The sequence below is a fragment of the Spermophilus citellus genome (assembly GCF_964194105.1).
Source record: "Spermophilus citellus genome assembly, chromosome: 19".
Classification (NCBI taxonomy): Eukaryota; Metazoa; Chordata; class Mammalia; order Rodentia; family Sciuridae; genus Spermophilus; species Spermophilus citellus.
The window spans coordinates 18,311,279-18,451,259 of NC_138201.1; the positions used below are offsets into that span (position 1 = coordinate 18,311,279).

The window sequence follows — 139,981 nt, forward strand, 5'->3', positions numbered from 1 at the left end:
ACAGGGACTCAGTCGCTCTTCTCCCTGCCCCTTCAGCCTCTGCCCTCCTCATGTCCACAGGCGCTTCCTCATCTTGCCTCCTCTACTGAGTATGTCCAGATGGCGGGGTCACTACTGAGCATGCCCAGATGCCAGGGTCACTGTATGACCTCCAGGGTTCCTCCCGGGATGGGATGCCCGCAGCCTCCTCAGGGTCAGGCAGCTCATTTCCTTGGGGTGAAGCTGGCATCGGGACAAAACCCTGCAGGGCCCGGGTGGGCACGGGGCTGCCTAGACCGGGTCCCGTGGGGCACCTCCCAGGGGGCACCGGCTCTGCATTTTCCTGGGTGCAGCCATTTACAGAGCTCTTGAACACACGCACGCGTCCGTGAGATCCCCACGGTCTGCCAGGTGGGCACTGCTGTCCCCATTTGCAGAGAGACTGAGGATGGAGAGGCAGACTCATGGGCCCAGGCCCCAGCCAGGCCCTGATGGGCACGTTTCCCACCGCGTGGCGCTTCCTGATCAATCTCCCCCTGCTGTGGCCAGGTCCTAAAACCCAGGCTCCTTCCTGGACAAGGCTCTGTGCTCCGTGAGCCAAGAAATGACCAGGGGTCACCTCACCAGATCCAGGCCCGGGAGGTGCTCCATCAGGTGGCATCACCTGATTGCAAGTCTGAGCTCAGGAGCCTGGGGCCACTCTTGAGCCAGGCTTCCCTCTGCCAGGACCTGAGCCTGCTCCCTGCATGACCCATGTCCTCTCGGCAAACCAAGCAGCAGCAGGGCTGCAGGTGCCAGATGGAGGCTGAGGCAGGAGGATCGTGTGCTCAAGGCCAGCCTCAGCAACTTAGCGAGGCCCTAAGCAACTCAGCAAGACCCTTGAGACTCAGGTCTCAAGACGGACCTGTCTGGAGGTTCCTGGGGGATCAGCTGCGGCTCCCAGGCCTGGTTGGAATGGGGTCTCTGCTCTATGGCAGAAGTCACCACCGACAACTAAACGCTTGGTACATGCTGTTCCAGTCTCTGAGAATGCTGTTCCCCGTGGCACATAAGGTGCCTTGGGGTGAGTCCAAATGGGGTAAGGCAGGTGGGACAGGAGGCGGGGCTGCAGCTGGGGGTCCTGCCTGATGAGCCCCATCCTCAGGATCTCCCCAACAGACACGGGGACTATGCATCTGGCCCAAGTCCCTCATCACCAAGACAACCCTCTTGCCAACCTGCATCTCAAAGAAACTGACCACGTGCCCTGGCTCACCTGGCCGCCTGCTCGTTCCTCTCCTGTCCCCTGCCAAGCCTCTGATGGCGGGTTCTGCCAGGTGGACCCCAAGCGCAGGCCACACTCCCCCTCTCTGCCCTCCCCACTGCACCCCCTCCCCCCGCCCTGTGTCCCCTGTACCTGAACTTGTAGTTGTCGGGCAGGAAGTAGCCCATCTTGCAGTCCTGCCGGGCCCGGAAGATCTGTTTGAGCAGGTTCTGCTTGCTGAAGCCGTAGCCGTTCAAGACGCGGCCCCCGAAGAGGAGCTTCCCCCCAGCAAACATCTGTGGGCAGTAGAGGACGTGGCCTGAGCCACCTGCCTGGGGAGGTGGCCTGAGCCTGGCCTCGGCCCCCCTTGCTTGGCCTTTAGCCTCTGCTGGGCCAGGCTGCTGGACCCTCCCAGGTCCCTGGGGCCAGGACAGGGTCTTCTGATCCGAGGTCCACTCGCCTGCCCAGGGCCATTTGTCCCCTCTGCTGCTCACCCACTTACTGGGATGTGGCTTATCGCTCATCCCAGGGAATGGGGTCCCTTTGGCGGTTAACCAGGAAGGCAGGACCCCGAAGTCAAGAGACCGCGAGACCGGGACCCCTGGGGGAGGTGGCACAGGACCCATCGGGTGGCTGGACATGCAGACGAGCCAGTCAGGGTGACACGGGGGAGTCTCTCAGGGGCGTTTTCTGAGTCGGCCATGACACACTGTTTGTAGCATCAAGTGACGTGGGAACAGAGGAAGGGACGTGGACTCCCTGGTGAAGGGCCACCCGTCCTTTGGTGTCTTGGGATGGGGGACACGGGGGATCAGCCTAGGGCCTCGCCTGGCTCTGTGCACCTGGTGACACAGGTCAGTCCTGCTCTCTGATCCCCAGGGGCCCGGGCTGGGGGACCCAGAGTGGAGGGCAGGGAGCTGGCCGTCCGTCCCCAGGCCCCGCTCACCAGGATCATGCCCTGGACCACAGCAAACCTCTTCACCAGCAGGGCCGGGCTCTTCTGCAGGGGACCGTGCAGGTCATAACGCAGCAGGCGGTACGGGTCGTGGCGACACTGCACAGAGACAGGCTTCACAGTCACCCCATGCCAACGGGACACACCAGGGTCACCCCTTCTGCCCCCCAGGAGGGTCCTGGATCTGCGTGGCGCCCTCTACAGGTCAGCAGTAGGCCAGCTGCCCACTGGCCTGGCCCTCCGGAGTGGCCCTGCAGAGCCCTGAGAGGGGCACTGTGCCCCTGGTGGACCTGCATCCAGGCTGATGAGTCCACATCCCATGGCACCAAGGATGTCCCCAACTGTCTGCCAGGGCTGTCCCTCCCCTGCTCCTTCCAGCGGGTCCAGTCCCGTGCCAGGACCTGAACTGAACCCAGAGCTCTAGGTAGGGCCAGATCCCAGGACGGGCACAGAGCAGGGTCTCAATGAATAGTTCCCTGAGCCAGGGCCGTAGCACAGGCCTGTCATCCCAGCAGTTTGGGAGGCTGAGGCAGGAGGATCAAAAGTTGGAGGCCAGCCTTGCAACGTAGCAAAGCCTGAGACAACTTGGTAAGATGGTATCTCTAAAGAAAACGTAAAAGGCCACGTTTCATTAGCTGAAGTCAGAGGTCAATGGCACTGCATGCCAGGGACGGGGTGGACACCATGGGGTCCTCGTATCTATTGGCCATGGCTGTCCACAATACCTCTTTTTAAAAAGTCTTCGTCAACACTCCTAAAGCCCAAGGAGTAAAATCAAGAATCAATAAATGGGATTTCATCACACTAAAAAGCTTCTTCACAGCAAAGCAGGCCATCAAGAAGGTGAAGAGAGAACCAACCCACAGAGTGGGAGGTGACCTTGGCCATCTGCACCTCAGGTAGAGCATCAGTCCCCAGGACACACAAAGAACTCAAAAAACACCAAAAAAAAAAACCCAAAAAAACAAAAAACAAAAACAAATAACCCAAGCAATAAATGAGCAAAGACACTGAACAGACACTTCACAGAATAAGAACTCTGAGCAGGGGCTGGGGTGGTGGCTCGGTGGTAGAGCGCTTGCCTAGCAGGTGTGAGGCGCTGGGTTCAATCCTCAGCACCATGTTAAAAAAATAAATCAGATGAAGGTATCATGTCCATCTACAACTAGAAAAAGATTTAAAAAAAGAAATATGAGTGGTCAACAAATATATGAGAAAATGTTCAACATCACTAGCAATTAGAGAAACGCAAATTAAAACGACAGTGAGATTCCATCTCACTCCAGTCAGAATGGCATCTACCAAGAATACAGACAGCAGTGAGTGTTGGCGAGGATGTGGGGGAAAGGCACACTCATACACGGCTGGTGGCACTGCAAATTGGTGCAGCCAATATGGACAGCAGGATGGCGATTCCTCAGAAACCTTAGGATGGAACCACGATTTGACCCAGTTCTCCCTCTCCTTGGTCGATACCCAAAGGACTTAAAAGCAGCACACTACAGGGACGCAGCCACATCAATGTTTATAGCAGCTCAACTCACAGTAGCCAAGTTATGGAACCAACTTAGACGCACTTCAACAGATGAAGGGGTAAAGAAAATGTGGTACATATCCATGATGGAATATTACGCAGCCATAAAGAAGAATGAAATTATGACATTTGCTAGTGAATGGATGGAACTGGAGACTACCATGCTAAGTGAAATTAACCAATTCCCCCAAACCAAAGACTGAATATTCTCTCTAAAATGCAGATGCTGACTCATAATACGTTGTGATGGGGAGGGTGTTGCATCCCATTTGGAGAATACAAGGAACCAAACAGACACTTCCCAGGAGGAGGAGAAGGAATTAAAGGAATTTAATTCATGGCCTGACACATGGCTTCCTTTCGAGAAAGTCCCATATGTTCTCAAGAAGAACTGTGTTCTCCACGTGTCGGGGGCGCTCACATTCACCCCACGGCCGTCCTGAGTGCATTATCCCAGTCTTTGGTCTCTCTCTGTACATTTTTTTTCCTGCTTTTTAACGTCTGGGATGGGCATGTGCAAGGATTCACAGTTGGCTCTGAATTTTCAATGGGGGGGGTCCATGAATTTTTGCTTGAGGCCTTTGGAGAGTGCGTATGTAGGGGTATTCTCAGTTATTTATCTCCATGACCAAGAGGCCTGACAGGAACAGTGAGAGGAGGAACACTCACGGACAGGTCTTTGTGTGTGAGAGTCCCTAATGTTTTGGTTGGAGAGTTTAACACATTCACGTTTATTATTCTGCTTCTCACTTTGGGACTTATTTTCGTCACTTACTTTTACTGTTTTCTCCCCTCTCTACTTTCTTTCCTTTGGATTGACAGAGATGCATCGGTGGCCAAAAGGTTCTATATTCTATTTTTTGTCTTTACGATGGTCATCATTTAAGATCATCTGGTTTGGGCTGGGGATGTGGCTCAAGCGGTAGCGCGCTCGCCTGGCATGCGTGTGGCCCGGGTTCGATCCTCAGCACCACATACCAACAAAGATGTTGTGTCCACCGAGAACTGAAAAATAAATATTTTTAAAAATTTTCTCTCTCTCTCTCTTTAAAAATAAAAAAAAAAAAGAGAGATCAGCTTGTTTTGCCTATGTGTCCCTACCGACTCTTACACGCATCGGTATCCGCACTTCTTCCTCACAAGCTAAACACCTGACTTTCTCTATTCCTATCCTTCAGTTCTTTAAAATCACTCCTCTATTCTCCTGGCACCCAGCGTTGCTATCAGTCTTGTCCTCACTTTGTGGCTTCTTTTCTCTGGCATTTTCTAGAATGTTCTCACATTGTACAGAAGGGGAGCTGCAGCCTGCATCTCAACCTGTGACTTTCCAAAGTCCTCTTACCCTGTTTTACACACCCACCAACAGTGGAGGAGAGCTCCAGTAGCTTGGCGGATCGTATTTGGCCTTTTCAGTTCACGTTTTAGAGTCATTCTAACAGGTGTCTAGTGCGACCTCATTTGTGGCTTCAGTCTGCATTTCCCCCAAGACTGATCATATCGGGCATGTCATCCCGTGCTTCTTTTTGACATCTCTACAGCATCTTTTGCAAAATGTGCAGATATTTAGTCCATTTTTTTTTAAAACTGAGTTGTCTTTTTGCATGGTAAGCATTCTCAACTTGCTTTGGAAATTCATTTTTCTCCCAATTTGTGATGCGCTTCTGTGATTTTCTTAAAGGTGTTTTAGATTTTTTTTTCCTATCTTCCAGTTTTTCAATTTTTTTTTTTACTTGTTGATGGAACTTTTATTTATTTCTATGTGGTGCTGAGGATCGAACCCAGGGCCTCGCACATGCTAAGCAAATGCTCTACCACGGAGCCCCAACCCCAGCCCTCTTCATGACAGGACAGGGTTTCGGGCCCTGGGGCCTGCAGTATGGCCCTGTGGCCCCAGCTCCACCTCTGCACGGAAGGATGGAGTTGGGAGACTGGATGTGGCATCAGGGACCCCCTGATACTGCTGTGTGCCATCTGGTCGCCCTTTCTTGGGGTTTTAGTCTCCTTTTTTATAAAGTGAGGAGTCAGTTACCTAGATCCCTGGGATTTCCTTCCTGTTTAAAATTTTCTCTGATGCAGAGTTGATTGTGGGCAGCCTCCCCCTCTCCTGGTCATTCCCCAGAGGCCATTTTGTGCACCCCCCAACGCAGGCTGACCATGGGGACCATGAGTCTTCGGATGCCCCTTCCTTCCCTGCTGGCACAGAGAATGCCCCGCCAGGCTTCCTCATAAATCCCACCCTTCATTCCTCCCAGGAGTCTTCCTGAAAACAGAGTCACACAGACAAATGGGCTGCTCGTGGGAGGCAGAGATGGGTGGTTAACTGGTAGTGGCTTCCTGGGTCTCCTCACTGGGGTGAGTCCACTCGACTCCATGGTGCTGTGATCGATTGGCGATGTCTGCAAGGGCTGTGGGAGAGGTGGCCCGGCCTGAGAGCCGTGCACTTCCACTCTCTAGAGATTCCTTTGAATCAGGCCATCTTGGGGAGGCCAGGAGGGGTCTTGAAGGGGGACAAAACCAGTTCTTTTTGTTGACAAGACTTTATCACTCTGGTCATTGGCATCGTGCCTGGTTTGTGGGGGATGCTGTTGAGGGGTGAGGTCTCCTGTCTCTCCATCCATAGAGAAGAGGGACTCCAATCTGATCATGTATCTCTGGACATTTACTGGGTCCCTTTGGCTGGTGGGAGGCGTCCCTGCTCACAGGTGGCTCTTTTGCTCCTTTTCATGTGGCAAGAGCCCTGGGGAGGGACAGGCCCTGACCACATGGGCCCAGACAGCTGCAGATGTGCACAGAGAGATGGCCTGGGGCACCCAGGTGGGCACCGTGGCTCTGGGGACATCCAGGGAAGCAGGTGAGCAGCTTCACTCCAGGTTCTGGCTGTGCCAGGTTCCATCCCCCCTGAACCCAGGGTCCTGGCCCAAGGGACAAAGGACACTTTGGGAACTTTCTTCCCCTGGCCTTTGTCAGCGGTCTTGCTCTCGGAATGGGAGGAGGAGAACGTGGCTCGGCCCCCACGAGCCCTAACGAACGTCAAGTCCCTAAGACACCAGGGTGTGCAAGCTGGACAAGACAGTGGCCACCTCTCGTCCATCTCTGGGGGGACAAATGTCTGACTCAGGTAAAAACCAAGCCTCAGAAAGTTCAGGTTGAAAAAAGCATCTATTGCAGAGGACGCCCTAGAAAGTTCGCCCCCGGGGGGTCAGGGCCTGAGGCTCTGGGCTCAGAGGACCCTCGGGCGTCCTGGTTCCTGGGAAAGAGCTCAGGGGAGCCCAGCCCGGCCCAGAGCTGCCCACCTGGGGCTGCAGATGGCCAGCCCTCTCGGGGACATGGGACAAGGCAGCTCTGCAGGGGGAGCCCAGGTCTGGGGGCCCCTTGGTGCTTCTGAGGGTGCCCCAGCCTCCAGCGGAGGCTTGGGTGGCCAGTCTGCAGAGGCCAGGTGAATGACGTCGGCCTGCCCAGGGGCCACCAGCTCTGCTCTATGCAGACACCAGGACTTCCCGGGGCACCTGTCACCCTTCTTCCTCTGGCTCCTCAGTCCCTGCTCTCGGCCCCCCTCTCCTCTCGTCCCCTCCTCTCCTGGTCCCTCCTCCCTTCTCTTGTCCCCTCCTCTTTCCACCTGGGCCAGGACCTGCACCCTTTCCCACCCACAGAAGGGTCCGAGGACACAGGTGGGTCCTGTCGGAGGCTCCAGGGGTGACCCTATGGTCCAGCAGGTGGCCCTCTTGTCTCCAGGGGATGGGACCCTCCAAACTCTTCAGAGGCCACAGAGGAAGCGTGGGCTGGGGACAGCGGGGGGGGGGGTGACCCAGGCTTGGCCTGGCCAGGGCTGGGGGCCCCTCTGTGCCAGGCTGCCCCGTCCCCGGGCGTCACCCACAGGCTGAAGCACGTTTCTTTATTAAAGGGGGCGTGGCGGGGCGAGGTGTGGGCAGGGGCCACCCCGGCCACCGGGGCTGGTGTCACTTCTTGCTGGCCTGTTTCTTCCGGCTGCCCCTTCTGGGTCTGGGGGGAGGAGGTGGCTCCACTTCAGGATCTTTGGGCCTAAATATCAAAACACAAAGGCACAGTGGGCCCGGGGGCTGCGGCCGAGCCCAGGACCTGGGTGGGCCTGGGCTGGGGGGCTGCGGCCATAGGATGTCGCTCCCTGGGGAAGGGGACGGTGACGCCTGTGGCCTTCCCACCTGCTCCTGCTCCTCCTTCCCTCCTTCCTGAGACGCGGTCCTGCAGGACCCACCGTCTCCCTTTCCCTGCCTCTGCCTCTGGATTCCCAAACTTTCTGTAGGGTCCAGCAGGTGCCGGGCAGGGACCCAGGGGACAGTCTCCTCCTTTCTGAGACCAAAGGGGTCATGCTGCAAAGTCTACCCCCAGATCAATGCTGGCAGCTTCAGGGAGCCTCTGGCTGCCCGGCTGGACACAGCGGGCCAGGGTCAGGGATAGACCCGTCAAGGCCAAAGTCCTGTGGTGGCCGCACGGCCGGTGGCAGAGCCAGGGACCCCTGCTGCGAGCTGTGCCTATTTGCTGGCCCCAAGCCACAATGGTCACCTACTTCACGTCAACCGGGGAAGCGATCTCCTGGTCCACCCTGTCTCCCAGGGCCAGCGAGGAGACGCTTCCTTCGAGATCCCCTGAGGCGGCCTTCTTAGCTGGCTCAGAATCTTCCAGGCTTGGGATAATGGCTGAAACGCTGCCGGGCAGGGGACACGGCGGGACAGAGCTGGGCGGGGCAGAGGGAGAGACAAGTCAGGCTTGGGTCCAGGGGACCACCCTGGGGACCCGCAGCCAGCTCAGGGCCGGGCCCCCAGGCTTCTGTTAGAGGCCACACGGGCTCTGGCTCACGTGCTGGCCACACCTGGACACCCCATAGTGACCACAGGAAACAGGGCCACCAGGCCGAGGGGACTAACCTCGAAATGCCCGGTGGTGGGGCTCCAAGTGCCCACCACCCCATAATGTGCTCAAGTCTGCACCTTCTAGAATTTTTGTGACGTTCTTTGAAAACAGAATCACTGCAGAGATTCGTCAGTGGAGATGAGGTCCCCACACCTGGCGTCAGGTGGTTGTGTAGTGCCGAGGGAAGGGTGGCATCATGCCACCCCAAGCCAAGGAACTACCAACACATTTCTGTTGCCGAGGCCACTCGGTGTGGAGACCTGGTGTCAGACTGTCTGGGGCTACTGTAACAAAACGCCACAGACCGGGTCTTGTTATAAAGCACAGAGGGGTATCTTGAGGTGTGTTTCTCACAGTCTGGGAAGTCCCAGATCAAGGCTCTGGGAGGCTCAGTGTCTCCTGATGGCAGCTTCTCGCCGTGCCCTCATACCGTGGAAGGGGCAGTCGCGTCCCCTGGGGTCTCTGACACAAGGGCACTAATACCCTCATGACTGAATCACCTCCCGATGGCTCCACTTCCCAACATCACTCCGTGGGAGGTGAGAATGTCAACGTGGGAACTTGGGAAGAGGGTGGAGACAGACACACTCAGACCTCAGCACCTTGTTACAGTCACTGGAGAAAACTCACGGGTGTGGGTGCCCCTCGCCTTTACACCCCACCCCATGGCTTTGCAGCAGGTGCTGCCTGTGTTTCTGACCACAGGAGGTTTCTGAGCATCACAGGAGCCACCAGCAGCAGGCTGCTCAGGGGTGTTGGTCCCTGTCTGACTGACCAGGGCACTGAAGTCCAGAGAGGGGAGTGGGCTTGTTCAGGGCTGCATAGTATATCACTGGCCCAGACAGCACTGGTCATTTGCTTAGTGACTTGTCATGTGGTCATGATTATTGATCTGGAAGGAGCCTGTCATCTGGTGGGTGATGACGCAGGGTGAGACCCGGGGGGCTCTGGGGGCAGGTGGCACCTATGCCTAAGACTCAGTGAGGCGACACAGTCATCCCCGCTGAGGCTGGGCTGGGGACGCAGGAGGACCAGGGCCGGGCCATCCCACAAAAGCTCAGAGCCAGAGACAGTGGGGTGGGGACTGCTTAAATCTCTCTCTTTTGTCTTAAAAAGGAGATGAAGGAAAAAAAATGTGACTTGCTCAAGTGGGGACCTCTAACACGACTTCAAGGGCCCCGAAAAAGGTTAAAGGGAGGAACCTGAAAAACAATGTCACAGGCGGGCGCGGCGGCACCCTCCTGCCACCCTAGCAACTCGGGAGGCCCAGGCAGGAGGATCACGAGTTCAAAGTCAGCCTCAGTAATGGTGAGGCCCTGACTCTACATAGTAAAGTAGGAAATGGGGCTGGGGACTGGGTCAGTGGCCGAGTGCCCCTGAGTTCAATCCCTGGTGGGAAAAACAGCATCCCCAAACAAAAACAAGGTCACAGAATCTGGGCACATTGTCACCATCTGCACTGAGCAGACTAGTGCGCCCCTTCCCACCCCCCTCCCTCCCCATACAAAGCCAGTGACTCCTGTAGACCCTCCAAGGTCACCTGTAGCCCTGACAGAAGAGAAAGGCGTTTGTGCCCGTGGCTGGGCCCGGGGTGCCCACATCCAGCCCCTGCTATCCTGAGAGGGAAGGATGCGGGCACAGGAGCAGGGTGAGGCTGGGGGGTCCTCCAGGGCCCCTGTCCCACAGAGCTCCAGCCTCGGGGGGTGGGGAGGAGGTCCCTGGGGTCTGTGGTTGGTGTCAGATCCTTACGGGGTGCAGAGAAGAGACACGGAGGGAAGCCCTGACCACCCACCTGGGCATGTCACTCATTTACCCCTCCATCCGTCTGTCCATCCATCCATCCCCATATTCACACTCAAGGAAGAAATACACGCACCAGGCCCTGAGCCTACAGTCCTGCCAAGGCCTGAAGTAGCCCCTCCTGGGCACTGGCCTCCTCTCTGGCCTCCCTGCCTCCAGCCTCACCCCCGGCTGTCCGAGACGGCATCTTTCTTAAGCTGGTCTTGTTTCCCTCCCTTGGAACCAGTCTAAGGTCCCCTGACACCCATGGATCGAGGCCCTGACTGACCAGCATGGTCACCAGCTGCTCGTGGCAGCTCTTGCTAACTCCACGGCTCCCTGTGGCAATGTCATACGCCTCGGTGACAAGGAGGGTGTGAGACGGGTCCTGAGCCTGTGTGGCGCCCTCTCTCCATGGCATGAGGCCAGCCCTCCGGTCCTGGGTCCCTAGGGACTGTGTCCAGGGGCTCTCACCCTCAGAGAAAGGGTCTTGCTAAGTGGCCCAGGCTGGCCTCCAACATGCGATCCTCCTGCCTCAGCCTCCTGGGTCACTGGGATGACAGGTGTGCACCACCAGGCCCAGATTAAGGGACACCCCTGCCCTGATGTGCGTGTCACCCGGGGTGGGGGCTCCTGGCTCAGAGCCGGGTCAGCTCCCCCCTGGACTCTCACGACGCCTCGTCACAGGGCCTGGCTCCCGACACCCCTCACCTCTCCCTGCTGGCCCAGCCCAGGACCCTCAGCACCACAAGGGGATGTCACAGGTCACTCTGCCGGTCCTCGTGGGGCCACCAGGCCCAGGCCCAGCCCAGCCAGGGCCAAGACCACAAAAGAAGGGTATCCCTACTCTGGGGTCTGACTGTCCAGCAGGGGAGACAGACGGACGGCCATGACACTCAGCTCCCAGGCCCAGGGAGACCAGCCTTTCAGAGGGGCCAGCGGAGGGCGAGGTGACAGGGACAGAGCCAAGGCTCCCAGGTCCCCAGCGCGGATCCCCCCATGGCATCTGTCACGGCCCAGACACACTCAGGCAGGGGACGGCCCCCGGCTGGGCTCAGGCCACCTGCACCTGTGTCGAGAGTCCCCCCCTGGGTGGCTGCTCTCTGTCTGTCCCTGCTGGTGTGCGTCCCCTGCACCTCATCCTCACCAGGGCGGGGTGGGGCAGGGAGGGGACAGGCACGGATCACAGGGACACCCTGCATGTGGCCGGGCCTCCCCACAGAGGGGGGCAGGGGAAGGGCTGCCACTGTGCACGCGGTGGACACGGCCCAGGCTCTGTGCTCGGCCCTGGGCACCCCCAAGTGTCCAAGCTCCCTGGGTCCCCGTCCCTGCATGCTGGTGCTTCAGGGCCCAGGCAGAGGCGTGGACCCGGCATGGCCTATCCCCGAGGGTCTCCCTGCCCGCTTGGTAAGGACAGGGTGAGGGTCCCGGCCAGGCAGGGGACAGGCCTCCGGGCCTCCCAGCGCTCTGGTCTCCAGCCCCTCTCAGCCCGGGGCCGGGGTCCTCCACCTACCCCCTCTCAGCCTGGGCGGCTGCGCTGCGGGCTCAGAGGGGTGCCCGGGTGGAGGCGGCGGCCGCGGTGCCAACACCCCAGGAAGCCTTCTGGGAGGAGGGGGGCTTTCGGGCTGGGGCTCCAGGCTGTAGGGGGGACAGAGACAAAGACGGCACAGGTTGGTGGGGAGGCAGGTGATGCAGGGGCGGCCCGGGCGACCCGGGGGCGCTTCACCACCGAGCCACACCCCCAGCCCTTCATATTTTTTTAATTTTGAGACAGGGCCTCGCTAAGTTGCGGAGGCTGGCCTCCAACTTGAGATCCTCCTGCCTCAGCCTCCCGAGCTGCGGGGATGGCAGGTGTGCACCACCGCGCCCGGCACTCTGTGTGATTTGAAGTCTATGGAGGGAGCTGTGCTCAGGGCTCTAGAACATTTTCTTCCTGCAAAACAGAAACTCTGTCCCTTTAAGCTCATTCTCTTCCCCCTGGGCCCTTGACCTTGGCCATTCCACTTTGTCTCTATGGACTGGTGACTCCAGGAGCCTCAGACAAGGTACAATGACACTGTGTCCGTCTTTCTGTGGCTGCTGGCTCTTCTCTTTGGGTCTTTGGCTCAGCCAAGGTGAAGAAGGTCAAGGTCAAGGTCAAGGTCAAGAATCCTGGGGGGGCACCAGTTGCTCAGAAACTGAAGGAATGATGTGGCTCTGAAGCTGGGAGATGGGGTGGACGCCCAGGAGGAAGAAGCCACCTGTCACTGGAGCTGTTGAGGGGCAGGTGACCACGGCACCTGGGCGTCAGTGGACACTCTGACTGCCCCTTGCCCCCTGGGATAAATATCGGTCCCCTGTCACCGGTCAGTAAACGATTCTCCATAAAACACTTCTCCAGGGTCCCCAGGTGCCCCCCAGAGGACGAGCAGGGCACAAGGGAGGGAGATGGGGATCCTGTCCACGGAGGTCACCGGCACAGGGAGGCCAGTCTGCTGGCTCGCACAGCTACCATGTGTGGAGACCGCCGCCCGCTCTGCAGGAAGGGGTGTCCCAGCGCTCTGGCCTGCAGGGGTCTGGGGACTCCTGGTGGCCTACAGGGCACCCCCAGACGCCCCGCAGCCCCTGGCCCACCCACTCCTCTCCGTCTCGGTCTCCGCTGGGGCCGCAGGGCCTCACAGGAAGGACCACACCAGACCCCTGGCTTCTGTCAGGTCCTCGCGGACCCTGCCCGTAGTGTCCCCATGGCCGGGTCCTCCAAGGAGAGAGAAGCTGCCCAGCCCAGCGGCCACCCAGCCTCTCCTGACCCCTCTGCTCACCTCTCTACGTCGACCCTCCTGACCTGTCCCCAGGGATAAGGTTTCAAGCTCCTGTGCAAAGCCAGACGGAACAAGGGCACCCTCTGGGACACCGTGACACTCTTGCCCCTTCCTGCTGTCACCAAAAACAGGGACAAGGAAAAAAAGCCTACGCCGCTTCCAAACAGATCCAGTTCTCTTCCTTGGATACTGTCACCGACGATCGGCTCAGTCTACAAAAGTGGACCCTGCGGATGGGCAGGGCTGACTTATCTAGGAGACACGGTGCCCACCAAGGGACAGCAAGGGCCTCCCAGAGCCTCAAGTACGAAGCCGTCAGCCTGTGTCCCTCTGGAGTCAGGGGACCTCAAAGGCCCAGCAGGCCCTGACTGCCAAGGCCACAGCCCGTCAACCTCCCGAGGCTGAAGGTGGACGTTTGCTCTTCCTCTCCGCCCACACTTAGCAGCTGAGCTAAGATTCAGCCGGGCCTCCCCCAGAGGCCGCCACCCATCAGTGAGGGTCACCAAGCCCTGCGCACAGGCTGCCTGTTCAGAGGGGCGCAGCCCACCCTGCCCACGGCCACCAAGCACCTCGCTGGACATGGCCGTCTAGGTTTCTGCCTGACCCACAGTGTCCCATCCTGTTCGTCGGGACACTGTGCGGTTTCACCCAGTGTCTCCAGAACCCAGACAACTCAGGCACGTCAGGCAGTACCAACCTCGTCACCCAGCTGGAGGGGACCAGCAGAAGGTGGGACGCTTTGAAAACCTGTCTGAATCTTTGACATGGTTTCCCCCATCGATAGGTAGGTTCTAGTTGCCCTGCTTCGACTGTGGGCTGCCCCAGGGACTCCAATGTGGTGGGACGTGTGAGGCCATAAGTCATCAAAGGGGAGACGGCGTCCCTCCTGCTGGTAACCCAGCCGCCATGTTGTGAGGAAGCCCAAGCTGCCTGGGGAGGCCACGCAAAGGCAGCAGCCCAAAGGGAACCTCAGGACGAAACTGCACAGCAGACCCCCTGCCTAGCCCAGCCCCGTCAGCTCCAGGACTGTGAGAGATGGATACAGAGAGAGGCCACAGGACCCGCTGTGACAGGGCAACATTTCCTTATAAAGACGTCCTTCTCTGTTTCTCTGCGCACCTCAGAGGCCGTTCTAGAATCAGGCGACTCCTCCTGTGCACACTCGCGAGACTCTGCCTCTTTCCTCTCTTAAGAACCTTGACCATCTCTGGGCCTGTGTGTTTGGTTTGTCTAGTTTTCTGATTCTTTGCCCAGAATTCCTCGAAAAAGTTATCGAAAACTGTCATAAGCTCACCGGCCAGTCCTGTCGGAACCCCTGGACCCCCACAGCTCAGGAGCCCATGACTACTTAACCGTGGCCTCATCCCTGACAGGGACAGCTCTCAGGAAATGCTGACTGGGCCATGCCCACAACCCGACATGTGATAACGCCACACAGCTCTGTCCCACTGCCCCCGGCCCGCTTGAGACACCCGCGGCCCTTTCCGAGTAACAGCGGAAGCTGGATCGAGCCATCTCTTGGTAAGTATTTCCTGGCACGTCCCTGCTGCAGTCTGGTATCTGTGTCCCCGTCCCCAAGTTCACGTGTTGAAATTCTCACAGCCAAGGTGATGGCACTAGGAGGCGGGGCCTGTGATACCTGTGCAGGTCAGGAGGGTGGAGCCTCATGAATGGGAGTGGTACCCTTGAAAGAGGTCCATGGGGTGAAGGTACGGTGTGGCTTTGATCTTTCTACCATGTAAGGACACAGGAGGAGAGGGCCACCTGTGAGGAGCAGGCCCCCATGAGACACCAAATCAGCAGGCGCCTTGTTCTTAGACTTGGCCTTTAAACCTGAGAGACCTTTGTTGTTTATAAGCCTCCCGCTGTACGGGAATTTTGTTATAGTATCCACACAGACTAAGTTGCCCCTCCTTGTGGCCATGTGGCCTTCTTCTGAGCGTCTCTGAACATGGCTTTGCCCATGGTTGGCATCTGCCAGGAGCCCCGGCTTGTCTTGGGCCTGGGCCTCCCCTGCCTCGCTCTCCCCCTCCCCTCTCCGCCTCGGGAACATTCTAGAACACCCTGAGCCGCGTCTTCCCTTCTCCCTGTGACTCCCCACAACTGGTCTCCAAGGACCTCTGAGTCCTCTCCCTCCTCGTCTTGGGTGACAGGGACTCAGTCGCTCTTCTCCCTGCCCCTTCAGCCTCTGCCCTCCTCATGTCCACAGGCGCTTCCTCATCTTGCCTCCTCTACTGAGTATGCCCAGATGGCGGGGTCACTACTGAGCATGCCCAGATGCCAGGGTCACTGTATGACCTCCAGGGTTCCTCCCGGGATGGGATGCCCGCAGCCTCCTCAGGGTCAGGCAGCTCATTTCCTTGGGGTGAAGCTGGCATCGGGACAAAACCCTGCAGGGCCCGGGTGGGCACGGGGCTGCCTAGACCGGGTCCCGTGGGGCACCTCCCAGGGGGCACCGGCTCTGCATTTTCCTGGGTGCAGCCATTTACAGAGCTCTTGAACACACGCACGCGTCCGTGAGATCCCCACGGTCTGCCAGGTGGGCACTGCTGTCCCCATTTGCAGAGAGACTGAGGATGGAGAGGCAGACTCATGGGCCCAGGCCCCAGCCAGGCCCTGATGGGCACGTTTCCCACCGCGTGGCGCTTCCTGATCAATCTCCCTCTGCTGTGGCCAGGTCCTAAAACCCAGGCTCCTTCCTGGACAAGGCTCTGTGCTCCGTGAGCCAAGAAATGACCAGGGGTCACCTCACCAGATCCAGGCCCGGGAGGTGCTCCATCAGGTGGCATCACCTGATTGCAAGTCTGAGCTCAGGAGCCTGGGGCCACTCTTGAGCCAGGCTTCCCTCTGCCAGGACCTGAGCCTGCTCCCTGCATGACCCATGTCCTCTCGGCAAACCAAGCAGCAGCAGGGCTGCAGGTGCCAGATGGAGGCTGAGGCAGGAGGATCGTGTGCTCAAGGCCAGCCTCAGCAACTTAGCGAGGCCCTAAGCAACTCAGCAAGACCCTTGAGACTCAGGTCTCAAGACGGACCTGTCTGGAGGTTCCTGGGGGATCAGCTGCGGCTCCCAGGCCTGGTTGGAATGGGGTCTCTGCTCTATGGCAGAAGTCACCACCGACAACTAAACGCTTGGTACATGCTGTTCCAGTCTCTGAGAATGCTGTTCCCCGTGGCACATAAGGTGCCTTGGGGTGAGTCCAAATGGGGTAAGGCAGGTGGGACAGGAGGCGGGGCTGCAGCTGGGGGTCCTGCCTGATGAGCCCCATCCTCAGGATCTCCCCAACAGACACGAGGACTATGCATCTGGCCCAAGTCCCTCATCACCAAGACAACCCTCTTGCCAACCTGCATCTCAAAGAAACTGACCACGTGCCCTGGCTCACCTGGCCGCCTGCTCGTTCCTCTCCTGTCCCCTGCCAAGCCTCTGATGGCGGGTTCTGCCAGGTGGACCCCAAGCGCAGGCCACACTCCCCCTCTCTGCCTTCCCCACGGCACCCCCTCCCCCCGCCCTGTGTCCCCTGTACCTGAACTTGTAGTTGTCCGGCAGGAAGTAGCCCATCTTGCAGTCCTGCCGGGCCCGGAAGATCTGTTTGAGCAGGTTCTGCTTGCTGAAGCCGTAGCCGTTCAAGACGCGGCCCCCGAAGAGGAGCTTCCCCCCAGCAAACATCTGTGGGCAGTAGAGGACGTGGCCTGAGCCACCTGCCTGGGGAGGTGGCCTGAGCCTGGCCTCGGCCCCCCTTGCTTGGCCTTTAGCCTCTGCTGGGCCAGGCTGCTGGACCCTCCCAGGTCCCTGGGGCCAGGACAGGGTCTTCTGATCCGAGGTCCACTCGCCTGCCCAGGGCCATTTGTCCCCTCTGCTGCTCACCCACTTACTGGGATGTGGCTTATCGCTCATCCCAGGGAATGGGGTCCCTTTGGCGGTTAACCAGGAAGGCAGGACCCCGAAGTCAAGAGACCGCGAGACCGGGACCCCTGGGGGAGGTGGCACAGGACCCATCGGGTGGCTGGACATGCAGACGAGCCAGTCAGGGTGACACGGGGGAGTCTCTCAGGGGCGTTTTCTGAGTCGGCCATGACACACTGTTTGTAGCATCAAGTGACGTGGGAACAGAGGAAGGGACGTGGACTCCCTGGTGAAGGGCCACCCGTCCTTTGGTCTCTTGGGATGGGGGACACGGGGGATCAGCCTAGGGCCCCGCCTGGCTCTGTGCACCTGGTGACACAGGTCAGTCCTGCTCTCTGATCCCCAGGGGCCCGGGCTGGGGGACCCAGAGTGGAGGGCAGGGAGCTGGCCGTCCGTCCCCAGGCCCCGCTCACCAGGATCATGCCCTGGACCACAGCAAACCTCTTCACCAGCAGGGCCGGGCTCTTCTGCAGGGGACCGTGCAGGTCATAACGCAGCAGGCGGTACGGGTCGTGGCGACACTGCACAGAGACAGGCTTCACAGTCACCCCATGCCAACGGGACACACCAGGGTCACCCCTTCTGCCCCCCAGGAGGGTCCTGGATCTGCGTGGCGCCCTCTACAGGTCAGCAGTAGGCCAGCTGCCCACTGGCCTGGCCCTCCGGAGTGGCCCTGCAGAGCCCTGAGAGGGGCACTGTGCCCCTGGTGGACCTGCATCCAGGCTGATGAGTCCACATCCCATGGCACCAAGGATGTCCCCAACTGTCCGCCAGGGCTGTCCCTCCCCTGCTCCTTCCAGCGGGTCCAGTCCCGTGCCAGGACCTGAACTGAACCCAGAGCTCTAGGTAGGGCCAGATCCCAGGACGGGCACAGAGCAGGGTCTCAATGAATAGTTCCCTGAGCCAGGGCCGTAGCACAGGCCTGTCATCCCAGCAGTTTGGGAGGCTGAGGCAGGAGGATCAAAAGTTGGAGGCCAGCCTTGCAACGTAGCAAAGCCTGAGACAACTTGGTAAGATGGTATCTCTAAAGAAAACGTAAAAAAGGGGCTGGGGGGCTGGGGATGCGGTTCAAGCGGTAGCGTGCTCACCTATCACATGCGAGGTGCTGGGCTGGATCCTCAGCACCACATAAAAATGAAAAATAAATAAAGATATTGTGTCCAACTACAACTAAAAAATAAATATTAAAAAAAATTTCTGGGGAAGAGGATACTCGGGATTGAACCCAGGGACTCTCTACCATGGAGCCACACCCCAGGTCCTTCCATTTTTATTTCGAGACAGGGCTTTGCTAAATTGCTGAGGCTGGCCTCCAACTGTGATCCTCCTGCCTCGGCCTCCTGAGCCACTGCTGGGATGACAGGAGTGAGACCCTCTATATGGCTCCTTAAGGTCCCCTTTAGGCTTCATCGTCAATGAATTCAGACTGTGCAGATGACACCTGTGCGGAAACCCAGCCCACCTGCCCAAACCCCACACATCCTGGGAGGCACTTGCTGGAATCCAGGAGGTGACTGGTACAGGGTCCTGGGCACTGATAAGCTCTCCTGTCATGGCCCTCACTGGGGCCTTCTGGGGCTGCCAGAAGCTTCTGCAGGGCCTGGCTTGTGTCTGAGTGCACAGCAGGTACCTCGGCCTGGCAGAGTCCTAGCGCACAGTGGAACAGAGGGCAGAGGGAGGGACGTGCAAAGGCCCTGAGGAAGAGAAGGGGTGTGGCCTCTGTGCCAGATGTTCAGCAGGTCCTAGCACTGCAGGGGCTTCCTCTGGCCTTTGGGGTCTCCTCGCTGGGCCCAAACCAACCTGGATGCAGGGCGAGGCGCGGCCCTGCTGCTTGTGGTTGTACAGGGTGTCCAGCACCCACTGCAGCTGCGCTGTGCTGCCCAGGCTCTGGCTCGAGACGATCCCGAACACCAGCACTTGGCTGGGGTCGCGGGGTGCGGACAGGAAGCGCTCCAGCTCCACGTCGGACACCAGGGGGGCCTTCACCATGCACCTGCAGCCAGCCCGGATGTCCTCCCTGCGCAGCAGCTTCCGGAGCACCAGGGGACAATCAGAGGGCGAGGCCGCCCACCTTGTGGGGCTGTGCACCTCTTTGGCCATCTTCCCCCTGCGGCAGGAGCATCCAGAGGGATCCTCAGGGGGCCACTCACAGGCCCCTGCCCCAGCTGGGCTGCCCATGAACAAGGACCCGCTGTGGGGGGCGGGGAGGCTGTGGGCGGAGTCCATTCTGGCCTCACCAGCCAGGTGTGCTCGGCCTCACAGGCCCCTGGTGTCCCTGCGCCTCTGTTTCCTGGGGGCCAACGAGGTGGGTGACTCTCTCCCACACCCCTCGGCCTGCTGCGTGCTCTGCAGGCCTGTCCCCTTGACAGTCAAGACAGACCCTGAGCTGGCCTCTTTCCCTGACCTCCACCAACGTCAACTGTCTAAGCCTCCTTTTTTTTTGGTTTAGGGTACTGGGGGTGGAACCCAGGACCGAGCCATGCTAGGCAAGGGCCCTGTCACTGAGCCACGTCCCCAGGCCTTGGAATTTTACTTTGAGACAGGGCCTCACTAAGTTGCCCAGCCTGGCCTCCAAACTTTCCATCCTCCTGCCTCAGCCTCCAGAGTCACTGGATGACAGTGTGCGCCACTGCGCCTGATTAAGCTTCCTTGTTGCTGAAGTGCCTCTTAAAGGGGCCTGTGCTTTCCTCCTGGCCTCTCTGTACTCCATCCTTTGCTCGGTGTGCCCAGGGATCCTGTTAAACCCCAAGTCGCACCGTGCCTCTACTCTCTGAAACCCTACAGGGGGCTTTCCTTCTTTTTACAGAATAAAAGCCAAAGTTCCCACAATGCCTGGGTGGTCGCGAGGTGGCTGCTGAGCATGGGGGAGGCCCCGGGTTCCATCCCAGCACCCAATCATTCAAGAAATCCAAAAATAGATAAAAATGTAAAAGCCTGTCTCATGTTAGGGACCTTCCCGTCTTGCACCAGGATGAGCCCCAAAGGATCCAGGCTTTAAACCCAGGAGAGTTCAGCTATGAGGGGACCCAGGGAGAGGTAGAGAGGTAGGAGAACTGGCCTCTGATTCCGCAGCGGGGACACCTTTGATAAGTGGGACGCCAAAATCCAGGCATCCGCATAGGGAAGGCTGGTCAATCCAACTCCCCGATAGAGAAATGGGAAAAAAACCCCCAAAATCCTGAGGAGCAAGTAAAAGACACTCTAAGCAAAAGACGAATAGGACATGGGGGGCATCCGGAAGTCCTCCCACACGTGGTGGCTCATGGCTCTGCTTTGTGAAGGCCGCTACATGGACAAGAGCCACTTGACGTCCAGCCAGATGTGGACGGGGGCAGCTGACACCCCAGCACATCAGCCAAGGGGTGCAGAAGACCGAAATTAATTCAGCAAAAAAAAGCCCTGTCAACCCCCGTTTATCAGAGCTCTGGAGTGGAATTAAAACAAAAATCCTAACAACCATCAGGGAAGTAAACTGCTAAATATTGGAAAGAGGACACTGTGACATTTTGACTTCCTCCTCTGCCACCCACAGCCCCCAGGTTGGGGGATCCGTGGGAAGGACAGTCCACGTTCCTGGCCCAGCCTGCGGGTCCCATCGGGCTGGGGTGGTGGCTCAGTGGTAGAGCACTTGCCTGGCAGGTGAGAGGCCCTGGGTTCCATCCTCAGCACCACAGAAAAATCAATCAAATAAAGGTCCATTGACAACTAAAAAAACTATTTAAAAAAATCTGGTTTCTGCCTGGAGGGTGCAGGGGCACAGGCTTGTCATCCAACGGCTCAGGAGGCTGAGGCAGGAGGATCGGGAGCTCAAGGCCAGCCTCCGCCACTTAGCGAGACCCTAAGCAGCTCAGCGAGACCCTGTCTCTGAATTAAAAAACAACAAGGGCCGGAGACGGGGCCCCGGGGTTGAGTGTCCCTGGGTTAAATCTCAAGCTGCCCACTCCCCTAACAAAAGAAAAACCACAAACATGGTCCCACACCTGGCCCCTAGACCCTTCCATGTACGAGAGCTTCGAGGCCTTGGTCCACTCTACGCCTCTTCCCTGGCCTCCCTATTCCTAGAACTTTTGGTGTGTCCTTTGCTCCTTCTGCTTCTCTTCCACCAAGAGGCTGAGTCTCAGGTCTTGGTCTTTAGACGTTCCCCATGAGCACTTCCCAGGGCCCTTTTCTGCCCCAAGAGTCTCAGTGAACCAGCCAAAAAGCAGATGAGGGCCCTGAGCTGATCCCCCAGGGACCCCCAGACAGGCCCATTTTGAGACCTCGGTCTCAAGGGTCTCGCTGAGCTGCTTAGGGCCTCGCTGAGTTGCGGAGGCTGGCCTTGAGCTCACGATCCTCCTGCCTCAGCCTCCTGAGCCGTTGGGATGACAGGCCTCCAGCACTTTCTAGATCTCCCTTCTCCTAGCTGCTCTCCCTGGGCTCTGGCCCGGGCAGGAGAACTGTGCGCAGCACCCAGGTCAGCTCCTGCCCTCTCCCAGCCTGGGGTTTAGCTCCAGGACGGAGGGACGCAGCACTTGGCTCCCATCAGGTTCTCCCTGCCCATCCCAGACGCCTCAGGGGAAGGGGTCAGCCCACCTGAACGTGATGGAGGCCCTGGTGTGGACTCTGGTGCCCTTCTTCCGGGAGGGGCTCATGGAAATAGACTCTGCATCCTCTTTTATAGACTCTTCGACAAGGGAATCTGGCCGGGCCGACTGGGAGCGGGAGAGGATGTCGGCCATGTGGGAACTGGATCTGAAGACCTTTTCCAGATGAGAGCCGGACTTCAGCCTCACCCGGCCGATGTCGGGGTCCTCCCTCTTGGCGGGGTACTCGATGGTGAACAGACCTGGTAATAAGAGATACTGCTGTCCCGTTTCATCACAGATGGGCCACCTTTGTCCCTGCTCCTGGGCTCCACCCAGTGGAACGCCCTTTTGCTCACCTCGTCCCTGCTTGTCCATGTCTAGAGATTCTCGGGCCCCAACCATAGCCCAGCCAGCGATCAGCCTAAGAATGGCTGCCTCTCCCTCCTTCCCCCCACTTTCCCCCAGGGGCCTGGCTTGGCCCCAGCAGCCAACACAGAGCTTGGGTCCACAGTCAGTTCCTGGCTCATGCTGTTCCAGGCTCTGAGATTGCTGTTCCCTGTGCCTCAAGATAAGAAGTCCATCTGGTTTTTTTTGTTTTTTTTTTTGGTATAGGGGATGGAACTCAGGGGCAGTTAAACTCTGAGCCCCCGTCCCCAGCCCTGTTTTTGGCATTTTATTTAGAGACAGGGTCTCGCTGAGTTGCTCAGGGCCTCCATGAGTTGCTAAGGCTGGCTTTGAACTTGCGAGCCTCCTGCTTCGGCCTCCTGAGTCACGGGGATGACAGGTGTGGGCCACGGCTCGTTCTTTTACACTGTACTTGGTACATGACAGTTGTACCTCATGGTGACATTCGTTGTGACCTGTGTGTCCAGGCACACAACAGGACGGTATGATTCATATCCTCGTCTTGCTTTCCCTACTAGACGGGAAAATTTGGAGGCCAAGGGCCTCTCTTTCTCCATTCCCTTACCCAAGCATTGACTGAATGAGTCGACTCGGAATAGACAGATGACCCGGGACAGGGCTCCCTCCTTCTGAGGACCCCTGGGGTGACCGGAAGGGGACTAGAGCAGGTGTGAAGAGCCCCGGAGCCCCGAGGAGGGTGGGCCACATTCTGCTGGGTTGGGGGGCAAGGCAGACTGCCCCTCAGGACAAACGGCCTAAGTCTCTGGAGGCAAAGACAAAGTCCCTAGAGAGGCCCCTCCATGCCTGGTCAGGGGTGCCGTGGAGCAGAGCTCAGTGTCCCCAATTTCCAGGTCCCCCAGCAGGAGGGGACAGCTGAGGTTGGGAAGGGCCTGGGGGTGCCCTTGGGCCTAACAGGGACAACTGGGGAGGGGACAGCTTTTGACCTTCCCACAAGGAGAGAGGAACAGGAGCTGCAGATAGGTGACAGGTGAGATGGGTCACCAAGCTGAAGAGGTGACACAGTGTGTACGTGGGGACCCAGAGGGACACAGGATGATGACGAGGGGCCTGGGAATAAGACACTGACGTGGAGCGGAGCCTGACCACTGCTGCCCGGGTCCCCACGTGGGACGGCAGTGAGGAGCTCAGTGCCCGCCTGGTGGCCGCCCGCTGCCCTCACCTGCAGCCAGCAGGATGGAGTTCAGGAACTGAGTCACCGTCTTCTGGAACCTCCTCTTGATCTCCGCCAGGGCTCGGGTCAGCTTTGACACCTTGTCGTCCGAGCCCCCGACCCTGCGGGACGGCTGAGGGAGGAAAGGGCAGGGGTTGTGGCCACCTGTCCCCCTCCGCCTGCAGCACCCCTCTCCCTCTCCCTCCCGTGACTTCCTGCGCCTCGGCCCAGACCTGACCAGACCTCCCCACCCTGAAGGGCTTCCCGTGGGCCTCGCTGTCCTTGGCCTGGACGCCCGACACGCTCTCCGTGTCCGCGCTTTGTGAAGACACGAGGGGTGTTGCAGCCTGTCTCCCCCAAACCCTGCGAGCTTCTAACTGCTAAGTAGTTGAGGCTGACCGTCCCCCAAAGGCCCGTGTGATCAAAGTGTGGCTCTTAGGGTGGAGTGGAGCCTTTAAGAGGTGGGGCTTAGCGGGAGGACTTTAGGTCATTGGGGGCGGGCCCTTGTTGAGGTGGTCTGACGGACTCCAGCCCTTTCCCTCTTTCTCTTTTTCTTCCTGGCCATGAGTTCAGTGGTTCTGTCCCACCACACGCCCCCTGCCATGGCACACTGCCTTGCCACAGGCCCCAAACCACAGAGCATCATGAACTGGAACTTCCAACACTGTGAGCAAACAAATAACCTTTCTTCTTTATAAGCTGATTATCTCAGGCGGTTTGTTACAGTGATGGTCTCTGGGTCTCAGTGCCTATCACACAGAAGGAGCTCAATAGATGCTGTCCGTGAAGTGTGGCACTTTTGCTGCCTGTTGTCCTGTGTGGTGGGAGAATACTGGCTGCCACCAGCTCCCAAATGAAAACTTGTCATTGACCAAGGTTACAGAAACTGACTGGTCACTGGGGGGCACAAAGGCCGAGGACTTTCGCCTCGATTCTGCAGGGTCACTGCGGCCTCCTCCCAGGAGTCCCAGGTGAACTCCTGCACACCTATCTCCATTCCAGGGGCTGTTTCCCAGGGAAGCCAACCGCAGACTTGCTCTGGACATCAGGGGCAGCTCTAAGCAGCTAGAGCTTCCAGACTGAGCCCGGCTGGGCCTGATGTCTTCTCCCAGAACCTTTCTGATTTCCTCAGCCAACGGCAACTGCTCTCGGCTGAACCTCCACATCCATCCACTCCTGTCTGCCTGGGGTCTTGTTCGTATTTTGCTTCCTTTGTCCCTATCCTTGGCTGGCTCCTGGTGGGCAGGTCCAACGCTTTCTATGTTCCTCACTTAACACAGCGTGGGAGTGGGAGGCTGAGGCAGGAGGATCGAGAGTTGGAGGCCAGCCTCAGCAACTCAGTGAGGCCCTGAGCAACTCAGGGAGACCCTGTCTCTAAATAAAAAAATAAAAAGGGCTGGGGACAGGGCTCAGGGATTAAGAGCCCCTGGGAACCCCAGGCAATCCCCAGTTTGGTGGAGGTGACAATGAAGGAGTGCCATGTTGGAGCTGTCACTGCCGGGGGGAGGGGCTGCTGAGCAGGAGACACAGACTGGACCTGGAGGGGCCGGGGGGCGGAGGGCCTTCAACATGTCCTCGAATTTTGTCCAGCGTCCTTCTCCTCCTCCTGGTCAAAGCACCCTGATTTGCCTTTAGGACAATACTCTGCCTCGTCCCTTGCCCCTCTGGTTCATGTGAAGCTAATGTCACACCCTGACCCTAAGGATGGTGTGACACTCAAGTGTGGCCCACTGGGGCAGCGCAGGGGGACACTTTAGTCATGGGCAGCCATCGGAGCCCCTGAGAAGTGATGCTGTTGCTTTCTCTCCTCCTCCTCGCTCTCTGTGGTCCTGGGACTAAACCAGGGCCTCACGCCTGCTGGGCGTCACGTTGGCACTTCCGCTGGAGCACTTGGGACGTCACCGTGGGCAGGATAAGAGCTCAAGAGACGCTTGTGGCCATTAGGAGAGAAACTCTAGGAGACTAAATCTGACCCAGACGAAAGCAGGACCAAGGGAGGGGAACGTCCGGTGGAATCTCGGGAGGGCCTGGATCCAGCCATGCCTGAAGCCGCCCATCAGCAGACTTCTCAAGTTCATTGAGCCGACACGTCCTTCTGTCATGGTTAAGCCCATCCACGTTGGATTCTGCCACTGACAAGTGACAGACTCCTGACTGATACAAAAAGTTCACTAAGGACAAGAAGGTGGTTCTCAGGTTAAGTGGTGGGTGACAGTAGAGTGACACGGGGCTTTGCCTGGGAGAGTGGTGGGCAGTGGGAGCAGAGACCCTGGGACAGGAAGTGGCAGGTCCCGGGGTCGGGGCTCCACGCGTGGCTCTGCCTTACCCGTTTCTCTGTCATGGTCCCGTGGGGACAGGTTCTGGCCGACACGGTGAGCGTCACCGTCTCGTTCAGGGAGGTGAAGGTGACCACGATGGAGTCCTGCCCCAGCATCGTCAGCTTAATCTGCTCGTTCACCTGCAGACGAGGAAGGTGGCCCTTAGAGGTCCCGGCCTGCGCTGTCCCTCGCACCCTGTCCTGAGGCACAGGGTCCTCTGGGCTCAGCTGAAGGCCCTGAGACCTTCCTGGAGCTTGGGGGGGTCCGGCAGGAGGGGACAAGCCCAGCAGCTGAGGCCCCAGCCCCAGGGTGACCAGCTGGAGTCCAGCCAGGTTGGCCTGGGACAGCTGGGATCAGAAGGTCACCCTCTGTCCCTGGACGGGCAGCTGGGCTACTCAGTACCCAGACACCAGGTCGGACTGTGAGTCTTGTCCTGTAGCAAACAGGAGGTGACACGGCGGGTAGAGCCAGAAAGCCGCCCCCCGCAGGTGGGTGGGCAGATGGCAGGAACCAGGGGGGCTGAGCCATGGCCGCTCCCCCATCCCCCTAGAGTCACTAAATGCCATTCTTTACCCCAAGAGGGAGCCCAAGATGGTGGGAAGGGACAGGAGCTCTTTTTCACCACTTCCAAAGACAGGGGCTTGCTTCTGGCCAGCCCCAGAGACGGGCTCAGAGAGGGCGAGCTACCCCCCTAACGACACACAGCTGACCGGGATTCCCAGCTGCCTGCGGTCAGCAAGCCCCACGGCCTCGCTGAATCGCAAACCCTTCAACACGAAGCAGTTGAGAGGCTACTGTCAGGTTCAAAGGAGATGCTTCAAAATTGTACCAGTGGCCTCGTGAGCCACACAGGTCCCCTGTCCGCATCCCAGCGGCCCACAGCCCACTGCTGGCCGCACCCCTCATGTCTCACCCATCACCCCCCATTTCTCACCCGAGGCCACGATTGGGAGGCAAACGGACCCATCTAAAGCCATCTGGGTTCCCTGATTCTCTGGGAAGCTTCTCGGTCCCCACTCACCCCCCCATCATGAAATCATCTGTAACTCTGTCCCCCGCTCCCTGTCCCCACAGCCCGGGCCTGGAGACCATTAAGTCCTTTGAATGAAAGGGCCTCTTATAAAGAGAAAGAAAAGTGCCACCTACACTTGGAATCATGTCAGGTCGACCTAGGAAGCCCCCTCCCTCGGCTCTCCCCTGGTCCACGCGTGGCCTGGCCCTGTCCTGCCAGGTCCCCATGCAAAAGCTGGCCTGAGACTCCTGTCCTTTCCAAGCCAACAGCTGGCTGAGTGCAGTGGGGCACGCCTCTCATCCCAGCGAACTGGAGGCTGAGGCAGGAGGACTGCGAGTTTGAGGCCAGCCTAGGCATTGAGGGAGGGCGTAAAGCGCAGCAAGACCCCAGATCTAAGGGAAAAAATGGAATAAGGAGGCGCTGGGGCTGAGGCCCCGAGTGGAGCACCCCGGCTTCAGTGCCCCGAGCAAAACACTAAGACCAACCACGGGTTCCACTTCCAGCGGAGCTGAGCCAGGATCTCAAAGGCTGACCCTCCCATGGGCGGCCATGAACTTGAAGGAGAAGAGCCCCAAAGCTCTAAGAGTGACCATGAGGCAGGGGATTTGGCGGACGAGGGCGGGAGAGTCTGTGTCCCCCAGTCCTGGCCCTGAAGGCGGGTCACGGCCACGGCCAAACGCTACCATGTCTCCTGGCACAAGAACCCAGAAGACAGAACCTGGGGCCACCACAGTCAAGTGCAGGGGACTGCAGAAGGGACGGGGCCAAGCAAGAAGGAGGGCCCAGAATCTGGGTGCAAACTGGCCACCCGAGAGCGGCCAACCCAGGCCGGGTGGCAGCATGGGGACAGGGACCTGAGGGCTGAGCCGCTGCCTGCCGAGCTGAGAGGAGCCGAGGCTGGCGGAGTGAGTGCCACCCAAGTCACCGCCAGTTACCGCGACCACAGCAGCAGGCTCAGGAGAGACCATGGGAACCCAGAGATTTCACATGTGACATCTGCCATGTCACCTGAACTCCCGAATGACTCCAGGGGTAACTTGATACTGGACTCAATCCCAGAGCCCCCAAAAGGAGGATCAGGAGGAGGAAGAGGAAGAAAAGGAGGAGGAGGAGGAGGGGAGAGGAGGAGGGAGAGGAGGAGGAGGAGGAAGAGGAAGAAAAGGAGGAGGAGGAGGAAGGGGAGGAGGAGGAAGCAGAGGAGGAGGAGGTGGAGGAAGAGGAAGAAAATGAGGAGGAGGAGGAAGGGGAGGAGGAGGAAGCAGAGGAGGAGGAGGAGGAGGTGGAGGAAGAGGAAGAAAAGGAGGAGGAGGAGGGGAGGGGAGGAGGGAGAGGAGGAGGAGGAGGAGGAGGAAGAGGAAGAAAAGGAGGAAGAGGAGGAAGGGGAGGAGGAGGAGGAGGAGGAGGAGGTGGAGGAAGCAGAGGAGGAGGAGGAGGAGGAGGAAGAGGAAGAAAAGGAGGAGGAGGAGGAGGAGGGGAGGGGAGGAGGGAGAGGAGGAGGAGGAGGAGGAGGGGAGGGGAGGAGGGAGAGGAGGAGGAGGAGGAAGAGGAAGAAAAGGAGGAGGAGGAGGAAGGGGAGGAGGAGGAAGCAGAGGAGGAGGAGGAGGAGGAGGTGGAGGAAGAGGAAGAAAAGGAGGAGGAGGAGGAAGGGGAGGAGGAGGAAGAGGAGGGGGAGGGGAGGGGAGGAGGGGGAGGGAAAAGGGGAGGGGGAGGGGGAGAGGAGGGGGAGGGGAGGAAGACTTAGATGATTCCCCCAGAGAGGTCTTGGGGGTTTTCAGGGAGGAACCAGGGACACCAGAAATGGTCAATATTTGGGTAAAAACAAAGGGTCCGAGACAGCGTGCAACGTCCCCAGCCTGACACCCAATACCTCCTCCTCTCTCCACCTACCGCATCCTACGCACCTGGGTCCCACCTCTCATTCACAAAAAGCTTGGGAACTCTTTTTTTTGTAGTATTCAGGGTTGAAGCCAGGGGGCGCTCTATCACTGGGCTGCACCCAGAGCCTTTGTACTTTATCCTGATTGGGTCTTGCTAAACTGCGGAGGCTGGCCTTAAATTGGAGATCCTCCTGCCTCAGCCTCTCAAGCTGCTGGGATCAGAGGCCTGTGCCACCGTGCCTGGCAAAGCCACTGGGAGCTCTTGAAGACTTAGGGCTTAGGCTGCCTGCCCTCAAGCCATCTGCCGTCTTCGTGGAGACGAGGTTTTCACGCGGCTCTGGAGACGTAAACGCGATGACCACATGACAGTCCACCCTAGACTGAGTAGGAGGAACCCAGCTGGGCACTGGCCACACTCTGGAGAAGGCGACCGAAGGACCCACCTCACGACAGACCTGCGGAGTCAGAGCCTCCTGGAGGCCGGGCCTCGGATCTGCATTTCAGTTAAAGCCCAAAGGTGACTGTGCAATGCAGAGCCGAGGACCCTGTCACCACACAACTAACTGCAGAGGGCCTTGTCCCTGCCAGGCACTGCGAGGAGACACACGGGCGTGGGCTGGGGTGCCCGACCCCTGATTGGTGACCCCTAACTAGGGGGATTTTGTCCCTGGAGGCAAATTTGGCAATGTCTGGAGATGGCTTTGATTGTCCCCACTGGGAGAGGCTCTCCTCCTGGTACCCAGTGGGATTCTGCTAAACATCCCGTGAGACAGGGACAATGAAATAGTACCTGTCCCCAAGTGTCACTAGCACCAGGGATGAGAAACTGCCCTTGGTAAAGCCCTGAGCACATATGACCATTTAATATCACAAATTCAGTATCACTTGCTATGTACCAACTCTCTGAGGAACGACTAGACAGATGATCCAATGAGTGAGAAAAGGGTTCATGATCATCAGCCATCTGTCTCGACTCCTGGTTTGTTTGTTTTTTTTAATAATAAAGTTATAAATATAACAAAGACCTGGGGAGACCAGCACAGAATGGCTGACTTCCTCTACTGTCACGAAATAGGCATTCAAAAGAAAGCCACCAACTACTGTAATTGTCAACTTCAGAAAGTAAAGGAGCTGGGCCTGGCTCAGGAGGCTGAGGCAGGAGGCTCGCAAGTTGGAGGCCAGCCTCGGCCACTTAGCAAGGCGATGAGCAACTCAGTGAGACCTTGACTCTCAACAAAATGCGAAACAGGGCTGAGGATGGGGCTCAGTGGTGGAGTGCCCCTGAGTTCAATCCCCGCCCCAAAAAGTAAAGGATATTTTTACAATAAAATGTAATAATATTCATAGTAAAATTTCAGTAGGAACAATAGTGCCAGTTAGAGGATGGTGCATTGGAGGCCAGCCTCAACAAAAGCTGCCGCCCACCCCCACTGCCCAGCCCTACCTTGTACTCCAGGGAGAGCAGACTTTCCGTCTTGGAGGTCCAGCTCCACTTGTGGACGGTGTAGCCCTTGTGGTCATTGGTCGTCCCGCCTTCATCATCGAAGACCAAGACGTACGGGGAGCTGGGAGAGACGCTGGAGTGAGAAGCCACTGCCAGGCCCTGGAGGGACACCCTCATCCCCACGGGCAGGTCCCCTGTCTAGGATGTTCTGAGGTCCCCTGGCACCTGTTGAGGCTCTGGGGGGGTCTGTAGGAAGCGCCATTCTGAGGAGGATCGACAGCATCAGGCCAAACCCCAAGGAGGGAGGAAATGAAATTTGTGCTCTGAACATATGACTTAGCAGGCATCAAAATGGGAACTGGCACACTTAAAATATGAGAATAACTCCTTCCTTTTAAGAAGTGTTCCTTGCCAGACACCGTGGTGCACTCCTGTAATGACAGCAGCTTGGGAGGCTGAGGCAAGAGGCTCGCAAGTTGGAGGCCAGCCTCAGTAAAAGCAAGGCACTCATCAACCTAGTGAGACTCTTTTCTCTCAAGAAAATACAAAATAGGGCTGGGGATGGGGCTCAGTGGTCGAGTGCCCCCGAGTTCACTCCCTAGTACCCTCCTTCAAGCAAAAAAAGAACAGTTCCTATGGAAAGTCACATAAAAATCAGCCTCTGGCTGGGGGAAAAAATATGTGCTTCTCTTAAGAGACACACAGAAGTGCTATGCGTGCCTCTCCTTCACCCGTTCCTGAGACAAGATGCTTTTCACCACTAAAGAATTCTTCTGGAAGCCAGGCATGGTGGTGCACGCCTGTGATCCCAGCAACTTGGGAGGCTGAGGCAGGGGGGATTGTAAGTTCAAGGCCAGCCTCCGCAACTCGGTGAAACCCTTCTCAAAATAACAAGGCCTGGTGGTAGAAGGCCCCTGGGTTCAATCCCCAGCATGCAGGAAAAGGAAGAAGGAAGGAAGGAAGGAAGGAAGAATTCTAGAACTGTCACCAACAATCAAGATCTCCGGGGGCCTGGTGGAGGAGGACTTAGGGAGTAGCCCTTCTCATTGGCTGTACCCAGGGCTGTGTTCCTGCAGACATTGCCAGGCCCCGGCCTCGCTGCCTCCTTGGACCTCTGAACACCACCTTGTCCTCCCTTAAGAGGGACTCTCGGTCACCATTCAGTGCCCCCACCACCTGAAGGGGCTGGGACCCCCCACTGCCCACTTACTGGGACTTTGCGTTATAGTGGACATAGCCGTGGCCTTCGGCGCTGAACAGGGCCAGAAAGGTGAAGTTAGGTGTGTCACTAAAAAGACAGGTGATGGCTCTGGCCCGGCAGCAGGTCGGGATCTGACACATGGCGACGTTTCCAGAAGGATAGCTGGCGGGAAGAGTCAAGGACAACTAGAGCCGACGCTTCCCTTCTCTGCTCCAGGGCCCCAGGCTGGCAAATCTACACGTCACCTACCTGGTGCCGCCTTCTCTGGCTTGGAGAGCTCGCCCGCACTTTGCATAGGGCACGACCAAAGGATTCCGGAGACCACCCAGGGCCCCGGGGGTTTCCCTGAATCTTCTTGCCGCCCACCTTGTGGAGGATGGTCTTGTCATCATCTCACACAGAAGAGTTTCCTGGGCTTCACGGGTTTGGGGGACATGGAACTTTCAGTGCTAACATCAGTCAAGTCCTGGGAAACCAAGGACCAAGGTCATTCTCCTGATGGGGAGTCCAAGCTGTAGAAAGTGTTCCATGTCACACCCCAAGGAAATCGGTGGCAGAGCCAGGATCTGATCTCTGGAGACATTTAGTTCTGCCAGGCTGCCTCCAATCTAGGAGAAAGAGTGATTTTCCCTGTCGATTTCCCGCCAAAGAGGCTACCAGAAGCATTAATCCTGACTGGGGAGGACACAGTGTTGGTGGCTACTGTCTGGCGTGCTGGGGTTTCAGAAGTGGTACCCTGGACACTTCAGTGATTGGCACTGGGATCTACTCTCCTAAATAATTATGGTCAGCTGAAAAGCGAAGAAATTAACAGATAGAAATAATAACAATAATAATAATAATAATAATAATAATAATAATAATAATAATAATAATAAAAATAACCTAAAAGAAATCCTGGAGCTGAATGTACTGAAATAAAAAATTCACTAAACAAATTCAACAGCAGATTAGAAGTACTAGAAGAAAAAAAAATCATTGTATTCAAAGATAAGTCCGTTAAAATTATCCAGAAGAATTGGTTGCAGAAAGAAAAGAGAATAAAGAAAAGTAATGAATTCAGAGTGGCCTCTGGGAGGCCGTCCAACGTACCAACACATGCATCATGGTCCCCTGACAAAGCTAGAGAGAGAAGAAAGAAAGAGTATTCGAAGAAATAATGGCTGACACTCCTCTAATTTGATGAAAGGCATGAATCTGCATATTCCAACTTCAAGTAGGATTGATTCAACGATCTTTCACACTGAAACACAGTTCAATTAAACCATCCAAAGAAAAAAGCAGAGAATCTTGAAAACAGCAAGAAACTCACGTAAGAGGGACCTTCAAGAAGATCAATAGCTGGTTTCCCAACAAAAATCTAAAATTGAGTATTCCTGTATTTTCTGTTGGAATTTTTCCTTTTGAAATATGGTTTGAATGATAAATAATAAAGCAACAATTACCCATCTGTTAACGGGCAGAGAGTGCACCTACGAAGGTGTAGTTTCTGATAACAATAATTTAAAAGGGAGGGGTGGAGCTATTTAGGAACCAGAGTTTTATATACTATTGAGGGTTTTTGTTAATTCAAATGATTTTATCAGTTGTCGTAACCGTTTCCTAGGGTTATTATACCAAAGTGCACAAAGTTCCAGATAGACATGAATTTTGGGGATACACTATAAATCCACTATCAAGGTAATCACTAAGAAAATAAGTATATGAGGAAAAGGAAATTGGAAGTGAATCAAAATGGCATGCTACAAAAAAAAAAATCAAATACAACAGAGCCAATAATGGAGGGAAAAAAAGACGTCAGATATGTAGAAAACCAGTAGTAGATTTAAGTGCTTCCGAATTGGAAATTACTTTAAATGTAAGTGGACTAAACTCTCCAACCAAAGGGCAGTGACTGGCAGAATGTGTGTTTTTAAAAAAGAAAAAAAAATGTCGCAGCTCTATGAGGTTGACTCCATTTAGATCCAAAGACACAACTTGGGTGAACGTGAAATGATGGACAAAGGTATTCTATGCAAATTGGGACCAAGAGAGAATACGATATACTGATAGTACACAAAACAGACTTCTGGTCCAACATTTTTACAAGTGACAAAAAAAGAACACTACAGATTCAGAAAAGGGTGAATATCTCAAGAATGTATAAGATCATAGATAAATACGCAACTTTTTTGTTTTTGAGCTATATGAAGCAAATTAACAGAATTAAAGGAAGAAGCAGCTTTGTCATAAGAGTTGGAGACATCGCTGTCTCACCTTCCGTAATGGGTAGACAGAACATTGATCAGGTATTAGAGGACCTGAACACAGTGTCAAATAACAGACCTAACAGGCAACGTACAGGACGCTGTAGCAGAACCCACATTCTCAACTTGCCCAGAGTCATTCTCTGGTGTGGGCAACACATGAGCCACAAAATAAGTCTCAATAAATTTAAAAAAAAATTTTTTTTTGGTTGTTGATAGACTTTATTTATTTATATGTGGTGCTGAGAATCGAACTCAGTGCCTCACACAGGCCAGGCAAGTGAGCTACCACTGAGCCCCAGCCCCCCCAATAAATTTTTAAAAGATTGAAACCAGAGACAGTATCTCCCTGGATCACAATTGGGTGAAACTGGAAATCACCTGTAACCTGTGCAAGGCTAGCACTTTACCAAGTGAGCTCCATCCCCAGTCCTAGAAGCAACTGGATTCTAACAAGAGGGGCGAGGCCATTTGCTGGGGACAAACGTTGTTGGGACAACTGGCTATCCAGAGGCACGAGAAGGAAATTGGATGTGAGCTCACGCCACTTGCAAAAAATCAACTTGAAATACAGCGAAGACCAAAGTGGAAGAACTGTGACTCTCAAACTCTTGGGAGAGACTGTAGGGGTGAATCTCGATGGTTTGGGGTTTGGCGATGGTTTCTAAAATGTTAATCCAATGACATAAGCAACCACAGCAGCAAAAAAAACGTGACTTCATCAGAATGAAAACTTGGGGGGGCTGAGGCTCGCTTGATATCCTGGGGACCCAGAATAGGGTTCATGAGGGCCCCAATTTCGGCCCCCAGCACCGCCCCCCAATAAAACTATTATCCACCAAAGGGTGACATCAAGAGAATGGAGAGGCACTTCAAAGTCTCAGGGAAATGTTTTCAGGTCGTAGATCTGATAAGAAGGTAGATGTACAGTATTGTCACTTTTGCTGAGAAGAAGCTTTTGGGTTGATTCCATCCCATTGACTGATTCCTGGTTTTAATTCTTGCTCTCTAGGGTCTTATTAAGGAAGTCGGGGCCTAGTCCCACGTGATGGCGATTGGGACCCACTTTTTCTTCTGCTAGGTGTAGGGTCTCTGTGCTAATCCGAGGTCCCTGATCCACTTTGAGTTGGGATCTGTGCATGGTGACAGACAGGGGCTCAATTCCATTTTGCTGCATGTGGATTCCCAGTTTTTCCCAGCGCCATTTGTTGAAGACGCCTCTTTGCTCCAGTAGGTTCGGGGTCCTGTGCACCCTGGCCATGGATGAGCTCCTCATCTTTGATACGCATCATTGCCAGGATGGGGGTCCCTGTTGGGGCATGTCACCTGAGCCAGCTGCAATGAACCAAAGATTTTGTGGGGGGGGCCTCAGAATTTGGGAACAGGTGAGAGAATAAAGATTGCAGCTCCCCCCTCTCCCAGGTCACCCCCAGGGAACCCGACGGCACAGACACGCCTCTCGAGGGTCTCGGGGGGACCCTGCTGTTCAATGTAGTAAGGAGTCAGGAGCAGGGGAGGGGAGCCGGGAGCCCCAGGACCCATCAGAGGCAGCAGCTGCCCCCAGGAAGAAGTTTTTGTCACGCTGGGAAAACCTGAGGGTGCCCTGGAGGCAGGGCTGAGGGGACAGTGACAGTAGATTTATCTGCAGCCAGAGAAAGGAGCCTTCTTTGTCGGGGCCCTTAAATCCCGAATTCCCAGTTAAGAGGAGGGCCCTAAATCCAGGCCAGGAAGCCCTCTCTCCTTTGAGGCTTTGCCACCAGATTCCTTTCGTGACAAGGAGTAGGTGGCACCACCCCTTTGGGTCTGCCACGCGCCCCTGATACTCGGTGCCCGTCTGTAAATAAAGTAACCCCGCTCACCCCACCGTGAGGTACAGTCCCCTCCCAGGACGCGCCCTCCAAAGAGAGGTGGCTTTTCAAAGTGTGGGGTCTTCTAAATCTGGGCCTGGGGGACGCTGGGTGTCCTGCACCGTGGGCCAGGCCTGGTGAGCAGGGGGGGCTCTGGCCGGGCCTGGAGCATCTGGGGTAAGGCTCAGACTCTGCAGACGTGGACCTTTGGGGTCCTTCGGGCAGGGACCTGGGGGTTAACCACTGAGACAGGGACAGAGAAGCAAAGAAAGATCCTCCGCTCTCAGCTGGGACCTGCCTGGGGACAAGAGCCTGGCAGGGACCTGGGGCCTGGCACCTGGGGGGCCTCAGCTGGGGCTCCCTCCTCTGGCCCTCCTGAGAGGGAGCTGGGTGGACTGACCCCCTGGAGGGCCACCACGGGCTTCTCGAGTGGCAGTCACCAAGTCACCACGGAGGCTGGGCCAGTCCCCACGCTCCCTGGGGTTGGGACAGGCACAAAAGGATATTAAACGAAGGAGGAGCCGTCGTAGAAAGAGTAGTGCAGCTTGGCGGTCTTCTTGGGCACCTTCCACTCCTGAGAGGGGCGCAGCAAGGACGCGGCCTGGGCGGGGGCCTGGTGCGGGAAGGGTGTCGCCACAGGAGCGCACACCACGTGGGACGGCTGGACCCCGAGCGCCTGCGCGTCCCCCTTGGAGGGGTGCAGGGGCAGCTTGGTGGAGTAGTTGCGGAGGATCGTGGGGTAGAAGACGCTCTTGCCTTTCCACGAGGTCCTCTCTGCTTCTCTGCAGCCAAGGAGACCAAAGAATTTTCCAGAAGCCACAGCGCGTCCCCAATAATCAAGTGTCCCCAGTACGCGTCCCTGTCCTCGGCATCCTCGGGAGGAACTAGAAGGTGGCAGTCCCCCGACACCAGCCCTGGACTGACGGCTAGCTGGAGGGTGGGGACCAGGACCTATGGGGGTGGGGATGTGCCCAGGAGGGGGCTTGGGACACTCTGCTCAGCCCCCACCTCCGTCCTGAGGTCCTGGGAAGAGAACTTCTTTCCAGAAGGTCATAGAACCAAGGTAAGGGGGGGGGGCTGTCAGCTGCCCATGTCCTGGCCCAGTGACCCCCAGGGACATATGTGACTGAGATGAGAATAGATTTTTAAATCCTTGATGGTCTGGCTCCTCGGGAGAAATCCTGGACCATTTGCTCAATCGTAAATACTGTGAATCACCTACATCAACGCTTTTTGTTTGTGTTGAGAGCTTTCTTTCCCTTTTGGCGGGAGAGCACATGACACATTGTGTTAAGAAATTCACGACCAGGAAGGGCGCCTGGTCGTCTCAGCAACTCGGGAGGCTGAGGCAGGAGGATCGCAGGTTTGAGGCCGGCCTCCGCAACTGAGCCACTCCAAGCCACTTAGAGAGACTCTGTCTCAAAATCCAAAGTGAAAAGGGCTGGGGATGTGGCTCCGCGGTGAAGAGCGCCCAGGGGTTCGATCCCTGGTTCCCCAAAACCAAACCAAACCAAAACACTCGGGGGGCTTTGGGCCAGGGAGGGTTTTCTGAGAACACCTGTCCCCTCCCCGTCACAGGCACTCACATGAGGCGACACATCTCCTGCAGCTTCTCCCGAGCCTCGGGACAGGGGTCATTGAACTCCACACTTTCAGGAGAGGGTCCCACTGTTCGCTGAGGGGGTGACAGACTCGAGTCCTCTAGGATCTTGAGTTTGCCGGGACCTGGAGGCCAAGAGGTTAGGGGGTGGCTCTTAGGACACAGGAGTCACTCGACCTTCAGAGTGGCTTAATGACTGAGGGTCAGTGACTGAACCCTGCCACTAGTGCTTTCAGGGTTCAAAGTTAACAAAGCAGAGACCCCGACCGTCCCCGGCCCCGGAGGGTGGCCCCTGCTCGTCCCTCTCCTAACCCCCGATGGCCCCCGGCCTGGACTCCAGCCAGTAGCCAGTGGCTGCGACGCACCAGCAGAATTTAATGTCTAAATTCATAATTGGAAAAAGAAAGGGTCACGTCACGGGGGGCAGGGGTGGGCACAAGACAGACGGTCATTGACCCCACAGCCTCATTTGGGGACAACAACCAGGGCCTGGTGGGTTTGGGATCCAACACGTTTGTGGAGACTCTAGTCCCCCCGATGGCTGTGGCCAGATGGATCTGAGCCTGGACAGAGGGGCCAGCACCTCTGTTCCCTCCAATTAGGAGCCCAGGTCTGACCATCCCGCCAAGGGAACTCTGTGGTCTCCTGTCTTGGCAGCCCCCCACCACATGTCCCCCACAGAGGGCCCTGAGGTCCTGCTGGGGACCCCCACCTGTTTTCTTCTTGATCTCCTTCCCGGTGGACAGGGAGAAGCTGAGGCACGCGGTGGAAGACTGGTAGATGAGCTGGTAAGGCGAGTTCACACCCATGGCCGACATGTTCGTGAGGGACTCTGGGAGGAACAGAGGGGGGTGTCTTCTTTCCGTTTATCATCTTAATTTTTTTTTTTTTTGTTCCGGGGATTGAACTCAGGGGCCCTCGACCACAGAGCCCCCTCCCCAGCCCTATTTTGTATTTTATTTAGAGATAGAGTCTCCCTGAGCTGCTTAGGGCCTCACTTTGGCTGAGGCTGGCTTGGAACTCACAATCCTCCTGCCTCAGCCTCCCGAGCCACTGGGATGACAGGTGTGTAGTCTCACTTCCGGCAATGACATAGATTTTTTAATGTTTCCCTATAAAAACTTTTAACAGTAATTTAAAAAAAAATTTAGATGTTGATGGACCTTTATTTTATTCATTTATTTTTCTGTGGTGCTGAGGATTGAACCCAGGGCCTCACACGTGCTAGGTGAGCGCTCTACCACGGAGCCACCACCCCAGCCCAACGGGGAGTACTTTTAAGCACTTAAAATGAACACTTGGGAATCTACTAAGCTTAAGATATAAAAGATCAGGGCTGGAGTGGTACCTCGGTGGCAGAGCACTCGCCTAGTACTTTCAGGGCCCTGGGTTCGATCCTCAGCACTACAGAAAAATAAGTAAATAAAGGTGTCGTGTCCAATAAGATAACAAATAACCCAATCAACAAATGGGCCAAGGACCTGAACAGACACTTCTCAGAGGAGGACATACAATCAATCAACAAGTACATGAAAAAATGCTCACCATCTCTAGCAGTCAGAGAAATGCAAATCAAAACCACCCTAAGATACCATCTCACTCCAGTAAGATTGGCAGCCATTAAAAAATCCAACAACAACAAGTGCTGGCGAGGATGTGGGGAAATGGGTACACTTGTACATTGCTGGTGGGACTGCAAATTGGTGCGGCCAATTTGGAAAGCAGTTTGGAGATTCCTGGGAAAGATGGGAATGGAACCACCATTTGACCCTGCTATTGCCCTTCTTGGACTATTCCCTGAAGACCTTAAAAGAGCATGCTACAGGGATACTGCCACATCGATGTTCATAGCAGCACAATTCACAATAGCTAGACTGTGGAACCAACCCAGATGCCCCTCAATAGATGAATGGATAAAAAAATGTGGCATCTATACACAATGGAGTACTATGCAGCAATAAAAAATGACAAAATCATAGAATTTGCAGGGAAATGGATGGCACTAGAGCAGATTATGCTTAGTGAAGCTAGCCAATCCCTAAAAAACAAATACCAAATGTCTTCTTTGATATAATGAGAGCAACTATGAACAGAGTAGGGAGGAAGAGCAGGAGGAAAAGATTAACATTAAACAGAGAATTGAGGTGGGAGGGAAAGAGAGAGAAAAGGGAAATTGCATGGAAATGAAGGGAGACCCTCATTGCTATACAAAATTACATATAAGAGGTTGTGAGGGGAATGGGAAAATAAACAAGGAGAGAAATGAATTACAGTAGATGGGGTAGAGAGAGAAGATGGGAGGGGAGGGGAGGGGGGATAGTAGGGGATAGGAAAGGTAGCAGAATACAACAATTACTAATAGGGCATTATGTAAAATTGTGGATGTGTAACCGACGTGATTCTGCAATCTGCATTTGGGGTAAAATTGGGGGTTCATAACCCACTCCAATCTAATGTATGAAATATGATATGTCAAGAGCTTTGTAATGTTGTGAACAACCAATAAAAAATAAAATTAAAAAAAGAGAAGGCCCAGGGATACAAAAAAAAAAAAAAAAAGGTGTCGTGTCCTAGTACAGCTAAAAACAAATATTTTTTTAAAAAACCTATAAAACATCACTGGGGGAAAGAAAATCAGCTTTTCTCTGCCTGTCGCTATTGTTGGGGACGGGTGTGAGTGCTCCATCCACCCCCTCCTGGTGTCCCCTGGTCCAAGGGGACCACCGTGCATTGATAGGGACACTGCCCCAATGTCCCGGCCACTCCACACAACTCTGCAGTCACCCTTCCTGTCTGACTTCCTCACGGAGGTCCCCAGGCAGCTCCCGGTGGGGACTCTCCAGCCTCCCTGCGGCACCTGAGGACCCCTGAGGCCCCACGCCCACCTGCCTGATCCCCCCCTGGCTGGCTGAGGCCGGGTGCCCACCTCTCCCGGCGGGCCCTGCGCTGTAGCCCTTCCTCCCGACGGTGCCCATCAGGTAGTCGAAGGCGGTCTCCTTGGCACTGAGGTGAAGGAGCTGGCTGGCCTCCACGAAGCGCCTGGTGATGTCCATGGGGTTGGCACCTGCTAAAGGACGGTTCTGGGCAACACATGTCCCTCCCGGCACAGGCTGCCGCCTGCAGAGCACCTTTTGCAAATGGCCCCGGGAATAAGGGCAGAGTGGACAGACACCCTAAGGTCAGCCAGGGGGTCAAGGAAAGGGTCTCGTGGCCCATCAGGGGACGCTTTATCCTCTGTCCCTGTCACTGTCTCTTCCCGCCCATGGGCCTGGATGCAGAGGCTGCAGGCATCTGAATGATGCACCATCCAGCAGCCTCTACTGCGGAGGCTGCCCTAGTGGCGACCTTGACCTTGGGATGATGCTCTCCCCTGGGAGGCACCCTGATGCTTGTGTCTCCCCTGTTGGTGGCTGGACTGGTCCGTTGAGGATCTGGGTTTGCAGACTACCCCACCCGTCGGCCCTGCTGGGGTCCCTTGTCCCCACCTCCACAGAGCACCCCAGACTCCTCCTGCCAGACTCCTGGCCACCCACCGTCCCCACTACTGACCTCCCAATCCCGGTTCTGTGGAGCTGGGGCCCCGGGAGAGAGTGGGAGGACCAGGAGGCCGTGGGGAGGTGCGATCCCATGTCACCTGCGGCCACCTCTGATTTCCTTCTACGTACTTATTGGGTCTCCCAGTGCCTGGGCCCAGAGGGTCTGGACTTGGGGGTGGCTCTGGATTGTGTGATGTGTGCACCTCTGTGAGGAGCTGCCTGGGGTGGGACCAGGTCTAGGGTCAGAATTCGCACACGTCTCCCTGGCCGCAGCCTGGACGTGGCTCTGCCCCTGTGTCGTGCTCCTGGGTTTGGCTGTGACCTGTCACATGAATCAGGTGTGGGACTTTGCACCTGTGCTATCAGGTCAGAGCTCTAGAAGGTTCAGATTCTGGAGGATTCTGGATTTTGTTTGGGACGCTGGGCGCGGTGGATGTGCATCTGCCCGCCTGGGCCATAAGGGGGCTGGGGGACCTGGTGGCCTTACCCGAGGCGGACTCGAGCATGGCCTTCATCTTCAGGGTGAGGAGCTCGGTCAGCAGGTGGATGGACTGTCGCTGGAACCTGTGCAGGGTCTCCTGGCCCGTGTGGCGGGCGGGGATGGGAGAGGGGCCAGACAGCTTGGCTGAGCCCGCGGCCATGGGCAGGGTGGACGGCGCGGGTGGAGCTGGGGGTGGCTTCTTCTGGACCAGGGATGGCACCGGGGTGGGTTCCACGGGTGGCACTGGGGGACATCCGAGGCTGACGTCCAGGCCCGGGATGCTGGACGCGGTGGGCACCGCGGGGTCGGTGATGAGCTCCTCCCAGGTGAACTCGAAGATGTTCCTGATACCCTTGGGGACAGCAATGCCCGCGCCGCGGCACAGGATGAGGAGCTTGGAGACGCGGGCCAGCAGCCTGGGGGCCAAGGCCGTGTACTGCTGGTACAGCTCGCGGTGGCCCGTGTCACTCATGCTGCCCACGCGTGCCCGCTGCTAGGTGACACTGTCCATCTCAGGGGGACACAGCTGCGGCTGTTGAGGGGCGCCTGAGAGCACACGGCCTGGTCTACAGAGAAGCCTTGGGGACAGACGGAGTGGCAGGGCTCAAGGGGCCTTTACAGACCATGGATCCCGAGGTTCCTCCCTGGGAAAGAGAAGGAACCAGGGTGGGTCCCCCCAGCAGGACCAAGGCTGCCCACCCTCCCGTCTCTCCCTGAAGGGCCTGAGGGTGGTCCCCCAAAGTCTCCCACAGGAGGAGTCTGGGGGGCTGGGGATACTCAGGCCCGGGAGCAAAGCAAGGCCCCAGGTACCTTTTGAGAGATCCAAGGGTGGACCCCGTACTTGTGGCCTATTGATAAAAGGCTACGGAAACAGAAGGACATTGCCTTGGCTTTCTCCCCAGAGACGGGGGACAGGGAACGTCCTGGTCACACATGGGGACAGGCATGGCACTGTCCAATGTGCATGTCCCAGGGCCCACAGGAAAGCCTGCTGAGAAGGCACTTTCCTAGTTCAGTGACCAGTAAGCTGCTGAGGCTGCCTTTGAACTGGAGATCCTCCTGCCTCAGCCTCCCCAGCTGCTGGGATGACAGGCCGGCACCACCGCGCCTGGCTGGTTTCTTTATTGTATTTTGAGACAGGGTCTTGGTCAGTGGCTGAGTCTGGCCTGGAACTTACGATCCTCCTTCCTCATCAAATCTAAGACATCGTGATTGGAACACAAACAAGCAGACACTGTCCTACTAGAAGGACAAAATAGATGAATCCTAGACTTATCACAATTTCCGAGATGCTGAAGTGTGGAAAATGTATGTTCTAAAATTCTGTGGACTATGATGAAGATTTTTCCACGTTGCTACACCCCATTGAAGCCTTTGAGTGCTTCTCAGGGTGGGCAATGGGGCAGTGGGTTTAACAGATTGGTGTACCTCACGTTGATTTTTTTTGCTTTTTCTTTTTTGTACCAGGGATTGAACCCAGGGGCACTTAACCACTGAGCCACCTCCTCAGCCCTTTGTACTTTATATCAAGAGACAGGATCTCGCTCATTTGCCTAGAGCCTCACTGAGTTGCTGAGGCTGGCCTCCAACTTGTGATCCTCCTGCCTCAGCCTCCCAAGCTGCTGGGATTATAGGCCTGTGCACAGCCTCATGTTCTACTGGTTGGCACATCAAGGGGCTCCTTGGGTCTCTCTGCTGACCTCCCTGCTTTGCAGATGCAGAAACGTTGCATGTACAGAACAAAGGAACCACTTAGAGTCTTGGTCATCTGGGCAATCAGCCAGAGGCCTGTGACATTTTTCATTTCTTTCTTTCCAAGTCAGGATTCAAAGGGACAGAGGATAACGATGAAGACAACCCTCCCATGTCCTTGTCCTGTTTGCTGGTTTGGGACATCTAAGTTTAGAACCTCGCATCAGTCCCTAAAGAAGCCCCTTCGCTGTCACTCCATGGCCCCTGATCCCTGGGTGACCCCCAGCCTCCTGTCTGTCTCTATAGATCTGCCTGTTCTGGGATTCCCCACAAATGCATCTACACAATCTGTAGTCTTTGTGGCTGGCTTTTTTCCCCCCACTTGGTGTGACATTTCTGAGATTCTTCCGTGCTGCGACAGGCGGAAGAACTTGGTTGCTATTTATGACTGAATAAAGATCTCTGGGCACAGAGATTACTCCACGATCCGCTGCCCTGTTTGTCGGTGGATGCACATTTCAGTTTGTTTCCAATTTCCCGCGATTTTGAGCAACACGGTGACCAATGCACACTCAAGTTTCTGCTCGCGGGGTCCACAAGTTGTCCCTGCTATCCAAGTTTGGTGGTCCCAGCCGGCAGGCTTGTCACAGAGTTGCCGGCGAGGGCGCGGGAAGGGTTTTGTGGGTACTGCTGGGTCATATACCAAAACTCAATGCGTCCCTTTTTGAAGAACTGCCTGTTTCCCGACGTGGCTGCGCCCTGTGTGGACCCACAGCAGTGTCGTGAGGACTCCGATTTTCCCATGTCCTTGTCCACACCTGTTACATCTTTTGGATTCCAGGGTCATCCCAGTGGATGTGAAGTGACACCTTGGAGGACCTTTCCTGTGCTTGCTTATTAAGAGACAGGATCTCACTGAGTTGCCTGGCACCTCACTGAGTTGCTGAGGCTGGCCTCCAATTTGTGATCCTCCTGCCTCAGCCTCCCAAGCTGCTGGGATTATAGGCCTGCATCTTCTTTGGAGAAATATCTATCCAGATTCAAAGACTGTTTTTAGAAGAAATGCTATCTCTATTCTAATGCCTAGATGACCTGTTTATGGTCACATCTCTTCAAAGCTCAGCTAGAAGTGACCACGCCCGTGACTAGTTTGGCTAGGGAGAGGAAGACGAGAGCTGTTGGCTACAAGACCCTGAGCTGTCTTTCACAGGAGACTGCCTTCCTTCGTAGAAAAAACAACACTTTTCCTTTAGCCACTACCCTTCCTGCCCAGATGGGATGAGACGGCTGCAGTTCCAGCAGCCATTTTGAGACATGAGGTTACCCTGAAGAGGAAAGCTATGCATTACCCCCCATCATCCCTTCACCATCTACCTCCAAACTCCTCTGGCCCCAGACTGAGCCACTCATGTCCTTAAGCCACTTAATTCAGATCTCGGTTCATCCTGACTGACAACCAGTCCCACGAGATCATCTCTCCTTTCCGTTTATTCAGTTTTTATGTTGCCATTCATCTTTAGGTCACTGAGATGTGGGCCTTGCCCCGGAGCCGCTCAGTGGCTGACAAAACAGGACGGTGGCAGTGACTCTCCGTGGAGAGACGTCCACAGACATCCAAGGAAGGGAGTCAAAGGAAGCGGTACTGCTGGATGCTCCTGGGGATGAGCCAGAGCTGCCAGGCGCACAGGAAGGGGGGCTCCTGGCCACAGGAACAGAGGGGTCCAGAGCACACTTCAGAGGGTGGAGGTCCGGGAGGGCCTGGGGGAATGGGGAGGTGGCCTAGAACCAGAGCAGGGGCCACGCTTGTCATGAAAGGCTCCATACAGACCCCACCACGGGCCACAGGATGACTGTGGTCTCACAAGGTGGTGAGGGAGCCCCATTTGCTACTGACTAGTGAGGCTGTGGCCACCATACCTGTGGCATCTGGGTGCCGTGGCCAGGTCAGTGTGAACACACCCACTGTGCGGCAAGCGTAGCACGTGCAAATTACGCGTGGTACAGAATACACAAGGGTCATAACTAGGGAGCTGGTCTGGGTGTTTTCTCTATTTTGAATCATTAGAGTGTTCTACTTATAAAAGCAAATTTGTTGTGAAAGTGTATTTGTCAGCATTGAGCTACTACAACAAAATGCCTGAGACAGGCTGCTTAGGAAGCAAAGAGGTTTATTTGGCTCAGCGTGGAGGTGGTTCAAGGGCATGGTGTTGGGTATGTTCTTGGCTGTGTTATTCAACGTGGAAGGGTGTGTGTGTGTGTGTGAGCTGACATTGCCAAAGAGCAAGTCACAGAGACAGACAGACAGACAGACACACACACACACACACACACACACACACACACACGAGTCCCATGATTCCTCTGTAGGCACAGGCCCTGTGGCCCCAGAACCTTCCATTAGACCTGACCTTTTAAAGGTTCATAGCAACTCCCAATGCCGTCCCCTGCAGATGAGCCTTCAATGGCAAAGGACCCTCAGGGGACAGTCAACCAACACACACACTGTGGCCAACAGGCTGCTTAAGCCACCAGGAGCCCCCATACATCTTGTGTTCACTGTCCCTTGAACGCAGCAGGAGGCTAGCAGAGGGGCTGATGTATACCCCTCGGACCCTACAGTGTCTGCACAGACAGAATCACCTAATGACACATTCCCATCCTTAAGTGGTGCATGACAGCACTCGACTATGTCACCTTTAGTGGAAGTTGTCCCATGTGAAGTCTCATCTCTGCAAATGGGGGCAGGGACTGCTGGTCCCTGTCCCTTCCATAGTCTACCATGCTAAGTCTGGGGTGCCCAAGAGCCAGAAACTGAAAACTATCTGTGATACGGACATCTGACAGAGAGCCTGAGGGACCCACAGAGGTGGCCAGCAGCAAAGTTTCATGAGGCCACTCCCACAAAATAAAACTTAAAAATCATATAAGAAATGTTAAAAGGATATAAGGAACGACTCAATAAATCCAACACATTTTTTTTTTTTTTTTTGGACTGGACTGAATCCGGGGCACATTAACTTTGAGCTACGTCCCCAGTCGTTTTTATTTTTTTTTTTGACAGCTGGCTAAGCTGCTGGCCTCCACCTTGCGATCCTCCTGCCTCAGCCTCCTGACCTACTGGGATTACAGGCGGGCACCCTGCACCCAGCTCTCCACGTTTTCTGACAAACTGCTGCCAGGTCTCCTCTGTCCCAGGGCGGGGTGCAGGACAGAGGAGGAGGAAAGCTCAGGGTCTGTCCTGAGGGACGCTCGGGGAGAGGAAGCTATGGGCAGTCAGATGCTCCTAGTCGGGCAGAATGGGGACGCAGAGGAGGAGACGGCACTGGACAGCCTCGAGCTGGCTCAGGCCCTCGATGACCATGAACGTGGGTTTGAGCCTGGGACTGTGATGTTCCCACGGGTCCCGCGGGACACTGGTCCCCACCTCCCAGGCTGGAGGATGAGTGTGTTGGTGCTGGTGCAGGGGGAACAGGTGACGAGCAAGTCATGTCCTTGGGAACAGTAAACAGAAACAGGACACCTGGCCCTGCCAGCAGGGAGGCCGGGGGACCCGGGTGGAGACTGTGCAGGCAGAGCGGGCACCGACCTGAGGAGCCATTGTGGGTGGAAATGTCCCCACGGAAAGCTCTAAGGAGGCTGGGCCCCCGGTCACCTGCTCCTGCCTCTCCTGGCCCTCTCCTCCAGCTCCTGGCTCTCCGGGGCCAGGAAGCCTCTCGGTAAAGGCCTGAGGCTGGGACGGTCACATGCTGCAATGACCAAGGGGACAAGACACTGGGTGGGCGCCAGGTGCCGTGCTGTGGTGGCCTGGCCCACAGGACAGTTAGACAGACACTTGTTGGAGCTTCTCAGCAGGGACAGAGGGGGACGGGCCAGCTGGGGCAGATGTTGGATGAAGGAGCCGCCCGGGGTGGACTGTCCAGAGAACCCTCCTCCTCACCAGGGGGCATCTGGGATGCCCAGGGCCACTGCGGAGGTGGCTCTCCTGACAGGGCCCACTGCAAAACATAAAGTGACCAGCCCACTGACCAAGTGGGGCCTCTGCCCAGAGCGATGGCCAAGGGGAGGGCTTCAGAGACTGTCCAGTGCCGTCTCCTCCTCAAAGTCAGAGATGCCCCAGCCACTGTGTCCCTAATAGTGACGCGGACAGGTGACAATCAGTGTCGCCTTGATGGACTGTGAGGGGCAGCTCCAATTTCAAAATGTTAAATGAAATGAAGAAACAAAGGACCTTGAACACCAAGGACACGTCCCTGCGAAACCATCACAGACCAGAGCTCGGCAGCAGGCAAGAGGGGCTTCGGGTGAGGGTGACCGTTTTTGGCAAGAAGACAAATGACAACCGTGTCCCCACAGGGACAGCAGCACGGTGCTCAGAAGGGTCTGTGACGGGGAGAGGGTCCCCCTCCTGGACTTTCTGAGCCACGGCAGCTGGGCGTGGACGGCGGCCTGGACGAGTGGGGGGACAGGACGGTCAAGTTCAGGGACGTCTCAGAGGCGCCACAGGCCCCAGGGAAGGTGCCCCAGGCCGCGGCCACCAGGGGGACCTTTCTGGGGCAGGGAGAGGGTGGCCGTTGGGGTGTCGTGGAGTAAACTGTCTACACGCTCCTGTCACCGCACAGACCAGCTTGCTGTGCGTGAGTGTGTGACCGCGGCCCTGGAGTCCCCGAGAAGCACCACAGAGGACGTCCAACCCGCCCAGGGCAGATGCTCACAAATGCACCTGCTTCCCGGGAACGCGTGGCTTTCCTAGCCCGTGACCCCAGGTCCCTGGTCCCCCGACACCACGCACCCTCTGGACGTGCAGGCGGGTGTCCAGGGCCTCCAGAAGCCCGGCCTGCCAGATGGGACGGCCAGGAGGGCCGGGTCCAGTGGGTCCTGGCGGACCCCGCACTCACCTGGGCCTGTCGTGGTCCCCGCCAGCTGTGGACATGGAACGGCCTGGCCTGTTCTGGCTTGAGGGCACGGTCCTGGGCTGGCTGCTGGGTAACTGTCAGACCAGTACCCGCCACTGGCCCTCGGGTTCCGGGTTCTACCGCCTCATCTGGATGTCACAGAGAGCTCACTGAGCCCACGCCCAGGCCGCTGGTCCCCTGGATTTCAGAGGAATGGACCAAACCATCCGCCTCTGGGAATCAGGTGCTGGGCCTGCGGGGGTCTCCTGTGGACAGAAGTGGACACTCTCTTGGGGGATTTTAGAAGCAAAACAGTGACTTATGGGGCCAACTCAAATGACCTGCGCCCGAGCACACGGAGGCCGGGGACAGACCCGGTGAGAACCAAGGATCCAGAGCAGGGACAAGGCGCGGCCATGACTCGACACGACTTGCTCCTGAGTTAAAAATGGCCCAGGAGGATGGCCATGTCCAAGGTGTGCCTGGAGGGCCAGCTGCCCGCCCTGCAGCTCCTACGGGACCCCGCACACCGGAAACGGATCTGGACCAAGGTCAGCGCCACTAAGCAACTAAATTATAATTTCATCAAATTTAAAACTTGGTGCTAAATTGGGTCATTGGAACCACTCTACGGGCGCTGAGGTGTATCTGGAACCTCCTGGATGGGAGTCTGCTTTTTCCAACTGAGTATTTCATCGTTTCTAAACATGGATCAAACTTCCTGGGTGGAAAAGAAATGTCAAACAGGTGCAGGCTACAGGCTAAAATGGCTTTGGACATGCTGGGCTGACTAAGACACATCACGAAGTTAACTTCACGTTTTAAGTGTGGTTCCCAGGAAACTGGAAATGAGCTGGGCCCGGTGGTCCTGTGGGTAATCCAGTGCTTGGAGGCTGAGGCAGGAGGATGAGAATTCAAGGCCAGCCTCAGCAATTTATGGAGGCCCTGTCTCTAATTAAAATATAAAAAGGGCTGGGGACGGGCTGAGTAGTTAAAGTACCTGATTCAATCCCGTTAAAAAAAAAAAAAAGACACTGGTGGCCTGGGGGTTCCTACAAGGCAGCCCTGACCTTGCACCTGGACCTGAGATTGAGGATCTCTACCGCCACCTGCTGGACAGGCTGCTACCAACAGGACCTGGAGGAACAGGGGGGCCTGGGAACCAGGGCTCCGGATCCCAAGAGGACAGACGCACTGCACTGGGCTGAGGACCCGTGAACTGGGTTTATGCTGTCACAAGGGCCTGGAGAGAGGGCCACCTAGTCTCTGTGACCCGGAGGCAGTGTGCCCCGCAGCGGCCACTCAACAGTGGCCACGAGGTGAGGTGCACACTGCTGCTGTCCAGGATGGTTGGTGGCACTCGCAGTCAAGGCCCCTTCTGCCCCCTGGCTGCGTCCACCCCTCGTCCTCCTGGTGACTCACTTGACAGAGCCCCCTCCTCCCGCCTTCCTCCTGTCATTTCCTGGGTCTCCCCTTTCCTACTCGTCTCTTGGTGTCCAGCGGCTCTAATTCCTTTTACTATTTCAATTTTTTTGGCCTCTTCCTCTGTCCTACAAACCACTTCAGCTGTTGCTTCTTCTACTCCTGATATTTAAGTTTTTGGTTGATTTTTGTCTATGGGACAAGATAAAAGCCCAAGGTCATTATTGTGCCTGGGACGTTTGGGGGTCTCAGCCCCCTGCTGGGAGGCTCCTCTCTCCCCCTGGGCGGTCTTGGCCTTGTCCTTATCGAAAACCAGCAGACCCTGAAGCCAGGCTTGTCCCCCGTGACCTGTGGCCTGTGCTGGGTCAACACCAGGCCCTCGGGATTACGGACTGGGGCTGTGCAGTGAGTGTGCGACTTGGGCAGTGATAGTCCCCAGGCTCTGTCCTCTGACAAGACTGTGGTGGCTACTCTGGGTCCCTTGCCATCTCCTGGTGGATTTTAGGGTCACCTGTCGGTTTCTGCAGAAAAGGCAGTTGGCTTAGTGGGGCCTAACGAGTAGATGTGTAAAGAGGGTTTGATGACGAGACCAACTGGTGACACCATGACACAGGTCTCATAGTTTCACCCGTCTTTCTTCAGAGTTCAGAGGTGGCTTTCTCAGGGCCTGGGTGGTTCAGACAGCGCTCACCTTGTTAGTAAGGACCCAGGGGCCCCTGCTCACTCCACGCAGCCCAGGGAGTGATCCGGGAGGCTTGGGGGACGGGGGACCGAGGGGCAGGAGGGCCGGCGAGCCGAACAACTTTACTTGTCACAACTAAGGAGCAGCGGGCTTTGGGCCCAGAAGCCTCCGGGACGCCCGGGTCCTGAACATACTTGTCAGATGGCTGCTGTGCACGCAGGTGTGTGTAAGGGACAGTGTGACGGCAGAAGCACGTCAAGGACTTCCTCATCGGCCTCTCATGAAGTGCCCTTCCCTGGTCTCACCATGGCAATGTGACTCCATGCCACCAGCTCCAGGGTCCTCGTGGAGGACCCTGGATCATCCTGTCCCCCGCTCACAGTCCCCCACCTGCGCCTGGTCAAGGGACCTGGAAGCCGGATCCCTGGAATGAAGGCGCAGGGATTCGCAGGGTCTGGGAACGGGACCTTGGATCTAGGTCACGGGTGGGCATGGACCAGTCCCAGGCTCCTTGGGACCCAACTTTATATGCAACCCATGCTTCTCCCTCCACAGCCGCACAGCTGCAATCCAAGGGGACCCTAACTGGATCAGGGCTGCGTGAAGGGACACAGGGAGCCTCCACCCATCAGAGAGGAAGGAACCGCCCGCCCCATTGCCAACGGTTCTCGTCCCACCCCCTTCTGTCCCTCGGTGGGAAATCCAGCCTGGAGCCCAGGCCTTCCAGGGACAGTACAGGAGGACAGGTAGCCCTGTCCCTAAAGCTGTGTCCCCTCTCTGAAAGGAAGACGCCGTCCACAGCACACACCAAGGCAGAATGCTTTCCAGGTCACGTCACTTGCTTGTAATAGGATATCATCTCATCCAGAGTTTCAAAGGTGACCCTGGGGGGTTGGGGTGGGCCTGTAGGGGCAGAGGAGGACGGTGACTGTGCGGAGCTGGGCTCCTGGCTCTGGCCAGACTGCTGCCCTGGGTCACCCAGTGCTGGTCCAGGTCTGTTCCACGTCTGGCCACTGCAAGCACCAGTTCTCTTTTGACCCACAAAGTAATCGGATGGCGGGGCAAACTCGGGATCTCGCTCGGCCCGCAGGTCTGACTGTCTCTTCGACCAGTACCCAAAGGAAAATTCTGGTGACAATAAGAAAGAGTACTGTTAGAATCTGTTAAATTTAGAGTTATTGTTTTACAATCGTTGTGCATCTTTTTCTTTGGTACCAGGGATTGAACCCCGGGGTGCTTCACCACTGAGCCACATCCCCAGCCCTTTTTATTGTTTATTTTGAGACAGGGTCTTATTAAGTCGCTGAGGCTGGCCTCCAACTTGTGATCCTCCTGTCTCAGCCTCCTGAGCTGCTGGAATTACAGACATGCTCCACCCTGCCCTGCTCAGTTATCATATCTGTATTTTTAAAACTCACAAATTCTTAAAGAACAAGGATAGCAACAACAAAACCGTATTATAATGTGAGCAATAACAGTTGCAAGAAGTCAGGCTAAGGGAAGGGAGAAACGACTCCACTACATCTGAAAGTGAAATAGAGAACAGGACTGTCAGACATGGGGAGGCACTTGGCACCCAAACACAAATCTTGTCCTTGAGTGTTTGAAGGTGTGAAGTGGCCTGTGAGGCCCAGCCTGACTGGTTTTTCTACTCTGTTTCTAAGTGGCTCTTGCGTTTCCCCGCTCTTTAGCTCAGGATTGCATGCGCCCGGGCAGCGCAAGCTCAGGTTCTGCTGGAACCATCTCTTCTCAGGAGGCACAAGCTGGTCTCCCCAGGAGAGGCTGCTGCAGGCCCCTTGGTCAACTGGCAGGAATCAGTTTACAGACAAGTCTGCTCACGTGGGAACCAGGCCAAGGGGGGCACGCAAGTCACTTCCACTGGGAACACGGGAGACTGCTGGACAGGGGACTTCCCAACACCAGACCTGCATCCCCACACCTTAAAGTGGTTCCTGAAAAGTGACGTTCCAGAACTGAAACCACACCAGCACAGCCCGCCTGCTGCCTGCCCGGCCTCGCTTACCCTTCCCTCTGTCCCACTCGCGGACGTGCGGCACTCCGGGCTTGGTGTCCTTCCTCTCCTGGATGATGACTTCGACTTTGCTGCTCTGGGCAGCAGGAGGTGGAGCTGGCCCAGCTTCTGGTTCTGGAGCTGGAGGCCCAATAACCGCTGCGTCTGTTTTTTGTAAAGAAACAAAGTCCTCATTATGACAACGGAAGAACCAGATGTGCCACTCCTGAGAGACAAGTGGCGCTCAGGACTTACAAGCTTCAGCTCAGCAGTGTCCCACAGGGGTCAGACCCCAGGCAGGGTAGACACGAGTCTCTGTCCCCACCACGTCTCTACTGCACAACTGGTGATCTCAGGACCAGAAGAGCCCCGAGTCACAACCCCAGCACAGCAGCAGAGACTGGGGGTGCAGAGCGGGACCTGCTCCAGGCTGCGCCACTCGGGCCAGATTTTAAAATTTCTAAATGAGACAATTTCTCAAAAACACGGCAGTGACCCTTCACAGCTGGGAATGACGGACATTCAGGACACACAGCAAAAAAGCAGGCAACACGAAGAGCTCACCTTGCACGAAACTACGACACCTATATGCAAGTTGTCAGATTTCTAGATCTTTCTGGACTCCTTTCAGGGCTAACTGAGGTTTTGCTCAGATGTTAGAAAACGGCTCCCTGCAGCCTGAGGTCCCTCCCAGGAGCCTTTCCCAGCCCACCCCCCCTGCAGCCTGTTTGCCCTGGGCCTGAGCCCTGCCTGTGGGCTGTCAAAGCACAGGTTCTGGGTGACCTCTGACCCCACCTTCCTCAAGGGGAAGCGGCTCCCCTCTCCTCCTGGCCCCTTCCTGGGCTGATGGGGAGTGGGAGCTGGGGAGAGCTCTGGCCTCCAGGTCAGCAGGATGCGGAGGACCCCCTGGGGCAGAGCTGCCCTGCGAGACCCCCACCCGGCCACCTCTGAAGTACTAAAGGGACAAACAGACCTCCCCTTCTCTGCCCCACAAGGGACCCACTGCAGTAGCTCAGCTGCTTCTCCATCCCGCACACAGGAAGCTAGTGGGACAGCACTGAGCAGCGCAGCCGAGGGACGCCGTGCCCCCAGTGCCCAGGCACCAACTGCTGCAGCACTGTTTCTCGGTAAGCTGTCTACATTCATGTCTCTGAAGTTTTATTTTACTACCAAGTTTATGAATGAATTTGAAAGCAAGAGGATTCGGGAAAGGCCCACTCACACTGCTGGTGGGCCTGCAAACAGGGCAGCCAACATGCAGAGCAGCAGGGAGACTGCTCAGGAAACTGGGAATGGGACCACCATGTGACCCAGCTGTCCCTCTCCTCGGTCTATACCCAAAGGACTAAAAATGACCATACTACAGGGACACAGCCACATCAAGGCTGATAGCAGCACAATTCACAACAGCTAAACTGTGGAGCCAACCTAGATGCCCTTCAGTAGGTGAATGATAAAGAAAATGTGGCACAGATACACAGGGGAACATTACTCAGCAATAAAAGAGAATAAAATTATGGCATTGGCAGGTAAATGGATGGAGTTAGAGAATATCATGCTAAGTGAAGTTAGCTAATCCCCAAAAACCAAAGGCTGACCCATAAAGGGGGAGAGGGCAAGGGAGGAATGGAGGGGATAGGGACAAAGGGGAGGGAGGAGTAGGGAAGGGGGTATGGGGGCAGGAAAGATGGTGGAATGAGATGGATGTCATTACCCAGGTACACGTAGGACTGCCCCTATGATATGACGCTACCCAGTGTACAACCAGAGGAGTGAAAAGTTGTGCTGCAGCTGTGCCCAATGACTCAAAATGCATTCTGCTGTCATATGCGCATAATTAGAATGAATTTCAAAAAGTACTACAGCCATTAGTTTAAAAAAAAAAAAAAGATGTCTAAAAGGCAAGGAGGAAGTGTGAATGTTCCCCCATAGAGACCTAATGAAGACACTTGCCCTGGTTTAGGAATGACACATACAGTGCACGCGTACGGATATGTAACAGCAAATTCCCCCGCCCACACAGTCGGGTGTGCTGGGCGTTGGCCCAAGAAAGGGCTACACAACGCATGCACGTACCCACACGTCACGTGGACCCGTAAATACGCACAACTGTTTTGTGAATTTAAAAAATAAAAATAAAAATGTTAATTCCATGATACACACGCGCATGCATACACTTTCCCTTAAGGTGCTTTTCTTTGGGTCTTGGTGACTAACCCACCACATTAGGAGGCGCCCAGTGAATTATCTGTCTGTTGTGCAGAAGTGTCTCAGTGTCATCTGCATCACTCTGGTCACACACACTGCTCGTGCAGGACCCCAGCCTGCTGTTAAAGGCTTAGGTAAACTGAGGCTCCCTCCCCACAGCAGCCCTGCGGGGCGACGCAGACGGCCCCAGTTTCCCTCCTGAGGGCCAGAGCCCTGAGTTGCGCGCTACCTGGGTCGCCCTCTTCAGTCCCGTCGTCTTTGGATTTTTTCATCTTCTTTTGGCGCAGCTTGGCCAGCCTGGCTTCCAACAGAGCCTTCCGCTTTTCCTTTATGTTTTCCCGCTTGAGTCTCTGATCTGTTGTCTAGAGAAAAAGCCAGAAAATCATATTTTGGGGAGTCAGATTCACAATATTTCTTTCCAAAAGGATGAAATAATTTTCTTCTAAAATCAGACAAATTCATTGGTTCTCACAGCACATCTGAGAAGCTACCATGGAGACGCTGAGAATGAAGACCTAGGAGGTGCTCTTGTGAGAACTCTGGGGCCCGGGGTCACAGGCACAGCGCTGGCCTGGCACGTGGGAGGCCCTGAGTCCCATCCCCAGCACCACAGGAAAATTAATAAAATAAAACAAAGGCATCTGTCTACTCACGACTACCAAAAACAGAAAAAGAGAATAACTCTTAACGTCTTAGGAAGTTTAAGAAGAACATCTTGAAACCAAAGGCCGAGCGTTCTCCCTGACAGGTGGGTGCTGCCTGTGTACCTGCTCGCGCAGCGTCTCCAAGGTCTTCATCTGCTTGCTCCTCAGCTCCTGGTCTCGGGCAAAGGCAAAATACCCAACGCCCAGCTGCCGGGCCTCTGGAAGGAGTCAGCGAGATGCAGAGGTTAGACTTCCCTGAGCATCCGACGATGCTTGGGCCAGATTTCCCACCCACACCAAAAAGGAACCATTGCTCTCTGCACAGGTTTTTAAAAATGTCCCATTTTTTAAATGCACAATTAAGCAAAATTACAAAAATGGAGTTGAAACTAGTTTTCGTCTTGTGTGCAAAGATGCGTCCACCTCCAGCCACAGCTGTCCGTAACAGCTGGGTCCACAGGCGCTGCAGGAGGGAGATGTTCTCCACGTGAGTGTCCCCTGGGCTGTCGAGTGGGCAAGGAGCATCTCTCCAGGGCAGGGTCTCCTCTGCCAGAGTGACCACCTTGTGAATGCTCCCGTTACACCTGTCCCCAGGCCACGATCTTAGAAAGTGGCTTGAAAAGCTGCCAGGGACCAGCAATACCGTTCTCCCGGATGTCCTCGTAGTGCAGGGGACCCACGGGCCGCTGCAAGGCCTCCCGCTCCTCCTCCTCCCACTGCTGACGCTGCAGCTCCTTCCTCATGTCCTCCGACAGCAGGGTCTTCTCGGTGGCAGGACTGACGAAGCTGGGAGAGGACACGGCACAGTAAGGCTCGCTGCAGGCCACCCCGGGGTGGCCCTGCTGGAGCTCAGCGGCGGGGACCAGGGGAAAGCAACACTGTTTGGTAGGGACACAGCTCCCCACAGGGGCTTCTGGACTACAAGACCACTAGTGGTCAGCGAGGGAGTTCCATCTTTTAAACCAAGCGCCAGGCTGGCCGCTGAGCACGAGGGGCTCTTGCTCTATGACTAAGGTCCTGGCAAGACGGGAGGTGGCCTGGGCAGCGGGAGGAACCGGGGCCTGTGTGCATGGCCACCAGGGACACACAGCTGCCCAACACTGCACCCAGGGGGCCTCCTGGCCCGAGGTGGCCGAGGTTGCCGCTGTCCTTTCCTGTGCAGAGCCCAGGCCTGTCCACAGGATGCCCGAACCTGGGGGGTGGGACGAGGTGGCGTTTTTGCCAACCCTTTTATGCAGAAGTGGCTCGGGGAAGAGGGATTCTGTTCCCGGATGTTTTAGCAAGTTCAATCCCATGGGGGGGGGGTAAGGGAGTGATAGGGCCTTTACTTTAAAACCCAAAGACGATCAAAGGGAAAGCAAGTCAGCCACGGCTGCCCACCCCACCTGCCTGTGGGTGAGTGAAGGGGTGTGGGTTCTCGGGCCCCGTGTCCACCAAGGCTCGCCTGTGGGCCTGCCCTGGCCTCCCTCTGCACTGGTCACTCTGTCATCAGCCCCCAAGCTCCATCAGTTCCTTTCAGTAGCTGCGATACACAGATGATCGGAGCAGGTGCCCACAGCGGCCTTCGCCACCCGGGAGGCTGAGGCAGGAGGACGGCTGAGGACCAGGAGTTCAGGACACAAGGAGAAAGACTCTCCCCGAGTGTGGGCCACATACGTACGGGCAGGCCACCTACCGGAGAGCTTCACTAAGTGCTCTGTGAAGGAAACAGAGACGACCACACAGAGCCTCTGTGACTATACCACCTAACGCAGGGGCGTGGCCGCGCAGACCTGGCCAGGGGAGCCGAGGTACTCACAGTCTCCCCTGCAGGTTCTTGTCCATCTCCAGCAGACCTGGCAGGTCCTTCCTCATGCAGCGCCGGGATCGCCCCAGAGAGTCCACGTAATCCACCCTGAAATCAGTGACAAGGTGTGAGAAGGCGTGGCACCCTGGTCCCCAGGTCAGGGACATGGAGCCGGAGAGGAAGGGATGCGGGCTCAGCCACCACCCAGAACACGCTTCTTAACACTGGCACACGATGGGCTGAGGCCCAAGGGCCTCCACCAGACCTTTCAGTTTCAGAGGCCACAGCTGACACTCCGCCTCTGGCTTCAAAGGTGACCCTCCCACCAAGAAACCTGCCCCGCCACCTGGGAACCCACTGCATGTTGTCAGGTGGTCACAAACACAGCGTCAGCATCCCGTGACTTCACTGTGTCCCCTGGATCCCCACTGCCCATTTCCTTAGGTTCTTCTGAGTCTGACTTTCTATTTCCTTTATTTCTTCCAACGGGGACAATTCTTCCCAAGGAGTCAGAAATTGCTTATGTCATTGTGCTTTCTGGCTTTAATTAGGGGGAAACCAAACAATTCACCTCTGTCCTGGTCTCTGCCTGCTCTAGATGGTGGGGACAGGGGAGCAGGGCGGGAGGGAGACGCTGACATTTCACCCACGTTATGACGCGTTCTCCCGGGAAGCTACGGGCAGCGTGTATCCCGGCCTTCAGCAGGGCCCTGGGCGCACAGTGGGGTTTCAATGAGGACTAACTGGTGGAACCATCGGGCTCAGACTCAGCGGGCCGGGTTTCTCCGGCTGGACATTCCCTTCCTAGAGGGCAACACTGATTTCAATCAATGGCCCCTGATTTAGAACCCGAGGGTCTGGGCTTCCCGTCCTGTGCCCCACCGCTGATCCAGCGGAGAAGCAGAACCTCCAACTGTGGAAAGCTGCTTCTTCCCTTTTTCTAATGAATGGGAGGGAAGACAACTGGCCAGATGGTCCAAGGGATGATTTACGGTATTTTGGGGGGAAGATTTTCCACCACCTGAAATTTAACTCCTCAGAGGACTTTCCAAGCAGTTGGATTCTGGAGGTTGGTTTAAAAACAAAATAAAACACAAAGTGTCAGAACTGCTTGCGGTGCGTCCTCCTTCACCACGGGGTGCCATGTGACACTGCGCGTCTCCCCAGAGCTCTTCAAATCACTGGCAAACCGCTCGTGATCACAGAGGCCTTAATAAGCCAAAGATCTACAGGAGACATCAGTCTTTTAAGGGCCTGTTCTGCTTCTGAGGCCCCCAGCTCAGAACCTCAAAGCAGAGCAGGGCGGCGGCGGCTGTATCAGTGGACCCTCGTCACTAAGCAAGCCCTGTCTGGGGCCAATGAGGGGAACCAAGGGTGACTCCAAGGAGGGTTAATGTCACCCCGACTCCAAAGGGCTCTGGGGAGGGTGACACGTGGGCCCAGGAGAGGCCAATGCAATCAGGCAGGACCCAAGGACGACCCTATGTCTTCTCAGATATTTTCCTGGCAAGTGTCAATCATAAGTTAAGACCCCCCAAAGCAGGAAGTGCATTAAGTGTCACCCAAGTTCAGAGGAGGGAGAAATCACTTAGATTAGCAATGGGGACGAAGGGCTGTGACACGGGATGGGACCTTGTCTTTGGGCCTATATAGTGTTTGGTACCCCACACCCAGCCACCCAGCTAGGAGTCCTAGACAGTAGATGAGACGACGCCTCCTTCATCCCAATAAAACGCTGCCTCGGGCCAACGTGGCCACCGTGTGAGGTGAGGACACAGGTTCTCTGCTGTCTTTGGCTCACAAGTGACCAACGTGGGCCAAGGGCGAAAAACCGCTAACAAAGGCCCCCAACCGTCCTGGGCAGCTGGTGAGAACTACCCATCCCCCCCCCCAGTGCAGACCCCTGAGGCTCGCAGGCAGGGCGGGGGCAGGGCTGGCCCGGAAGGGGTCAGAGGTGCCCAGGGTCCTCAGACACTGCCCAACAGGGCTCCTAACGACAACGTCGTAGGCAGAGACCACCACGGTGGGACTGTCATTCCAGCCTCTGTAAGGAAAGCCCGGGCTCTGTCCCCACCTCTTAACCTACATGGAGATGACACCCAGAAATTGCCCGTGACAAAGCTCCCCAGGCGCCTGGGGACCTCCGGAGAGCAGCACCCAGGTGGCCCCGGGGGTGCTGTGACCTCCTGAGGGGACCACAAAGCCAAGGTCACGGGAACAAACACACACTGCAGCCTCCACCTTACAGATGAGTGAACTGGGCCTCCGAGGTCAGAAAGGTGACTGTGGTCACACGGGCAGCGGTGGGTGGCAGTGGAGCTGTCCAAGGCCACAATGCCATATCCCATGGCTGGAAAATGACATGGCCACAGCAGGGCTCACCTGGGGGCTCCCGCTTCTGCCTAAACAGCTCTTCTGCATCGGTGAGCAAAGTGCAGAGGGCGTCCCCAAGCACCCCTGGGCCTGGCACAGCGCTGGATGATGGCAAGGGCTCAGTCGTCATGTCTCTGTGGGAGCTGCCGCCTGACCTCTGTGACACACTGAGCACCCTCACTTAAGACGGGTCCCCAGTCAGGGGCACTAGCGCACACCTGTCATCCCAGGGGCTGGGGAGGCTGAGGCAGGAGGATCGTGAGGTCAAGGCCAGCCTCAACAAGAGTGAGGCCCTAAGCAGCTCAGGGAGACCCTGTCTCTAAATAAAATGCAAAATAGGGCTGGGGACAGGGCTCAGGGGTCGAGGGCCCCAGGTCCAAGCCCTGGTACTAAAACATAAAGGGTCCAAAGACAGAAAACCAACACACAGCACCCCCCTCAGCACCCACCATTCTTCACTGGGGTCCTGGGGAGGAGGTATGTCTCTCTCTGAGAGACGCTCGTCGTCCTCCTCGTCCCTCTCGGCCGTGTTCCGGGACTCTCTGGCGGCACCCGAAGCCTCCATTTCCCTGCGCTTGTCTATGAGCTTCTGGGTGAAGTCCACGAGGTACAGCTCCTCCACCTCCTCGTCTAGGACACAGGGACAACATTCAGGCCTCGACGTCACGGAAGGGAAGCACCCAGGACCCTGTCCCAGGTCACCAGGAGGCTCCACTGCCCCTGCCAGCTCAGCAGTCAATGCCTCCACCCTGGGAAGGTCACCAAGGCACAGTGGTGCCCGCCCCTGACGGAGCTGGGAGCAGGCCACGGGAACGTGGACACACACAGAAGCTGCAGTTTCCTGCCACGCGTCCCTGGGGACGCCACAGCCCTGCCTTTCTCAGGCCATCAGGTGAGGACAGGGACCTTGCTCTGCTGCAGGCCCCACACACTTCCCAGACCAAGGCCGCGTTCCCCTGCCTCACACAGGGAGAGGACTTCTTTTCCAGCCAGTGGCCTTGGCTTTCAGACAGGCCCAGGCCCGCTCTGCAAGGCACACAGGGGGCAGTGATGTCCACCCGCAGGCCTTCGGTCACCGAGGAACAGAAGACAGGGACAGCCACGCAGCACCCCGACTTTAATTTAACCCAGGACAGCTCCTGTGTGCACAGGTTAAGGGAAATGCCACTATGCTGGGTTTAGATGCACTTAGGAGAGGCAGCGGTGACCCGGGCCAGCCCTGCCTGTCCCCTAGCTACACCCGGGCCCCAGGCTGGGCTCCTGCTGGCCAGTCCCTCCCTCACCCTCTGCTCCCCGGACCCTGCAGAAGGCTCTGCTCCAGCTCTGCAGACCTTAGGGGGCACCCCACGGCCCCCCTCCTCCCTGATAATCACCTGGCCACAGACCCACGGTCCCTGTCCTCTGGAAATGGAATGTCCACTGTCCCATAAAAGCCTGTCCCACTGCTGGCTAACTCTGAGCTGGACTTTCTTTTTCTGGGGGTCTGAGGGAAGGGTTTTATTACTTCAAAACAGCTGTAAGCACAACGTGGAAATATGATTAAAAAACACAAGAAACCAGGGACAGCGCTGCTTGCCTGGGACCCTAGCGGCTCCAGAGGCTCAGGCAGGAGGATCACGAGTTCCAAGCCAGCCCCAGCAATGGAGGCCGTAAGCAACTCAGGAGACCCTGTCTCTAAATAAGATACAAAATGGGGCTGGGGATGGGGCTCAGGGGTCCAGTGTTCAATTCCCCCGGCACCCCTCCCAAAGAAAATTAAAAATCAAAAACATAAAAACTGAAAAATAGAGAAGGAAAAACCCTAGGGCCTGGTATGACCATGACTCCACCCTGCCTTGTTCTACGTAAGTGAGGCTTACTCAGATCTTATTTCCTGACTGTGCCTGGTCCTGCGTCCTCTTTCTCCACCTGGGGACACCTGTCCCCGAGGGAAGACACTGAGCGGCGGGGCCCGTGCTGGCTGTCTCCCCCCAGCACCCTGCACAGCACCCACAGGGCAACCTGGAAGTCACTCTTCACTGTTCCTGTGCCGCCAGAGAAAGCGGGATTTTCTTAGTTATTTTTATTTATTTGTTTATTTTTTGGGGGTGCCGAGGCTTGAACCCAGGGCCTCCCGCAGGCCAGGCCAGCCCCAGCCCAGCCTCTCGCTCTTGTAACAGTAACAAATAAAGTAATAACTCAGAATTAATTAGTATAAATAAACACACTCACCTATAAAGTCTCCTTTAGTCATTTTGTCATATAACTTGGCTTTTTCTTCTAATTTTTCCCTGGGAGAAAAAAAGACACAAGTATTAAAAATGGCCTCCCAACTGTCCCTCCTGGTGAGGGGCCACCCCCTCAGCCTGACAGCTGCCACCTGCCGAGGAGGCCTGGCTAACGAGGTGGCCACAACTAAAGGCCAACAGGCTGAGGCAGGACAGCCCCACGGCCCCTGAGGACATGTGTTCCAGCGTCCCAGGACCTCACAGTGGGCACAGCAGCCCCTCAGTGAACATGGGACTGAACGAATAAATGGACAAGGTCCCACTACTCAACCTAACTGCTAACGCAACTGGAATCCACGGTCAATGAGATGCCTGGGAATAAGGACAGTTTCCAGTCGTGGACGCTGAACAGGAGACCAAAGTGGAGGCCAAGCTTTACGCATGACCGCTTTAGACACCGGCCCTGGCCCCTCGTGGACCTGGAAACCAACTTCTTAGAAGTCTATTAAAAATACGATAATGGGGCTGGGGCTCAGGGTAGAGCGCTCACCTCGCATGTGCGAGGCCCTGGGTTCAAGCCTCAGCACCACATAAAAATAAATAAATAAAGGTCTAAAAAAATGATGATGATGTGGGTGTCGTGTGCACACCTGTGATGATGTGGGTGCCGTGTGCACACCTGTGATCCCAGCAACTCGGGAGGCTGAGGTAGGAGGATGGAAGTTTCGAGGCCCACCTGGGCAACTCAGCAAGACCTCATCTCCAAATACAAAATAACAACTGAGGGATGGAGCCGGGCGGTGGGGCACCCTGGTTCGACCCCCAGGACCTCGAGAGGAAAAAGAAAAAAAAAAAGATGAAGTGTGTTTGGCGGAGGGCATGAATAATGGATGGGACACATTTGCTAATAAAGAGCAGACGACAACTTGGCATTTCGGCGAAGCAGCCTCTCTGCTCAGATTGATTCGGGTGACATTTATTTTTCGCAGGCGCAGGCCGGCTGGGAGGGCAGGCAGACCTTTAATCCAGAAACACTTAATGATAGGAAAGCACCCAGAGGTCACCCGCTCTTCCTCTTGTGAATGACCTTCATCACAATGGGCCATTTCACTTCTAATGTCACCTGGGTCGCTGCTGTGACAAGCTACTGACCTTTCTGTGCCTCAGTTCCCACGGACAGACAGAAAAGGAAACCTAAGGCTACTGCCTCCCAGGGTCGTCCTGGGGATCAACCAGATGCCACACACACAGCCCTGTCACCCTGGAGACGGCCACGGTCCAGGGCAGGAGGGTCCCCTTTGACTTCCCACAGGCAGCGAGTCCCCACCTTTGGTTAAGGATGGAAGATGAGACCCACAGACGGGTGCCTCTTCTGCCTTTCTCCCACCTCCTGTCAACCACCTCGCTCCACGGTGTGGGATGGAATGGAGCTGTGGCCCACCCAGGGGAGCAGCCCGGACGGCCCTTCCTGGTTCTGAGCCCCGGGGAGGGGAATGTCACGCAGACCAGGGAGATGGGGGCCTTGGGTGACAGTCACTAGTGGGGAAAGACATAACCACGTACAAGACAGACTCTGCTGGAGCACAACAGGGCAAGGTCTCGGCACCTTTTTCACAAAACTAAAGTCCTGAGCACATGTTCAGTAGCAAAAGGATGTCGCAGTGGCCATACCATAGCTGGGCACGGGGCACATGGCTGTGGTCCTAGCGGCTCAGGAGGCTGAGGCAGGAGGATCACAAATTGAAGGCCAGCCTCAGCAACATAGCAAGGTCCTGAGGAACTTGGCTAGACCCTGTCCCAAAATTACGAAAAAGGGCTGGGGATGTGGCTCAGGGGTTAAGCTCCCCTGGATTCAATCACTGGGACCGAAAAATTTCTAAAAATTAAAATTATAAAAGGCCATGTCTTTAAGTGAAGCCTGTGGTCTGCTGCAGACAGGCCAAGCACCATGCCCCCAGGTGGGCTGACACCCTGCCCTGAGTTTCAGAGCCACAGCAGCCGAGCAACAGTAAGCACTATTGGCCACTGTAAAGGGTTTTGTTTTATTTTTAGTAATTTTATTTTACTTTGGTACCAGGGATGGAACCCAGGGGCACTTAACCACAGAGCCCCGTCCCCAGCCCTTTATATATTTTATTTAGAGACAGGGCCTCCCTGAGCTGCTGAAGCTGGCCTCTACTTTGTGATCCTCCAGCCTCAGCCTCCTGAGGTTCTGGGATGACAGGTGTGAGCTACCACACCTGGTCAACTAGAAAGTCTTTATCAGCCAGTGTATCCACAACCCTAGATGACCATCGGGGCAGACATGAACACCTGGGGCCCTCTGAGTTAAGGGGAACCCTGTCTCTTTGCAGATGTCAACTGATAAACATAATGGAAAAATAATTAAGACAGAATCAGAAAAACCATCATTTTGAAACTGTCCGTGTACTAACTGAGGAGTGGCACTTCTACCAGCAAGGACAGACCACGGCGGGAAAACAGGACATCTAGAGTCTCCAGTTTCCCACCTCAGGCTACGGCTGACCAGGAGCGGGGACAGGCACCCTCACAGTGCAGATGTGGCAGACCTACCCTGACCTGGTGACCAGACTCACCACCACTCAGGATGACCTGCACCGGCCCCATCAGCCTCTGGTACCCGAGCTTCAACAGGACCCCCACCTTGGTAAGGCTCGCTGTTGAAGTACCTGGCGGGCACTCAGCAACGTCAAGGGCACGAGAGGCAAACGGACAGAGAGGAGACTGCGCTACACGGAGGGGACTGAGAGGTCGGAGCAAAGGCGACGGGCGATCTTGGGATCTTGCATCTTTTTAAAACATCACAGGACGTGACTGTACTAGGACAGCTGGCAGGATCAGAAATACAGACCAAAATGGACCTTAGAATCGATGGCACCATTTCACGTGCTGAATTTCTCGGGCAGGACAAGTTAGGTGCTGAAATATTCAGAAGCCCAGTGTCACCCTGGGGCGTGGGGGTGGGAGACGGGTGGAAGGAAAACTAGTGAGTATTCCAAAGGTCCCTGCAGCCTCCTTGCAATCACTGTGCTGGTCTGGGGGCAATCAGGGTCTCTAAATGTCCACGCCATGCCACCTAGAACCCAGAACCACACCACGGGGATTCCTTTTAAAAACCTGTGGACAGGGCCAGGCACAGTGCAGCACACCTACCATCCCAGCTAGTCGGGAGGCTGAGGCAGGAGGATCCCAAGTTGGAGGCCAGTTTGGACAACGTAGTGAGACCCTGACTCAAAATAAAAAATAAAGGATGGGGGACACAGCTCAGAGGAAGGACATCCCTGAGTCCAATCCTTAATACTGTGCTAAAGCAAAGAAACCAACAAACAAAAACCTGTTGATGATCTTAGTGTCTATCAACAGCCCAGAGAAGGATCCTCTTCATCTTTTAAACCGAGACTGTGTTCTATCATTTTGTAAAACAACAGTTACAAATGCAGATTATATTTTTTTTAGAGGACAGTCGGACCTCCATTTCCAGATCCCACATCTCCACATTCAACTCACTAGCGATCAAAAATATTAGGAAAAAATGTCACGCTGTGGCTGGTGGGCACTGTGCGGTGAGCGTCTGTGTGGAATGTGGACAGAACTGTACAGAGTCAGTACTACTTACACCACAGTCACACTGTCTCACCATACAATTTTCCACAGTCAGCAGGACCATGTGGCTTCTGTGCGAATATTTTATCATTTTACCTAAAGGGCTCAAGCACCCTTGGCCGTAGGTATCTGCAGGGACGGGTCCTGACACCAAGGCCCCCTGAACGCGAGGAGCCACTCTGTTGGCACCCACAGTCCACAGAGCACCTGACTAGGGGGACGCGACTTCACGTTTGGAAACCGAGAGTCAGATCGGAACGCTGTATGGTGGCCAGGGTGACCCCCAGGCCTTGGCTCTCAGCCCCACGCACCTCGCCCTGTCCAGCGTCTTCTGCTCCTCGGCCCTCTGTTCGGCATCCTTCTCCGCCCGGTTGGAGACTCCTGTGTTCTGCTTGCTCCAGATGCTGGGTTTCTGGAGGGTGATTCAAAGAGATCAGAAACGCCACCGACCCCACCAGACCAGACCCTCAGCCGTGCAGCTCAACAGGAGGGCGTCGGGGCCAAGGCTTCCCTGAGAACCTGAATAAGCCACGTATCAGCGAAGTGTCCTTTTCTAAAAGTAGCATCAATGAGGCAGAGTGGACAGACTGACAATGTGCTCTTAAATACTCCCACTGATTCTATTTCAGTGTCTCATACGCCTCATGCAGGTGTCTAACTACACATCCATGTGCACAGAGACCACCGACACCTTCTAAACCCTAACACAGCATGATTACCCCAGGTTTGGGATCAAGGCAGACACTTCGGTCTTATTTTTACCTTATTAGTTGTCTTTGGTTTTTCCCAAACGCCAGAATCTTTCAGGTGCTTTTCTTGCTTGAATTCTTCTTGTTTGCGGAAGAGTTCCGCCTTCAGATCCACCAACTGCAATAAACCACGAGGTGAGCGAGAGTGTCCCATCGGCTCTAGCACGCGACAGGGTTGCTCCGCGATTGCAATTCCCAAAGCAAGACCTCCCTTCCCCTCCAGGGACATACAACTCAGGGCTCAGACGCAGAATCCAACGCCAGATCAGACCCCTTCCCCCAGCTCTGCTCCAAGTGCATTTCCAGCCTGACTTTCCAAACTCCTGGGCACAGGGGAAGGGAACAACGCAGAGCAAGACATAAATGACGTCTGCGGCATTTATAGATTCAGACTCCACAAGCATCATGCGGCTCTGCTCTGAGCGGTGCTGCTGTTGGCTTGTCCCCATGGTGGCCTCGTTCATTACCCGGACGAATGACCATCCTACAGGGGACGGTCTCTGGTCAGCCACTATCTGAGCACTTCACTAAGTGCTGTCACTGTGACCGCTGAAGAGCAGGTCGCAGACGTGAATCAGACAGGCTCCCTGCCTCCAAGGGCCTACGATCTAATGAGAAGGGCAACTGACACTGGCTCAGCCACCAAGCCCGCTCTGCGAAAAAGGACATAATGACAATTTCCTTCCTAAGGGTCCAGGCACAACTGCTTATATGCGTGGGCCTGTGTGCAGCAGACGTCCACCACTGAGTGCCTTTAAGGAAAATAAGCACAACGGAGTTCAATGCTCTCTGTTTTAGAAGGAATCAATTTAAAAGGGACTTTGGCGAGGATTTTAATAACGCAGAGGACAGGCTGGGCACGCAGGCGCCACCTGTAATCCCAGCAATGTGGGAGGCTGAGGCAGGAGGATAGCAAGTTCGAGGCGGGTCTCAGCAACTTAGTGAGACGATTGTCTCAAAAGTTGATAAATAATAAAAAGGGCGGGGGATATGGCTCAGTGGTAGTGTCCCCCAGGACTGGGTGGGGGAAGCCCAACAAAGGACAGTTTCCTTCAGGACCTACTGTTGTAAATTCTTAAAGACAAAAAGGGGGAGGGACAGGAGAAATAGTGGGGAATTATATCAGCCCAACTACATTGTGATATTGTATTTGAGGACAAACATGTGACACTATTGTGTACAACCCATGATGAACGGGGAGAAAAAAATTTCACCTCATCTTTCAAGCCTTCTATTTTTTTTTTTCTTTTGGTACTGGGGATTGAACTCAGGGTCACTCGCCCACCGAGCCCCACCCCCAGCCCTATTTGGTATTTTATTTAGAGACAGGGTCTCACTGAGTTGCTCAGAGCCTCGCTAAGATGCTGAGGCTGGCCTTGAACTCCCGATCCTCCTGCCTCAGCCTCCCCAGCTGCTGGGATGATAGGCCTGTGCCACTGAGCCGGCTCCAAGCCTTCTGAATGACATCAAGTGTTCACCACCCTGTTTTCCTACTCTACAACTTCTTTCGAATTTTAAAACAAAAATGCTCAGAAAATGACCGATTCCCAGATGGCATTTCTACTATCATCAGGGAACATTTGATGACTTTTAACATTTACACCTTTGTGATTGGATTTTATTTATTTATCGGCACCAGGGATTGAACCCAGGGGTGCTTAACCACCCAGCCCCATCCCCAGCCCTTTTTACTTCTTATTTGGAGACAGGGTCTCGCTGAGTTGCTTAGAGCTTGGCTAAGCTGCTGAGGCTGGCCTCCAACCGGAGATCCTCCTGCCTCAGCCTCCCCAGACGCTGGGATGACAGGCGTGCGCCTTTCCAAGCTGTCAGACCTCACAGCTCCCGCGCAGCACATCCCGTGGGGACCCTGACCCATCAGTTTCTGCAAAGGGGACACCAGGAGGCACGCTCCTCTCGGGGACGAGGTGACAGATGCAATGTTCTGGAAAGAACCAGCTGGCCCCTGGGTTGGAGGGGAACCCCAAACGGCGATCTGCGTGCAGGGCAGGGCCAGGCCAGGCTTCCTTGCAGAGGGACACACGCTGGCCATCCAGGTCCCCGCGGTGGGGGTGGCCCGGCCAGGCTGCGGCCCTGGGAGGCCCGGGGATTCGCAGCCCTGAAGTGTCGCCGGGTCCGGGTCCCTGTCCGCGGGCTGAGCCGGGTCCGGGTGCACGTCACGGGGAGAAGCCAGCTCAGGACCCGTCACTAAGGGACCTGTCCCCGTCCCCCGGGCGGGGAGAGGCCGGTCCGGGTTCGCGGTGGGCGGAGCGCCCAGGTCCGGGGCCCGGAGCGCAGAAACCCGCGAGGTCGGGATGCGGTGCCCGCGGCATTACGTCACACCCGCACTCACCGAGGAGGCCGTAACGTCCAAAGGCTTTTTCCTCCGGTCCATGGTCACTTTCAGGGTCTCCGACGCCAAGACACAGCCCTCCGGAGCGCTCCCAGGCCTCCTAAGGCCGCCCGCGGGGTAACCGGAAATGCCTTGGACTAGCGACGCCGAGTTTCCGACGTGAGTTTCCGCCCTCGGCGCCATCTTGAGAACGTCCGTGGGTGGTGCGTACTGTGTTCACCGCCATTTTGGGAAGGTCAGAGGGAGCCCAGGGGTTGAAGAGGGCGGAGGGTATGAAAGGGCGGGCGTTCGACGCCATCTTGAGAAGGGCGAAGTAGGACTTTCATTGCAATGGAGGCCATCTTGAGTGGGGAGGGTTGGGTGGTGGAGGTGGATGGCGCCATCTTTAGAAGGGTGAAGCAAGCGCCAAGGGTAGCAAAAAACGAAGGTGGATTCGTGAAACTGGGAAAACCCAAGGGGCTCATGGAAGACCTGCTGCTGTGTGCCAGGCACCGTCTGTTAATTAATTCATGTTAATTAATTCTCACAAAACTCATGCCACATGGGAAATGATGATGTTGATGGTCGCAGAAATCATCACTAACCTGCATGCCGCGCTTATATTCTGTGCCATTTCACATATTCAAGTTTATGAGAATATAAACTCCAGAAGGTGGCTTCCTGGGTTGGAATCACTGGGAGGGACTCTCTGGAAACTTCTCTGGGACACCCAATAAAACTGGAGTGAGGAGACACTTTGTCCCTCTGCTCTCCGAGAGGACCCACTCTCTCCCTTCCAGCCCCTGGAAGCTGGAAAAGACAGAGATGGACCCTCTGGTAGGGCCTCCAGCAGGCCAGTACCAGAAGGACAGGTGACTTCCAGCTTCATAAGGGCCCATTGCCACCTCCAGAACTGTAGGAGAATAAATCCGTGTAGCTTTAAGACAGTGAATTCGGGGTAGCTTGTTATAGCAGCAAGAAGAAACTGATACAAACCATAACGACTGTAACAGTAACATTTCACTGCACATCAGGGCTGTAGATAACTCTTCACCTGGATTGTTTTATTTAATCCTGGTGCTACTGTCCTCCATGTGAACCAAAAAAAAAAAAAAAAGGTCCAAGAGGTTAAATGACATGTTAGAAGGTTAAATGACAGCTACCAAATAATGCATCCTGAATCAATGAATATCTCAAACACACTAAGTTAATTATTTGCAAGTTATTTACCTGTGGACAGGGGAACTAATAGGGACTGATTTCCCTGGAGGATGCAAGATCCACCATGATGTTCTGCATCACCTGGGGCCCAGAGCTTCGGAGTCAGCCATCTAGGGACTGAGACCGCCAAAACCATGAGCCCCCAATCAACTCCCCTCCTCTCCATGGCTCTTGGCAGATCTTTTGACCATGAAAAACTTGACTGAAAGGACTCGAGTTTAGCTTTCTCTGCAGAATGCGTGGGGCAGGGTCCCTGGCTGACAACCTCCCAGTTCCCTGTACAGATTTGCAAAACCGCGGTGATCACCACCCACGCCACAGAAATTGCTAGAAACCATCCAGAGAGTCTCCCTGCCTCCCCCCGGTTCCTTGCATGGAATCCAAGCATGGAAAGCAGAACAGCTTACTCTGGAATCCACCAGAATGTTCTCCTGGCACAACCACCATTTTTTTTTTTTTTTTTTTTTTTTTACATATCCAGTTTTTTCCAACTCTTTTGCTTCCAAGAATGTGGGTCTCTCTGGAGTTGCCTTCCTCTACCAAGTGCCGAAATTGTAAGGCCACCGTGGGGGACACTCCTTTGCGGGCCATGGACTCTTGGTCCCAGGATGTGAACCAAAGCAGCTTAGCTGGAAGATAGATTCCTGTGTCTCTGCCTCTCAGGTTGTATTAGCTTTGCACTCCATCAATTCATTTCCCCCAGAACTGTCTTGGGGAAAGTGGGAATCTTAAGCAACTGGTCTCTATTTTATTTCTGCAAGGAAGGACCTGGCATGAGGTCGTGTCAGACAGAGGCTACCGAGCAGGTGAGACAAACTAGAACTGGAGAGGCCAGCTGAGTCTGCATATCTGGGACAAGAGGGCAATCATGGAGCTTCCCCTGCAGGCCACTGCGGATGACAGAAGTACTAAGAACCCTGCAGCCTCAAAAGACCTGGCAATGCCAAGCGCAGTGGCTCACGCCAGCAATCCCAGCGAGTCGGGAGGCCGAGGCAGGAGGATCGAAAATTGGAGGTCAGCCTCAGCAACTTGGTGAGACCCTGTCTCAAAATAAAAAATAATAATAATAAATTAAAAGGGCTGGGGAGATGACTCAGGGGTAGAGCATCCCCGAGTTCAATCCCCAGTACAGGAGGAGGAGGAGGAGGAGGTGGAGAAAGAATTCAAACAACTTACCACTATTCTTCCAGAACAAAGAAGTCTGCTGCTCACTGTACGCTCCTCAGCCCTTCCCAGGGGACAGGGCTCCTGGATCTCGGTCCCCTCAGTCACCACCTTCTCCGTACCCTCCCTGCTGTCCCCACCCTTCATGTACCCAGAAGTGGAGATAATCCAGCCATCAGAGGCGAGACCCTCCTGGAGGGGGAGGGGGAGGGGGAGGAGGAGGCGGCCCCCACATCATTCCCGGGTCCTGAGCTCCTTATTGCAGATGCCCTGATGTCCACTTTTAATTTCCTGCCTGGTCTCCATGGACAAACAGATAGAGGCAAACAGAGCTGGAGCCACCGCCGGGGGAGGGAGGCCCTGCAAGAGGCCCTGTAACGGAGGCTGCTGCCCTCTGGGTCTCTGTGGGAAGGGGGCTGGGGGCATGATCTTAGAGGGACCCATGAGCTTGCTGGTTCCCGTGGCCCTCTGAGATTGTCCAGAGGAAGAAGGAGAAGCCGCACACACAGCCTCAATCCTTCCATTCCCCGGAGCCTCTGCCCCGGCACCTCAATTGAGTCCTAAAAGTTCATCCTCAGAATTGTAACATGCAGGGACTTGACCTTCCCCATTTTTGTTGGTTCTGACAATTGAACCCAGGGGCGCTTAACCCACTGAACCACATCCTCAGCCCTTTTCATTTTTTTTATTTTGAGACAGGGTCCCACTAAGTTGCTGAGGCCGGCCTCCAACGGTGATCCTCCTGCCTCAGCCTCCCAAGAGGCTGGGATGACAGATGTGCGTCACCCTGTCCGGCCAGGGCCCCTTACTTGGGTTCCCACATCCATGAATTCATGTGGCCCATGAACAGCTTCCAAGTGCCCCTCCACACTGGGAATCCTGCAGAGTGTTCTTCCGGTGCCATGGAGACCTCACTGAGGATTCTTGTGCCCATTTTGCAGATGAACAGAGGCTGGGGGAGGGAAAGGACTTGTGTGAACACCCTGTGGGCTTCTGAGGGGATCTAACGCAGGCTGAGAGCGGGTGTCCATTGGGGGGGTGGTGGTGCCAGCTAAGCCATAACCAAATGATTGGAAGAGAAAAGGGGGGGGGGATGAATTTAAGGATCAAACAGGAAATAGGGAGTCCCTTAGGTCAGAAAGGAGGTCAGTCGTGAACCAGGGAGAGGAAGGAAGGGAGATGGAGGGGGGTGGGCAGGACCCAGGCCCTGCCTGGGGGGTTTATGGTTTCGAGGTGAGGTGTCCCCAAGAGCTCAGGTCTAGAGGTGAGGTGATTGGGTCAGGACAGCCTTCAGCCAGTTCCTCTGAGAGTCCTCCCCATCCCCAGCTGGCCTGCATGCTGTCTTGCCAGGGTGTCTTCCACCATGTACTGAATGATGCAGCAGGCAGGCCCTCACCGGAAGCCGCTGCCGGCTCTAGGACTTCCGGCCTCTAGAACCATGAGGTCAGGGATACCCTAAGCTTTCTCATGGCACAAACCAACAAGTTCCCCCCAGAACAGTACCGAACCACACAACGGGCATTTTTCTCAGGAGCCGGTTGGGAAGGGGCTGAATCTGCAGGGAAGACCGTGGGAGGTACCTGCCCTCTGATGCAGGGGAATGCCAGCGTTGGGGACAGGAGGCTGAGATCCGCGGCAACCATAAAAAGTTCCTAATGCCTCGAATAATCAGGCTAGAGTTACCCCAGCAGGCTCGACTTACCTACCCCAACCAAGAAACGTTTCTTTCTTTACATTCCAGCTTATTAACCACTCACCTAACTGGCCTTCACTCAAATCCAGACAGATGGACACTTCTGAGAGCCCCCATTTTATGATCAAGGAGGTTCAGAGAGGTTAAGTGACTGACCCAAGGTCACACAGCTTGATAAACTGTAGAGCCAGGACCTGGAAACCAGGTTCCTCTGGCTTCATGACCCCCAATCTGTTTTTGTTTTTTATGTAATAAATTCTAACATCTTCCTGGGTTGTTTTTTTGTTTTGTTTTGTTTTTTAATAATAATACTTGATGGGTGCAGTGGTGTACAACTGTACTCCCAGCTACTCAGGAGGCTGAGCGAGGCAGGAGGATTGCTTGAGCCCAGGAGTTTGGAGCAGTAGTGCGCTAGGCCAGTCGGGTGTCCCCACTGCAGCCATCCTGGGCCACACAGCAAAAGTCCATCTCAAAAAAAAGTCCATCTCAAAAAAAAGTCCATCTCAAAAACAAGTCCATTCAAACTAGGATGACTCATTAGGTTCTAACTCTCAGTCCAGCCAATTTACTCGTGAATATTATTATTATTATTTTTTTTACTTTTTCTTCCAATGCTGGGGATTAAACCCAGGGACACTTTACCACTGAGCTAAATCTCTAGCCCTTTTAATCTTTTTTTTTTTTTGAGATGCTAAGTTGCTGAGGCTGGCCTCAAATTTACACTCCTCCTGCCTCAGCCTCCCAAGTTGCTGGGATTGGAAGTGGGCACCGCCACATCTGCTTACCTCTGAATATTCCTGCAGGAACAGGAGCTTTGTGGGGGGGGCCGTCATCTCCAAACCGTAGTGGTGCAGCTCAGGAGGCTGAGGCAGGAGGATCGCAAGTTGGAGGCCAGCCTCGGCAACTTAGTGAGGCCCTAAGCAACTTATCAAATAAAAATAAAATTAAATTAAATTAAAAAGGGCTGGGGATGTGGCTTAGTGATAAATTGCCCCTGGTTCAATTCCCAGGACCCCCATATAATAATAATAATAATAATAATAATGATAATAATAATAATAATAATAATAATTTCATGTCTATTCTCTTTAAACCTAATCAATGTCAGGACTTGGCTCAGACACCCCCTTCTGTAGGATGCGTCCCTGGTCAGATGCCTTGTGGGTGCTGGGGTAAGTAAGAAAAAAAATTAAAAACTGCTCCAGCTTCACGTGCTCCAAAATCCACTCATGTCTGGAGGTCAGGCCGCTGAACAAAATATTATTAGCCTCCCATTAGCTTTGCCGTGGACAAGCCCTGTGACGTGCGGTTCTGATGCTAATTCATGGTTGCCTAGGTTACTTTCAGGCCTTGAAGACAGATTCTGCTGAGAACCCTGATTTGACTTGAACCTGCAGGTGTCAGAGAGGTGACCAGAACAGGAGGCAGAGACCTGGCATCTCTGCCTTGGTATTGCCTCTGTCCCCCACCTGCTGTGGCTGACATCTCTACATGGAGATGCGCTGGCCACTTGAGAAATGTTTTGTCTAGAACTACCAGACAGGACCCGTGTCCCTGGCCTCCCTTCAAGGTTAAAGATGCACCTAAAGCTGCCACGTAGAAAATGTTGGACCACAAAAGGAACAGAAAAGAGGTGATATCCAAGTTCTGGAAGTTCTCTGTGCATTCCCCCAAAAAAGGCACAACTTGGCCGGGCACGAGGGTACATGCCTGTCACTCCAGTGGCTCTGGAGGCTGAGGCAGGAGGATCACAAGGTGGAGGCCAGCCTCAGCAAAAGTGAGGCCCTAAGCCACTCAGTGAGACCCTGTCGTCTCTCAATAAAATATAAAATAGGGCTGGGGACGGGGCTCAGGGGTTGAGTGCCCCTAAGTTCAATCCCCAGGACCAAAAATAAGTAAATAAAAGGCATGCCCCCTCCTTTCCCCCCCTTTATTATCCTCTCTCTCCCCCTCGTTACTCTGACCCTGGATCTGTGACCCCTGGGTCCCCTGAGTCGAGAAGCGATTTACTAATTAGGATCCCGCCTTCCCATCCCATAAACTCGTGCTGTTAATGGTCAGCGATCTTTCCTGGGTTTCTATCTTCATGATCCCAAATGGAGAGAGTTTGGCTGCATGAATGTTCGTACCCAAGTCCCTGGGCCTGGCTGGCTGGAGGGTCACCAGGGAAGGGTCCACCCAGGATGGAGGCGGGTCCATGGAGAGGTGATCTTTGGGGCCTCGGAGGGATGAGAGACATAGGGCCACTTCACATTTGGTAATTGCGTAGGAGATAATCAAATATATTCCATATATATAAATATATAAAATTATTATTTTGAACCAGGGATTGAACTCAGGGTCACTCGACCACGGAGCCCCCTCCCCAGCCCTATTTTGTATTTTATTTAGAGACAGGGTCTCCCTGAGTGGCTTAGGGCCTCCCTTAGTTGCTGAGGCTGGCCTCCAACTTGCGATCCTCCTGCCTCAGCCTCCCGAGCCACTGGGGTGACAGGCATGTGCCGCCGCGCCCGGCTCAAGGAGCACATCTTTGACACGCAGTTCTCCACGGAGCTCTGGCTTAAATGAAGATGCCCATCGAGCAGCAATCCCACTAGAACACGATTCAAGGGATCTGTCTCTTGGCTCAGAGATCAGGTAAATATGTCTAATAATGAGTCACCGGTTGTCTTGACGGTCTTGCTCTGTTAAGCCAACTGTCTTCTTCAGTCTCAGAAGCTTCAACTTGGACACGTGGAAAACACGGTGCCTGAGCAAATCCTTCCCAGCCCCTTGGGTGCAGATCGAATGGGGAGGGGACACCAGGGTGAGGTCATACCTGCCGGAGGATATAAACCCCGTGGAGGAGAACCTAGGAGCCCCAGCTTACATCCCAGGCTGGCCTGGCGACCATCTGACCCCCAAACATGGGTGAGAACCCAGTAGGGATCAATAAACCTACTGCCCAACCCAGAGCTGACTTCAGTCATGTGACAGAGACCAGAAGAACAGCCCAGCTCCTCTAATGAAGGCCCAGCTCATTAGTAGCTCCTAAACCTCTTAGAAACCACACACACACAGACACACAAAAAAAACCTAATTAACCTGGGTTGTTTCCCAAACCTGTCTCATGAGCTGTGAGCACTGTTTCAATCCATTGCGTTTGTCGTATTTGTTACACAGCAGTAGCTAACTGATACATCCCTGTCCTAAAGTGATACTTAACGGAGGTGGGTGGCTGATAGGATAGAAAGTCTTGTTGCCCTTTTCTTTTGGAAACTGGGAGAAAATAGAGACTCCCAAAGATTTCAGAAGGAATCTTGGGATTTGGGGACATGATAGTAACAGGATAAAAATGATTCAAAAATTACCATGGCAGGAAATTAAAAAAAAAAAAAAAAAAGAGTTACTAGACAGAAATGAGTAGGGAACAGTTTCCACAGATACCTTTGCCCCCCCCCCCCTCAGTCCCTGAGACCTTTTCCTGTCAGGGAAACTTCCTGAGCCAAGACAGCAGCCACGGAAAGAGGAGAACAGGGCTGAGCCACCCATTTTACAGATGAGGAAACTGAGGCTCAAAGAGGTGGATAAAGCCCCAAGCAGCTCGCACACCACCGAGGAGGCTGGGGTGGGGGCAGGTCCTGGAGAGACAGAAAGATCTAGAAGCAGTCTAATTCGTCAGATTGGGGCCGGGTGCACAGCAGGTCGTGTGTGATTATCTCTCCTGCTTTGTGCATGTGACATATTTTATCTTTTTTTTTTTTTTTTTTTTTTTGCTTTTGCCATGCTGGGGATGGAACCCAGGGTCTCCCTCACGCTAGGCGAGTGCTCAGCCACTAAGTCACCTCCCCATCCCTCCTCCTAATCCTCTTAGAAACCAGGAAAAAAAAAAAAACTAATTAACCTGAGCTGTTTCCCAAACCCCAGAATCTTCTTGATGTGACACCCGGAAAAAAAAAAAAAAAAAAAAAAAAACAAACCCAGATCAGCAGCAAGAGAAGGTGGGGGAGGGGAACAGATCCGAAATGTCAGGGACAGAGCCTGGTCTTGGTCCTGCCAGGCAGAGTGGGCACCCGGGATGCGCCCACGAGGCTGGGGTGGCCCTGATTTGAAAAGGTTTGTCCTGTCTTTCTGCAGAGAGTGACCCCCCCACACACCACTTTGGGAAGGAAAAGTCTCTCAGTGGCCACTGTGGGTCCCCTCCATGAGGCCCTGAGCCCTGTCCAGGTCACCCTGGCCTGGCCCGTGCATCTGGCAGCGCCTGAGGCCTTACTTCTGGCTGCTGGATGTACTGGCAAGTGACTGTCCCCATGGGTGACTTCCAACCAATGGCTGAAGACAGATGGGGGGGCTCGTGGGCTGCGGCCCTGAAGTCGGGCATGGCTGAGCTCTGTGTGTCGCCGACCCTCAGGAGTGTCCATGGCATGGAATTCCTGTTGCCCAAAGCAGTGGACAACATCCGGGGGACTTAAGCCAGCTCCATGGGGCCCTGTCCCCCCCTCCCCCCCAGGTTATAAGCTGACCATCCCCTGCCACCTCCAACAAAGCCCAATGAACAGGAATATTTGCACAAAGTCCCCCTGGTGGGGGGTGACTCTGAGACTCTTTCCTTCCTGCCCCAACCCCAGGGGTTCAAGAAACCACCAGAAACTTCTAGAATGCTTCCCCTCTCTGCAAAGGAGGCAGCGGAGAGATTGGACTTCAAAGGCAGCCCGTCTGGGATTAAGCCCCAGCCCCTCCACCTGCCTGGCTCTGTCACCTCCGATAAGCTACTTAAGGTCCCTGGGTCCCTGGTTTTGTTACTTGTCAAGGAGGGAGGCCTACCCCCCCCTCCCCCGGATTGAGCCAGAGACACAGGGATTTGTCCTGTATCGACAGTGACAGCGCAGCCAAGCCTCAGTGTAGGATTCACTCCATGTCAGGAGCATTTCTTAATATACATGTCACAGAGATCTTTTGTCATACCCGGTTCTGATGTCCTGGCTGGGTGACCCAGATAGCCAGTCCATGCCTAAAAAAATACGTGTAATGACCATTGAAGATGCGCCTCTTCCCCTGAGCTGGAACGTTCTAGAATTATAAATTAGATGGACCCTTGCTAGCTGCAGGGAAGACATAGAAATGCATCACCCAGCTAGTGAAAAGTGCTCACAGGGACATCTGTAACAGGCTTTGGCTTGGGGACCTCGGGTTCCAGACCCCTCCTAGCCCTCCAGCTCCAGAATCTGCCCCTCCGCACTCTAGGCCGCCCGCTTCTAGGGGTGGCCAAGCGACCTGGGTGTGCCACACCCCATTTAGAGCTGCGGATTCCCAGGACACGTGGTGATTGGTTCAAAGATCAGCATGTGACTCGCGCTGGACCAATGAGATTCAGCTCTGGGACTTTGGTGGGACTTTTTTCAGATACATAAACCCATGAGCCCTCCTCCAACTCATCCTGGTCCCAAGCCAACTGCTACCCAGGGTTCGTGTCTTGGAGCTTCCTTCTGGAACAATCTCCCCCTCAGGCTTCACCTCTACCCTAGAGGCTGCTCAAAATTGTCCTTTCACCTCCTGATTCTCTAGCCTTTTAATCCAATAGCGGGGTTCACAAGAGATCCCTAAGTACCAGGATTCACAGTCTGGGGCCAAAACCCTGAGCCCAGCATGTGCATAAGTAGGACACACCTGTAATCCTGTCGGCTTGGGAGGCTGAGACAGGAGGATGCCAAGTGGGAGGCCAGCCTCAGCAACTTAGCAAGACTATAAGCAACTGAGTAGGACTCTGTCTCCAAATGAAATAATAATAATAATGATGATGATGGCTGGGGATGAGGTTCAAAGTGCCCAGGGTTCAGCCCGTGGTGAGGAAATTAGAGTAACTGTTTCCCTTCTGCACATTCCAAAATGTAGTTATATGACTTTCATAATTAAAAAAAAAATAAACAAACCCAACGAATGTTCCAAATTGAAGAGAATCTGAAACACAAAATTATACAAGGTTCTGAAAAACTAGTAAATTATGAAACAGTTATTTGTATTTAAGAAGTAGGTCCCTTGTGTAGTGTGTGATTGCTTTTTGTTTTAATTGTTCATTTCTCTGCTTCTCTTCCTCCCTCCCTTCCTGGCCTCAAAAGCCTGAACATAGAGGCTTCTGGAGGCAGCCCTGGGCCTCGCCCTCTTGGGGAAGTCCAGAGCCAGGAAGCCACCTTCTGTCCCCAAAGGGTGCGCAGAGTGTATAGGTCTTGTTGCACCTGGGTAGAGATGAACGTTCCTGTCTACACTGAAAGTTTTAAAAATGATCTAAGCATTAAGTGAGATTGTGGCTTGACTCAACCCCAAGATGATCTTCTTTCACGAATCCCTTTTCTGCCTACACAGGATGAAGTCCCCTCCCCATTCCTGAATTTCTCAAGGTTTTCAAGCCTCCCAAAGTGGCTGACTTCAGATTTAGCCTCTTCACCTAGTTTGGGGGCCGAGTCTCGCTGCTTTGCCCAGACTGGCCTCAAATCTGCGATCCTCCTTCCTTAGCCTCCTGAGTTGCTGGGTTTGCTGGTGGCCCCCGGGGCTGGTTCATTCTTATTTGACCTTCAGCCCTCCGCATAATGTCACTCGTCAGAGAAGCATCCTTTAGTCCTCTACAATGAAGTCCCAGAGTCAAATTTCATTGGTCAGACTTTGATCACGTGCCCATCTTTGACCAATCACTGAAGGAGTCAAGGAAAGATGTGCTCTGATTGGCCAGGACCCTGGGCTTCCCCTAAACTACCCTAAATTCATCCTCCCCTGAACCACGTGGGCTGATGGAAAGGGGTCCCCATAGGAAAATTAAGATAAGGGCATGAGGCTGGGTGGGCCAAGGGACAGCAGTTGACAAGAGACATCCTGTTATTAGGTGTTCACAGCCTTTGGTGATTTGCTTTGTAACATTTTCTGGCTTTAAGAAACCAGCTGGGTGCGGCGGTGCACGCCTGTCATCCCAGCCTCTCGGGAGGCTGAAGCAGGAGACTCGCGAGTGCAAAGCCAGCCTCAGCAAAAGGGAGGCCCTAAGCAACTCAGCAAGATCCCTGCTTCTAAATAAGATCAAAATAGGGCTGGGGATGGGGCTCAGTGTCCAAGTGCCCCTCACTCAATCCCCAGCACCTCCCCTCTCCAAAAAAAAATAAACTGTATATGGATTTGAATGATTACTCCATGAATGCCTGGATTGAAACTCCAGGGATGTAGTAGGTGTTCATCTAATAATTAATGAATCAGCAGACTCACGCCCACTGCTCTGCCCACTCATGTTGACCAGAGGCGGGTTCGCGAATGCAGGCGATCAAACTTCCCATTTGGAAACAGATCTGTTGACAGACGCGGCCAGAACCTCTGCTCCAACTGTGCCCAGGGACCATCTGTACCCGTGGAAAGGATGTTCTGCAGACTCGGGGAAATCTGCCACATGGCCAAAGGCGACAAGACACTGTTGTCAGATAGTAGCCCCTTGGGGTGGGTTGGCAGGAGACAGGGCTGGGGGGAAGGAGAGGTTTTGCATTCTTTGGCAGCATGGTGCATGGCTCAGGAAATCAGACTCCCCACAGCCTCACCGTCCCCACGCACAGTAGCAGGATTATGTATTAATTATTTCAGGGAAGACACTCAGGTTTGGAGCGGCACACTCGGCCTCCAAGTTCATGCCCAATGGAGGCAGGAGGAGCTCGGTATCCCTCATCTGAAAATCCCCAATCCGAAATGCTCCAAAATCCAAAATGTTTGAGTGCCAACTTAACGTCCCAAGGAGAACATTCCACACCACCAATTATCAAAAAGATGACTTAAAGTCACTTTGGGTCATATAATCCCAATGATTCAGGAGGCCAAGGCAGGAGGATCACTTTGGGTCATATAATCCCAATGATTCAGGAGGCCAAGGCAGGAGGATCACTTTGGGTCATATAATCCCAATGATTCAGGAGGCCAAGGCAGGAGGATCACTTTGGGTCATATAATCTCAATGATTCAGGAGGCCAAGGCAGGAGGATCATAAGTTTGAGGCCAGCCTCACCCATTTAGTGAGACCCTGTCTCTAAATAAAATACAAATTAGGGCTGGGGAGGGGGCTCAGTGGTCGAGGGCCCCTGAGTTCAATCCCTGGTACCAAAAAAAAAAAAAAAAAAAGCAAGATCAAGATCAAGTGTAGGTATGTGAGCCCTGTTCTCCTCCGGGGTGGTAAGGAGCTCAAGCCACTCTGTCTGGCATGCTTTGGCGCTTAGTAGGTGCTCAGTAAACTGTGCCCTTGCCCGTGTGCCCTTTCTGGTATGGCTGCCCAGGAGGCCAGCCGGGCTCTGCCTCCTCCCCTCTGGGACCACTTTGGGAAACAGGAGACTCAACAGACACACAAGAAATCCCCAGGAGCCCAGTTCCCGCCAACCAGAGGTTGCCACGTCTTTCTGGAACACATCCGTGTCCTAGCAACTGGAAAAGGGCTGGAGGGGGGAGTCGTCTGTTTCTTCCTGGGAATAAAATGGATAAAAAAAAACAAAAACAAAAAATATATATATTTGTTTTTAAGTTCAGCCTTCTGGGGAAGCTCCGAGGCCAGAGAATGCATTTGGTGATGAGAAAATGGAAGTTCAAGAATCCCTTTTTCTTCTCACCACGTTGACCAGGCCAATTTCCTGCTTCAAGAATCCAAAAGTGGGGCTTGGCCACACACCTGTCATCTCAGCGGCTTGGGAGGCCCGAGGCAGGAGGATCGCAAGTTGGAGGCCAGCCTCAGCCACTTACGGAGACTCTAAGCAACTCAGTGAGACCCTGTCTCAAAATTCAAAATAAAAAGGGCTGGGGACGGGGATCAGGGAGAGATTCTTGCCTATAGCATGGCAAGGTCCTAGGCAAGCGCTCTGCCACCCAGGCACGCCCCAGCCAGCCTGCAGGGTCCACTCCTCAGGGTCAGGGAGAACGTGAGCATCCTGGGTGAGCGCCATTCCCGTTTTTCTGATGGTCATCCCGCATTTTAATTGTACTTATGCTTTAAGCCCCATTTCATTAGAACCCACATTTCTATCTGTGGGTCTGTGGTACCAGGGCCCTCGACCCCTGAGCCCCGTCCCCAGCCCTTTTTCTATTTTATTTAGAGACAGGGTCTCCCTGAGTTGCTCAGGGCCTCGCTAAATTGCTGAGGCTGGCTTTGAACTCGAGATCCTCCTGCCTCAGCCTCCTGAGCCGCTGGAATGACAGGCGTGGAACACCGCTCCTGGCTGAAGCTCATGTCTTTAACTCTGAAAGTTTCAAAGTTATATTTATGGCCTTTGAATTTTTTTTTTTTGGTTAAAAATGTTTTATTGCATATGACTTGGTAATCAAATATATTCTAGGATAGATTTGAATTTAATTTTATGTTACATATTATGATTCTAGGAATAAATAGTATTGCTTTGCTTAAAAACAAAAAAAATATATATATTTTTTTTTCTCTCAGTGCTAGAGATGGAACTCAGGGCCTTGTAAATGTCAGGAAAGTGCTCTGTCACTGAGCCCCAATATTGCTATCTTGAAGTGATGTTTGTGATTTTTTTAAAATTAATTTTATTTATTTATTTATTTATTTATTGGGTACCAGGGATTGAATCCAGGGGTTCACCACTGAGCCACATCCCTGACCCTTTTTATTTTCGTTTTGAGACAGGGTCTTGCTAAGTTGCTTAGGGTCTCCATAAGTGGCTGAGGCTGGCCTCTAACTTGTGATCCTCCTGCCTCAGCCTCCAAAGCCACTGGGATTATAGGCGTGCCTCTCCACACCAAGCTCTGTCTGGGATCTTTTGATTCCTCATGTCCAAAATGTCTTGCAGTGCTCGCTCTCTCTCTCTCTCTCTCTCTCTCTCTCTCTCTCTCTCACACACACACACACACACACACACACTATCATAGTCAAAAGCAAATTTTTCTGACTCTGTCTTAAATGAAAAGTCTCGCAAGCCAACATGAACCCACTAATCCTAAAACTACTTTGGGCACAGATGGGGATATTTCCAAAACGGAACAGATGATAATATGTAGCAATGATTATAGATAACATTTTGAAAACTTTTATGAGATGCCAGATTCTGCGGAATGCTCCCTCTGCCTCAGACAATTTAATCCCTCTCAGAAACGTCTAAGGTGGTCCTCTGTGGGCATTATCATCCCCACTTGGAAAACAGCCACTTGGAGAACAGTTTGGCAGTTTATCTTACAAAGTTACATTTCACCTCTCATATGGCCCTTTGGTCCCCTCTGAGTTATCCTCCAAAAGAAATGAAATCTTATGGCCACACACACACACACAAAAAACATGTGAATGTTTATAGCAGCTTCATTCTTAATCACTAAAAACTGGTAGCAACTCAGATTTTCTTCCATTTGGGGAGTGGAGAAACATGTTGTGGTATATCCATACAATGGAATATTATACAGCAATGAAAAGGAATAAATGATTTTTTGGGGGTGGGTGGGTGCACAGTAACATGAATGAAACCCAGATTCTAAATGAAAGAAGCCAGAGCCTTGAGGTCTGCATCCTGTATAATTCTGTTCAAAAGCTTCTAGAAAAGACACAACTCAGTGGTGGACTACTTGCCCAGCATGCATGAGACCCTGAGTTCAATCCCCCGTACGAAGAAGAAAAAGAAAGAGAAAAGAAGAAAAAAAAATGAAAAGATACAACCAGAAGTCAGGAAATAGATCAGCACTGGCTGGGGACAGGAGGGGAGAATGATTCCAAGAGGGTATGAGAGACTTTGGGGAGGGTGTTATGGTTTGAATATGGGGTGTCCCCTCAAAACTCCTGGGTCCACGAAGGAATGTTCAGAGGTAAATCGACTGGAACTTGAGGGCTGTGACCTCATCAGTTCATCCTAGTTTGAAGGGCCCGACCAGGTGGGAACTGCCCCAGGGAGCATGGAACAGGTGGGTTACTGGGAGTGGCTCTGGAAGGGTTGGTGTGACTACCTGTGGGCCTCCCCCTCTGCTTCCTGGCTGCCCTGTGGTCCTCCACACCCTTCCACCAAGACGGTCGGCTTCACCTGGGGCCCAGAACCATGGAGTCAGCTGTCAATGGACATAAATCATACCTCCATTTAAAAATTTCACCACGCCTGTCATACCAGCAACTCAGGAGGCTGAGGCAGGAGGATCGAAAGGTGGAGGCCAGCCTCTGCTACTTAGTGAGAGGCCCTAAGCAACTTAGTGAGACCCTGTCTCTAAATTAAAAAAAAATAAAAAGGGCTGGGGACGGGGGGGCTCAGGGGGAAAGAGCCTCTGGGTTCAGTCTCTGGTACTCCCCCCCAAAAAATCAAACTAAGCAGAAAAAAAAATGATTGTCCTATAAACGTGAGATTTTTAAAATGCCAAACTCTTTCCAGAATAGTCTGTGAAAATCTGTGCGAGGCAAGAGAGGTAAAGCAAAGGCGCTAACACCTCGGTTATGTGCTGTAAATAATAACTGCAATTATGCAGAGAGCAGATTTCACGCATTCCTTACTGTAGGCCAGGCTCCGTGCCAGGCTCTCTCTGTTCACTTCCTCTCCTCAGCAGCTCTAGGAAATGGGGGGGCTGGTTCCCGACTTACACACCGCAGCTCGGAGGCATAAGGCAGTCAGGAAACTCCACCAAAACCAGACGCCTACCCAGGGGCAGAGCGGAGCCTGGCAGCCATTTCTTTTCTTTGGCTCAGGTCAGCCTCCTGCAGATGCATTTTTTGTTTGTTTGTTTGTTTGTGCCAGGAATTGAACCCAGGGGTTCTTAACTACTGAGCCACAATCCCCAGAAATATTTATTTTTTTATTCCAAGACAGGGTCTCCTTAAGTTGCTTAGAACGTGGCTAAGTTGTTGAGGCTGACCTCCACCTTGTGATCCTCCTGCCTCAGCCTCCCATTTTCTTCTTTCTTATGTGCAGGGCCTCCAATGAGGGAGTCACTTCTCTGCTTCCCCATATCCCACAGGTTGGCAACCAAGTCTTCAAAGCCCGTGTCTTGGCGGGGGGACCAATTTCCAAACCAGAGCAAAAGGAACCCTGATGGTGGATCCCCTAAATCTGGGGTGAGTCCAAGGTCACCCAGATTATTCCCACTAAATGGTCTCAGAAGAGCGTTGCAGCCAGGGGCAGGTGGGCAGCCGGGGCTGACTTGCAGAGGTTGATTGGGGCCCCTGGATCGTCTTCTTCCTCCCCTTCCCCACTCAGCGTGGAATAAGGGGGCCTTCCAAGATGAACAGTTGCCATGCACCTCAAGTGCTGCTGTTTCACCTGGGGTCCATTTCCCCGGGTGACCACTTGGTGGGGAGGGGAGGGGAGGAAAATCCAGTGTCCCCCTTCTCTGGTTGACAGAGGGTGAAAGGGAGGCTCTGGGCCCAGTGCGTTTCTTTCCCTTACAGAATATTCCGGGTGTCCTTAGCCCTGGCTCGATGGTGCTGATGACCTCAGACTCAAATGCAGCCCCTGCTTTGGCTCTGCCCCACGGACCCATCCGGGTCCCTCCGCCATCTGCATGTCCCCACGGTTGCAGAATGCAGCTCCAAGCCTCTGGGGTGCTGTCTGTCCATCTTCCCAAGCTCCTTACCGACTTTTATTCTAGCCACACTTTAAGGTGGCGGCTGAGGAGCCCCCCCCGACTTCCAATACGTGATCAATGAGGCTCAGAAACTGCCGCTGCTGGCACATAATAGGTGCTCAACAAATGTTCACTGAGTGAATAAGTGAAATCCTCTAGATATTCAGCTCTGCCCATCAAAAGACTGGTATGGTATGTTCCAGAAAGCTCAGGATTCTAGAGCCCCAGCCCCCGAGTGAAGCCACCTTCTCTGCTCAGAGATCCCAGGGGGTGGGGGTGGGATGGGGTCAGTTCTGTCCCATGAGAGGTGGCCTCTGTCTGGGCCACCTTCCCCTGGGGATCTGGGTAGCCTCGTGATTGTGGGGTGAATTAGAGGCTGTGGAGAGAGAGAGAGAGAGAGAGAGAGAGAGAGAGAGAGAGAGAGAGAGAGAGAGAACGAACCATATATTGCTAATCTGGGAAAAAGAGCAAAATTTGAAGTTTTAAGGACATATTCTACTGAAGACATACAGCTTTCACGTCAATAGCAAGTCCAAAAAAATCATAAGCAGAAACATCCCAAGTTGGGGACCATCTGTGTATCATTCTCCTGCTGTGATTGGATCTTAAATGGCCCTCAAAGGCCCATGTGTTAAACAGCTGGTATCCAGCTCGGTGCTATTCAGAGGTGGTGAACCTTTAAGAGGCGGGGCTTATCGGGAGGTCTTTAGGTCATTGGGAACATGCCCTGGAAGGGGATTGTGAGACCCCCCTCTTTCTCTCTTTTGCTGCCCGACCATGAGGTTAAACAGTTGTGTTCCACCATAAGATGCCACAGGCCCAAAGCCCCAAGGACATCCAGTGATGGACTGAAGCCTCCTAAATTGTGAGTCAAAGTAAACCTTTTCTCTTTTTAAGTTGACGACCTCAGGTATTTGTTATAGTAACGGAAAACTGACTAACACATCCTCCAAATATTGGTCATCTTCTGACATCACTCCTCTTACCCTGTCTTCCATCCTTATGGAAGAAATTTAAGTGGCGTCTGTGTCCAGGCTCCTGACTTTTAGAATTTGCAAAAATTAAAAAAAAAAAAAAATGATTGTTCTGGGAGGCTTAAGTTTAGCAACAGGCAACCAGAAGGCACTCTGGCATGCACGCTGTCCATCTCCCCTCCTGCCACCAGGGCCTTGTACTGGTCTCCTCTGCTGAAACTCCTCAGCACTGATCTCTTTGTCTCTCGTGTCAGCAATTCCAGCCTGTGATGGTTGGAACAGCAGGAATCTTAACCGTGGACTTCATCAATCTAGGCAGGAATAGCCGTGATTCTAAATTCCGCTCCCGGGGAGACTCACTGCCTTGTCAGAAGCTCACGGCCATTAAGAAAGGTTCTAGAGTCAGCACTTTGAAAACTTGGGGGCTGTGGGCCCATCTACCCCTCCCTCACCCCAATCCCCTGGGCCTGCGCCCTTACTGATGGAAGTTATTAATAATTCAGGATTCATACAGGGCCAGCATGTGACCCAGGGAGGGACTCAGGAGCATGAATAAATGCTAAGTTGATCGGTCCCACTGTGGGGGCAGTGCTGTGTGTGTGTGGGGGTGCCTTGAAGCTTGGCAGATCTGAGTTCAAATGCCAGTTCTGCTAATTCCAGATCTGTGACCTTGGGCAAGACACTTAACCTCTCTGAGCCCAGTGTCCTCCTTTGTTACATGAGATTAATTATAGCAGCCTTGAAAGGTGGGGGCATCTGACATCACATTCTTCCTTACAAAAGGGCTACTTCTGAAGTAGGTTGCATAGAAAAGGTCAAGATACCTGGGATTCCACCATTGGAGTCCTTTGGGGGACAAAAGCACCTGGCTCCAACTCAACCAGACCTGTTGGGACATCACGATGATCCTTGATGATCCTTAATTTACAGATTGGGAGTCTGAGGCTCAGAGACAGAGGTGATTTGCCCAAGGACACACAGCTCAACACGGAGATAGCTCAGGATCCTACAGAGACTGCTTATTTTTTCTCCCCACTTTCATAGGAGGAAGAATGTGCTTTGAGACAAGGTCTTGCTAAGTTGCTGAGGCTAGCCTTGAACTTGTAGTCCCCCTACCTCAGTCCCCCTCACCCCTCAGTTGCTGGGATTACAGGTGTGCACCACCACCCCTGGCTTCACTTTGCTCATATCACTTATAATGCATCTCGGAAATGGCTTCCCACTGGTGCACAAAGAACACGTTCCCTTTTTATGGCTGCGTAGTACTCCATGACCCAGGTTTTACACACACACACACCCCATTTCCATCTCATTCCTATGGAGAAAGCAAATCTGACTTCTGAAAACAGAAGCTCCCTGCCCGTTTCCTGGACTGTTCTTCCTCAAAGCCTCTGAATCATCCTTAGGTCCAATGTACAAAACTTCTCCCTACCACATCCAGCCTTTGCTGTGTGTTCACTGACAGGCCCTACCCCTCTCTGAGCCTCTGTTGATTCCTTTGCAAGATGTAAACCTGTGGTCTCCCACTCAAGGTGGGGAAGGCTCCTGTAGAGGATCCTGGATCCCTTTTGCCTCTGGAAGACCTGAGGCAAGGAAATTTGCTCATTCATTCATTGGATCACTTATTTCCACTTTCCTTCTCTCATTAATTTATTTACTAATCTTTTCCCTCCCTCACCCAGTCACATTCACTCCGTCACATTCCTTCGGGGCCTTATCCACTCACCTGCTCATTCATTCCTTTGCTTATTTACTCATTCCTTTCTGTGCTTCTTCAATCAATCATTAATTCATTTGCTCATTCATTTGCTGTTTACTCAATTACTCATTCATTCATTTGCTTTTTCACTCAATCATTAATTCATCTGCTCATTCATTCATTCGCTTATTTGCCCATTCACTTATTCATTCATTTTCTCCAATCATTAGTTCATCTGCTCATTCATTCATTCATCATGTGCTTGTGGACCCACTCACTCATTCATTCACTTATTTGCTTGGTCATTCATTCATTCTTTCCAATCATTCATTCCTTTGCTTCTTTTGTCAAACTTTAATTCCTGTGCTCACTTATTCATTCATTCGGTTATTTGCCCATTCATTCAGTCATTCATTCATTCTCTCCAATCTCACTCGTTTGCTTTTTCATTCAATCGTTAATTCATTCTGGTCATTCATTCATTCATTCGCTTGTTTTCTCTTTCATTCATTCTTTCATTCTCTCCAATCATTCATTCCTTCGCTCATGCATTCATTCATCAAGTGCTTGTGGACTCACTCATTCATTCATTCAGTGATTTGCTTCTTCTTCATTCATTCATTCTCTCCAATCCCTCATGCATTGGCTTTCCCACTCAATCATTCATTCATCTGCTCATTCGTTCATTCATTCATTCTCTTGTTTACTCTTTCGCTCATTCATTCATTCTCTCCAATCATTCCTTCTCTCATTCCTTCATTCATTCACCGGGTGTTTGTGGACCCACCCACCCACTCATTCATTCGTTCCTTCCTTCCTTCCTTCTCTTCTCCTTCCCTCCTTCCTTGTTCATTCCTTCCCTGACTTTCTCACCCTCCGGCGATCCGTTATCCGCAGGCGGGTCTCGGAGCCCGGGTGCGGGCGGCGGGGTGTCGGGGCTGCGCGCGCCGCCCCCGCCCCGCCCCCCGCCCCGCCCCCGCCCCGCCCCCGCCCCGCCCCCGCCCCGCCCCCCGCGCGGGGAAAGCGCGCGCTCCCGGGGAGCGTCGCTGCTCAGCCGCGGGCTCTGGCGCCGGAGCCGAGCGTCTGGCGGCCGCCCGGCTCCCCCGCGCTCGCGGCCGCCCATGCCCGGGGCCCGCGGCCGTCCCCAGCGCTGCGCTGCGCCGCCCGGGCCCGCGGGGGCGGGGTCGGGGCCGGGGCGCGGGCCGCGGGCGGGCTGGCGAGGCCGGGTCGGGTCGCAGGGCGGCGGCGGGGATGCGGGGCTGGCGGAGGAACCTCGCGCTCTGCCTGCAGCGGCTGCCGGACGAAGGTAGGACGCGGGGCCGGAGAGCGCGGGCGGCCGGGCGCGGGCCGGGGGACGCTCGGGGACTGTCCCCGCGGGGGGCGAAGGACGCGATCGGGAGAAGGGCAGCGTCCCCAGAAGGGGACAGCTCCAGGGGTCACCGCAGGACACCCAGTGACGAGCGGAGCGTGGTCCCCGGAAGCCCGCGAGGGGTCTCCCAGGGCGCGCGGAGGGGGGACCCCGGGCAGGGCCACCAGGGCCGAGGGTCCGAACCTCGAAGGCGCGTCCCTGGACCGGTCCAGTTCCTGGAGCCAGCCTGGATCGGTGTCGCGGCCACGTGCCTCCTCCCGCCCGCCCGCTTGGCCCGGGCTCGGGAGGTGACAGCGCTCGCCGCAGGGGTCCCCTGGACCCCAGGCTGCCGTCCCCGCGCACCCAACTTTCCCGCGCGCTCCCGGCCGCAGCCCGGCGCAGACCCCGGAGTCCGCAGTTGCTCAAAGTTGCAAAGACGGTGGCGCCGATGTCCTGGGCAGTTGGGGTGACTCGGCTGCACGGGCCCCCCTGTCCCCGCCTGTCCCTGCCGCAGCGCTGCGGCGCAGCCCCCTCTGCCCCGCCATCCCCACTCTGTACCTGTTGTCGGAACCGCCTGGACCCGAGGGAGGAGGAGGGACCCGCGGCCAGGTCCTGCCATCGCCGAGGAAAGTTTGGGTTTGGTGCTAATGACGATCTGCCGGTTGCCATTCGGGGCCCAGGAGAGGTGACCATGACAGCTACCCACATCTTTGCGCACCATGAGGGGCATCCTGGGTGACAGCGACACGACATCCAGCGTGTCCAGGCGCCTCTGCCCTTAACCTTCACAACCACCCCTCCGGAGGGCGCTCTCATTCTTTCCGCGTTTACAGGCGACCAAGCTGCCTCAGAGACGGAAAGCCCCTTTCCCAAGGTCACACAGCCTGTAGGTGGCATCGTTTGGATGTGAACCTACGGAACCCAGAGGCTTTTGGTCGTTTTCAGATCCCCCTCTGGTCTGCCCCGTCCCCAAGTTGGGTCTTTCTCTATCTGATGGGAAAGGGTCTCTTTCCAGCCCAGGCCAGAGTGGGGGGGCCCCCAAGGAGACTGGGAGATCTGGTCCTGCTGGTCCTGCCCTGTCCCCAGGGCTAAGTAAGGCCTGTCACCTCTGCCTCTTCTGAAGGCCCAGGAGCACAGATGGCAGAGGGTTGGTGTCCTGGACCGTGGCAGGCTGGAGCTCTGGGTGGGTGCTTGGGGAACAGCCTTTGGAGGGTGCCCAGGGTGACCTTAGGGAAGAGGGAGATAGATAGGACTCTGATCCAGGGGATGGAGCAGGGGTGACATGCCCCGAGTCAGTGAAGCTGTCCCCAATGAGCAGACAACATTAAAGAATTCTCAAGGTACCGGGCTCTGGCCACCAACCTGCAGTCTGACCGCCAGGCTTGCCTTCTGTCTCTTGTCAAGAGAAGACTGAAGACCTGTCCTTCCAGGGCCCAGGCAGGTGGGGATGCACCCGGGGTGTGTGTGCAAACGCCGGGTGGCATGTTTACCACGCAGTGTGAGCTGTGCAGAGGCCTCCGAGTGACTCATGGGACACAGAGGGGTCTTAGGACACCAAGAATGGCTTCGCCTGCCATCTCTCCCGAGGAGACCACCTCTGCCTCAAGGCCAGAAGGGTCCTCAGTGTTTTTGAGTTTTTTCCTGGGAAAATCTTCGCTAGACTTGATCCTTGGGCTCAGCACTCAATCACGGTGGCTGGTGCCATCACCCGCGCCGGCAGGAAATGACTATTTTAAAAGAGACACAAATCTCTGGCTTTCTCTGGGCCACAGGGACATGGGTTCCCGTGGGCTGGGTCCCAAATGAGAGGAGCAGAAAGAGGCAGAAAGAAGCAGAGACGGGGCTGGAGACCATCATCTCTTGGAGGGAAGCTTGTTCGACTTATTTGATTTGATTATTATTATTTGGTGCTGGGGGTTGAGCCCAGGGCTGCTCAATCACCGAGCCCTTATTATTTTTGAGACAGGGTCTCCCTAATTTGCTTACAGCCTCGCCTAGTGGCCAAGGCTGGCCTCCAACTGGTGATCCTCCTGCCTCAGCCTCCCAAACCAGTGGGATTTTAGGCGTGCACCATGGTGCCTGGTGGGAGGGATGTTTTAAGCAAAACCAGTTCCTCTGTGGACCACGTTGACTCATTGGGGAAATAGAATGGGCTTGGAGATCAGATTGATGTCTTGGGCACCTCTGAGTGCCAACTGTGTGTGACCTTGGGGATACCACTTTTTTTTGAGTTTTGGATTTTGTGTGTGTGTGTGTGTGTGTGTGTGTGTGTGTGTTTTAATTCATAAGATGGCAATGGCAGCCTTGCAGGTCATGATAGGTCTCTGCTAACATGTTATAGTGCAGGAACCTGCACATAGTACATGCTCAAGAAATGCTAATCCTGAGCTGGGTGCGTTGGCACATGCCCATAATCCCAGCGGCTCAGGAAGCTGAGGCTTTAGGATCCCAAGTTTAAGGCCAGCCTCATCCATTTAGTAAGGCCCTCAGCCCTAGGGAGATAGATCCTGTCTTAAAATAAGATGTAAAAAAGGGCTGGCGGTGTGGCTCAGTGGTTACACACCCCTGGGTTGAAAGAAAGAAACAAAGACAAGAAATCGTAATCCTGCTCTTCCTGATTTTTAAAAAATCTGCTCTCACTTCATATGTGGGAAAATGATATGGTGCATTGGTCCCTGGAGAAGGAGGACCCAGGGCGGATTTCCAAGTTGTAAGGGGTCAGCTAGGTTTTGGGGGAGTGAGTTTTGGCCACACAAGAATGTAGGGAGACGTGTGGTGGAGGGACTGGGTCTCGAGGGGTCAGGGAAGGCCTCTCTGAAAGTGACTTTTGAGCTGAGAAGTCCTAGCTGGGCGCGGTGATCCATGCCTGTCATCCCAGCAGTTTGGGAGGCTGAGGCAGGAGGATCCCAAGGTGGAGGCCAGCCTCAGCAACTTAGAGAGACCCAACTTTAGGAGACCCTGTTTCTAAAAAATAAATAAATAAATAAAAAGGGCTGGGGATGGGGCTCAGTGGTTAAGCACCCCTTGGGTTCAGTACCTGGGAGGGAGGGAGGGAGGGAGAGAGAGAGAGAGAGAGAGAGAGAGAGAGAGAGAGAGAGAGAGAGATTTCTAGCAAATTCAGAGCAAAAAGGCAGGGGTGAGGATCAGCTACTGGTCTGCAGGGGGTCATGTCAGGCAGTTTGACCTGTTGGAGCAGGAAAAAGAAGAGACGGTGGTCAAGGAGGAGAAATGAGAGGCTAGGAGCGGAGGACCCCGGATGATCCTCCAAGGTAAGATGCCCCTGGGATGGTGGATTTCATTCTGGGAGACTTTGAAGAACTTCCGCCGAGGGCCTGGGCCGCCTCCAAAGCTGAGCCAGGTTTTGAGGGATGCCCATGGCGGCTGCGCCAGGCAGATGCAGGACACAAGGGGTGAAGCGACAGAGGTGGGAAAGTCAAGGGATGGCCAGAGGGGGACCTCTAGGGGACCTGTAGGTGAGGAGCTGTCCAGGGTGCTGAAGGGCGCGCCCAGCCTGCTTGGACTCAGGGTCGCCTAGGAGCGCAGGGGTGTCTGTGCGCGCGCGTCCCTGCGGTCCCCAGCTAGCTGATGTGTCCCTGTGCCTGTTGCCTAGGAGACAACGAGGGAAGACGAGGGGGCGCACTTTGATTGGCTCCCGGGCTCCTGCTGCTCATCTGTCTGTGGGAACCGCAGGCGCAGGTTCCAAATGGTCCCTGTGGGGATGCGGAGCTCAGGGACAGGAGGCTGGAGGTCCCGGGTCCCCCTGTGCGCGCGCGTGTGTGTGTGCGCGCGTGTGTGGCTGCCCGTGCGTGCGCACGAACTTGAACAAAGGCGCGTCTGGAGCTCACGTGCTCCCTGCTGGGAAACATCTGTCACTGCCTGCAATCAGATGGCCAAAGGGGACCCAGAGGCACCCAAGGAGCAGCAGCCAGACTCCTCGGTGGGGTCTCCATCCCTGCCATGGCCACCCCGCGAGCTGATTGGAAAGGTCCCCTGGGGCCTCCAAACAGGCACCTGGAGCTGTGCATGGCGGAAGTTGGTCTCCGTGACGTGGACCATGACGTCAGCGTTGCAGAAGGGCCCCCCACCCCCACCCCAGCCGAGAAGGGTGGTAGGAGCAAGGAAATCTGGGGTTTTTTTCCTCCCCCAACTCCCTTCTTCTTTCAAATAATAGTATCCCCTTTTCTTTTTTTGTGCGTAAAAGGACAAGGAGCCTATGTTCCGATTTTATTCCAAAAGAACAGCAACCACAGAAACTCAGCAAAGTGTTTCCTTTGCAATTGGTTTGCCACTGCAGTAGCCCGGGTAGGCTTGGAAATTATTTTTAAAATGTTTTTAAGCTGCCTGGTGCAACATGCGCACTTCAGCACCCTGGACAGCGCCCCCCTGAGAATTTCACAGCAGCTCAGGAGGAGGCTGAGGCAGGAGGATCGCAAGTTCAAAGCCAGCCTCAGCAACAACTGTCTAAACAGTCTCCACCCTGCTTCGTTATTTACGGGAGGAATCTCACACTGAAATACTTCCAGAGACACAAACGATGAGAGAAGGAGCCCCAGGACTTTTGCACTTGCTACATCTGTTTTTTTGCAATCAATCTTCCACTGCTTGGCTCCTTTAGATTTAGGCAATTGTATCCTCGGCAGAGAGGCCTTCCCTGACCATCCCATCTAGAATAGCTGTCCTTTGGCTCTGTAGATTTCTTTTCTTCCCAACCCTTTATACTGCCTGACTTTGTGACATACTTTATGTCCTTTTGATCCCCTACTATATAAGTGACACGAGAGCTACAATCCCCATCTATGTGATTCTCTCCACTGTATCCCAGCTGGCTGACTACCACATTGCCTGGTATGTAGTAGCTGCTCAATAAATAAATCTGAGTGCACTAAAGGGGTGCATTGGGCTTGAGGGATAAAGTTGAACCAGAAGATGTAGGACTCATAGGTGCCTTGGCTCAACTTGCCAGATTTTCTGATTTTTTTCCTTAGAAGAGCTCAGGAGCCAGAATATAGTAGGTGCTCATTAAATGAGCCATGAATGGAACAGAGAAGGGAAGGGTAGGAACCTGCCTTTTCATTTCATTTCATTTCATTTTTTTGGTACTAGGGATTGAACCCAGAGGCCCTTTACCACTGAGCCCCATCCCCAGCCCCTTTTATTTTTTTATTTCAAGTTGGTCTTAAACTGGTGATCCTCCTGCCTCAGCCTCCCAAGCCACCAGGAGGGCAGGTGTGCACTGCAGTGCCCAGCCGAACACAGATTTATTGAGCAGATTTATTGAGCAGCTACTACATTTTTTGAGCACCTGCTTTGAGTCGGACCTGGAGCTGACTTTTCCACCTCCTTCCTTTACTGTGGCCCCACGACCAGGCTGCTGAAACGACAGTCTGAGCTCCCAGTTTGCAAAGAAGAAGTAAAATATAAATTAAAATATAGCTTTACAGGCTGGGACTCGGGGCTCGGTGGTAGAGCACTTGCCTGGTATGTGTGAGGCACGGGGTTCGATTCTCAGCACCACATATAGATAAATAAAATAAAGGTCTATCGACAACTAAAAAAAATCTTTAAAAAATATAGCTTTACAGATTTCTTCAGCTCTGGCAACTCAGTGAGGCCCTCAGCAACTTACCAAGACCTTGTCTCAAAATAAAAATAAAAAATAAAAAGGACTGAGGATGTGGCTCAGTGGTTAAGCACCCCTGGGTTCAGTCCTTGGTACAAAAAAAAAAAAAAAAGCACTCACACGTTTCAAAGACCTGCCACAGACCACGTGGGGCAGTATTTATGACTGTGCATCACTGATAAGGAATAATATCCTGTGCACATAAAGATCTCCTGCAAATCAATAAGAAAAGATAAGCAATCTAAGAGGGATGGTGAGAGATGTGAGAAGAAAGTTATTACAAGGAGAAACTCAAATGGCCAAAACAGGATGAAAGATGGAGAATCTCACCCTTTCAGGGGATCGTTCTGCGAATGCTAGGAAAAAATGCTCAGAGCGCCCGCCGCACAATATCAGTTTTAGGAGGAAATTAAAAAAATTCGTGGCGGGGGTGGTGGTGCATGCCTGTCAACAACCAGCGGCTCTCGGGAGACTGAGGCAGGAGGATCACGAGTTCAAAGCCAGCCTCAGCAACTCAGTGGGACCCTGTCTCTAAATAAAATACCCCCCAAAATAAAATAAAATAAAAAGGGCTGGGGATGGGGCTCAGGGGTTAAGCACCCCAAGGTTCCATCCCTGGTACAAAAAAAAATTTGTAGCACCTCTTCTTGGTTGTGACCTTGGGAGAACCCGACGCACACGTGCAGTGAGTGGGAAGCGAATTAGACAGCTACCTGTGGAGCTAGAAAGTGCTGTAGAGAGACACTCTTTGACCCCGCTGGTCCTTTCTGATGTCTATTCTAGGGAAACATCTAGCTAGATGCTGGAAGCCCAGGAGGGGAACCCCGTGTGGGGGAGTAATTGATTTGGGGGGTGAGAAAAGAATTCTTCCCTGAAGACAGGGTAGGCCACTGTATCTCACAGGGAGGCTAAATTAACAACGAGTCCCCTTCAGTGGGTGGGAAGGGACCCCAGGGGGTGAGGCCAGCAGGAAGGACCCTCCCTCTGAGATCCTTTGGTCGGGCTCTGTTAGGCTCCAGGTGAGGAGGACAGTGTCCAAAGGAGGGAGGGTCAGCCCAGGAGCCCAGGGGAGGCCCGGGAGCCTGAGACCCCGGATGTTAGTTAGATCCTGCTAACTGGGGATCTGCTTTTGCTATATTTTCTGCTTCTCGTAAGTATAAACCAGGCTAAGCGCAGACCTCCCTCTGTGTGTCTTGGGTTTTATGGTCATTGGCTATCGCAGCCGCGGAGGCCTCTGGGAACTCTGCGCTCTGGACCCCAGAGGTTCAGCTTGCCGGCCTCCTGAGTGGGGTGCAGAGGCCACACCCAGGCAGCCTTCTCCAGAGGATGAGGGGAAAAAAATTTTGGGGGTGGTGGTGCTGAGGATTGAACCCAGGGAGACTTTACCACTGAGCTACATCCCCACCCTTTTTATTTTTCATTTTGAGGGTCTGGCTAAGTGGCTGAGGCTGGCCTCCAACTTGTGATCCTCCTGCCTCAGCCTCCCAAGCCACTGGGATTAAGGTGTGCACCACCACACCTCATTATGTTAATGAGGTGATGAAGGTGATGCTTAGGGCTGGGTCCTAGGGAAAGGGATTAGGTTTACATAAGGTCATTAGAGTGGATCTGCATTATTGAACTCTGTGGCTTTGGGATGCAGGGACAGTAACCAGACACACACGCACGTACGCATGCTCCATCTCTTGTCTTGGGATGCTCTGCAGCACCTCAGGAGTGGACCGTCCACCCTTCTATTGGCCTTCAAAATTCCATAGTCCTTCCTTTTCTGTTTCTAATAAAAAAAATCTTGTAAAATGCTCATTGGACATTTAAACTATATTAATGATTAAACACAGCAACATGAATTTTAAAAAAAATTGCAATGCCCCCCTCCCTTTCCACCCAGCCCTGTTCGGTACACATTTCTCAGGCCTCTGACTATTGTTAAAAAAATAACAGTAACCACCAGGCGCGGTGGTGCATGTCTGTCATCCCAGCAGCTCAGGAGGCTGAGGCAGGAGGATCGCAAGTTGGAGGCCAGCCTCAGCAACTTAGTGAGACCCTAAGTGACTCGGCGAGACCCTGTCTCTCAATAAAATATAAAAACCAGCTGGGGACAGGGCTCAGGGCTTAAGCATCCCTGGGATGAATCCTTGATACCAATTTTTTTTTTTAATTTAAAAAGAACAGTAACCTTCTATACTAAGTGATTTTTTTTTCTTAAGATTCAACATGAAATTGTTAAATGTGGAGACCATTTTGATAATAAAAGGTAGAGATGAAGGAAAATACTACAATCATCCCATCCCCCAGGGCTCTCTGGTATATCCCTCTCTAGTGTTTTGTTTTATTTTGGGGGGGTTATTTTTGTTGTTGTTGTTATTATTATTATTATTATTATTATTTCTATTTTTATTGCCCTTACTACACATGTGGTTTTATGTTTTGCTTTCTCTCTGCTTGGCAATCCAGGGCCAGCACGTCCCTGAATTATCCAAAAAATCTTCCTGTAGCAGGGCTCACCTCGAGTGCCCATGCTGGGGATGGTTAATTACCGGCTCCCCTATAGCTGGACAGCAAGGTTGTTTCCCGCCTATTGCTTCCGTACATAAGGCTTCCGTGTGACCCCGCTTCCCCGCAGCTGCCGTCAGCTTGCGTAGGCGTCCCCCCTGCAGATGTTATTTCTTACACTTGTCACTTTAATAGTCACATTATCTCTTGGAGTGTTTCTGTTCCTCCTGCTCCTCCTCCCTCCCCCTCGGGAAAGGGATCTCCTACCACCCACCCAGGGATTGAGCCCAGGGGATGCTTAACCCCAGAGCTCTGTCCCCAGCCCCTTTTTATATCTTATATTTACAGACAGGGTCTCAGGGCCTCGCTAAGTGGCGGAGGCTGGCCTCCAACTGGCAATCCTCCTGCCTCAGCCTCCCAAGCCACTGGGAGGACAGGCGTGGGCCACCACCACACCCAGCAGTCCCAGCACTGTGGATGCAGGAAGCTGACCTCCAAGGGGGAGACCTGCCTCCCTGTGACCTCCCTGTGACCTGCCTCCCTCCTACCTGGGTCCTGGCAGCTGATTCCTACACTTCTTCGTTGATTCTATAATTAACTAGTTTGTACCAGTCACTGCCTAAGCATGTGTGTGGGGGGGAATGAGCCCTAAAGGACCAGACGGGGTCTCTGGGCTTAGGGAGCAGGGGAGTGGCCATAACAGGTGCACGATTAACTAAGAGTTCACACAGGACTGGGCCCCGTCATCCCAGCGGCTTGGGAGGCTGAGGCAGGAGGATCGCAAGTTGGAGGCCAGCCTCAGCAACTTAGCGAGGCCCTAAGCAACTCAGGGAGACCCTGGCTCTGAATAAAATATCAGAAGGGCTGGGGATGAGCGGCAGCAGCCACTCCTGGCCTCTGAGGCCACCACCCAGCAGCAGGAGAGGATGGGGCCAGGCTGGGGGGCTGACAGCAGGAGGCCAACGCGTGACCCGAGCCTCTCTCCCTTCACTTTGCATCACTGTCCCTCCCTGTCACCTCTTAAGGCTGAATGGACCTTGGGTTTCCTCCTCCTTCCCCCCAGGGAGGTGTGAGGAACGAGCGGGGTACGGGGGGGGGGGGGGTCACCTAGCGGGTGCCATGTCGCCAGCTGTCTCCTTACCATTACGGCTCAGGAAGGAAGTCAGGGACTGAGATGCACTGGCCACCCGGATTTCCCTTGGGGCTGCTTACGGTCCTCCTTCAAGTCTAACCTGCTTCCTTCTTGCTGCAGGTCACTTGGGTTCCCTGGGACAGTGGCCCTGGGCCAAGGTGGCTCTGCACATCTAGGATCTCTCTTTCCCCCAACTCCCTGGATCCTAGAAACCGGGTCCCCCTGAGTCTGCGTTGGCTTTGAACCATCCCCATGTGAGAAACGGCCAGTTGTGCCTCCCAGAGGCATCAGGAAACATCAACGACAGAGAGATTCATGAAATCAAATCTCTTTTTAAAAAATTTTTTTTAAATTCATATCATGTTTGCTTGAAGAGAGAGGAGGAGATGGCAGGTGGCCCCTTGGGGACAATCAAGAACAATTCAATTGGATTCTGCACTTAATTGAATGCAGAGTCCCTTCAGGGACCCAGAGGCATTGAGGCCACAAGGTAGGGCCCGTGAGCAGGAGCTTCATAAAAGATTCAGGGCCCAGCTGAGCTTGCAGGCTGCTGGGCTCAGCGCCCTGGGCTCTGTTTTCACAGTGGGGGAGGCAGGTGGCCCAGGACTCCCTGCAGTTTAAAGGCTGTGTGTCTCTGGGCAAATCACCATCCCTCTCTGGGCTTGCAGCACCTTTCCATATCTTGGCTCCTCCCCTACCTCACTGCCTCTGTGCATCTGTGAGATCCTTCCTTGCAGTCTGCATCCCTCCCACCCAAATATTTGTTCCATTTTACAGAGGAAGAAACTGAGGGTCTGAGAAGTCCCCTGATGTGCCTGGCTCATCCAACCTGTCTGGCACAGCCATGGGGCTCCTGGGGCCCCTTCATAGAGACAGAAACCTCCAGGTGGGGTTGAAAGACACTCAGGATTTGGATGGGCGGTGATCTGATTCTCCGCACAACCCCATGGTGGGGAGGCTGCTCTGTTAGTATTTTTATTTTCCCTTCCAACTAAGAAGAGCCAGAAGAATTAAGGAAACATACGCACACCCCGCATAACGAGTGCCAATCCGGCTCCCAATCTCTTCTGGCCCAGCCTTTCTTCCCACCACATCCCAGAACTTGCTGTGTGACCCCGAGCAAGTGACCCAACCTCTCTGAACCTCCGTAGCAAAGATGACGTTAGGCCCACCTTTACAAGGTTGCTGGGAGGATGAGACATGGGCAAATGGCCGAGCACAGTGCCTGGCCTCCATTTCCTCTGGGTGGTGGGGGGGGGTGAGTCCAATTCTAGGGGTGCTCAGACTGTGGAGGGAATTCTCCTAAAAATGTGCCCCTCCTCCTTGGAGGTTCTGGGCTTTGCTGGCGTCCATCATCCCATTGAGGAAGAGGGAGGGATCTTGGCATGGGCTGGTGGCTGCAGATGGCAGACGGCTCATGTATTTACTTCTGCCTAATAAATATGCATGACACATAAATAAAATATCTCACAACGGTCCCACTGCGCCTGGATCCAAGCAGGCGGTGACAGTCGGCAGCACGGCTTGCGTGTGCGGGGAGAGTCTGGCGAGGAGGGTAATGAGCTCATTATTCCTGCTTTAACCCAATTTCCTGCCACACACCCAGCGGTTGCTCAGATGCCCCCTGGGGAGGTCCAGGCCTTCCCCTCCCTGTGCACCCCCAGCTGAGCTTTGGTTGATGAAGACCCCCCCTGAGCCTTTGGCTTCTCTCTGAGGTAGGTGAAACCAGCCTGGACTGTCCAGTGACTGGTGGCCCCCCTGTCACTGTGGCTGCTGAAAGGACCCCCCTATTCTGGAAGGCTCTCCAGACCTGCCAGCATCAGATGGGTAGACCAGAAGGTCAGAATCAGCAGAAGGGATGATTATAAAAGGGGGACTTATTAGGCTGGCTTAGGTGACCAGGAGCTGGAGGGTCCACAGTGGCCAGTCTGCAGGCGGGAGGACCCAGCAGCTGAGGCCCCAGAACAGGGGGGATCAACCGGGCTGCATCTGCGGGGCCCTTTCTTGGTCTGTAACTTTTATTGAATCCAAGCCACCATCCTATTGGATGATGCTTCCCAGGCTTAGGGAGGGTCTCCGCTTCCATTGGCTCTCCCACATGCCAATCATTCCTGGACACACCCCCTTCCCCTTCAGTGTCTCTGAATCCAGTCAAGGCGATGGTCCAGGTGAGCTATGCCGTGTTAACTGGGCAGCTACTAGGGGGCCCGTTCTTGCCCTAGGACCTTGGGGGGGGGTGCTTTGGGGAATAGGACTTTGGGTGCTAGGCCACAAGAAGTTAAAGCAGGTGACAATTCTGGCTTAGTTCTTTCTTTTTATTTTTTATTTTTTGGTACTGAGGATGGAACCCAGGGGTGCTCAACCATGAGCCCCCATCCCCAGCCCATTTTTATATTTTCTTTAGAGACAGGATGTTGCTGAGTTGCTTAGGGCCTTGCTAAGTTGCTGAGGCTGGCTTTGAACTCATGATCCTCCTGCCTCAGCCTCCCGAGCTGCTGGGATTGCAGGCGTGGGCCACCGCACCCAGCTCTGGCTTGGGTCTTGACCATTTCCTCCTTTCCCTTGACCTTATGCCTTCTTACTCTAGCGTGATTCTAGCGCTCATGGTCAGAAACCTCCCAGGACAGGCTCCCGCCAGGTCTGTGCTTGAATCTTTCCGGCAATCTTATGTGTGAGGGTCAGATATTGCTAAAACATCCAACCCTGAAGGACTTTGTGACTTGGGCCAAAGATCCCTTCGGATCCATCCCAGTGTAAATAAGTCCTGTGGGTGACCTCTGATTTAGCATAGGCTGTCCGTGAAGGTCTTGTGCCCACAATATATAAAGAGCATCAACAAATCAACAAGAAAAAAGACAACCCAATACGAAACATTGAGCCACAGACTTGAGCGGTTGCTTCACAAAGGAGCCAGTCCAGGTGGCCAGTGAGTGTATGGAAAGATGCTCCAACTGCCTCTCGTCCCTCCTTCGGGGAGATAGAACTGCAAGCCACAGCGGGACACCTGCCAGGAAGCTGATGTTTTGGTGAAGCTGTGGGGTGCTCATGCCCTGAGACTGGGAAGAGTCCCTGACAGATGAGAAGTGACACAGTTTCCTGTTCCCCTGGTTGGCATCTCTCTCCTCTCCCCGAGTCTCTCCTCTCCTCCTGTCTATTTCCAAGCTTGCAGACACCAGATCCCAACACAGAAGCCAGCCCAAACCCTATCATCCGAGCCACAGCCATCCGTTCCTCCCCATCCCTTTCTGGGGAGGCAGGTAACATGGCAGCACTTGGTTAGAAGTGACAGAAACCCCACTTCAACTGGCCTGAGCAAGAAAGAGACCCTCGTGGCTCAGATCAGCTTCAGGAAGGGCTGTATCAAGAATCCTCCAGAGAAACAGAATCCATCCCATCAGTCACTCTACTTACCCATCATGTCTGTTATATCCGTCTATCTCCTGTCTGTGTGTCTGTCTTTCTATCACATCTGCCTATCATATCTATGTGTCTATTTCCTGTCTCTGTGTGTCTATCATCTCCCATTGAGATTAATTTTAAGGAACGGGCCTCGCGTGATTCTGGCGCTCATGGTCAGAAACCTCCAGGGCAGGCCCGGCAGGCTCCCGCCAGGTCTCTTCATTGCAGTATTGAAAGCGGTTCTTCCTTCTTTAATGGACCTTGGTCTTTGCTCTTAAGACCGTCCACTGATTGGGTAAGGCCCACCCACATTCATGAACGGAATCTACTGAACTCCACCTCCGCCTTCCCCATCACATCCGGGCTTGCATTTGGCCGAACAACTGGACACTCCAGCCTGTCTGAGTAGACACAAAATGAAGCAGAGTTATTTATTCCACAGGGCGAAGTCACTCAATGACCTGTGACTGTCTTTTTCCTACTGCAAGGAGGTGGGGCCTCATGGCGTCCACAGCGGGAGAGGAAGGGAAGCTTCTTGGGCGTGATTGGCCTCTGCCCTGGGTGCCCCAGCCCCCACCCTGCAGGGTCCCCCCAGCTGGCGGGGACACAGCCCCTGCGTGCTGCCGGAAGTCCCACGTTGGAGCCAGCAGTCTGACTGAGCCCTGGCAGGTGATAATTTAGCCACCAACCACTGTGTCCCAGGGTGACATTGAATGACACGAGAACCACAGTGATTAGGGACAGAGGAGACCATCATGTGTGTGCTGGACAGGCTCAGCCCGCTGCCCATTCTGGCCCCCAGCACAGCCATGGCATGAAAGGACACAGGGTGCCAGCTGCTTCTGCCACCGGGGAGCCTGGGTTGCAGGGAGGGGTCCCCTCTCTGCTCGGTGGCATCCTGGAGAAGCTGATATCTGAGGAGGGCTCCCTGCACTCCTATTGTTAGCACAGAGCTAAGCCCAGAGGAATGTTCTAGAACCCGAGCCTCAGGGAGGGAAGCCACCTTGGCCTCTGCTCTGGGTGCAGGTTGGTGTGAGGCCAGAGCTGTGGCTGTCTCAGTTTCATAGTGGCATCTCCACCAAACCTGTGCCTTGGGTGGTGGTGGTTGGCACTTGGGTACCAACCACCGACATCCCCCGAATCCCTCCCGTCTGGAAAGGACTTTTAGTTTGATGAGGGGCCTGCACGTCCGTATCAGTCAGCTTCCAGTTGCTATAACAAAATATCTGAGGTACTTACTTTGTAAGAGAAAAGGTTTGTTTATTCTGGCTCATGGTTTTGGCTGTTGTGACCCAAGACGGAGTGGCCCATGGTTTGGGGTCACTGTCTATGAGGCAGCATGTCATGGAGAGGGTACATGGAGCAAAGCCAGTCACTTCACCAACCAGGAAGAAAAAAGAAGAAAAGGAGCCTGGGGTCCCACAGTCCATTTCAAAGACATGCTTCTAGTGACCTAAGGCTGTCCCCTCAGGCCATACCTCCTAGGTAACAGCATCCCCCTGGGCCAAATCTCAACACACAGGCTTTAGGGGGACATTCAACGTCCAAACCAGTACAGTCCAGCAACTTATCTCCTCACGCAGAGGCCCTTGAAGTTGACAGAAAGGATGTTTTAAAAACACAGAGAGAAATGTAGGTGCTGTGGCACGCACCTGTCATCCCCGCTGCTCCGGAGGCTGAGGCAGGAGGATCGCGAGTTCAAAGCCAGCCTCAGCAGCAGCGAGGCCCTAAGCAACTCACTGAGACCCTGTCTCTAAATAAAAAATAAAAAGGGCTGGGGACGGGGCTCAGCAGTAGAGCATCCCTGGGTTCGATCCCTTATACTACAAAAAAAAAAAAAAAAAAAAAGAAAAAAGATGCAGAAAGCACAAGACAGGTCTTCTGTCACATCAGGGATGACGTATGGCTAATTGATTGCTGAGTATCAAGTAGAGAAGGGCCTTGAAGGCTGGGCTGATGGCTTAGGCAATGGCCTGAAGGTGGGACAATCTAGACAAAGACTAGGACACGGGGACCAGTAGATAGACACTGCTTTTTGACTCTGCTGAGCAGCCCCGAGCTAAACCTTCATCTCACACGTTGTATTAGTCTGCTTTCCGTTGCTATAACAAAATACCCGAGGCTGGGTGATTTGTAAAGAAAAGAGGTATATTTGGCTCAATGTATTAGAGATCAAAGAACCTGGTGCTAACATCTGCGGGGCTCTGGTGAGGGCCTCATGCAGATGGCGTCACAGTGGTGTGAGAGGGTGCAGAACAGGCGAGAGATTCACAGTGACCCAACTAAATTGGCCATGAAGCCCCACCTCGTAGAGGCTCCAACCTTTAATACCGCCACATTGAGGACCAACTTTTCTTTTTTGGTACCAGGGATTGAACCCAGGGCCACTCCACCCCTGAGCCCCGTCCCCAGCCCTATTTTGCATTTTATTTAGAGACAGGGTCTCCCTGAGCTGCTTTGGCTGAGGCTGGCTTGGAACTCACGATCCTCCTGCCTCAGCCTCCCGAGCTGCTAGAGACAAACCACGTCGTCCACGCCTCTCTTTGTCTGCCTGTTCCCTTCTCTCTTTCTCTGAATCTTTCCTCCTTTGTCTTCTTTTTTCAGACTCAGGGACATGTGTCCCTTTGTCCCACATTTCCTAAGAAATAAACACGGGCCGTTTGTCTCTGATCCAATTTCCCTCTCCCCCCCCCACCCAACACTGCTAGTAGGAGTAATCGACACGAAATAAAACTGACATTGGCTAAAACCGTGCACAGTAAAAATAGCCATCGATCTAAAAATTGACGAGAGAATCAGATCTCCATGCCAACACGAAGTTGTGCGGAAAAAAAAAAAAAATCTGTCCAAGGAGAATCGGAGTTGGCAGAAATAATAGCCCAGCAGGGGAATCCACCGCGAGTGAAGTATTGAAGTTGTCCACAAAGTCAGCTACAATCAGTCTGATGGATGAAGCAAATCTCCATCACAGATTTTAATTAGGAAAGAACTGATCTCGACCAAACGGACTTTAAGAAAGCTGAGGAAAATGGGGAAAAAAAAACTAAAAACCTGAAAGAAAATCTCAGAAGTGGCTTTGGAGTCAATTAATCAACAGTTTAAGTGGCCTCCACGAGGCTCAGGCCAGAACCTGCTTGCTCATGGCTGTCAGAGTTGGTGAGATGGGAACAGTAGTATTTGACATGCCTTGGCTTTGACAGTGGCCTCAAAAGAGCCACAGCACTTGGGAGAAAAGACGGTCCCTTTATCAGTCAATCTTGAGTGAAGGAGCGGCCCACGCCTGGAAACCCAGCCAGGGGGGAGGCTGAGGCAGGAGGATCGCAAGTTAGCGGGTCTGAGGTCAGTTAGGGACACCTGGACTCACGTGAGCTGTGGAGCCAGGCAGCCTGGGTTCAAATCCCCACTCAGGCCGGGTGCCATGGTGCACATCTGTCATCCCAGCCCCTCGGGAGGCTGAGGCAGGAGGATCGCGAGTTCAAAGCCAGCCTCAGCAACTAAGGTCATTTGCTGAAGTTCCTAATGGCTCTAAGTTGAATTTGATTTTTCTTGATTTGTGTGTGTGTGTGTGTGTCTGTGTGTGTTGGGAGGTGCTGGGACGGAGCCCGGAGCCTGGTGCATGCTAAACACGGCCTCTACCCCTGAGCTCCAGGCCCAGCCTCTGAATTAAATCGAATTGTAGCAAAATACATCAAACAGAATGGTTTGGGCTTTGCTCACGATGACACTTGGTCCAGACAGGACTTTAAACAAATGTGAAATCCCTGCTGACATTTCAGAATCAGATTTCATCTAAAAAAAAAAAAAAAAAAAACAAACAAACCAGAATCTCTGGTTTCTTGGGAAAACTCAAGAGCTCTCGAAGCCCTGGGTCTGTGTTCTCTGCCAACCACAGTCAGGAAGCAGAGCCGAGGCCCCCAGGTGTCCAGAGTCCCCCCTCCCAATTCCTATGACATCCAGTCCAATTACCGGTTGCTTTCACGGCCCCCAGGCCCTTTGATTTTGTAATAAACTCTGTTTCTTTTTTCTTTTTTGGGGTGGGGGGAGTAACTGGAGATTGAATTCAGGGTCATTCCACCACTGAGCCCCCTCCCCAGCCCTATTTTGCATTTTATTTAGAGACAGGGTCTCCCTGAGCTGCTCAGGGCCTCGCTTTGGCTGAGGCTGGCTTGGAACTCTCGATCCTCCTGCCTCAGCCTCCCGAGTCGCTGAGATCACAGGGCTCTTATTCAAAACCCAAGTCAGATCCGTCCTTTCCTGTGCTCCACAGCCTTCCGTGGTCCTCACTTGACCTGACACCTCCTGCGACCCCCTAGCTCACTCACCTCCAGCCACGCTGGCTTCCTGGCTGGTCCTCACCACACACCAGGCACGGACCTGCCCCAGGACCTTTGCACTGCCTGCATTAGCTGCCTGGCTCACGGATCCTCCAGGTTGAACCCTCGTTTCATTCTTTTTCTTTTTTTTTGTTTTCAGAAGGCTTGACCCAGAGAGGCCTCTGCCCCCCACATACTCTTCGCTCCCCACTTCTTTCCCTTCCGACTCCTTATTTCAACCTGCGTTTTATTACACATGGATGACGTGGGTCCTCCCTCTGCCCTGGTAGAATGTGTTCCGATTGTGATTCGCCTCTGGAGCTTAAGGACTGTGTGGGCACCTCTTTGGTGGGTGTGCAAAGGCAGGAGGGTGTGTGTGTGTGTGTGTGTGTGTGTGTGTGTGTGTGTGTCCACCGCGTTCTGACCCCACGTCTCCTCTCTCTCTGGAGTGCCAGCCCCTGCCTGAACCTCCCTGTGTCCCCTGACTCCCAGCCGGCCAGGTCCCCTGGGATCCCACGGGTCACTGAAGCCCAGAGGCACACAGGATCCCTGGGGACGGTCCTTGGCATTTAATAGCTTCATATAAAGTCCGGCCGTGATGGATGGCCGCCTCGTCCAGCTGGAACCCATCCACGCCGCAGTGGCCGGGGACTCGGAAAGACTTGTGGCCAAGATTCTTCTTGGGAGCCTGCCCACCTCTTCCTTGGGGACTTTTTTTAAAATTTTTCCCCTTAGTGCTTGGGACTCATTTTGTCTCCCGTGGCCTTGGGGACAGGGCTGAGAGCAAAGAGCAGGCACATGCTGTGTGGCTGGCCTGGCCCCCGTTCTCCCACTCATTCATTCATTCATTCATTCACTCGGCTGAGGTCCTGGGGAGTCGTAGAGGGTTGTAGGGTGGGAGAGTGGAGTGATCGTTTCACAAATGGGCCAGTTTGGACCAGAAAAGTCCTGGAAAAGGCCAACCCCGTTATTTGATAATAGGGAGACTGAGGCCCAGAGTGGGCAGGTCTCATCCCAGGTCACATGGTGGACCTTTCCAGAAGCCCTGGGAAGGGAATATGGGTGGTGTGGAGAGGTCAGGAATCACGGAGAGGGGTTTGGGCGGTGAGAAAAACCAACGGCTCACACTGTTGGGCTGGTATCCAAGGAGGCCGATATCCTGCTCTGTCCCCCTCTTGAATCTGATGACCTGTGGCTTGGGTCCTTGGTGGTCCTCACCCCACACCAGGCATGCACCTGCCCCAGGACCTTTGCACTGGCTGCTGCCTGTAATTCTGCCGTTCTAACGGCCGGTGGCTGGACCCCAGGGTGGCGCGGACCGGTGACCGTGATGCTCTGCAGCTCCGAATCCAACATCTGGACTCCCTGGTGTGCCCTCCTGGGCTGTCCCCCGTCCCCTGTGACATGTGACTCTGAGATCGCATTGGAAGCCATGGTCATCATGTTCCTGGTGCCCTGGACTCTGACCCGTACACTGCAGTGAGTCTGTCGAATGGCCAGTGCCCGGGGACTTTGTTCAAACTGTTCAGCCTGAAAAATCGAATGGACACATGCCATCTCGCAGCCAGGGCAGGCCATCTGAAGAAGCCAGAAGGCCCTTCGGGGACGTGATCGTCCCTCTCTGTATCTGGGGCCACAGCCGGGGCTGTCTCTGGGGGTCACTTTTGAATGTCGGCTTCCTGGGGGGGACACTGGCCCTGTGACTCCTGGCCCGACTGGGCCACTAGCAAGCTACGTGACCTCAGGCCCCGCTGTGGGGAGTCTGGGGGTGAAATGTCCTGCAGGACGGGGCTGTTTTGCTGGTGACAGATGAGTGGGGACAGCCCCAGCCCCACTTTGGTGTTGTTTGTACCGGGGGACTGAACTCAGGGTTGCTTTACCACTGAGCCACATCCCCGGTCCTTTTTATATTTTAGAGACAGGGTCTCACTAAGATGCTTAGGGCCTCCCTAAGTTGCCGAGGCTGGCCTCCAACTTACCATCCTCCTGCCTCAGCCTCCTGAGCCGCTGGGATTGTAGGCACGTGCCACTGCGCCCGGCTCCTCACCTCAATTCTTACCCCGTTTCACAAATTGGGGTCTCCCTGGCAGGTGCCCAAGGACCAGGGGCCGGTGTGACAATGACTCCCACGTCTGGTCAACATGCCCCTTTCCCAACCCCTGAGTCTGCAGCCAGATTCCCTCAGTGTGCCCTGGAGCCCAGGGTCATGTGGCTGATCAAAGCCACCAAGAACCACCCCTCTCCCCAGCCTGCCTGCTAGTCCAGGGCACCTTGAGTCTCCAGCCTGCAGGGACGGCCACTAGACAGAGAACCCCAGAGGAAGGCGCGGAGGCCCCGGATTGTGGCATTCGGAGGTGGCAGGCGTGGGCAGGCTGTGTCCCTTTCCTATTCATTATGCTGTGTTTTCTGTAATCACGACGCCCACACGTTGGCACCGGCACCAGAGCCGCATCTGTGTTCAGCACAGCGGGCGGGCACCAGGACGGGTTCAGAGCCAGGCTGCTCAGTTCACCGGGACCTCAGCCCTTCACCCGGCTCCTGGCACCTTGGTCTCCACATCTGTGACCTAGAGACAGATGATCACGTCCCCACCTCAAGGACTCACGTGCATAAAAGGGCTGCGAACACCTAGACTGCAAAGCCAGAATAAATATTAGTTATTTTATTCTCAGGTTCCAGATGAGGAGACCGAGGCTCCAAAAGCAAAAGGCCTCACACGGAATTTTGAGCTGGTTTCCAATCGCTGAGCCCTTGTGTGAGTCCCTGGACCCGGTGCAGCCCCGGGTGACCAAGCAATGCTACCTACACCCACTTGATGGGTGGCCAAGCAGCACAGCGTTGGGGTCCTCCAGCTCCTTGGTGACCATCCCCTCCCTGGGACTCATCAAGAGGAATCAGCGTGGTCCGCGCTGCCGTGGACTGGCCCCAGGGGGAGCCCTGGCCACGCTGCTGCTCCAGTGGCAGGAGGGGACATTACCTCCACCCAGGTGCCCCCCCATGTAACCTGCCTCCTGTTAACAGTGCCTGCCCGGGAATTCGCGCCTAATTATTGCTCTGCAGAGGCCTGCCACCTGTTTCCTGGCAGGTGGCTCTATGCAGGCACCTGTCGGCCAGCCGCCCTGGCCCACACCAAAAACATGTGGCGGTATTTTTTTTTGCTCTTGGCTCAGAAGCATCTTGGAGGCACCAGATGGCAGGGTTCAACCCCGCCATCCCCTTGAGGGCTCTTTCTGGCTCTCGTTCCTTGGGTGGAGAGCAGGGGGTGAGTGGAGAGATGGAGGGAGGGGTGTGTTGGAGATACCTCCTCTGTGCTGGATGCTGTGTGATGTTGGAGCACCTGCTTTCCCTCTCTGATCGTCACCATCCCCATCTTCATGACAGGGCAGCAGTGAGGCCGCAGATCCCCACCCTGGCGCCCTAGTTGTTATTTTTTTTTTTAAAGCTTTTCAGATGGTCCTAATGAGAATCCAGGTGACATCACCTTCGCCGATCACAGCACCTGGGATGACAAACCTGTAGAGTTCTCAAGTTCTGTGCCTGGGAGAGGAAATGGCTCCAAAAGTGGTTCCCCTCTTGGTGACACATGCCCAGACAGTTTGCAGGACATTTTGATCACCTCTGTCCCCACAGGGCATCCTAAAGGTGGGGTGTGTGTGTGTGTGTGTGTGAGTGCGTCCGTCGCTGTGACAAAACACCTTAGGTAATTAAGTTAAAAACAGGAAAGGTGTGTTTGGACCCATGGTTTCAAAGGTTGCAGGCTGTGTTCAACTGGCCCTGTCTCGCTCTGGGCGTGCGGCAAGGCAGCCCGCCATGCAAGATGGCACCGTGTGGCTGAGAAAAGCCGCGCACCCCGCACTGCGCTGCTACTGGGAAGTGAAGGGAGGGCGAGGCAAGGCGGGTCCTGTTATATCTGTCAAGGACACGCCCCCAGTGACCTCACTTCCTGCCACTAAGCCCCACCTCTTAGAGGGTACTGGGAAGTGAAAAGAAGGCAGGGACAAGACAGGTTCAGTTAAACTTGTCAGGGGCACGCCCCCAGTGACCTCACTTCCTGTATCTAAGCCCCACCCCTTAAAGGGTACTGGGAAGTCAAAAGAGGGCAGGACAAGGCGGGTCCTATTATATCTGTCAAGGGCACGCCCCCTGGTGACCTCACTTCCTGCCACTAAGCCCCACCTCTTAGAGGGTACTGGGAAGTGAAAAGGCAGGGACAAGACAGGTTCAGTTAAACTTGTCAAGGGCACGCCCCTAGTGACCTCACTTCCTGTATCTAAGCCCCACCCCTAAAAGGGTACTGGGAAGTCAAAAGAGGGCAGGACAAGGCGGGTCCTATTATATCTGTCAAGGGCACGCCCCCTGGTGACCTCACTTCCTGCCACTAAGCCCCACCTCTTAGAGGGTACTGGGAAGTGAAAAGAAGGCAGGGACAAGACAGGTTCAGTTAAACTTGTCAAGGGCACGCCCCTAGTGACCTCACTTCCTGTATCTAAGCCCCACCCCTTAAAGGGTACTGGGAAGTCAAAAGAGGGCAGGACAAGGCGGGTCCTATTATATCTGTCAAGGGCACGCCCCCTGGTGACCTCACTTCCTGCCACTAAGCCCCACCTCTTAGAGGGTACTGGGAGGTAAAAAGAAGATAGGGACAAGGCCGGTTCAGTTATACCTGTCAAGGCACGCCCCCAGTGACCTCACTTCCTATAACTAAGCCCCACCCCTTAAAGGGTACTGGGAAGTGAAAAGAGTGTGGGGACAGGGCGGTTTCTGTTATACCCTGTCAAGGGCACCCTCCCAATGACCTCACTTCCTCCCATTAGGCCCCACCTCTTAAAGGTTCCACCACCTTGTAATAGTACCACGGTATGAGGACCAAGCCACTAATGGAGTGTCTGTCAAAGACCCAAAGTCTAATGAGTCTCTGGGGAACACTCCAGATCCAAACTGTAGCGCTGAATTATCAATCATCATCTTCTACAGTATCGCTGAGAAAAACTGAGGTCCAACCTGTTTGACCCTGGACCTACTGCTGCTAACTGTCCTGCTGATGGCCCATCCTCAAGGACACATCGTCCTCCACCCCTTGCATCTCCCCTGCTGCATGCGCAGTGGCTCCTCCCTGTCTCCCTCTGTCCCTCACCTCCGCCCTTTGTCCCATCAGCAGCTGAGCAGGGAGAGTGTTGAATCAGAGGTCAGACCACCTCCCTCCTCTGCCCCCAGGACAGCAGTGACAAGCCAGAGTCCCCTGGACGCCTGCATGCCCTCCCCCACCACCCTGGCTCCGGCAGCCCCTTCCCCACAACTCTGCCCCCTCCGTCTTCTAAGCCTGTCTTTCAAAACGTCACCTTCTCAGGGAAGCCTTTGAGGACCCACTCCCCTTTCTATCTTCACATTTTCAATGACTTTAAAACAATGTTTTGGTACCTGGAATTGAACCCAAGGATGCTTAACTACTGAACCACACCCCCAGCCCTTTTAATGTATTTTGAGACAAGGTCTTGCTAAATTATTGAGGCTGGCCTCCAACTTGTGATCCTCCTGCCTCAGCCTCCCAAGCCACCGGGATTACAGGCATGCACCACCGCGCCCAGTGCCCAAGTTTTTACCTTCGAACATGTTCCATCACTTACTTGCATATTAGATTTGTCATTTATGTTCTCTTCTCCCCGTGTGTACATCATCAGCATGTGAAGGCCTGATTTCCAGGCCTGGCACACAGAGATGTGCTGAATGAATGGAGGAGCACATCTCTCCCTCTCCCGGCCTGGGGAGGTGTTGGCAAGGGTCTTCCCCCCCGAACCCACCTCTATACATGGCAGAGCCAGTCTCCGAAGCCTAGGTCTTATTTAGATCAGTGGAGCTGGGGGGCAGAAATGTCACTGCTTGGCCCATGGGGAAGAAAAGCCTAGGAGATTAAAGGCATCTCTGATGAGATGCTCATTTGTTTCTGGAAGCAGGTGGGGGTGGCAGCAACCCAGGGCCTCTGGGGCTTTGTAAGGCTGAGGCCAAGGCTAGCCCGGATCCCTGTGATCTTTTTCTCTCCTTTGAACCCATCTCCTGGGCTTTGTGCAACTCTTTTTTAAAGGGGAGCCACACACTCCTATGTTACAATCCTGGCTTGGACACTCCAGAGGCTGTGTGACCTTAGGCAACAAGATAGACGTCTCTGGATCCTGGGACCCAGGAAATGAGAGTGCTATAAAGAGGGTCAGACTCCACAGTCTTGTGGCTCCTCCTCTGGGCTGATTTGCCCCAGCCCTTTGCAAAACCTTTCATGAGCTTCCTTAACGGGTCCCCTCCCTGTCCCCTCAGTCACCGTGGGGCTGCGACTTCTGCTGAAGGAACCCTGGAAAATTCTTTGGGCGGGGGTAGGCAGGGTGGGCTTGCAGGTGCAGCTCAGGTAACCGGCAGGCTTGAGATGGCTGGAACCCAGAACTCGGAGCATCCCCGTCCCCAGTACTGACTCTGCTCCCTGAAGCATCTGCCAGCTAAATTGCTCAGTCCCGGCCTCTGAGCCCACGAGGAATTCATTATCCAACTGTGGCCTCTTTTGATGGAAGGAGAGATCTGGGGGGAGATGGGACTCTGCTGAAGGCAGAATTGGGAAGCAGATTGTTCTGTTTCTCATTCATTCATTCATTCATGGTGTCTTTGCTGACCCCTGCACACACACCCCCCCCCCACCTTGGCTGTGTCCTGCCATTGGGAACTCTGAGACGAGAAAGACACTGGATGAGTTCAGGACTCTTTTGGGATCCCATACCAAAAACCAAACTTGAACTGGCTTAAACGAAGAAGGAAATGCATTGGCTTTAGTCACTGAAAAAGGAATATGTGGACTTCAGGCACGGTGGGTTCCAGGTGCCGACATGACATCATCATCAGGGTGGAATTCGTCTCTCTTCCCTTTTTCTTTTGGGTACCAGGGTGCTGAACCACTGAGTCACATCCCCAGCCCTTTTTAAAATATTTTATTTAGAGACAAGGGTCTCACTGAGTTGCTCTCAGTCTTCTCACCAAAGGGAGCAGAGAAGTGAGAGCAGGCTCGTCCTTGGCTAGACCTCCTGCTCCGGATTCTGGCTGTGTGTGCCACACTAGGAGGTCAGAGTGGAGGTTTACTGGGTGTGAGGCGGGAAAGGAAGGCTTGACAGGTCAACTGAACTCTTGCTGAATACCTGGGACATGGATGCATGTCCTTCTACACTGGTGACCCCATTAGATGCCCAGCCAAGAGCTACCCACTGGACATCTTTGGCTCCAGGCTTGGGGTCAGATAGACCATCTCAACCTAGTATGAAATGCTTTATAGCAGTCCCCACCCCCCACTTCATCTCTGGTTTTGCTTCCACAGTGTCAGTTACTTGTGGTCAACATCAACCTGCAATTATATGGAAAATTCTAGAAATGACTCATGTAAGTTTTCAACTGCACACTGTTCGGATTGGTATGATAAAATCTGGAGCTATCCTGCTCCATCCAGCTCAGGATCGGATTCCTCTCTTTGTCCAGCGGATCCACTCTGTATATACTACCTCCTCGTTAGCACTTAGCCTGTCTGGGTTACGAGATCAACCCTCGGGGTGTTAGAGTGTTAGTGTCCAAGTCAGAAAGTCAATAATAGCCTAATGCTACCCTAGCTCAATGTCACCATCCCCATGCCATCCACCTCACCTCAATTTGTCACAGGGGCATCTTATATCGTCACGGGAAGAGTAAGTACAGTACAATGAGATACTGTGAGAGAGGCGGTTTGCACAAGAGTTATGGGAGACAGGCTAGACAGGAGGTCATTGTAGTGGGAGGGTCCCCTGACCCACTTCCACAAGGGCCAGGGCCTGGGGGCATCAACAGCCCTCCCAGGGGACAGGGGACAGGGATTGGTAGATTTCAGCAAAAAAGATGGGGGTGGACCTGGCAGCACTTTTGGCGGGAAGGAGGCCTGGGGAACAGGGGACCCGCGGGGGTTGGCCATTTCTGAACTTGTGGGAGCCTCCGCTCTTGTCCCGGATCGTGGTGGAGGAAGGGACTTGTCGCCACCGATGCCACCACGGCGCTGGCTCCGGGGAGGATTAGCTATTTTAGCAACTCGGGGAGGGAGGAGCAGGCAGCGGCGCAGCCTCTCCATTGAGCACAGGCGGCTCTGGGGCACGCAGAGGCGCGCGGGGCTCGGGGCGGCCCGGGAGGCCCGGGGACAGGCTGCGTCCCGTCCTGGACCCGAGGAGGGACACGATGCTGGCGGTGTCACTCAAGTGGCGACTGGGCGTGGTGAGGCGGAAGCTCAAAGGTACCGTGTGGGGACCGCGGGATGCGCCGGGAGGGGACAGAGAACCAGGGCGCGCGGTGCGTCTGGATGGAGAACAGAGGCTGGGGACGCCAGGGGGACACCCCGGTCCCCTCCCTGCGCCCAGTCACCCCCTGCTCTGCCCCATCTCTCTCTCTCTCTGGATGCTTTTTGGGGTTCTCTGTTGCAGCCCTTTGGAGGGGGGACTCTGGGTCTCTCCCTTTTCTGTCTCTTGGGTCCTTCTCTGTCCCTCTGTCTGTCCCTCTGTCTGTCCTTCCGTCTGTCCGTCTGTCTCAGATCCATTCTCTCCGTCTCCATCTCTTTGTCTAAGTCTCTCCAACTCGCTCTGGGTGTCTTCTCCTCTCTCTCTCTTTCTCTCTCTCTCTCCTCTCCAGGTCTCCCTCCCCCTTTCCTCTGTCCCCTCTGTCACCTGGTCGCCTCCCTGCTCCTCCTCCCCTCTCTCCAGCTGGGTCCCTCTTTGCTCTATCTGTCCCCTCCTCTGTCCCCTCTTCTGTCCCCTCCTAGCGCTTCCCCTGTCCCTTCCTGGTCTCTGTCTGGGTCCCCCACCCCTTCCCGGGGCATGTCACCCGTGGCTCCCTGAGAGCTGCCTCAGGATCTGAGGTCGCCTTGCGGGTTGGGGTTGGGGTGGCCCCCGGCGGTGTGCATGTGCCTGGAGATCGGGGACAGGGGCCGGGAGCCAGCGCTGCCCTTGGCTGTGGGCCAGCCTGAGTCTCTGCAGGGCTCCAGCCAGGTGCCACCTCCCTGGGCAGGAGTCCAGGTCCTCAGAGGAGCAGGGCGGAGAGGAGCCCTCCCCAGGCTGTGGGACCCCAGCCCCTCCTGCGGCCACTAGGATCTGCCATGGCTGCCCCTGTGACGGAGTAAGGGTGGGGGAGGTGGATTCACCATCCCTTGTGCCTCCGGCTCCAAACTAAGAATACTCCAGGCCATTAGCCGGAGTGACGGTGGCACACACAGTTCAGAGCCACCGTGCGCCAGGCAGTGCGATCACTCGCTCCTTCCGTGAAGTCAGGGCCACCCTTGTCCTGATGGTGCTGGGGGAAATGGAGGCACAGAGAGGTTAAGTAACTTGCCCAAGGACACACAGCTAACAGACGGAGGCTCCTGCCTGACGTCTCCCCACTCAACTGGGGGACTCCAAGGGAGGGACTTGTCCACGTGCAGAAATAAAATCCCAGAGGCAAAGCACTCAGGAGATCCTAGGCCACGTGGCCTGGCCAGATGTTCCCAAACTCTGGGAGGGTCCAGAGAAGAGAAGCTTTGGTTTTTCTTGAGAGAAGTGAGCCAGGGCTTCAGGAGTGGGGTCTTGAAGGATGAGTAGGAGTTTGTGAGGTAAAAAAAAAGATGGTGGGGCGTGGTTTGTGCACATGCCTGGAGGCTTGGGAGAGCTGCCTCAGGGGACTGTGAGAACTTGGGTCAGCATGAAGGGCCTGGGGAGCGGAGGCAGCCACCCAGAGGGCATAGATGGTGGGCTCTGTCCTGAGGGCAGTGGGAGTCATGGATGCTGTAAAAATCCCTGTCCTTGCCCTGCCAGGGACAAACTCATCCTGAGCATTTATGGAGCACTTGCTGCATGCGCACAATGGACAGAGAAGGACCATACGGGGATCCCAAGGAGCCCAGCTCAGAACCCACCAGGGAGCTCCGGGCAGAGCGTCCCACCCAGGTGGAGATGCAGGGCGGAGGGACCTGCCGTGTTCTCGGCAGAGAACGGTAGTTGGACAGGGTGATGGAGTAAAGAACATTCTAGAACATTCTGGAACATTCTAGAAGATTTCTGAAACATTCTAGAATATTCCGGAACATTCTAGAACATTCTGGAACATTCAAGGACTCAGCACCTTCCTTCGGATGGACCTCCTCACTCTCACACGGAGCCTGTGTTGCCCACAAGGCACCCAGGAGACCGAGGCCCAGAGGGCAGTTGGCTTTTTCAAGTTCGCACACCTTGGAATGAGCCATAGTGTCTGAGCTCCAAGCTCCAACATGTCACCTGGGGTGGGGCATTCCTCAGTGACCAGTTTACCCAGCATCCCCTGCTGAGAGCGGGGACCCCTCTGTTGTGTCCCCAACTGGTGTACCCCTCTGGCTTTGACCAGGATCCCTTTTCCTGCTGCCCCTGAGCTGGGTCACCTTGGGTGAGACACCCATTCCCCTCCCCAGGGAGACGGTGGGATGGAGCAGAAAGGACAGCCACCCATCAGGAGCCCGAGACCCAGGCCGATCCCAACTCTCTGAGGATCCAGCCTCGGTTTCCCTCCTGTGTCCCAGGGCGGGAAGCCTCTGGCTGCTCCCCCCGCCCAGCCCTGTCCCTGGGCTCGCTGCCCTTGAGCCGACCTTGACTCTCGGGCGCCCACATTTCCCTGTCTTGGCCGAGGAGTCGGTGACTCATCAGCAGATGTGGTGGGCAGGTGGGCGGGCCAGGCGGGGCACGTCGCCAGCAGATGGGAACAGCCACACAACTGGGGTGCCTAGGGTCCCCGAGCGATGACCTTGGGCAAGGTCCTGGCCCCTGGCTGAGCCCATGAGCCCCGTCTGCAGGATACACTCGTCAGGGAGGGTGTGCAGGCAGCTGGGGCCCCTTGGCGTTCCCGTTGGGGACAGAGGTGAAGCCTCCCCAGACTGGCTGGCAGGATCTGAAGCAGAGACAGCAGGTCCCACTTCTCCCCAGCCTACTCATGCACCCAAGGGCCAAGCCAAATGTGCTCAAGGTCACTCCGCCAGGCACAGCCCGGCTTGAACTCAGGGGCCTCTTGGCAGAGAATGGTAGTTGGACATGGTGATGGAGATGAGGAACATTCCAGAATGTTCTAGAATGTTCCTGAATATTCTAGAATGTTCCAGAATGTTTTTTATCTCCATCACCATGTCCAACTACCGTTCTCAGATAACACGGCAGGTCCCTCCGCCCTGCATCTCCACCTGGGTGGGACCCTCTGCCCGGAGCTCCTGGTGGGTTCTGAGCTGGGCTCCTTGGGATCCCCGTATGGTCCTTCTCCGCCGGACATTACACCTTGGTGTAGGACTCCAGGGTTCTCGGTCTCTTTTTTGTACTGCAGATTGAACCCAGGGGCCCTCGACCACTGAGTCCCCTCCCCAGCCCTGTTTTGCCTTTTATTTACAGACAGGGTTTCACTGAGTTGCTCAGGGCCTCGCTTTTGCTAAGGCTGCCTTGGAACTCGCAATCCTCCTGCCTCAGCCTCCTGAGCTGCGGGGATGACAGGTGTGCACCACTGTAACTATTCCCCACTGAAACCTCTGATCCAGCTTAGTTCCTGGCAGGTATAGTAAGTGCTCAATAAATATTTTTTGGAGTGACCAGGGAGATGGAGCCAAACCATGTTCCGGCTGAACACCTGCACGCGCCCTGCCTAGAGTTCTCAGAGGAGTTTGAAAAAACCCAGAACAACCACCACCACCACAACAAAAAGCTTTGGGAATGGACAACTTACATTTCAGAGGAAGAACCTGAGGTTCAGAGAGGCCCCCTTCACGATTGTACCCTCCAGGGGGGGAGGCTCACAGCAAATACCAAATGACGCATGGCGCACCTTCCCCAGTCTTCTGAGGGTCCCCAGGAACAGCAACAGGGGACACCAGCCCCCTGGCTGCATCCTTACTTGCTGGGCCACCTTGGGCAAGCTGTTCAACCTCTCTGGGCCCAATTGTTTATTGGAACTCCGCCTCGTTCCAAAGGGACCAACTGTTGCTTCTGGACATTCGCTTGGGTCAAATCCAATACAAAGGAGCTCAGTGGGCAGATGGGGGCAGAGAGCGGAGCGCAGACCCTGTTTTCCTACCTGGCTCCTCGCGCCTCGGTCCCCCAGGGTCCCCCGCACAGCAGGCCCACAGAGAAGCAAGCCGCGCCTGAGAGCTCTCCTATAATCCACGGGGTGACCTTTCAGAGGCTTCTCATGCACAAAAGTAAATTCCAAGGCAGCAGCGAGAGAGACCGGAGCGAGGCAAAGCTTCCGTCCGCCCATCTGTAATTGCTCATTTAAATGCATCTGCACCGAAAGCAAATGTTTTCTTAAGTGAAAGGGCAGCTGGTCCTCTAAAGGCCTGTGGGGTGCTCTGTCCCTCTCCGAAGGGGCTGAGGAAGGGGACAGGGCTGGGACCTAACCACCAAGCCCCATCCTCAGCCTGTTTTATATTTTATTTAGAGACAGGGTCTCACTGAGCTGCTTAGGGCTGGCCTCCAACTTGCGATCCTCCTGCCTCAGCCTCCCAAGCTGCTGAGATGACAGGGGTGCTCCACTGCCCTCCACCAAGCATCTTTTTTCTGATCTTTGGTTTCTCTGATGGTCGAGGGGACCTGGCCTGGCTCCTGGACCCTGTCACCCAAACAGGAAGGCAGCTTGGGAAGTGGGCCACACAGGAGAGACTTGGGCCTACAGACAGATTTTGAACCCAGATCAAAAGTACCATGGGGGGTTGGAACAACAGGGGTAGCCAGAAATGGTGAGCTAAATTCCAAAAGCAGCCCTCAGCCTGTTGTGACCCGGCAGCCATCTTCTATTACCCATGGAACTTCACCTGTCCAGTTGGGTGCACTGTACGGTTGCCCAGGTTGTTGACTCCCACCGTTCAGGGCCACTTTTACCCTGACCTTCTCTTCAGAGAGTCTGGCCCTGGCTTGGTGAGACGGGGGACAGAAGAAGTGGCTGCAGCTGGCTTCCTCCTGTCACAGATGGGTGCAGAAGGAGGCCCTGGGTGCCCATTGGGATCTGCCTGGTCAGCCTTAAGCCAAGAGTGGGCAGGGCTAAGGCCCAGCTGGGGGGTGGAGGGAAGGGGCAGCCTGCCAGCTGTGGCCAGAGCTTGTGACCAGCTGTGCCTGCCCGTCAAGCTCAGAGGCGGGCAGATCGGTCATCAGCTCATTTGATCTTCAAATAAGCGTGGGGGGAGGGGGGGAGGCTGACCAGGGGGAAACTGAGGCTCCGCGGGAGGAGGCCGGACCCTCTGGGCTCCAGCACAAGGATTTCTAAACTGAGACCTGCAGGGACACGTCCCCGCATGGTGCCACCTTCAGAGAGTTGACCCGACTCGTGGGGTTTCTGTGCAGGTTGTGTGCAACCGGGTATTTTATTAAATAAAAGCAATCATCAAGTTTGGACCTCGCTGTGCCCATTTTCCAGGTGGAAAAACTGAGGCCCGGGGAGGGGACCCACTGGCCAGAGTGCCAGGGCGTGTTGCAGCTGCACTGTCCCCGAGGGTCTCAGCGCAGGGCCCCCGGGGCAGGCCGTCTGCAGAGACCCCGTGTCCAGACTCAGGGAGGGGGGACTGAGGACCCCATCCCAGAGCCAGCCCTGATGACAGCTGTGTCCCCTTTAAGCAGAGAGCCGTCCTTGGCAGTGGGTGGACTCGGGGCCCAGCCAGTGGGAGCCGAGGTCCCCTCCCTGTCCCTCCCTGGGAAGGAGGAGGCCCCGCCCGGTGGCTCCAGGGGACTTGGTGGTCAGCGGCTGGGGACAGAAGGGGACATGCTGTGCGGGCTGAGCCGGGAGACCCCTGGAGAGGCGGGTAGGTGAGGTGGGCGGGGCCAGGGGGCTGTTCACGCAGGTCCCAGGGGCTGCCACCAAGACTGGGGACTGCCACTCCCAGAGACCCAGGGACTTGGGCAGAGTGTTGGGGGGGGGTAGTAAGGGAGATGTCCCCGAGCGCTGGCTGGGTGGCAGGAGGGTGGGGCACAGTCGCCACATTCCTGGGGAGTGGCCGTGGGGCAGCGCTCGGGTGCTCTTGTCTGTCTGTCTGTCCGTCCATTCATCTCTGGGCGACTCAGCCTGACTTCCCCGGCCCCAGATCACTCCGTACTCGGTGCCCTGCAGTCACCCCCTCCCGTCCTGTCCTCCTTTCACCCACCCCCGCCACCTGGCATGCTCTGGACATAGCTGCACCATGGCTTTCAGGGCCGGGACTGTGGTCCCAGAGGGCAGAAGAGGAGACTGAGGGTCAGGGAGGACCACTTAGATGACTTTAATAGCCCCGCCCCCATCTCTACTCAGAAGGACCCCGAAACTCTTTCTCCCACTCCCCACGCTGGTAAGAGGTCAGCCCTGTGCCCAGACTCAGCCCCACCACCTCCCAGCAGCAGGGGTAAGAAGAGTGACATTTGTGTGACTTTCTTCGGCTTTTGGGCTCTGTTCTAGGCTCTTTTTTGGTGCGTTTTCTCATTTAATCCTCAAGAGAGTACCGTAAATGGCGTACTGTTATTCCCCCCCATTTTACAGCTGGGGAAACTGGGGCACGGGATAGTAGGTCACTTGTCTCTATTAGGTGACACCTCTGTCCTTTCCTGAATGCTCTAACCTCTCCTTGATGATTTACTTGATCCTCTCCACTGCAGCCCTCACCCTCCTGTTGTCCCCAGGTCCCAGAACCTCATGAGTTGACACCTGCCTCCGTTGACATCAGCCCAAAGACTTTTTTTTTTTAAAGTCCAAAAAAGCAGCTTCAGGTGCAGCGGGATCCAGGTGCTCAGTTAGCATCATTAGGACTCTGGGCTTCATTTCCAGACAGACTCTTCTTGACCTTCAAGCTTAAGGTCAACCAACTCTAAGGAAAGAGCCTGTTTTCTGAGAGTTCCAGCAAAAGTTGCTGGGCTGGCCCTCATGGGCCCAGCTTGGATCTCACGCCCACTGCTGACCAATCACTAGGCTTCTGAGTGGTGCCCACCCCCTGGGGCTGGAGGGGTTGTGGCCTGATTGGCTGGGTCTCGGCCAATCAGAGGCAGGCCCATCCCCAGGCTGGCCAATCCCAGCAGGTCTGCGCACAGACTGGGCCAGGAAGCCCCGCCCCGAGCATCCACTTTCCCGCCTCTAGGATGGAGGCCTTTTCTGACTTCCCTGTCACAAAGATGTCCTTGTCCCCAGGGCCTGTCCACCCAGCAGGGGCCTGGAAAGCTCTTAGGGAGTATCTATGTGGCATGTGTCCAGGGGAGGGGTCCCTTGCTGAGTCTTGGGCTGCCCAGTTCTCCCCAGGGGCTCTCAGGGGAGCCTCCTCTCAGCCTGGGGAGCCCTTAGCAGGGGCGGGGGCCACCAGGGGACCTCAGAGGCCGTTCAGCCAGGGGCCTGGAGCCAGGGAGGCCCGAGTTAGCGTCCGGGTTCCGCCCCTTCCGAAGCCCTGGCCTTGAATAACTTGTGTCTCTTTGATCCCCATTCTCCTAACCCATAAATGGCAAATGAATTCAAAAAAGATTTGTTGGACAGTGACCCGTGTCCAGCCAGCCCCGGAGTCGACAGACAGAAGCCCAGCCCAGTCCCTGCCTGCCCCTGACATCCCAGAAGACAGATAAATAAGTGTGTTTTAGAAAAAGTCCAAAAAAAGCAGCTGGTGAGATGCTGTGCATCTTACCATCTGAGCGACCACTCTGAGCTCCCACCAAATAGGGAAATCCGTGAGTTCAATCCTCAATGTCCTTTCCCCTGCCCTCCCCGCTCCCAGAAAAGCTGATGAGGAGGCCCCCCGCCATAAATTCCTGAAGGAAGTGAGAGAAGCAGTTTGTACAGGCTGGGAACAGTATTCTGGGCAGAGCAACAGCTAGTGCAAAGGCCCTGGGGTGGGGTGTGTAGAACAGCCATTGGAGTGCCAGCAGGCAGGAGTGGAACCGGGGAAGAGGAGAGCATTAGGAGGTGAGGTTGGGGAGGCCAGAGGCTGTCACGGTGGGGAGGACTTTGGATGGGATCTTCTCCGTGCTCTGGGAAGCCGCTATTGGAAAATTAAGTCATTCTGTAGGTGACCCAGTTTCGAGGTCATATCCTTGCTATAGCCAGTGGCAGAGGGAGAGCAGAGGGCACAGACCCAGAGCACAGATGGCCAAGCCTGAGCCACCTCCCACCTGGTTGGGGGCTGCCATGTCCCCTGGAGATGGGCTCTGGCAGGGGTGTGGCTTCAGGCCCCAGGTTCTGCGCACTGCATGGAAGGTAACTTGGTGACCCTGGGAGTCCCCTTCCCAATGCCCTGACACCTGTCAGTGGCCCACTGCCCTCCTGTGTAGGGAGGAGAGAGGACCCAAGGTTTAAGGATGTGGCCTTTGGGGATTCAGAGAGGCCCAGCTCCTGGATGCTGTGCAGCTTACTAGCCGAGTGACCTCTCTGATCATCCATCTCCCTAATTGAGAGACAGGATCTTGTTAAGTTGCCTGGGACCTTGCTAAATTGCCGAGGCTGGCCTCCACCTTGTGATCCTCCTGCCTCAGCCTCTGAGCCCCTGGGATTACCGGCATGTGCCAGGGGTACTCGTAATTAATTTTCTCTTACAATCCTTGGCACTGAGTGAGTCAGACGTTCTATGAGAAATGCTCAGATGCCTGTTCTCTGGAACTTAGCAGCCCCAGAGCTACAGACATAGTCCTTTGGCACCCCCCAGGCCTATCCTGGAGTTGGGGAGCAGCCAAGAGTGGACCTGGAGGGTAGGGCCAGAGCCCTGGGGAAGCTAAAAAATCCTGGATCGGAGCTGTGTGACACTGAGTCATTTCCTAAACCTCTCTGTGCCTCAGTTTCCTCATCGGTACCATGCAGGTGATAATGGCACCCGCCGTCTAAGACTAGCGTGTGGATAACGTTGTGGTTATTTTCAAGTTCTTAGAACAAGTCCTGGGTTCAAATTCTGGCCCTGCCCTTCACCACTTCACCTGTTGATCTTCCAAATGGGAATAACGCTGATACCATCTCCAAAGTGACGGCGATTAAGTGAGATGCTATTTATCCAACGCATACCATCGTCCCCTGATCCAGAGCGGTGGTTGCCATATCTGTAGGAAAACTTTTGAATGCTCTGGGGGACAGAAAAGGAGCCACTGTGCTTCCTCTGCACCCTACACCAAGTCCCCTTGACCCGAGAGCAGGGTAGGAGCGCCCCATTCTGCAGAGGGCAAAACTGAGGCTCTGAGAGAGCGTCCTGTCTCAGATCTCTTTTAGAGCAGAAAGCTGGGGGGCGGGTCAAGGATTGTCACTGGGCCCTCCGGAGCATCCTTGAAAGGTTGAAGCCAGGGGACAGTGGGGGCCACAATGGAGCCAGGTAGATGACCCCTTCTGCATTGGCACATGGGGGCTCCTGATGATGGCCGGCTGCCCCTTGTGTCCAAGCTGATCCCATGCACCGGCTCATTCCAGGCCCGCGGAACCAGCTGTCAATCAACCTTGGAGCTGAGCTGACAGCCCCACCCCTGAGCCCCCACCCCACATCCCTTTTCGGGTCATCCATCTCAGGGGTGACTTCTCTTTTGTTAACCTTAAAGAAGTCCCTTCCCACCCAGCAGGGGACAGCAGGGGGACCAGGTCCCAGGTGTAGGGGAGGGGGCTGGATTTCTGGCAAGATCTTTCCCTTCACTCCCTGCTCCCCAAAGCCACATTTTTCTGCTGGGGACTGGGGACCCGGTTGGCTTCATGATGGAAATGAATTCCCCTCTGAAGCCAGTTCTTGGGCAAAAAAATCTCCTAATTACCCATTGCTGGAAGGAGTCGAAGTGGGGGGGGGGGAACATGTGGATAAAAATATCTCTGTTTTTTTTTAATGCACGTTTCCCGATGCAAAAGGGTTGGGAAAGATGTTTTTGAAAAGCCTTCATCGCTAAAGCATGTAATTACCAGGTCCCAGAACAAAGAGGGACCGGGAGGCACTGCGCATGCGCCTGAGGGAGGGGGCTGGGGTCTGAACCCCAGGGTTTTTTTTTTTAATTTTCTATAGATAAAGTCACCCCAGCTTCTCAAACCCCAGGCCAACAAGGGGAGACGCCTGCATCTCACTGATAGGGAAACAGAGGCTCAAGTTGGTGACATTGATGCTGCTTCTTTGATCCTTGGTCTGCAAGCGACCTCTGTTGCTGCTGCCCCTCACCCCAGAGTGGTCTTCAAAGTGACAGCACGCCTTCCTTCTGGGTGGCTTTCTGAATATGTGGAGGGGTCTGGGTTATGCAGAAACCTCTTGGGCGATAACTTATCTGGGACCTCTTGGCCAAAATGCACGTGTCTTCCCCAGGGAAGTCCCTCCCAAGGTCTCACTTATGGCCCATGGATTCTCTGTTGGCACACAGTGCTATGAATCTGGGTTTGCAGCTCCCTCCACTCCCCAGCAAGCTGGGAAAAGAAGCATTTTGAGCCCAAAGCCAGGAAAACCGGGGAGAAATGAGGGAATTGGGGCCACTCCGTGGTTGAGACAAGAAGACCCACACACTTCAGGTGTCCCCAGGGTGTTACAGTGCAGCCCAGCTCAGCAATGGAGCAAAAGCTGAATACTGGATGAGATGAACTTGGAGGAGACCACGCCAGGAACTGGGTTCTCTCTTTAGCGGCTAGTGGGTGCAGCCTGGGTGTCAGACCCCGAATTGGGGGACCCTGTCCATCATCCTTCCTCCAAGTTTCTGATTCTTTTGATCATCAGGGCTCAAAACTCCACCTTGGACCTATCGCCCCGCTCAGCTCTGCTCTGTGGAGCTCTTCCTCTGAATTTGGTGAACTTGGTCCCCAGCTTCCTTAAGCGGATTGTCACCCCCTCCACCCCCTTGTCCCATCCATCAGCAGGCAGCTTAGCTCCCGTCTTCCCGGGACACGGGAAGAGAGAGGGATTTTCCAGTGACAGAATCTAATTTGCACGGGATAAGACACATCTTCATTTCAGAATTGCCCTCGTGAAATACGCGAGACGCTCCCTGTCACACAGTTGACAGAATCCAGTCTCTCTAATTTTATTAGCTCGGAAACATCTTGTTGAATCGAAATGAAGTGCGTATTAGGGAGCCCTAATGGGAGGCATTAGACTTAATGGGGTGTTACTTGCCTCCGTGGCAGCTGATGCGACAGGGGGTCTGGGGAAGGAGGGGCGAGCCGAGCTGCTGGGGACCCAGCCCCAGGGGCCCAGGAAAGTGAGCACCGGCTTAACTGCTGTTTGATTGGTTATTTAGCAGCTCCTGGCAAGCCAAGGGCAGGCAGCTATTTGGTGGAGCAGTGACTGGGGAGCTGGGACAGTGTCTCAGGGGTTAGAGTGAAGATGGTGGCATTGCCAGGACCCTGAAACCCTGATCCAGGCTGGCCCCTCCTTCTCCCAGACTGAGCCCCGCCCCTGGATGAGCCCACCCCTTACCCAGCCTGGCCCCGCCCCTTTCCCAGACTGGCTCCGCCCCTTTACCAGGCAGACCCCGCCCTTTCCCAGACTGAGCCCCGCCCCTGGCTAAGCCCGCCCCTTACCCAGCCTGGCCCCGCCCCTTTCCCAGACTGGCTCCGCCCCTTTACCAGGCAGACCCCGCCCTTTCCCAGACTGAGCCCCGCCCCTGGCTAAGCCCGCCCCTTACCCAGGCTGGCTCCGCCCTCCCCAGACTGAGCCTGCCCCTACCCCGGATGGCCCCGCTCCTTTCCCAGACTGGCCCCGCCCCTTTACCAGGATGGCCCCGCCCTTTCCCAGACTGAGCCCCGCCCCTGGCTGAGCCTCTTACCCAGACGGGCCCCGCCCTTTCCCAGACTGAGCCCTGCCCCTGGCTGAGCCTGCCCCTACCCAGGTTGGCCCCACCCCTTTCCCAGACTGGCCCCGCCCCTTTACCAGGCAGACCCCGCCCTTTCCCAGACTGAGCCCCGCCCCTGGCTAAGCCCGCCCCTTACCCAGGCTGGCTCCGCCCTCCCCAGGATGACCCCGCCCCTTTCCCAGACTGGTCCCGCCCCTTTACCAGGCAGACCCCGCCCTTTCCCAGACTGAGCCCTGCCCCTGGCTGAGCCTGCCCCTTACCCAGGCTGGCCCCGCCCCTTTACCAGGCAGACCCCGCCCTTTCCCAGACTGAGCCCTGCCCCTGGCTGAGCCTGCCCCTACCCAGGCTGGCCCCGCCCCTTTCCCAGGCTGGCCCCGCCCCTTTCCCAGGCAGACCCCGCCCTTTCCCAGACTGAGCCCGCCCCTACCCAGGCTGGCCCCGCCCTCCCCCAGCTGAGCCCCACCCCTAGCTGAACACGCCCCTCACCCAGGCTGGCCCTGCCCTTTCCCAGACTTTAGCCCCTCCCCTGACTGAGCCCGCCCCTTACCCAAGCTGGCCCCGCCCCTTCTCAGACTGAGCTCCGCCCCTTAGTTAGGCTGGCCCCGCCCCTTACAGGGATGAGCCCCACCCTTTTCCCAGGGTGGCCCTCTCCTCTCCCGGACTGAGCTCAGCCCCTGGCTAAACATGACCCTCACCCAGGCTGGCCCCGCCCTTTCCCAGACTTACTAGCCCCGCCTCTAGTTGAACCCTCCCCTTACCCGAGTGGCCCCGCCCCTTTCCCAGTCTCCCTCCGCCTCTAGTTGAACCCTCCCCTCACCCAGGCTGGCCCCGCCCTTTCCCAGACTTAGCCCCGCCTCTGGTTGGCCCTGCCCTGGTCGGGCTCGCCCCGCCCCTTTCCCAGGCTGGCCCCGCCCCGGGCTGTCTGCCCCCTGCCCCGCGCCGGCTGACCTGGCAGGGTGTGGAGTGATTTCAGTTTGACACGGATGCTACCGGCATCTGGTGACACTTGAACCTCCTACAGCGCGGAAGATGAGGCTCCCCGCTGTCGCCACCAGGACTTATCTCGCGGAAAATGCCTTTATGGTAGAGGTTGGAAAGTCCCTGTGGACTGAGCCCTGGTCTTGGGGTGACTCAGTCCCGGCCTGGACCCCAAGTTGAGCCTGGCCTTGACCCATTCCAAGTCCTGATTCAGGGCCAGGTCCATTTACCCAGGCTGACCCCTAACCTGACCCTCCCCCTCATAACAGAGACCTGCAGGAGGGGGTGAGTCCTCTGCCACCTGCCCAGGTGGCTCCCCACCCTCCTTTCTGGCCCTGAGCAGGGAGGTGGGGGAAGGGGCGTGGCCTCCTCGCAGCTGGCGGAGGGCGGGGGCAGGACACTCAGGAGGCCTGGCTGGAGCCAGGGGGTCAGGGTGGTAGAAGACCCTTCTCCGGGGACAGCACGGGGCGTATGCTGGAGCCTCAGTTTGCTTATCTGTCAAGTGGGCATGATGGTAGCCTCTGCCTCTTCCCAGGGTCACTGTGAGTCGTGAACAGGACCGAATGAGACCGTGTGGGTGGGCAGGCCGTGAGGGGTAATCTGGAATGCCATCAGAGTAACAAGGGGCATGGCGTGGGAGGGAGGAAATCTAGCTTCAGATCACCTTGAAATGCACAGATGACCTCTCAGGAAAGTCAGGCAAACCTCAGGAGTCGAAAAAGATCAAAAAAAGGAGGCCTGATGGGGCACACCTGTCCCCGCAGCAACTCTGGAGGCTGAGGCAGGAGGATCGCAAGTTGGAGGCCAGCCTCAACAACTTAGCAAAAGATGAGATACAGATATTCGATACATCTATTCTATCAGCTTTATACTAGAGATCTCCCCTAGCACCACTGGGCAAGTTAAAGAAATAAAAGGGACCAAGATTCAAAAGTAATACAACTGTCCTTTTATACGGATGACATGATTATGTCTGGAAATTCCCGAGGACGCAGAGCAACTTGGGACCCTCTCATGTCTTTTTTTTTTTTTTTTTTTGGTGGCAGGGGGAAGGGGCACACACCCACTCTGAGTCCTCGGGCGGCTTCTTACACAGCGAACCCCGTCCTTGGAGAGTCACCCCGTCAATCCCACTCCTGAGGCTTTATCCAAGGGAAGTGGATATTCAAGTTCCAACTCAAACCTGGATGGAAATGTTTATTATGCTCCCTGCAAAATGAGCCCAAATTGGAAACAACAGAAACGCCTTTCACCAGATGAAAGGCGAAAGAATCTGGCACAGCCACTGAGTGGATCACGCGTTGTTGATAATAACAAGAAACAAAATACCCAGACACGCCATGCGGGTGAATAGCGAATGATTATGCTAAGTCTCTCTCTCTCTCACACACACACACACACACACACACACACACAGAAAAAAATGAGGCTCAAAAGCCTGTAATACGGTAGGACTCCATGGATAGGCCCCTTCTGGAAAAGGGCAAAATTATAGGACCGGAACAGAGCGGTGCATGTCGGGAACCAAGGCTGGCAAGGGATAGATCTAAAGGAGCAGCACAGGAGAATTTGAGGAGGTGATGAAATAACCAGGAAAAAATAACTCTGTACAGAGGCAATTTTTTTTTCCTAATATTATCAACCCAGGGTTTGGGAAATGCCTCTTAACCACCTCTATCATCAAGCTCTGGGACTTTCATCACCTCCCAGCGACTTGGGAGGCTGAGGCAGGAGGATCTCAGGTTGGAGGCCGGCCTCCACAACTCAGCGAAGCCCAAAACAACTTAGGCAAGATCCTGTCTCCAAATAAAAAATAAAAAGGGCTGGGGATGTGGCTCAGTGGGTAAGTGCCCCTGCGTTTGGTCCCTGGTACCATGAGAAAAAAATAGTCCTCACAAATAAGCCTTGGTTATGGCCACTCAAGACTGAGTCAGTACTCTCACGTGGGCGGTGGCACCTGCGTGTGACTGAGCTCCCCGTCTCTGCAGGTAGGCAAGCACGGCCCCTCCTGGCAGGGTCAGCAGCCGTGGGTTCTGATCTGCTTTGTAACAACCCCCCAGCTGTGCGACCCTGGACTTGAGCTATCCCTCTCTGAGCCTCAGCTTCCTTCTGGGGTACAGTGGAATTGTATCACCCACCAGAGTAACGTCACCGCCCGCAGATGGCGCTGAGTCTTCGACCACAGAGTGGCCCTGAAGCTCCAGGACCTGGCGGGGACTCACCACAGTGCCATTTGACCAGAAGAGCTGGGGTTGGGGGGGGGGGGACTTCTTTAGGACAAAGGAGTCCATGAGGGTTCCCCTAGAGGAGGATCCAGGGTTCCTAGTGGCTGCCACCGAGAGGAAAAATCCCACAGCCCCAGGCAGGGGGCGCCCTCTGGGCTGAGATACGGTGGAAACCAGGGTGTCTTGTCTTTGTCCCCTGCAGACGATGGGCCGTATTCCAAAGGTGGCAAGGAAGCGGGAGGCCCTGAGGTGGCCCTGGCATGCCGCAGACAGAGTATCCCAGGTAACGACATCTCATTCCTCCCCCTTCATTCTGCCCTGGACGCACAGCGAGCCCAGGATGCCCGTCCCAGAGCCTCAGCTCTGCCACTCGCTTGCTGTGTGACCTGGGGCCAGTCGCTCCACCTCTCTGATCCTCCGCTATAAGAAAAAATGAGATGATATCCCTCTGCATTTAGCAACGCAGTGCCCATGCCTCCCCGGGGTTGGCCTCACCTGTCTTGGACCAGGGGACCCCAGAACCGTCCCCTGCTGCGTGCTCACGGTCCCGTCTTTCTGCAGAGGAGTTCCGAGGAGTCATCATGGTGGAGCTGATCAAGCGGGAGGGCAGCACCCTGGGCCTGACCATCTCCGGAGGCACCGATAAGGATGGGAAGCCCAGGGTCTCCAACCTGAGGCCCGGGGGCCTCGCAGCCAGGTGAGGCATGGGCTTGGTCGGGGACAGCAGGAGGGGGACGTGAAGGGGTCCCGAGAGCCTGGGCTGTTCCCTCTGTCTAGAATGCTGTTCCCTGCAGTACCTACCCGGCAGGCTCCTCGGGCGCTGCTAGGTGCCCATGTGAGTCATCATCTGGAAAGCCAGGACCAACATTAGGGAGTGACACCGATGTGATATTCTGGACATTCCTTGGGCTTGTCCCTGGGCTGGCCAGAGTCATCATCAAGAAGGTGACAGCCGGCGTGCGCCTGTCATCCCAGCAGCTCAGGAGGCTGAGGCAGGAGGATCGCAGATGGGAGGCCAGCCTCTCAGCGAGGCCCTGAGCAACTCAGCATAAAAAAATAAACCTGCTTAGAGGACAAAGATGGGACGGGGACACAGGGGGGGAGGCCTGGTGTCCCCCATCCTAGGTTCAGATCTGCACTCGCTGGACACACCCTTGACCTCTCTGGGCCTCAACTTTTCCATTTTCTCCAAAGGAGGATCCAGAAATCCTCAGGGTCCCAGGGAGGGGGGAGGTGGGTCTGCGTCCCAGGGGCTGGTCCAGCCCGGTCACTCTGGGGTCCCCCCTGGTTTAGGAGCGACCTGCTGAACGTGGGGGACTACATCCGGTCAGTGAACGGGATCCACCTGACCAGGCTGCGGCACGACGAGATCATCACCCTGCTCAAAAACGTGGGCGAGCGCGTGGTGTTGGAGGTGGAGTATGAGCTGCCCCCGCCCGGTGGGTGCCCCCCGGGAACTCTCCGCTGCCTCGGTCCGGTCGTGGGTGGACACGGCTATCTCCTGCCAGGGCCTGGGGGGTGGGGGTCGTGCCAGACCCGGGGGAGGGGGACCCACAGACATCCTCAGGACCTGGATGTGGTACGCTGTCACCAGGAGGCGGCAGGACCCTACCCTGCTTTTGCATCTTGAATTTCCAGATGTTTTTTCCTGGAAGGGGGGGGGGCGGTGATTTGAGGGACATGGGCTGACCACGCACCGTCCCCACTGCCCTGAGGTGGACCACGCTCTGAGTTCCCCAAGTTGCTCTCAAGTCTGGACATTTGAGACTTGACTCAAGCCTGGGTTTTGGCAGCCTCTTTGTGAACAGGAGGCAGGCTCCTCCCTCTAAGTAGGGCACTACCGGGGAGTGTGAGATCTCCCAGCGCCACCGCTGGAATAAGCTTGGGGGACATCTGCCGGCTGAGGGGTGTGAGAGTGGGACTCAAGGGAGTCTCTGTTTCTCTCCAGCCCCCGAAAACAACCCCAAGATCATTTCCAAGACGGTGGACATCTCACTCTACAAAGAGGGGAACAGCTTTGGCTTCGTCCTCAGAGGTCGGTGTGAGAATCACCCTTGGAGTCAGTGGGTGGGGACACAAAAGAGGCCCAGGGTCATTTCCTGTGTGCTCAATTTTGCTTTAATGAATGTGACAGATATCTAAGAGAAAATCATATTTAAAAAATTGTGGTGAGCAGGATGTGGTGGCGCAGGCCTGTCATCCCAGCGGCTCAGGAGGCTGAGGCAGGAGGATCGAAAGTTCAAAGCCAGCCTCAGCAACTTAGTGAGGCCCTAAGCAACTCAACGAGACCCTGGCTCAAAATGAAAATAAAAAGGGCTGGGGAGGGGGCTCCATGGTTAAGTGCACCTGGGTTTCATCCCTGGTACCCCCCCAAAAAAAGAGAAAATTATGGTGAAAGCTACTGAGAGACTGAGAACAAAGTTTGGAGCTGCCTAGCAACCAGGGCAAAAAAGGAAATAAGATGAACTCACAGGAAAGGAAGCAAGTCATTTAACAGAGGGAGATTGGTCGTGTTCCCTGTCCCTCGTCCCATCCATGCAGGGTGGGTGGGTGGGGGGGAGAGATGTATAGTGGGTGTCTCACAAGAAGTGTCGTGACTAGCAAGGACAAGGTCCTCAGGCAGGTTGAACTGAGGAAGGCTGTTCTAGGGGCTTGGTGGGGGCCTCTGGGCATCAGGGAAGGGGTGGGCAGGTGACTCCCGCGTCTTGTTGAATTGCGTTCAGGAGGTGCCCACGAAGACGTGCACAAGTCCCGCCCGCTCGTCCTGACCTACGTGCGTCCTGGTGGCCCAGCTGACAGGTGAGGCTCAAAGGGAGTAAGCCACAGCCTCACTCTGCACCGACCTCCCCTGCCTCCCTGGGGAGAGGGCAGAGTGGAGGCCATGGTGCCCATTCTGCGGAGCAATGATTGAGGCCGGCAGAGGCCACCGGTGCCCAGAGCCCCTCAGCATCATGAGCACAGCAGGACAAGTCACTCCAGAGCTGTCCCCCAAGCCCCTCTTCCCCCGCCTCCTGCCCTCTCAGGTCCCCCGGGGCTCTGTGATTGGCTGATTCTGGCTGTCACTCAGCCTCAAGGCAATGCCTGGGTCCCTGCGCAGAAAAGCCCCGCCCCTCCCCTCTCCAAGCCCCGCCCCACCCTCTCCAAGCCCCGCCCCACCCCTCTTCAAGCCTCAGCCCCGCCCCTCTCCAAGCCCCAGCTCCGCCCCTCTCCAAGCCCAGCCCCTCCCCTATCCAAGCCCAGCCCCGCCTCTCTCCAAGCCCAGCCCCGCCCCTCTCCAAGCCCCGCCCCACCCCTCTTCAAGCCTCGCCCCGCCCCTCTCCAAGCCCCAGCTCTGCCCCTCTCCAAGCCCAGCCCCGCCCCTCTCCAAGCCCAGCCCCACCCCTCTCCAAGCCCAGCTCCGCCCCTCTCCAAGCCCAGCCCCTCCCCTATCCAAGTCCAGCCCCGCCCCTCTCCAAGCCCAGCCCCGCCCCTCTCCAAGCCCAGCCCCGCCCCTCTCCAAGCCCAGCTCCGCCCCTCTCCAAGCCCAGCCCCTCCCCTATCCAAGTCCAGCCCCGCCCCTCTCCAAGCCCAGCCCCGCCCCTCTCCAAGCCCAGCCCCGCCCCTCTCCAAGCCCAGCCCCGCCCCTCTCCAAGCCCAGCTCCGCCCCTCTCCAAGCCCAGCCCCTCCCCTCTCCAAGCCCAGCCCCGCCCCTCTCCAAGCCCCAGCCCCGCCCCTCTCCAAGCCCCGGGCGCCCCCCCCCCCCCAGGAGATTCCTGGCCATTTTAAGAGAAGCCCTGGAATGGCCTTGTCACCAATCTAAATCTGTCCTTGGGACAGGGCCGTGTGAACTGCTATTCAGAGAACTTCCCAGAATAGCTTTGGCCACCCGTTGGGGCCCCTGAGACATCCAGGCCTGGGATTTGACCCAAACAAGAGGTGGGGGGTTTGGGGGGGAGGTCAGTGGACGCTGCTAGATCCCCCTCTCCTGAGGCCCCTGCCAAGTTCTTGTCGCCAGGCCAGATCCACTGCCGGAACCAATGGAAAAGGGGACCTTTGTGATAGGCAATGGGAAGCCCAAGGCCATCCCACCTCTGATGCTGTGTGACCCTGGCAGGCCAAACACCCTCTCTGGGCCCCGGTGCAGGAGTGGGCCCCAGCTTAGAGGTTCTAGGATGGAGTCCAGGCTGCCTGTGGATTCCTCCTTACCAAGTGGGTGGCGGAGGCCAGGGCCACCCTGGGTACATCCGGGCATCCCTTCTTTCTTGAGGCCCCGCCCCTCCCCTGCCTTCACTCCACGCCCCCTCCCTTCCCAGTCCTGCCTTCTGTGCGGTGCCCTGCGCTCCAGCCGGGCCACCCGGCTGACTGTGCCCTTCCCTGCAGGGAAGGCTCCTTAAAGGTGGGCGACAGGTTGCTCAGTGTTGACGGGATCCCCCTGCACGGGGCCAGCCATGCCACCGCCCTGGCCACTTTGCGACAGTGCAGCCAGGAAGCTCTCTTCCAGGTGGAGTACGATGTGGCCACCCCAGGTACATCGGGGACCAGGGTTGGGACAGGAAAAAGTCCGAGGTGGGGGATGCAGGCAGTGGCCATAGCTCCTTTCCATTGCCCAGGCTGTGTGACCTCCAGCCAGTCACTTAGCCTCTCTGAGCCCCTCTAGGCGTCAAATCCTGTCTGGCCGGGGTTGCTTGATGTACCCGGGACCCAACAGGTCTCTGTTCTCACAGAGCTGACGTTCTGGTGAGGAGACAAGGTCAGAAAACAGAAGAGATAAGAAACAGTGTGTGTCACCAGATGCCATGGTGCATGCCTGTCATCCCGGCTCCTTGGGAGGCTGAGGCGGGAGGATTGCAGGTTTGAGGCTAGCCTCAGGCAATTTAGCAACAAATTGTCTCAAAATAAAATTTCCAAAAAGGAATGGGGCGTGGCTGGGCTTGTGGCTCAGTGGCAGAGCGCTTGGCCTCACACGTATGAGGCTCTGGGTTCGATCCTTAGCACCATATAAAATAAATTTTTAAAAATATTAAAAAAAAAAAGGACGGGGATGTGGCTCAGTGGGGAGACACCTCTGGGGTCCATTTCCAGTACCAAACACACACATGATATGGCATGTGCCAGGCAGCTATTAGCACAGTGTGACAGAAGGAGAAAAGGCAGGGGTGTGGGAGGGGAAAGTCCCAGGGTGCTAACTAGGGTAGTGAGGGAAGGAAGCAGCTGGTGCAAAGGCCCTGGGGCACGAGCCGAGCCTAGCAGGCTTGACCCGGATGCAGCCAGTCTGGCTGGAGCAGATGGGAGTGAATGGGAAGGGGGTAAGAACAGAGGAGGCGGGATCAGAGTGGAAACCAATCAGCTGGAGGAGGCGACTGTCACTCATGGAGACTGGACCAGGCTGGTTATGGAGGTGGGATACCAGAAAGACCACGAGGGTCAGGCTGGTCTGGTGGGCCGGCATCTGGATGCACCGCAAGTGTGACAGTGGTTCAGGGTGACACGGAGGTTTGGACTTGAAGCCACGGGGTGTGTTCACGGAGGTTCCGTTTGATTTCTAAGACGAGGACAGATCGTAGCCAACGTTACAGTTCATTGCTGGCATACAGCAGGCACTCAATAAATGCAGACAAATTATTATTCTCCACGAATGCTTCACCGCGGTCCCCCACCCCCAGCCCTTTTTATTTTTATTTGGAGACAAGATTCCGCTAAGTTGCTTAGGGCCTCCCTTAGTTGCTGAGGCTGGCCTCCGACTGGCGATCCTCCTGCCTCAGCCTCCCAAGCTGCTGGGAAGATGGGCAGGACTTGGTTTTCTGGTCCGTCGAGTGGGCATGTTCTTCCCTTTGGGGCAGCAGGTGTCCAGCAGAGAGAGCGCAGAGGGACTGGGAAGGAGGGTGCTCGATATTTGCGTTTCAAACCTGTTTTAAGATTTCTTCCCCCTTGTGCCAGACACGGTGGCCAGTACCCCGGGGCCATTGGTGGTGGAAATAGCCAAGACTCCGGGGTCCGCCCTGGGGATCTCGCTGACCCCCGGCTCCCACCGGAACAAGCCCGTCCTCACCATCGACCGCATCAAGCCAGCCAGCGTGGTGGACAGGTGAGGCTGTGGGGGCGTGGGCGCAGGGGACAGGTGGCCCGCAGCTCTGACCGGCTGGACGCACCTTCTCTGTCCCCTGTCTGGCCAGGAGCGGGGCCCTACATGCCGGAGACCACATCCTGGCCATCGACGGAACCAGCACGGAGCACTGTTCGCTGCAGGAGGCCACCAAGCTCCTGGCCAGTGTGTCGGAGAAGGTGCGACTGGAGATCTTGCCTGTGCCCCCGAGCCAGCGGCCCCTGAAGCCCTCGGAAGCAGGTAGGTCCCCTCGGCTGTGGTCCTGGCCCCAGCCCAGGGCTGCAGGGAGGGTGCAGAGGACCAGGAAGCCCAGGACTCCAGCCTGGAGGGACAGTGTGAGGCCACTGTTAACTATTGTCCCATTTCACACGGGAAACCGAGGCAGCTGAGGCTCAGAGACATATGTACAGCGTCTCACAGGCCACCAGCCGCTAACCGTCCCCGGGCTCTTGTTAACTGAGCCTCTACTAAGTGCCCATCCTTGCTGGAAAGCTCATCATACTTCATTCCAGTCCTCTCTGTGACCTGAGGAGGTGGCCCTGTCTTGATCCCATTTTACAGATGATCACAAGGCACAGAGAGGTTAAGTGACTCGTCCAGATTCCACAGCTGGGCAGTGACAGGGCTGAGACTTTTTTTTTTTTTTTGGTACTGGGGATTGAACCCAGGGGTGCTTCACCACAGAGCCCCCTCCCCAGCCCTTTTTATTTTTTATTTAGAGACAGGGTCTCCCGAAGGTGCTCAGGGCCTCGCTAAGTGGCTGAGGCTGGCCTCCAACTTGAGATCCTCCTGCCTCAGCCTCCTGAGCCGCTGGGAATCCGGGCGTGGGCCACCATGCCCCTCACAGAGCTGAAATTTCCCCTGCTCCATTAGCTCCAGGACTGGCCAAGCCCCAGGGTCGGGTGGGACAAGGAATCAATGGGCAAAATCAGCCCAGTCCTCCCCAGTCTATCCAAGGACATGGTGGCCCAGTGCGAGGGAGGGCCAGGCAGGGGCCTGGGGCGGTTCGGGAGGAGAGATCTGGCCCCAGTTTGGAGGCTGAGATGGGGGAGCAAGATCTCACAGAGGGGCCAGGGGGACCCCTGGGGCAGCAGAGGCTTGGATGGAGTCGCCTGGGGGTGAGGCTGGGGAAGGGAGGCCGGTGCCCGGGAGCTGAGCCAGGCCCTGGCACTTCCTGGGGCACATCAGGTCCCGTAGATGCCCCGGCCCGGGGTCCCCTGCTTCTTCCTCTCCCCGTGCACAGGGGAAAGCAGGCTCCGCGGGTGCAGGTGAGCTGGGTCTCCCTGTTCCTAACACCTGTCTGTCTGTCCATCTCTCCCGCTTACCTGTCCACTCCAGTCAAGCTGCAGAGGAGCGAGCAACCCCACCGCTGGGACCCCTGTATCACCTCCTGCCACAGCCCGAGGCCTGGCCACTGCAGGACGCCCACCTGGGCCACAGCTGGCGGCCAGGACCGCAGCCGATGTAACGCACCCAAGTGGCCAGCCGGCTGGTCCCCTGTGGCTTTTTCCTAGGGAGGGGGGCCGTGTACTAATGGAGGAGAGTAAGACCCAGATTGGGAGGCCTGGCCACTGTCACGCAGAGTGTCAGGAGCAAGATGGGCCACGCCTCCAGAGCAAACCACGCCCCCGAGCAAGCCACACCCCCAGAGCAAGCCACACCCTCAGAGCAAGCCACACCCTCAGAGCAAGCCACACCTCAAAACAAACCACGCCCCCAGAGCAAGCCACACCCTCAGAGCAAGCCACACCTCAGAACAAACCACGCCCCCAGAGCAAGCTACACCCTCAGAGCAAGCCACACCCCCAGAGCAAGCCACACCCTCATAGCAAGCCACGCCCAGAGAAAGCCACGCCCCCAGAGCAAGCCACACCCTCAGAGCAAGCCACACCTCAGAACAAACCACGCCCCCAGAGCAAGCCACACCCTCAGAGCAAGCCACACCTCAGAACAAACCACGCCCCCAGGGCAAGCTACACCCTCAGAGCAAGCCACACCCCCAGAGCAAGCCACACCCTCAGAGCAAGCCACACCTCAGAACAAACCACGCCCCCAGAGCAAGCTACACCCTCAGAGCAAGCCACACCTCAGAACAAACCACGCCCTCAGAGCAAGCCACACCCCAGAGCAAGCCACACCCCCAGAGCAAGCCACACCCTCAGAGCAAGCCACACCTCAGAACAAACCACGCCCCCAGAGCAAGCTACACCCTCAGAGCAAGCCACACCTCAGAACAAACCACGCCCCCAGAGCAAGCCACACCCTCAGAGCAAGCCACACCTCTGGACAAACCACGCCCCCAGAGCAAGCTACACCCTCAGAGCAAGCCACACCTCAGAACAAACCACGCCCTCAGAGCAAGCCACACCCCCAGAGCAAGCCACACCCTCAGAGCAAGCCACACCCCCAGAGCAAGCCACACCCCCAGAGCAAGCCACACCCTCACAGCCAGGTTCCACTGGGTCTATGGAAACTGTAAAGTCATTGAGGCCCAGAGAGGGAAAGATACTTGCCTGAAGTCACACAGCGAATATCTGAGGTGTCAGAAGGACCGCCTCCCCAGGTCTCTCTCTGGGCGATGGGTGACTTCCTGGGTCCTACTGCACAGCAGGCTGAAGGGCCCTGCCCGGGGTTCACAGGGCTGTGCTCTTATCTCCCCAGCCTCGTCCTCCACACCCTTTTCCTCACCGACCATGAACCATGCCTTTTCCTGCACCAACCCCAGCACCCTGCCCCGAGGATCCCAGCCCATGAGCCCCAGGACCACCATGGGGCGGAGGAGGCAGCGGAGGAGGGAGCACAGGAGTTCGTGTAAGCCTTTGGTCCCTTTGGGCCACCTGTATGCTGGGAGTGAGGTTTTCCAGAGGGTGGAGCAGGACACCTGGGGAGGCGGGGCAGGCCAGGCTTAATGGCTCACGCCTGTCATCCCAGCGGCACGGGAGGCTGAGGCAGGAGGATCGTAAGTTGGAGGCCAGCCTCAGCAACTTAAGGAGGCCCTAAGCAACTTAGTGAGACCCTAAATAAATAATAAAAAGGGCTGCGGATGTGGCTCAGTGGTGAAGTGCCCCTGGGTTTAATCCAAGATTCTGATCCATGTTATGACACCGATGTCCTCTGAAAATATTCTGCCAAGAAGCCAGTCGCTAAAGATCATGTACTATATGATTCTGTTTCCATGAAACATCCAGAAAACGGAAAATTTTACAGAGACAAAAAGATCGGTGGTGGCTGAGGGCTGGGTGAGATGGGAGGATTGGGAGCAATAACAAATTTTCCTTGGGGTCAATCAATCTATTGATCATGGTGAACACACTAAAACCGTTGAATTGGACACTTTAAATGGGCAACTACTCTGACAGGTGACTTTATCTCAATGAAACCATTACCACTGGTGTATCCACCCTGGATATGCTACCCTCCCGTCAATTAATAGCTATTATCACATTGACCATCTTGATATTGCAGTGACACTTATTTTACTTCAGAATGGCCTCAAAGACCGAGCCTAGGATGCTGGCAGGATATTGGTTTTATTCTATTTTATTAATAGTTATTGTTAGTCTCTTACTGCACCTAATTTATAAATTAAACTTTGTCATAGGTATATATGTCTAGGAAAAAGCATAGTATACACAGGGTTCAGGACTTGGAACGCATCCCATGTGGTTAAGAAGGAACTAGGGTAACATAATTATGCAGAGCCCCAGAATCTCTGTGTTACAAAATCAGGTCCCCACATACTGTCTTCTTTAGTCCTTGCCCCAAGCAGGTAGGAGTCATGATCCCATGGCACAGATGAGGAAACTAAGGCTCAGAGTGGACCCCAGGTCGAGTCAGGATTCTCGCTTACGTGGCCCTCAGGCTCTGGTGTGGGTAGGCTCTGGTAAGGCCTCTCTGGGGCAGGCCACCTGAGTGCCATGATCACCTGTCCCCAGTATCCCTGGCTTCCAGCACGGTGGGGCCAGGTGGGCAGATTGTACACACAGAGACCACAGAGGTCATACTCTGCGGAGACCCCCTCAATGGCTTCGGCCTGCAGCTCCAGGGTGGCTTCTTCGCCACTGAGACCCTGTCCTCTCCACCCTTGGTGCGCTTCATTGAGCCCGACAGCCCGGCTGAGAGGTGAGCCTGCTGCCCTTCCCCTTTGTCCAGTGTATCCACCCTGTATATGCTACCCTCCCGTCGATTGATAGCTGTTTTCACATTGACCATCTCGGTATTGCCTGAAAGACCAAGTGTAGTGATGCTGGCAGGATATTGGTTTTAGTCTATAAAACTGACAAAGGGGACAGTGGGGAAACTGAGTCAAAACACCAAGCCCCGGCTTCCTTAGTGTATCTCAACCATGGAATCAACCAGCCCCATGTTGACAGTCGAGGCTCAGAGAAGTTGATTCACTTGCCCAGGATCACCCAGCCTGTGTGCCCTGCGGAGTCCCCTGTCTGAGGATCTTGTGAGGACTCCAGCATCTCCCCCCATGGACAGACAGACAAACCGGGGCCCAGGACGGTCAGGCCCTTAGCCGGGGTCCTAGGACATACTGTCTGATGATACATAGCTGGCACACCCAGGCCCGGAGGTGGGGTCCAGGTTGGCCCCTGGTCCCCAGTGGACATGTCATGCAGATTCTTCTCTCTGCTGGGCCACCCGGGGTTCAGGTGTGGGCTGCTGCAGGTGGGGGACCGTGTCCTGTCCATCAATGGCATCGCCACGGAAGACGGGACCATGGAGGAAGCCAACCAGCTCCTGAGAGACGCGGCACTCACCCACAAGGTGGTGCTGGAGGTGGAGTTCGACGTGGCCGGTGAGTGGGTGGCCTCTGTTGATCTTGCTCGCATCTGATGCAATTTTCCCAACACCCTGTCCCTCTGGGGGACAGCATCCGGTGGGAGTAGGAGGTAGCCTGGGGCTGGATAGGGGATACCCTGAGCTGCTTCTCTGCGTGGCTCGGCCAAAGGATCCAGATTCTGGTGGTGGGCTCTCCACCCCGTGCGACTCTACATGGGACACTTTCCCCATGTGTAAAGTGGCAGGTAGAACCCACATGAATCATGTAACTAGACCCAGCCAGGACCTGGCACACAGTAGGTGCTCAGTAAATCCTTGCTGGATCCAAACTGGATTGAATGTGGCCTTGGGGACCTCCCACGCTGACTGACAGTCCGCGGCCTGCGTTCCGGTCCTGACTCTGCTCTGACCATCGCGGGTCTGTCCTTGGGAGCAAATGTGGTACTTCTCTGGCCCTCGGTTTCCTCCTCCATCAGGCGGAAGAAGCAGAGCGGTGTTGGAAGGGTCTCTCTCAGGGGTCCCTCCCCGCCAGGCCAAAGTGGGGATCCCCGAGGCTCCCGCCGTGGGCCTCACATCAGCCCACATCTGTTTGTATGCAGAGTCGGTCATCCCTAGCAGCGGCACCTTCCATGTGAAGCTGCCCAAGCGGCGTGGCGTGGAGCTGGGCATCACCATTAGCTGTGAGTCCCCCTGCTGGAAGCCGGTCCTCAGGCCACCCCGGAGACCAAGCCACGCCCCCAGAGCAAGCCACGCCCCAGAGCAAGCCACGCCCCAGAGCAAGACACACCCCAGAGCAAGACACGCCCTCATCAAAGCCACGCCCTAGAGCAAACCACGCCCTCAGCAAAGCCACGCCCCAGAGCAAGCCACACCCCAGAGCAAGCCACGCCCTCAGGAAAGCCACGCCCCAGAGCAAGCCACACCCCCAGAGCAAGCCACACCCCCAGAGCAAGCCACATCCTGAAAGCAACCCACATCCTCAGAGCAACCCACACCCCGAGAGCAAACCACGCCCCTCAGAGCAAGACACCCGCTTCAGAACAAGCCACACCCCCAGAGCAAGCCACACCCCAGAGCAAGCCACACCCCCAGAGCAAGCCACACCCTCATCAAAGCCACGCCCCAGAGCAAACCACGCCCTCAGCAAAGCCACGCCCCAGAGCAAGCCACACCCCAGAGCA

The 139,981-nt window shown here is 55.2% G+C and overlaps 3 protein-coding genes across 10 annotated transcripts in view; 1 reads left to right on the plus strand and 2 right to left on the minus strand.

Annotated features, from left to right (window-relative positions):
* Positions 1-7,613: 7,613 nt before the first annotated feature.
* Positions 7,614-48,107, minus strand: LOC308638625 (uncharacterized protein C3orf20). Its single transcript, XM_081276245.1, has 16 exons — positions 47,370-48,107; positions 40,789-41,426; positions 39,692-39,832; positions 37,478-37,597; positions 36,752-36,890; positions 35,672-35,947; positions 31,082-31,234; positions 29,872-29,992; positions 25,547-25,678; positions 23,230-23,353; positions 21,652-21,904; positions 18,880-19,186; positions 17,493-17,600; positions 16,700-16,842; positions 8,255-8,422; positions 7,614-7,749 (listed from the first exon to the last, which is right to left on the minus strand). The coding sequence occupies exons 2-16, from the start codon at positions 41,252-41,254 to the stop codon at positions 7,668-7,670; spliced, it is 2,733 nt and encodes a 910-aa protein (XP_081132371.1). The 5' UTR covers positions 41,255-41,426; positions 47,370-48,107; the 3' UTR covers positions 7,614-7,667.
* Positions 48,108-49,978: 1,871 nt separating this feature from the next.
* CCDC174 (coiled-coil domain containing 174) lies at positions 49,979-67,572 on the minus strand. The gene is made up of 11 exons (XM_081275992.1): positions 67,423-67,572; positions 65,086-65,190; positions 64,635-64,735; positions 60,704-60,762; positions 58,942-59,122; positions 56,132-56,227; positions 54,977-55,119; positions 54,457-54,551; positions 53,919-54,051; positions 51,494-51,646; positions 49,979-50,598 (listed from the first exon to the last, which is right to left on the minus strand). Exons 1-11 carry the CDS (start codon positions 67,462-67,464, stop codon positions 50,300-50,302), a joined length of 1,407 nt encoding a protein of 468 aa, XP_081132118.1. The 5' UTR covers positions 67,465-67,572; the 3' UTR covers positions 49,979-50,299.
* A 45,532-nt stretch (positions 67,573-113,104) lies between these two features.
* Positions 113,105-139,981, plus strand: part of GRIP2 (glutamate receptor interacting protein 2) — a 39,884-nt gene continuing 13,007 nt past the window's right edge. For 3 of the 8 annotated variants that reach the window (XM_081276036.1, XM_081276038.1, XM_081276043.1), the window contains exons 1-14: positions 113,105-113,263; positions 128,133-128,213; positions 128,492-128,627; positions 129,224-129,369; positions 129,879-129,965; positions 130,654-130,729; positions 132,290-132,435; positions 133,847-133,994; positions 134,083-134,252; positions 135,351-135,476; positions 136,674-136,823; positions 137,948-138,134; positions 138,671-138,816; positions 139,400-139,480. In XM_081276036.1, coding sequence (XP_081132162.1) covers positions 113,209-113,263; positions 128,133-128,213; positions 128,492-128,627; positions 129,224-129,369; positions 129,879-129,965; positions 130,654-130,729; positions 132,290-132,435; positions 133,847-133,994; positions 134,083-134,252; positions 135,351-135,476; positions 136,674-136,823; positions 137,948-138,134; positions 138,671-138,816; positions 139,400-139,480 — 1,735 coding nt within the window. In that variant the 5' untranslated portion in view covers positions 113,105-113,208. Of the gene's footprint in view, positions 113,264-118,657; positions 118,796-128,132; positions 128,214-128,491; positions 128,628-129,223; positions 129,370-129,878; positions 129,966-130,653; positions 130,730-132,289; positions 132,436-133,846; positions 133,995-134,082; positions 134,253-135,350; positions 135,477-136,673; positions 136,824-137,947; positions 138,135-138,670; positions 138,817-139,399; positions 139,481-139,981 lie in introns of those variants that run through there. The other 5 variants (XM_081276037.1, XM_081276042.1, XM_081276040.1 and 2 more) reach the window with 5 other exon arrangements.

Coding starts and splice junctions, on each gene's coding strand:
- LOC308638625 (XM_081276245.1), bottom strand. CDS start 41,254: ATGAGTGACACGGGCCACCGCGAGCTGTACCAGCAGTACACGGCCTTG. Junction 17,601..18,879: donor GCGCCTCGCCCTGCATCCAG/GTTGGTTTGGGC, acceptor GTCTCTGTGCAG/TGTCGCCACGACCCGTACCG. Junction 8,423..16,699: donor CCGGACAACTACAAGTTCAG/GTACAGGGGACA, acceptor TGCCCCGCCCAG/CTCTGTCCCGCCGTGTCCCC.
- CCDC174 (XM_081275992.1), bottom strand. CDS start 67,464: ATGGACCGGAGGAAAAAGCCTTTGGACGTTACGGCCTCCTCG. Junction 60,763..64,634: donor AAGACGCTGGACAGGGCGAG/GTGCGTGGGGCT, acceptor TTTTTCTCCCAG/GGAAAAATTAGAAGAAAAAG. Junction 55,120..56,131: donor AAGAACCTGCAGGGGAGACT/GTGAGTACCTCG, acceptor GTCCTCTCCCAG/CTTCGTCAGTCCTGCCACCG.